The sequence below is a fragment of the Tympanuchus pallidicinctus genome, unplaced genomic scaffold, assembly GCF_026119805.1.
Source record: "Tympanuchus pallidicinctus isolate F22 unplaced genomic scaffold, pur_lepc_1.0 scaffold10, whole genome shotgun sequence".
NCBI lineage: Eukaryota > Metazoa > Chordata > Aves > Galliformes > Phasianidae > Tympanuchus > Tympanuchus pallidicinctus.
The window spans coordinates 2,306,073-2,450,251 of NW_026294619.1; the positions used below are offsets into that span (position 1 = coordinate 2,306,073).

Genomic DNA, 144,179 nt, shown 5'->3' on the forward strand with positions numbered 1-144,179 from the left:
TTGCCAACTCAGAATTTGTCAGAAATGAGGAAGAGCACATGATTACTTCTGATATTAGGACTTCTTAGATGGCAAGAGAAGAACATCTTGACTGCTGTTTTCTTTTTGACCATACTCTTCTGCCTGAGAACCCTAGTGTACTCAGAAATTACATTGCTGTGGACTAATTTACCCACCTGGCTGCTGTAGAAAGTATGCTGCCAGCTTTCTCCATAAGAAAAAATCTTAGGAGCAAACTCAGAAATACCAGATTTAAACAATCTATTCTTTATCTTTTTTTTTTTTTTTTTTTTTTTTTTTTTTTTTTAGGAAACTAAAGAGATTCTAGAATTCCCACTGAAATGGGAGTGCACAGCAGCAGTGGTATAGGCCCTTTTGTCTCTTGCATAGTGCACATGACTGTGCTGACATCGTAAACCACAGTAAAACAACCAACTCTGTTCTAATTGCTGCAACAGAAGGTCCTCTGTCTCCCAAACATCATTTGATCTAAGAGGGATTGAACTGACTTGAAAGCAGCTTTCATCTGTACCCTCTCTGTTCCAAGTGAGGAGCTTGCACCACTGGAATTGCCTATTCACAAAAAGTCATGGGAAGACAGCAAGCAGAATACAGCATCCGTATGGAGAGTATTTATTGGTTAAGAGGTGGCAACTCTGTGGAGAGGAGAAATACTGCTGAGACAGTTAATTTGCAGTGGGACTGTATCTGATATTTAGTGGATGCCAAAATGTTGCAGTTGAGCAACATCTCGTTTTGTGCATACAAATCAATGATACGATTGGTTGCCCATAGACAGATTTTTGTTTAGAATTGCTGAAGCCCTGTTGCCTGGATGACATGAGCCGGAGAAACTAAAGTCTCGCTGATTGTGATGTTACAAAGCAACCTGAGACTGCAAAACAGTAACCTACATATATGCTATCCCTGGCTGTATCTGCACACTCACTCCTGAGCTGCAGACCTCACCTTGGAATGCACTCTGTCCATCAAGAACAGCAAGCTCCTATAGAAAGAAGTTACCAAAGCATAATCTCTGTTTCTCTGGGAACATCGGCTAGGGATTTAAGAACAGTCCTTCCACTTCGTTTCACACCAGCAGAATGGATAAATGATCTGGAAAACAAGTCATGAGCTGGAATCTCTTCTGAATGATGTATTCACAAAATATTCAGTCCCAGAATGTTAGTGTGGGCTAAGTATATGCAAATACGGACTTCTCTTGCACCCACCTTGCTTGTCTTGTAAATGCCATCTCACTGTCTCGCTGTGATGTATTTCCTAGATCTTCCTTAGTTCTTTCCAGATGGTCTATCTCCAGTTTCACGTCTGCTGATGACCGTATTTTCTTCATGCAGCTGTTGAAAGCAACAACCACTGTGACTGATCCCAAATGTCTCCCCACGGACAGCTCCAGGGGGCCCCTGATGACAAACAGCTTTTTGGTGCTCATTCATGTTCTGCTGACGTTTAAACCCACCAAGAGTGACCAGAACAAATGGGAGACCTGACTGTCTTCATAAATTTCCTCGAGTGCCTTGTGGGAAGCAGAACATGTTCTTGCCAACGACCTCTGAGACTGCAGTATAAAAATAACCTAGCGCATTTAAAAAGCAACAAGAGGGGAAGGATGCATTTTATGTCAATTCAGTCAAAAAGTCCTCAGAATTAGTTGCCTGAAGTGTTTGGGAAAGCTGACAGAGTATAATAGCACAGAGACTATTTTCTTGCTTCTCAGCAAACACAGCATTAATCGTCTGGGCTTAATATAGCCTTCCACATGCCAAGTGGGTGCAAAATTATGGCTAGTATTAGAAAACCACTTACCATGTGGACAGGCTTAAAGCGCAATAAGCTGTGGGGTGTAGATGCAGATGGAGTGTGCCTAAGGATGTACTGTGACCTTGAGAATTGTACTCCGTGTCTTTGAAGATATAGTGCCTCTTTATTATGGACCCTGACAGAGATGGAGTCCTTCAGAAGTGGAGGTGCATGGAAAGACTTGGATTTGGAGTCAGACTTGAACTTTGGGATCTGAGCATATCTACAGATTTACTGGAATTTGTTTGATATACCGTCGTATCTGTGTGAGTATGTGTAAACCAATATACACCAGGATTGTTCCAAGGAAGGGAATCCACAGTTCTGGGCTTTTACAACAATATCACATATAGAAATAGCACAAATCTGTAAGCATCCTTTATGCTCTTCTGTACCCAGCCTGGTTCGGTTGATGTGCCTTCTGACAAACAGCTACGTTAATTTTGATAGAAGTGGAGCAGAAATATGGCTGAGTATCTCATCTGAGACTTTGCCTTAGCTTTTGAAGGATGCAGAGTATTAGAAATAAGGTCAAACCCTTTAACACCCTGTATTGTAACATCTGTACAACACAGCTTCGAGGCTTTTGTTCCAGTGTTACTACCTAGTAACGTAGGCTCAATCATTCATTGCTTATGGAACACTTTTTTTCCTGTACATAAATTGCATCTCAATCTTATTGTCTCTCCATAGATTTTTTTGAACGTTATTAATGAACAACTTTGTCTAATGAGTTACAGGTTTTGCAGTAACTTCCTTGTCATTCTTGCTGTAGTTGGTCTCCTTCATTATGCAGAGATCTCTCTCTGTGATCTTTGATGAGAGGATTCGTTTTAAGAGCACAGTGATAAATCCACTGTTGGTGAAGTCTTTTGGACAAATGTGAATCCTTGCTAAAATTAGAATACATGCAGCCTATCATTTTCATAGTTATCCAGATACTGACATACAATGACAAGCAGAAGACTGATTCACAAATCAGGATTTTCAATAATCACCCATCACTAGAATTTAGATAATTATGTCTGTACTGGATGTTATGACACGTCTATCCTTCCTACATATATTGTCAGTTACTGAGACAGCTCTTTTTTACTACTAAAATATACCTTTTCTGCCTTAAAACATTACAACAAGTGTGCAGATTTATGTGCAGATTTCTCTTATTACTGAGCCACGTGGTGCTTTGGTGAAAGTGGCAGGGCTCAACTTGTATGGATTAATGCTGAACCATAAGCACAGAAGATGCTGCCTGTGGTTCCTCGTCTGACTTCTGGAAGGATGAAAGGCTTTGCAGCAGGGCTGGAATTGAGAGAAGAAGTTAAAAGGAAGGGGAAGTGAGAACATCCCAGTCATTTCTAACTGTCGTCTTCTCTCAATACTGACCAAATTCTGGGAGGTCTCAAAATGCCCTTTCTCCTTCTTTGATCTGTGCTTCTGCAGATGTCACTGAGGCCTGCGAAGCTGAGGGGAATGATAAAAGTCTCAGTTCCCAGCTAGGAATTGGAACTGGACACATTTTCCTTGAGAATGGAGATGGTGCTTAGCAGGTCTTGGTGCTTGGTATCAGATTCAAGAGACAAAGCCTTGGTGGTGTTCCTCTGTACCCTACCAGCTAAAGGTTGCCCACTATGCTCCTTTCTCTGGAGGATGCCATTCCCACTGCTTTCACCTCTTTTCCTCCCCATGCCAGTTAAGCTTTTAGGTGAGGCTTTTAGGTGAGGGCGAATCACTGCAGATATATGTTCTCTTCTGAGACTCGCCCACTGTTTGGCTTAATTAATCCTGACATGTTGCTGTTGTTATTAAAGAAGAAATGTCAAGAGAAATTAGACCAGCTGGTAGCATGGGAATGGTGGAAGCCAAGAGTGCACAGCACCTCACTTTCCTGCAAAAATTTAGTTGCCCTTCCAGCAAAGGCAGCATGGGTCTGAAATGCTGTGACCTGTGTCGGCTGGTCTTGGCATAGTCCCCTTGCATAGAGACCCACTGAGTGGACAGTGAGGAGCCAAGCAGGGCTGGAAATATGGCCAGCAGCAATGGGCATGGCTGGGCTTTTGCAAGAGTAAGGACAGTCCTGGGTTACTGCATATCTTAGGGTCGCTGTGCTCTGAAATACGAGGCTGCAGGAAACTGTGACTTAGCTCAGCTCCTCAGGGAGGAGAGGAGCACTGCTGAGTAACTCCTTTATTTTCTCTTATTCTATCAGCACCTTCAGCTGCTGCTTCTCACTGTTTCCTTCACCTTCTATTGACTGGAATGATTTTATACACCAATCAATTTTGCTGGATTTATCAACAGCTTTCATGCTTTTTTTTTTTTTTTTTTTTTTTTTAAACAACCTTCATATTTTGATGTTCCATTAGACCATTGAATTTGAGCTCTTTCCTTTCTGCAGTGATCTGACTTTAAAAAATGAGAAGCTGGAGTAATAATACGCAGTGCAGCTGCACAATATGGATGCACTGTAAATACTTATTTCTCCCTATATGAACATCTCCCCCTCAGTGCTTTCCTGTAGGACTTGTAGCTTGTAAGTCTCCAGATGCCACAAGCCTGGAATAGAATTTCCTATATGGAGAACTGACTCTGACACTTAAACATTGCTCAGAGTTCAGCATTGTTTTTTCTGCAGTGTGTCTTGGGCATGCAAGCAAGTACAATTTTTCTTCTGCTTGATGCATTGGCAAAGAAGTCTCTTTGTTCTACCACAGACAGGCACTTACTTGCCAAAAGGATGTTACTCATGTTTCAATATTAGGAGCAAGACCTTCCCGTGGCATGGCATATCTGTCTTGCAAAGTTCAGAAATATTTGGCTTATAGTAAGTGAAAGGAATGTATTTCCTCTGTTTTGAACCCATGGACAGCACATCCAATTGCACATGTCTGAGATTTCTGTCCTGTTGTGTCTGTGCTGGGCTTTCTGCTGGAGTGCTTCTCTGAGGCTCCTTGAGGGAACTAGCCATGGGCTGCGTTGTGTCCAAGAAGCAGAGGAGAGACTAAGAAAGCCTAACACAAACAGTTAGTAATTTACTGAGGATCTGTATTGGCAAGGTGTCTTGACATCAAGTACAGTATCTCTGCACATGTGTAACCTCAAGGGGTGTCCCTATTCAAGAGGAGATCTTGTCATGTAGCCAGGTGCCATTTAGGAGAGCTGAAAGGGGGCTCTTGGGCTCCTCAGTGTTTATGGGCTCAGATGTTTGACTCATAGTTGCTTTTTTTTCTGCTCATATTCAATTGGCCTTTAGCTGTTGTTTTAGCCCTCAAATTTGAGGCAGATTTGTGATCATTAACATGTCTTAGCAAAAGTGTTGTCAGTGCTGTTGCTCGTTGTCCTCTCTGTAAGTCCTTGTCTGCAAAGGCAGGTGAAAGGAGGAAGTTGAGGGAAGGAAAGTGGTAAGGGGGAGCAGGGGGAGCTCGCAGTCACATCTTGCAGTCCAGTGGACTCATGAATCAGATATATTTCAATGACCCAAGCTGCCCATGACTTAGAAACAGGCTGTACTAGACTACAGCTGCTAGTTCAAGGCATTTCAATGCAAGCACACACAGGGCCCCGTGGTGCTTTTGAGCTAGACTTCATCTTGTATATCAGATTAGTTTCTACCTAAGCAAGTGAGATGCAGAAATCCTTGGAGCTCGGAAGCCCTTCTACATAGAGTGGAAGCCCTTATCCTTCCCTTCACTGCCATTGGGTTGGGCACAGCAGTCCGCTGCTGCAAGTGTGGAGTGTGCTGCATTGGCAATCAAACAGTTTTTGGTCTGGGGTTGATGCCAGTTGACTTCACCTCAAGCATCTACAGGTGAGCAGAGGTTGCTGTACTAATAGGAAAGACAGCTGCTCCAACATGCTGCCAGTTGTTGGGATTTACCAGCCCTGTCAATCTGCCAGAGAAGCTGTGAATGTTTTGTTCCTCAGCCTGAGCTGTATAAAATCATTCATGTCATCAACCAGTTGGTTGCCTTAAACTAATCTGTTTGGTTTTGTGCTGTTTTTTTTCCCCATTACTTGAGTCTGGGGAGCTCCTGTGAACTGCTCTCCTAGAAGTCCATTGGATCCCAGTGTTCTTGCAGGGATAGCAAGAGCAAGCTGACATACATCTGTGTTTCCACTGTCAGGGCTGTCTGAAAGAAGACACGTTTCCATTGCCTGAAACCAGTCTCACTCACAGCCCTGCCCTGGATTAGTGGAAATGAAGCAATCTCCTTCCACCTTGAGCACTGCCATGCCTGTTAAAAGTGGCTTAGATCTGCTTTTTAATATCTAATTTTCTTAGAAATTTAGCTTGGGTCACCACAAGCAATTTCCAGATCTTGAGTGATAGCAAAGGAGAGGAGCTTAATGTAACCCCAGGAAAGTTTTATGGTGGACAAGCTCCAAGCAAAATGATTGAAAACATGAATATTCATAGCCATTAAAGTCAAAATACAGTAGGGATGGCCTCATAGCTTAAAACAGTGAATGCAGTAGTAAGAAGTGCTGTAAATGAACATCCATGAGCAAAGAAAGACAAAGTTTATTTAAAAATGTACACTGACTCTAGATTATTCACTCAGATGCAGTTTCTCCTTAGGTCAACTGGGATAGCAGTGGCTGGAGTGGGAGAAGGCAAAGCAAAAGGTACGAGAGAAAAGCAATAGAAAACATTCTTTCATGTTTCACCACTTGTGCTAAACTATCAAACGCCTTCTTGGAGGGTAGGAAGATGTGATCCTTATAAGATGAAGCACCCTCTGGCAGTGACAGTGACAAGTAGAGTCGCCCCCGAGACTTTCCATGTTTGTTCTGAGGGGTGCCCTGAGGCTGGTTTCTCACTGTTGTATTGCAGGATCTCCTTGAAGGAACGAGGAGGACCCCACCATTCAATGAGAGACTTTAAGGCTGTAAGAGTGGGAGGACCTGGCTGGGTCAGGAGGAAAGACTGGCGGTTCTCCTGCCCTCATACCTGTGCATTAAAATAAACCTCTAGGAGTCAGCTATCATTAGTGTCTCAACAAATCACGCTAAGATTTGGGGACCAGTTCCTCTGGGCAGTTCAGTAAACTTGGACTTTATTAGACACCTTCCAGAAACTCCGCAGAGTCTTTGCACATTTACTTCAGTGTTATTAATTTACAAGTGTTGCCTTCAATTAGGAGAGTCTGTTAACTTGTAAAACTTTACTTATTTACACTGTTTCTTGGAGATGGACTTTCTCAAAGTGTGATGATGATGTGCTTAGGCATTGCAAATCCTCTTGCTGCTTTTGTCAACAGACAGGCTGAGTGCATTAATCAGAGACATGCACATTTCCTGACTTTGGGCTCTCACTGCAGGGCAGAGACCTGCAAGGCACCAGCTTTCCCTCAAGTCTGAAGGAACTGCATATGGACATCAGCCTTTCATGGGGCTTGGAAACCCCACTGGAAAGGCAGCAGCAAATCAGGGAGTTTCTCAGAAACTCTATATGTAAGGTGCAAGATTATGCTGTGTTAGCTTCAAAAGCAAAATGCTCTCCCTAAACCATTTGTTTCAGCTCAAGGCAATTTTCTTGCACCATACACATCTCTACCTCATGAAGCTTCAGCAGGGCAAGGAGCAGGTTTGGGACTCAGTGTTCTCCAAATCACTTTCCAGCTGAATGAAAAATTATAGTTCAGAAAGGAAACACAAAGTGAGGTGGACTCGGAGTTTTATGACCTCAGGGTTGACTGGATGATCTTGAGAAATGTCCAAAATACTCCTTGCTTGCCTAGGAACCTCCAACTGTTTTCAGCCTGAGCCAGTTATGCAACTCTGTGTTACGTGCATAGCAAATGTGGTAGGTAAATGCAGCTGATCTGGGAGGTGCTGGTATACCTCAGTGGTATGAGGAATTTGGCATGATTTCTGCCCTGCCCCAGCCAGATGTAGTATTCATCCATGTGTCTGCTGCAAGCGAGATTTAAGAAAGAGGAACTTCTCTTTTCCACAAGCTACAGAGACTTTGCTCTGGGCAATTGGTGAACCCTCATCTCCCAGACCAGCAGACACTTTATGATGTATAAAATGAGCGGCTTGAGTCCACCCAGCAGACTGGGAAATCCTGCTTTTGTGTTGGATTCAGTGAACCAATACTGGGCAAGGTGAACCCACGTGCTAGCTGGGCAAGAAAGCCACTGCCTCAGGTGGTGCGAAATGAGGATTACATCTGGCTGCCCAAGCAGACAGAGAGACACACAGGGTTTAGCAGTGGTTGCATAGGAATGATTTTTTACTCCTTTTGACCCCCTGTATAGTGTCTGACTGTCTGTCCACTCAGACTTCTTTATGTGTTATTCACAACATTATTTTGTGTATTGACAGCTACCTTCTTTGAAAGCTGCAGGGAAGGGATAACTCACTGCCTTCCTATGTGGCAAGTGCCAATAATGAAATCGGATTCAACAGGTTTCCCTTTCCTAAGAGCTCCATGGTTTCACAAATATATCACTAGCATGTTAGCTTTTGCCACTTTGAAGGGCTTTGCCCTTTGGTGTCAACATAAAAGCAAAGTTTTCCAGCCCTTCCCATAGATGATTGTTCTATAGATGTCTGTGCAAATTCCAATCCATGTGTTAATGTGCATGCAAGGATGTTGCTAGGGAACTTGTGAGGGCTAAATGAGGAAATGCTGTTAATAGAGGCAGGCACAGAGCCTTGAAAGTCTTCCTTTGCAACTTTGCTGCTGGTTGCTGTTATATAAACAAGGCTGATTGTGAAACTGGGTTGAGTCGTCTCTGGTGTCAATGGGCCTTCTTAAATAGAAGCCAAAAAAGCCTTAGTTTGGTTCCTGTGGTAAGGTCCTGCTGTAGCTCCAGCCCAGGCAAGCCACTGAGCATCATCTGCTTTGGGAAGAGAGTTTGGTAAATGCTTTGAGTGGGGACTCTGCTCTGCCTCTTTTCACTGTGCATATTTGGCACTCGCTGGTGGGCAATTGCGGACCTTTCTTGAGCCCCAGATTGGGGAAGCATTTTCCCATACTGAAAATACTGAGCAGTGTCTAGAGCAAAAAGTGGAGTGACTTTCTGCCAGCACTTTTGCACATCTTAGTGTTCAATTCAGCTCTAATGTAATCTTGAGTGAGAGGTTTTTCTCTTTTCTTCTGTACTGTAGGAGTTTTATAGACCCAAAAGATGCAAAGTTAGCAGGGAGTGCTTAAGTCATATATTTAGAAGAGGCCAAAAACTTTTGGCTCAGATTGCATATAGATACGTTTAATACATGATCTTCCCAAGTGAAGTCTTCTTCTTTTTCCTTCCTAAAGGCACGTGATTTCTGTAACAAGGGTTGATCATGTTGGGTTATGGAGTGCAGAGCTTGCCATCTTTCAGAGGAACATGAAACTGTGTGCACTAAGTATTTCCCAACCACTGTGAAAATTAGGGCTGACAATCCTGGAATCCTGACTTACTGCCAATTGAATTTGTGATATTCTCCTACTTTAGTTTCTCTTTCACCTTCCTAAATGCATACTATTTCTCCTCATGCCACCTCTTGTTGCATTTCTTTTATTAGAAACAAGAACAACAAAAACTCGACTGAACTCCAGCTGAAGACGTTTTCTTTGGGAAAAACCATTCATTCTCTCAGCCAAGAGCAACCTGCTGGTGCTTGGTTTTGGTTGAAGAAAGAAAGTGTTTTGTGTGTTGTGCTGTATGAATTAGAGCAAGCTGTGCACCAGATAAGCTTTTCTGGGAATGAGTACGAGTGGAGTTGTTCTCCATAAGTCCCCAAGTAAGCTCACCTATATGGCTCATCCTAAAGGAGCTTTGAGAACTCTGTAGCCCATCACATGCAAACTGCTGTTGCAAACAAGCAAACAAAAAACTGGAATATTTTAGTGAAGTTTAAATGTTTGCTGAAACAATTCTCCACTTCCCTGCTCCCTAGTGTTCAGCTCCAAAGATTTTGTTTTGAATCTTAACTAAGGCTTTGCGTGCCCAAACGATGCTCTGGTTTTTCCATTTCTTAGCTGATCTAATAAAAAATAATTCCTTCCCCTGTAAACTTTGCCTCATTTACAGCCTAAAGCCTTCACAACTGCAACAATAGAACCACTGTGAACACAGTTGCCTCCGTTTCAATGGATCCGACTGTGGAGAACTCAAAGGGAATTAGCTGTGCAACCATTTAAAAATGACTCAAATGCATTTCTATCACAAAAATGTCATAGCATTAAAATCATGAGTCTTTTCAGGGCATGTGTCCCTTTAATGCAGCTGGGAATTGCCCTTCTGTAATAGCATGAACCTCTCATTTCTAACCCTTCATGACCATCAGGCATTAAAGATGAGAGAGTTTTTGTTGTGCAGGGTTTTTGTGCCTAGAAAAGCACCACTTGCCCAAGGCTCAATCTGAATCTTGTCTGTCCTGAGAGGGGATGATTTTGGGGAGAAATGCTTTGAAACCAATGAGTTATTTGTAACATTAGAATACATCTCAGTGTGAAGAGGGATTAATGGAAAGACAGAGCTGAGCTGGTGAAATATACATGATTAATTCAGTTTTGGCAGGATTATATAATTTATAGCCTGGAAAACACCTCCAATTAGGCCTGTCACATTCTTTATTTGTGTGACTGTAAAATTGAGAAATACTACACCTGAATGTCAGCTCCAGCATGCTTGTTGCTGTACAGTCAGAAACAAAGATAGAGTGTGAGAGACAGGACCTGAACCATATTGAGACTGTTTTGGAAAGCAGTGCTGCTCAGTAGTGAAATATTGGACTTGTGAAACTTTTACACGTAATGAATTCCTGATCATTTCCCTAAATTCCCCAGTTTTTGTCTTCGTGGTTGTTCCCTCCCATCATGGAGGCCAGGCTTGGTCCCAGGAACAAGAAGAGGAAGGCTTTTTAGGAGGGCAGGTGAAGAAGTGTGAAGATGGATGTCTGGTGATGCTGTAGATGATGGGATTTTCAGATGCTGAGATCATCAGATGCTGAAGTTCTGCTTGTGAGGCCCATGTGTGTTCCTGCCTTCTGGTGGGCTGAAACTGCAACACAGGAGTGCAAGTCTGTCTGTAAAGTAAGCCACCTGTCTCAATCAGAAACAAGCTGCTGTGCCTCATTGCAGTCATAGCCAAGGGGATAAGGAAAACCAGCTGGCTGGAGCTCCTGGCTCCTGTGAGGGCATTAGCTACTCTTGTTGTGTGTCCATGTCTAGCGGCCCGGTGAAGGCACTGAGGAAAAGCAAGCCTAAGCTAAACTGCCCATTCACACTCAACAAAATTGTTAAATGGATTTCAGCCCAAACTCTTCATTGCTGTCACGGCACTGAAGACCTCGCTTGCTGTACTGGCAGGATATGCAAGGCTGCTGTGGGAGCTCCACTGTGCACCTCATGTCATGCCTGGGGGCTCCTGTTCACTGCACAGTTTGTACTCTCCATGTTAGTGATTTAGGAAGTGTCGCTGCATAAATCATCATGCAGGGAAATAACTTCGCATCTCTGCCAAGTGTCTGTTTTCCTGTAGTCTTCCCTGGTATTTCAGACTGGAATGGTAATGAGCAGAGAAGACTGCAGTGCTATATTTGTGTGGAAGTGAGAAGTGAGCCAGCTCCTTAAGGATTCATTTATTGGGCTGCAGGCCAAGGCATCTCCTGGCCCTTGGTTGCATGTTTCTTGCTGCATTTACTTAATCTATTGCCGAAGGTTTGAAATTTTGTCTCTAACATCATGAATGCATAATTGCATAGCTCTCTGGTTTTAGTAGCAATACATAACACGGGGTGGGGCAAACAACACTATCAAATAGTTGTTAGTATTATTTGTCTGGGGAGCGTGAAGGTCTGCCCTGGGCTCTGGAATCCTTCTGGTAGTGGTAAGATAAGGACTATGTACCTGTCTCATCGCAACATCAAAGTCAAATTTATGATGTACTTCTGAAAAATCTGGTTTGCATCTGCTTGCTTTTGCCTTCCTAGAGAAAGCCAGCTGCCTTGTTCTCTTTCAGGAGAAGGATTCATCCTTGGAGATGACACCGCCTTGAAACTTGTATAGAACATAGTATCCCTGGTAACTGGAGTCGATGAAGAAGAAATCTGTGGCATGTTAAACCAGGAGTTGAGGGAGTGGGGGTGGATACTTCAGAAAAAGCATATGCCACACTAAGAAAACTTTAGTTGGTTAGCAAGCCCTGTGCCATTATGAACTTGCTGTGATTCTCTATGCATTTGATCAGACTGAGATCAAGTACTATTGCAGTGCTGTGTGGGTTTTGATTCTCTACCACATGCAAACAAGGAGAAGAGAGGGGACTTGGGCTTCTTCAGCCTGAAGGAGACAAGGGTCAGGGGACCAAACAGCCATCTGCCCTTGCAAACGTGGAGGTCATCAAGAAGGCAGAGACAGGCTCTTTACTGAAGGTAATGAATGGCTGGAGCAGGTTGCCCAGAGAAGTTGTGAAGTCTCTGTCCTTGAGGTTTTGAAGAAAGGACTGGCCTAAGCCCTGAGCAGCCTAGTCTGAATTGAAGGTTGACCCTGCTGAGATTGTTAATTTGCCAATTATTCCTTTTCTTCCCCTCAACTTAGTTGCCTTATAGGCAACGCTCTTAGTTCAAAGCTTTAAGAAAAAAAAACTTTTAAATCCCTTCTCTATTGGAGAAGCACTAGGACTAGAATATCTCCACAAAAAGATGCAACACGAATAGAAACACTTTCTCTAAAAATTCAAGTTAAAAAACTTGAATCTGGTCTATGTAAAAGCTCAATTTTGAGATGTATTTGTACACAGTGAATGGTACTGGGAGCAGTAACTAGGACTTTTCAGAATTTTTTCATATTCATATTCCAATTGCACCCCAAGAGGCCACTGGTAATAAGGCCCCCCCCATAGATTGGTCCAGTGCATGCCTTTGAAGAGCATACAGATGAAGAAAAAAGTGAATTTATTATTAAGGACATAATTTAGCTAAATAGAGTTGAATGTGTGCTACCAATCCAAAAACTCCAATTGCTTTCCAGAAAGCCTGATCCTCTTTAGTTCTTCAGCTGTGTGTAAAGGATTTTGTGTTCCCCCAGAAGAACACACAGTCTCTAGCTGACCAGCGCCCACTTGCTTCTACCTCCTGTCTTTTGAGAGCTCCCGTTTTTCAAAAGGATAGCCTTGGTGGAAGTCACACATTCCCTGCTCCTGATGCAGCAGAGGGAAATGCAGGCATGGTGTGATAACTGAGGCCTTGAAAGAAGGGACAGAGGATGCGTTGCAGAGGAAAGCAGGAATGGTGTGATAAGATAGAGGGCGCAGGATAATTGCTTGCTAGAAATGAGATGAAGAAATGTGGGCCTCAGAGCTGGGCAAAAGCAGTCCTAGGGTTATCAAAAATAAAATAGAACAAATTCCAACATGTGTAAAACTCTCTCTAAGCAGTAAATTTGGATGCAGTGTGGACTTATAGACTGAGGAAGAAGGAGTAAAGTGTAAAACATTGCTAGAAAATGTATAAAAACATCTCCATATAGACCTTAGATGGAGGAGAAAGAACACATCAGCACCATCCTACTCCCTACAAAGAGAAAGAAAGGGTGTTTGACAGCAAAAGTGTAAAATAATTCCAGATGAATTAGCACTCACATTTTTTTTTATTTTTTTTTTAGGTAATAATATTCTTTCTTTTCTTTTTTCCTGCAATAATGAGATCTGGGCAAATAATAATTATTTTATTAGATTGTTAAGATTTCAATTATGCTGACAGCAAATTCTTACACATAAGGTCCATTTCCATATTGTCTGTAATGAGATTTTGAATGCAATGACAGCAGTCAAACAGCTGAAAGATAGCTATGAAAAAAGAAACAAAACACCAAAAACCAACCAAACAGAAAAGAAACGGTGACTGAAAGGGGTGATAACTTCCTTGGGCTCTGGTTGTGCCCTCCAGCATGAAACAGGTTCTCCTGTCCTCTGGAAATGCAGTATCCCACTAGGCCAAGCTCCTTCTGGGATGATGCTTTTTGGGTAAACCAGCAAGTGAGAGGAACCAGAGACAGCCACCAGCTGCAAGTCAGATGGCACTTAGGGAAGTATGGGAGATGCAGCTTTCCTCTGAAGATGGAGGCAAGCAAACATTTAAATTACTGATTCTGTTACTGAACTCAGGGCTCTGTGTGCTATGTTTGTCCTTTTCCATCTTTATTTCCTTCTTCCTAATGTGAGAGGGACCCAGTTAAGATCCCCAAGACCAGCCTGCTACGTTCTGTGCTCAGTCTATGGATACGCTCAATCTTCACTGTGTTGCAGCCACGGCCCCAAAACTGAGAAATTCTTTTGCCACTGTGATCCGTTCCGTCCCAGACCATTTTGCTGAGATAAGCAAACAGGCAAGCCGTGTGGTAGGTTTTGTACTGCTGAGCGAGGCACCTCGCTGAGACCACTGCTCTCATTTCTCATACTGTACCCGTATTGTTGTCGAAAGCATTCATTTCCATTCACCTTTAGGAGTTTCATTTGCATAATCATTTTTCTTGCAAGGCTTCAGAACTGGCTGATCTGGACTCTCCAAAATATCTTAACTGCGCTTTTCAATATTCACACAATGCGGTGAGATAGAACAAAACAATCTTGTTGTGTTACCATAGAGACATGCAGGGTCCAAGAAGGGTTCCTGCTCAAAATCGGACTGTTAAAGGGACAAGAGGCTGTTAAAATTTGATGGAGGGTTTAATCCTTGACCGGGCATTGGTATAAATCAGCTCAGTCTGGATGAAATGAACTGGCAGTCCCCGTGGCTTGCCTTACAGACAGCACTCCTCGGTCCAGCTGGCCCAATGGGGCTGTCGTCTCGGTAGTTTCAGCGAAAAAAGGAGACGGAGGGAGGGGGGAAAGGTCCAGGAAATTCACTTGAAAATGTTAAATCACTTTACGCTTTTCCTTCATTTCCCCCCTCCTTTTGATTTGAGTGCTAATTAAGAGATTTCCCTTTGCACTTAGCCAACCAAACTTTGCTTTTTAAGCATACATTTTTTAAGCACCGCTAAATGAGGTGCTGGGCTGACAGCTCCGCTCTGGAGACCCAAGTCCTGCTTTCCCAGTTGCAGGCGTAATAGTGGGACTATGGCTGCATTGCTGCACTGACCTGCAGAAACCCTGCTTCAGGCTGAGAGGACGCTGCAGTCTATGAGCCTGACAAGTTGCAGTGTTGGTGCTGTAGTTGCCAGCTATAAAGATGGTTCTGTGGCGTGGAGGGAGAAGAAAATGCCTCACTATGTACATAAAGGGGAGCAAAAATTGATTGAGAGTAGATTCAGCAAGAAAAACTTCTCGCAATTAACATTCTCTTTGCTTGGGACTCAATGTCTGGGCTCTCTATCTGAGCATGAGAAGGGTGCTCACAAGCCTTACTAACCAAGCCCTAGTACAACAGGGGAAAGCAGTGCTCTGTCCTATGGTTGGTTACTGTAATGGGCTCTGGAATCAAAGTCCCCGAACTGGCCTTTATTTCATAATTCACTTTCTGCCTTTGTGAGGCTGTGGTGGGAGATTGGGAAAGGCAGACCTGCTTCACGTTAGAACTAGAGCCAAAAGCTTTCCAAAAGCAGTTCAGGCTCTTTGGAGACTCTGGCTCCAGGGTTTGCCCCAAACTCTGGCATTAATGGAGCCACCTATGGCCTCGTTATGCTGTGAACATGATGAGGTCTCTAAGAGAGGATGATTCTGCTCTGCCTCTCTGAAACAAACCCTTTCTGATGTAGGCTAATGGGAATTATGCACACCCTGAACTGCGCGGGGAGCCATGGAACACTGTGCCAAAGCAGGATGCTGAGCAGAGCTAAATTTGCCCGCATCCAAGACTCTTTAACTCCTCTGGACAAATACCACACAGCCTGTGGTTACCGCTAAGCAACGGCAGGCGATGTTGTCAATAATAGCCTGGAAATTTGCATTCCTGTCAGCAGTGATTTACAGGGTGGTTCAGACTCCTTCCAGAACAGGTGAAAGGAAAGTCAGCTGGCATGGGCTCAGGACAGCTTCCTCCCACCACAGCAAATGCCACTGAGAGGAGAGGTTTCATGAATCCGAAGCTGAGCATGGGCAGCTAGAGGTGTTAACCGGCAACCGGTGTAGAAATGAAAGCTTATAGTTTCATCTCACTTTGCTTTATTTTTATGTTGCTTCTAAAAGAGAAGGTTTGGTTTGTTCCCACATTGTTCCCTGGATTTTGGAGGGGTTGCCCGTGGGATGTGATTGGCTCCCTTTGTTGGGGGATCAAGGCAGACCCATAAGATCTTTAGCATTTGTCACATGGAAGCAATAAGGTGCATTCTCCCCAGAATTAACTGATTTTGATATGACAGGGATAAGTGGCATCATATTTTGTATGTGGAAAACCCCTTCCACCAGGGGAACTCAGCCTAAATCAACCTTTCAACCAATAGTGCATAACCCCTCATTGCTGCACGGGCCACCTATTTACGTATGAATACATTGCACCGTGGATACTAAATGGCTGAGTTGTGTCATGCCTTGGTACAACAACAGCTATGCTGTAGCTCAGCTGCAGAGTGGTACAGACAAGATCATGCTCCGGAGCCAAGCAACCCTCCTGAACCAGGAGCAGCAGTGAGGATGCCACAGGGATACCTGCAGCACTCTGTGGGCTTGGCAGGCAGTGCTGTATGCCTTTGGGTTTTCCACATTTCCTCAGGTACATCTGGCTTCTCTAGATAACTTGTAAAAGTAATTTCTAATCCGGTATGTTACCGATAAAGCCACCATGAGCAAACCCAGGATGAAGAACAGCGGGCCGTAAATTCACTGGCACAGACAGTTCAGCCTCTTTTTTTTTCCCAGGGCGCTCTATTCATTTTTAGTCCCCATACAAGGAAAAGCAAGTAAGGGACTGAAAAGATGTTTTGTATAGCTACTATTTGCCAATGAACATCAAGCAGTTAAGAACTGTAGGAAGCCGCAGTATATTTTATTAGACCAGTGGATGCAATAAGGAAAAAAAAAAAAAGCACAGTAAAGATGAGTTTTCAAGCATAGAAGCCCTTCTTCAGGTCAGTGTGCCCAGAAGCATACTGCTGTTTTCCAGCTACATCAGCTCTTCTAGTAAAAGTTATTGCTTCTCTATAGAAGTTATTGAGCCTCACATATCTTCAGACCATCACAGCTGCGGCAACGCTGCTACTCAACAAGGCTCTCTGTCTTAGATCCACTTTGTATCACAACTGCAAGAATATGTCCACATGAGTCCTAAACTTCAATGTATTTCTTCTCAGTTTTGCCATCTATTTATTTTCTGTCACAGCTGTGTGTAATAAATTCTTTCAGCAGTTCTGGAAAAAAAAATGGAAGAGTGATTGATTTTCATTTTCTGAGCTTTATGGGGTATGCTGCTTAGAAGACTTGTCATTACCACCATTTGCTGGTGTTTAGTGGAAGATTTAATTCACCTACTGTAATGATTTGGGGAAGTCTGTCGATGTACAATTTAGAAAGTTATTATGTAAATGGCAGCATTATGAAATGCTTTTATGAGGATGCAGAATCCACCATTTGCCAACAGGGGTTGCAGCATGTCTGACAAGAGGCAATGGGCAGTCATTAACCACAGCAAGAGCTGCACGTCCAAGGAAAAGATCTAGCTGAAGTCTTGGGGAGAAATTTATTCCAAACACGTCTTTGTGGACTTGGTTTGAGGGAACGGGGCGAGAGGGAGATGAAGAACCTTAAAATGTTACGTTGAATGACATGCTTTGGTTCTGTAGACATACAGGGTCTCTGGGAGGGAAGCAAGAAGGGAGGAGAGCATGTTGTAGATTTTGTAGAGCTAAGTTTTTGTTTTAACTGCTTTCTGCTTTTTATTGAAAAAATAGGAAGGCGGTTAATTGGGTGTGTCTGTGAAGGTCTGTCATATTTCTTTTCAGGTAGGATTAAAACAGGTCAATCTGCAAACTCCATTTCCTCTGTCAAAAGCAGATAACCAATTCCACAGTCTCTGAAGTTATTAATGATCAACGGAGTAAATTTTATCCATCTCTTTATGTCTTGGAAGGACACTTCACTGAAGCTGATTTTGATCAATTTATAAGCAATGTCACCTTCAATAAATTCCTATCTGACAATAGATAATCCAATAACAAGCTGGGAGACAGCAAAAGTGATGTAAGAGTTGGCACCTAACAGTGCTCTTGAACCCAACTTCATCCCCATTGGATTCTTTTAGAGCCATGTTAGGAGGAAAAAAAAGATAAAATAGAAGGACCTTCTTGGAAAAAAGCCTTATTTTCAAATTTGTTTCAGAACGTTTTTCCCCAAGACATGAGAATTGCATTACTTATCATAATTCTTTCAAAAGAAAAGGAAGTGGTTTCATTTGTCTCTCCATGTCCTTGCCCAGCCTAGCATGTGAAGCCCTGGCAAGCATTTGGCCATCCACTGTAAGGATCCTATGGGCTTGGGAGTGATGCAGCACAGCTGAACCTTCCAGTGGTCACTGATCACAGAGTCACAGATTCACAGAATCACCAAGGTTGGAAAAGACCTTCAAGATCATCCGGTCCAGCATCTGGTGCTCAGGATATTGCAACCATACCTCTTCTATCCACCTCCTCTATTTCATCAGTGCCGAGGAGGAGGCCTACACTCACTGATGGGAAAACAGACCGATGGAACAGCAAAAACATCTGCTCATAGCTCTAGCATCCAACCAGCTGAGTATGCTGCACTAGCTAAATAAATGTTTGGCATAAGTCTAATACTTTAGAGAAGGCTCAAGGGCAGCTCAAGTAGAAATTCAGAGTTCCAGGAACAATTTTGCATCACCCATGTCCTTTCTGTACTATCTGCAAGCTATTTTTGGAAGTGGCTGCAAGGTGGAGAGGGGGCCAGGGTGAGAGGACTGGCTGGTGCATCTGAAGACTGCTATTCCCTGGGGCTGCTCCATCCTTCTGCAGCAGATTGTTCTTTCAGTTGCTGCAAGAAGCAGCTAAAGTCACTTGCTGTGTCACTGTGTTATGCAGGTATGACTTAGTATCTGTTGCGGTGACCAGATCCTGAAGGTGATTAAAATACTTCTTATTTCTACCACCTTCAGTCAGAAGGGAGTCATTTGGGTCCACTCTGGGTAGAAATGCTTTCTGTGACCACCAGGCTCTTAATTCACTGAGCTCTTTAGGAAGCACATTAATTCAGCCACTGTACAGTGTACAGGGCAAACTGCTCTTCACTGTTTACCTGCCAGCTGATGCACAGCGGGGTACAGGAACAGTCCAAGGCGAGCTGGGATGTCATTTGGCAAATGCTAAAAAAAACCTCTTATTTCCTTAGATCAAGAGAGCTCCCAAGTCTTGGCAGATCAGGAAAGCAGTGTGGCTCTGTGAGGGAGAATATGCTGCTTTTCTTCTTTTTGCTTGGTTCATCCTTGCATCGCTTCATTCCTTGATGTTATCTGATGGAGTAAGGAGAGTGGCTCAATGCACCGTGTGCACTTTTCTTGTGCACACAGTGCAGACTTTGGGGAAGGAGATTATGTTTGGACAAGAAACCTTCATAGAATCTCACTGTAGCTAAAAGTGCAGCCACGGCCGTGCTTTCCTACAGGCACTCCACGTGTCACCCACAAGGATAGGGGGTCTCCTGTTGCCAATAAGAACAATAAGAATGGCCAATAAGAACAGTGTATTCCTCTACTCTTTTTCTTTCTGCCTTAAAAATACAGAGGGCAATATGAAGGCAGAACTCAATCTATTCCAGTTAGATGGCAACTAGTTTCCCAATCCTTTCTTCTGCGACCGCCAACTTCTCTTTTCCCTGTTACTTGAAGTCATTTCTGATCTGCTGCTCCCAGGTGCTTTTGCTTGTCTTCTTCATTCCCATGTGTAGCTCCCCCCTTCTTGGTCTCAAAGTGGCCATATAAAAGGTCAGTGTGGCTTTTGGAGCAACTGGGAAGACAGAAACCTGAGTAGGAGGGTCAGCTAGTCACAAGGTTGTTGTCAGCAACTTTAGCTGGGAAGGAGATGTGGAGAAGTTGCAGGAGGAAACCTTGGGTAGTGGAACGAAGCAGTTGTGTCCTGTGCTGAATTGTTTGTGGGTTTTCTTGCTTTTTTTCTTGGCTTGAAATGAACCTGGTGAGACTTGGGCAGGGAGCTGGGCATGTGCAAGGCAAACTCTCTGCCTTCATCCTTTCCCCCAGATGGTGCCATGCATACCGGGTTTTGATAGTCTGGTTTTCCATGTGGCCTCAAAGACTGCAATTACTTAAGCTCATGACCATGCGTGACACAACTTCTTGGTGGCTCTTGTGTTGTGCAGTGTTACTGGGCCCCGACTACAACTGCCTCATTCCTTTTGGAAATACCATGGTTCATTTTTAGGGGTTTTTGAACGCTCGTGTCCTCTAGACTCTTGCAGGCTGGTGTCGAGGTGTCCCATACCTTTAAACAATAAACCAGCAGCACTTACACCGGCCGCCGCAGCAGCGCCCGGTCCCGCACAGCCCATCCCGAAGCGTTCGCGATGCTCTGCCTCTCCCCATCCCCGCAGCAGCTCCTGGAGAGAAGCCCCGCGCTGCATCGCTGACCCGGAGAAGCCTCCGGGCCGCCACCGAGCCCGGGCCAGATGGCCGCGGGGCCCCGCAGCAGCCTCCGGCCGGGCGGGGCAAGCCGGAGGCAGAGCCGGGGGGCGGCGGGATGCCTGACGGCGCGGCGCGGCTCGGCGCGGTGCGGGGGGTGAGAGCCGCAGCCCCGGCTGCGGGGGCGGCTCGGGGCCGCCAGGCTGCGCTCTCGGGCCGGCCGCGGCGCCTGGCGCTGTCCCCGGGCGGCCGGGGCTGGGGCACGGCGGAGCCCGGCCGCGAGCGGGCGGTCCCGGGACGGCGGCGGCGGCGGCTGCACCTGCGGCGGCGGGGGAAGGCAGGGCTCGACGCCCGCCGTGCCCGGAGGCGGGAGCCCGCGGCCCGCTGCTCCCCTCGGCCGGCCCGGCATGACGCTGCGGCGGCGCCCCGGAGGCGGCGGCGGGCGCTGGGTGCCGGCCGCCCTGGCCGCGCTCCTGGCCCTGCGAGGTGAGTGCGGGAGCTGCGGGGAGCCCGGCGGGGAGCGGCGGCAACTCGCGGGGAGCGCGGGGAAAACGGGGAAGGGAGCGTCGCCGCCCCCACCCGGGGACGCGGGGTCTCGGGGGCCGGTGGGGAAGTTTTGGTGGCGGTCCCGCCGGTGATGCTCGGGAATGCGGCGGCGGAGAGCGCTCTGCGGGCTGGCTGCTCTGCACCTCGCGCTGCCTCTCCCGCACCATCGCTTTTACTACCGTCCTTTAGTACTAGTGGATTTTTATTTTTTATTTATTTATTTTTTTTTTTACGGTTCTGTGAAACTTGCTGTAAACTGTCTGGGCTTCACAAGCTCTCGGCTGGCAGGGCCTAACCCGGTGGCAAGCTCACCTGGGTGCCAAACTCTGATCCATCCCTCAGGCCCCAAGGCAGCAGGGAACTTTGCGTGGAGATACCACCGAGCTGCCTGGCTAACTGAGTGCCCAGGGCTTGGTGCTTAACCGGCATCTGCTTCCTCAGCTTCGAGTGCCCAGCCGTAGGGATGTGGGAAGATCCAGCCCTCCCCATCTATCTCAGACCTTGCACAGTGAGATGTGTTCGGGTCCTGAGTGAGGAGAGGGGACAAATGGCGTGTGAGTGATGTCCGTCACATAGCTTGGTACATTGCTGAGAGCACCCAGAGGCACTGAGGTAAGGGCAACAGGAGAACCTGCGAAGTGTGAAGCCTTCAGGCTCATCTGTTGATGCCTTCTTTCAAGTAGTGCCAAACTTCAGAGCAGGCCTACACAGCTATGTCTTCTGGAGATCTACAAGTAGGTCTCATTTTCTTGGGTCTACTCAGATCCAATCAGTCACTTTGTGGAAGTCAGCTTGGCAGTGAGCAGAGCACAGCTTGGCCAGGCTGGCTGGGTGCCTCTGCAGCTGGAACAGCAGACAACCTGCTGCAAGGGGCCCCAAGAGAGCGAGAGGACAGGCAGGAACGATGGGCTCTCTTGCGAGAGCACTAGGGGCATCTCAGCAAAGGCTGGGCAAAACTTCTGGCAGCCTGCACTGAGATGGAGCTGCTTGCTAGGGCTGCTGTGTCTGGCCCTGACAGCCCTGCAGGGAGCATCGATCAGGCTGTGCTCCTCTGGCCAGGCACAGTGAGAAGCCAGCTTGGTGGTCAGCAAGGTGGGCTTCTCACAAGTGCCTCAGCCCTGAAAGCACGCTGAGTCCCACTCTCCGAAGCCAGTTAGAAGTTGCATGTGTTAACTGGAAACTTCACCTGCTGACTTCAAAGGGATGAATTATGAAGAAAAAAAGAGTTTATTAGCCTTTAATTAAACCAAACAATCACGTTTCTTTCAAACTTCATCTGCTTTCTTTCCTGTTCGGTACTTTTCTGGGTTGGAAAGCACATGTTCACTTGCGGATCCTCAATACTACATTTTAATTTTTTTTCCATCTGCAGATGTGGCAAAGATTGAACTAAAGAGTTACCATGCCTCTGCAATGGCAAGCATATAAGTGATAAAGTGTTGCTGTTGATGTTCTACCTCTGCAGGAGCATCCAGCAGTAGCCAGACCCAAGGTTGAAACTGCAGGGGTGTTTGATTATCTCTTCAGAAAAAAAAAGAAAGAAAAAAGAAAAAAGAAAAAAAGAGATTGACTAAATATTTAATTTTCTCTTTTTGGCAGGGGGCATGTGAGGACAATGACAGTAGAAACAACTAAGCACAGAAACATACCTTTCATAAAATAGTTATTTATGCCAACGTAATGCTTTTTCTTGCACTTACTTTTAAGACTTGAAAATGACTTGAGCGAACCACCTGTGTCTCAAGATTGTTTTTAATTTCTCTCTAAGGAAAAGTCTGCAGAAGATGGTGGTAGATGAAAATAACTGTGATACGCCGTCACTTCTGTGTTACACAACAGAAGCATGGTCGTATTTTTGGTCTTGGATTTGAAAATAAAATCCTGATAGGCATAAGCAGCAGACATAGACTGTGCGGGCTCGAATAAAATTGGCAGAGATTCTTCTGAATAACATTTGTAGGAGATGAGTGTGTATTTTTGCTCTGAGCTGCAGACTGGTTAGGGAGATCGATTTTCCTTTTTTGAGGCTCTGTGTTGGTTTCGAGGATAGAGGAAGAAGAATAGGATAGGATCCATGTGCAAAGGGCTACCCAAATTACAGGGGTAAAGCTTAGAAGTTAAAGTATCAGGAACTGTAAGAGTGTATCATCACAAGAAATACTTAACGCCAACAAGTGGAGAGTGGCTGTGAGAGAAGGTCCTCAGAGTTGGTTTTGTCGTTCTCACACAGTCAGACTTTGCAGTGAGATGTCAATCAAATGTTGTAGCCCCATGTGCTTACATTGTTTTGTGATTTGTAAAACAGCAATGATTCTTTTTAACTGGAGCAGATGACTGCTTTCATTTGGCTTATTATATTCATTTTAAGGCTCCTGGGGAGGGGGCAGCGTATTTGTTTTCACTCTAAAGCATTACAAACATAGTAACTTTTGTGAAAACAATACTTTTCAGGCTCCTCAGGGAAGTTTATGGAAAGATAGGAGGGAACTCTGGGGCTTTAAAACCAACCCTGCTACTGCACGTCAATCCTGCTTCATCACCAGAAATAGCCTACTGCACGTTTTCTGAAGTGTTAGAAGTCACACGTCGGGCACAGCTAAGATGCAGAAACAACTTTTTATTTATGTTGTGCATGGTGTTTGGGTCCTGTGACACAGTATTGCAGCAGACGGGATGTCAGCATGTTACGGCCTGTTGCAGCTGGATCTGGCAAGTATGGGGAGTGAGTGTGTGAGCTTGGTAACAACGCAGCAGTGCAACAGCTGCTCTGCAACTTCTCACACAGGCAGGTCTTTCTGGTCCCTATGTAAAGTCCCCTTCCTGCACACTGGGTTTATCCCAGCTGAAGCCGTGCATTGAAGTTCTGGCTTTGCAGCACCATTTTGTTAGCCCATATATTCTTCCCAGCCCTAAACCAGGTCCTCAGCCCCAGCAAGAGAGGACTGTGGCTGTGCCTTTCTTTTTCATGCTGATGCATTTTTGGAACAGATTGCCATTGGTGTCAAGCTGTGTGGTTTTGTGACATGTAGATAAATCATTTTGCTCACGACCTGACCTTGGTCCCCAGCGGCAGGCACAGATGCATTAACTACCTCTTGCATCTCTAATGCAGGCATCCTACCCTTATTTTGGAAACTATTAGGTGGTATTTTTTGTTGCTTGTAATGTTGTTTTTTTTTCAACCTCTCTTTCTTCAGTATTGCCTGAAGTCCAATTTTCTTCTGTAAGATTTAATCTCTGAGGGATCTTGAAGTGTCTCAAGAATAACTATATTTAGCTGCTCACTGGTAATATGGGATGGAAAGTATGGTATAAACAACTCATTAAGGAACTTAGAAATCTTCTTTCCTGCCTCTATGGGGCAGATGAATTTGTGTTACGCTACCAGCAGCGGAAAAGGACAAAGCAAGGCTCAGAGAGGCTTCATGACCCACTGAAGGTTAAAGGGATGCTGGTAGTCCTTAGTGCCTTGATCCAAACAGTAACCACAGGAGAATGCTTATATTCATGCAGCAGGATAAGCCATACTGTAATGGCACTCTTCGGGGATGCTCACTACTACACTGTGGTGAGTCACCTACATTTAGCAGGATGCTACTATCATTGTGCTTTTTAAGTAAAGTGCTTTTAACACAGTTTATTTCAAGGGGAAGTGCATGCTCTGAAAATCTGTTCTTTGTAGTTTTCTCCTTGTCGAGCATTAATGCTGCTTTCCCTTTGTGAATGTTCAGAGAGAAATTCAGCTCCTGGTTGTTTAACAGACAGTAGTGTAACAAAGACTGTTCCCTTGTTAATACTACCTTGTGTTTGCACAGTCATTTATAAGCATCAACTAATTGAGAGACTCTGAACATATTTTGTTAGTGCAGTCGGTTTGATTTATGGCTTGGAAAGGCTGAAATGTGCAGAGATGGAAGTTGTTTGCTTGCTGTCATGTAGGACATCTGCCCTGCTCTCCTTTAGAAGAGTCACAGTTACTGGGCTGCTGATCACATTCCACCCCACTTTTCTCTCACAAATGTTTCACATCTTAAGTATCAGAGGGAGAAAACGCTTTTATTAATTATGTACAGCAATCTATTTTTCCACATATTTGCTGTCATCTCTTTGCTTTTGGAGGTTACTTGTGTCCATTCCGGCTTCCACCTTCACTTTTTTGCTTCTGCTGCTTGAGCTGGGCTAAGGACAAATGATCTGCTTCATCAGGATTGAGGGGTTAGGCTTCATATTGGATAGAAATAGAAATTAAATGATTTGAAATTTCTGAAAGGAAATGTATGAGAGAAATCCCATTTTGGGTCAGCCAGCATTGTGCTTCTCTATGGAGTTGTATTGTGATAATACTAAAAACAACAACAACAAAACTGAAGATATTTTGATGTGAAAAGTCAAACTTTCTCATCCCAAAAAACCTTGAGGTGGATGCTTACATATTTCTGGCTATTCTTCCTAGTTCTTTTTTGAAACACAGTTTTGATTTTACAGAGCATTGTGAGTGCAGTAAGGTTTGGTTTAGTAGAAGTATCTGCAGTAAAAACTAAAGTTGTTCCTATTTTTTATTTCTTCAGCACATTTCTAAACTACAGTGCTTGCAGCTATTGGTGGTATCTGTGCACAGTCCCTGCCCATTGTTTTTTAACCTCTTTGGCACTCACATGCAAAAACCACCTGCAAGTACATGGCATTGCCTGTGTTCTTCCCTTATCCAGCACACTGCAGGACACTATTTGCACCAAAAAATCACAATGTGAGTATGAGATAATATTGTATTTAGGAAATGCAGCCCCCTTGCTGATCAGGGCCAGCAGATCACACTCAGCCTCCTATTGTGCATGCACAGAGCTCTCCTCCTGGCAGCACAGCAGCACTTGTGCCTCTGCATATCTGTGTGGAGTTACATGCAAGACAAATTTCTGCAATGGAAAGATCTAATGACTTGTTTAGGGATAAAATCTCATGCTTTTTTTTTCTTTTCTCGTATCCCCACAAGTCAGCCCGGCTACAGAAACGTGAACCAGATTACATTTCACAAGCATCAGCAGGAGAAAGCCGATGTATGAACTCCACTGGGTTTCATCCTGGCTTCAGTCTTCTTCAAAATGCTGAAGGCAGGAATGTAATTTCAGAGGGCGAACATTTCCAGTCTGTGTGCATTTCTGCAGGCAGCTCACAGCAGCTCTGGGTCAGGTCACACCACCGGTCTGCAGAGCCATGGCCAGCACTAGATGCTTCCAAGGGGATGCAGAACCCCTGCAGTGAGCAGCTGGTGCCAGATGGGAATAAAACACCCATCTCCATTCCTGTTCCCCCTCCGTGGGTCCCCAAACCTTCCTCCTTGCCTGGAGCTGGGATAACCCAGAGCTCAGCCCCCTGTCAGGCACAGGCTGTGGGTGGGCAATGGGGATCCAGCTCTTCCCCTGCCCAGCATCTACTGGCATCCTTTGCCAGCAGTAAGTGGGTTGGGATGCAGTCTCTGCATGCCCACTGGGGAGATTACTTCCTAATCCTTGTTAATTAGAAGTTGGCTAATGCCTGGGAGCTTGAGGGTGTAATGCTGTTGTGAGTTTTTCTTTTCTTTTCTTTTCCTTTTTTTCTTTTTTATTTTTCTTTTCCCTTTTTCATTCTACCTCACGTATCTGTGGCTACTCCCAGTTGCCTTATAAATGCTCAGGCCTCTGTGATTTTTGCTAAGCTATTAACTTTACTGATAACGTGTGCTAATCATTCCTGGTGGTTAACTGAGGGCTGTGCTTGGAATAAGTAGGGGAAATGAAAAAAAAAAAAAAAAAAGGAAAGGAAAATTTTATTTTTTTCCTCATACCTGGCCACACTCCCTGCTCTTCAGTTGTATTGAGCAACTTCTTGCTATTATGTATAAAAAACAAAGAAAAAACACAACAAAACAAGGATAGAAACGTGAGTTTCACCTCTGTTAAATTGCTTCGGTTTTAACTGTGTTTGATCAGTAGGTGTTATGTACTGGTGAATGAGGAAACCTTTCGATCTCCTCTGTGTTTCCAGGTGTGCCACCCACAGATAACAGCAGAGATCCCAGCATTTTAATGCTTCCGTCACACTTTTCTTCCCATCCCCTTTGACATCCTACAGCCAACTTGCTTTTTGACCACCGCTGTTTGCTGAACAGATGTTTTCACTGAGCTGTTCACAGTGATACCAAAGATATTCTGCTCAAGTGATTACAGTTGAATTAGAGCCCCTTGGAAGACGAGCAGTTCAGATTATTCTCCCAAGTTTGTATTACTGTCAGCTGGATAATGCTGAATTTCATCTCGCATCCTGCTGCCCACTTGCCTATCTTTGTCAGATCCCTTGGAAGTCTCTCCCAATCTTCTTTCATCTCAGCCAACTCGCCGTCTCTCTTCCAGATATTAAGGAATAGATTAAACCCATCCTGCAGCCCGGAGGAGACCTGGGGGTAATCCCTTGTAATCAGGGCCAGGGCAGGGACAGGGGGAGAGCCTGGCACCAGGCTGTGGGGCAGCAGCTTTGGATGGATGGAGAGTTAATCACTTAGTCCTCTCCTTTTCTTCTCACAATATCAGTGGTTTGAGGGGTGCAAGTTCCTGTGTGCAGAGTGTTTTTGTCTCCTGTTGTGTGCTTTTTAGGATCTTTAGCCTCTAAGTGTCCTGAGATTGGCAGTTCCTTATCCTAGCTATCTTCACAATCCTAGGATCATTAAGGTTGGAAAGGCTGCTAAGATCAGCATGTCCAACCATCAAACCATTTAAGAATTCCAACCATCTAAGATATTGCAAAACTGTAGCCTGCTGTAACATTTGGCTAATTCCTGCATGTGTTCTGATGTCGCATTTTTGGGGTGTTTTTCTTTGACTTTATTATTTCTTTGCATTCCCTCCACACTGTGCAGTAGATATCAGCTTCCTGATCAGTGAATTCAGATTGCTGTGGTGTGATTTGTTTGTTAAGTAACCCTTTTGCCTCTTCAGCTATGGCCATGCAGATGGATCTGTGCCCTACTCACCTTACAACTTGATGCCTCCATCCTTTTGCCCATGCTGGGTTTCCAAGCGGTGACATTACTTTGTGATGAATTCTGCAGACTGAGATGTGTTGAACTTTCTAACTATTGGTTAGTGTAGTTATTTTTGACATTTCCTGCCCTGTATTAAGTATTTGTTGAATTGTGTGGTAGGGAATCTAAAGTGCCCGCCTGCTTACATAGCTGAGTGTGTGCTTGAGCACTGTTATCTGATGGAGTTTGATGTCTGAATGCCTTCACTAGTTGTGTAGCTGCTGGGCTGTGTGCCTGCTTGGCTTTCTGGCCGTATGTTGAGAGCTGGGAGCCAAGAGAGTTTGGGAGGACCTTGGCTACTTGGCAGGGTGACAGCATAGCCCCAGTCTGCCTGCAAAACTGCTGTGTCCTTGCCTTGTCAAGGGCAGCCCTTCCTCCTGCCCCTTGGACAGCTGGTGTGCCCCAGGCCCTATCACAGGACTCATCAGCAGCATCCCTTCCCATGCAGTGCTCTGTGTGCTCTGTGTTAGCTTACTAACTTTTGCTACGCTTTCTTCATCCCTTTATTGACACAGTGGGTACAAATTGGTTGGTATTCTCCTTCCCATCCTGGTTCCCATCCCTCTAGCACCCCTTCCCCACGTCAGGGGCCTCCACAGGTAAGAAGGGTATGCTTTGGCATCCCATTGACTCTCCTGTTAGCCCTCTGGGCAACAGTCAGCAGTTTGTGGGACTAATTGCCAGGAGGTGCCAGTGAGGTGCTGAGTCAGAGCGAGGTGTGCTTGCCAAGTCACTGCAGCAGAAGGAGCCCGCTCGCCTGGCGTGGAGTAAAGCCAATGGACGGTGGGTTTCCTGGCTGCCTTTTGGGCCTCTTTCTCTCATTTCCTGAGGCTGTGATTCAGCAGCAGCGATGCTATGCAAGAGAGGGAGAACCTAAGCACTGGCGGAGGGGGAGCTCTTCTCTTTGCTTTTTTTTTTTCTCCTTTTTTCTTGGCTTGGCTGTGAGCACTGGGGACCAGAAGATGTGAGCTCAGTTCCTATCTGACACCAAGTTTCTGCTGCTGCTTCCACACCCTGTGCAGTGCTTTGTGTTAACGGAAAGACTAGTAAGCAAGTGTTGGTGTGCAGGGACAAGTGAACACGTGGCAACCTCAGATGTGCAAGGGGAAATTCTTTACAGAGAGAGTGGTGAGGTTCTGGAGCAGGCTGCCCAGAGAGATTGTGGATGCCCTGTCTCTGGAGGTGTTCAAGGCTACCAAATTGGATGGGGCCCCGGGCAGCCTGGTCTGGTATTAAATGTGGAGGTTGTTGTCCCTGCCTGTGGCAAGGGGGTTGGAGATTCATGATCCTGGAGGTCCCTTCCAACCCTGTGATTCTGTGATTCTGTAACAGTATGGGAGGCTGAAAGGGCTGCAAAATAAAATGAACGAGGGATGTTTTGTCTTGTCCTTCTTGTGCTGCAACCTGTTTGTTGTTTGGAATGTTAAAGGGAGATGTCAGACATGCAGGAAGATGAGAGCATGTCCTATACACATCTAGCACCTGATGGACGTGAGAGCTTTGCCCTTTATGCTTGGCCTACTTGGGCATTGCTAGCATTAGTGTTATAATACCAAGGCTGAATCTGTCCTCAAGGCTCCTGGCCTCTTCTTTGCTGTAGACTGACTTGGGATTTCGTCCATCTCCCCATCCACAGCCCGGGTACCGTTCTCCTGCCTCAGACAAAAGTCACTAATTGTTTGCACAATGGTCTAAATATATGCATGTCTGATGAATGCTGCCTTTGTAGGAACGGTATATTATTTTTGCTTTGAATAACTACTTTGTAGAAGGAGATGAAGAGCACAAAGAAGGAGGCCAGCATGTTTTTCCGAACCTTTCATGGCTGCATTGCTCTCCACCCACTCACATTTTTACTGCTCAGTTTTGCATGACCTTCCTCTTCACTGATTTAAGCAGCAGCCATGCTGTTTAGATCATCACATCCTCAATGGGATAACTGAGGCCCAGAGACAGAAAGCACCTCACCCACCATTGTGCAAGGCTGCTGTGGCCAGAACTGGTCTCCTGCCGTTTTGAAGGTAGTGCTCAAGGGAACCTTGGTCTCTATCTGGCCAATTCCAGCCCTTCCTTTGTATCCATTCTCTACTGTAATTTCACTATGGAAAAAAAAAAAAAAAAAAAGGCTTTGCCTGTTACAGCTGGGATTTTCTGAAATACCTGTGGGAATTAAGCACTCAGTTCCCTCAGGTTCCTTTTAGAAAGTGTAGCTGACGTGGATTTATGTTGAAAGTAAGCCAGGAAGGGAAGCGTCCCCATGATTTCTCATGTCAGCAGTGCCATAGGTATGCTGGTACTTGAGGTAGTGAATGCCATGGCAAAGCACATTTTGCTTTTAATATCTATGGATCAGGAGCTGCAGCTGGAGTCTTCAGTAGTGATCTGATGAAAGTGGAGGCCAGAGCCCTTTTGCTGAAGGTCACTTAAAATGAAAAATACCAGTGTGCTGTGTGGGGACTTGGTAAATGCCCTTGACATCCACTGGCCAGGGACTGAGCACTCTACAAATCAGTGCAGGATGATGAAGAAGATTTAGATCAGGTATTATGAAGAAATTCTTAACTCGGGGTGGTGAGGCACTGGCACAAGCTGCCTAGAGAAGCTGTGGATGCCCCATCTCTGGAGGTGTTCAAGGCTAGGATGGATGGGACCCTGGGCAGCCTGATCTAGTGTGTGGAAACCACGGCCGTAACAGGGGGCTGGACCTGGATGAGCTTTAAGGTCCTTTCCATCCCAAGCCATTCTATGACTGTGAAGTAATGCAAGACCAACCTTGCTGGCATTTTGAAGGAGTAAACATGAATGAACGACGCATGATGTTTAACTGCAGTGTGTTGCCAACAGCAGTGACAGCATTGGCTTTGGAGACAATCAGGAGGTTATTTTGACAACAGTAGGAGCCCTTTTTCACTCTCTCCCTCCACAGCCAAATAACCACAGTTTGCATCAGTTTTCTGCAAACACAGAAACTCAGTGACAATCATCACCATCTTAATTAAAAGTAAACAAATATGGTATTAAAGAAAAAATAAGACAACTGCTGAGAGACCGAACAAGTAGCAGAGTATGACTGTCACTTAGAACAAGTCGTGACAAAAACAAGATGAAAAAACTGTCTTTATCCTTGGTTGTAAGTGAGAAACCCTCCTGGGAGGGTTTCTTTTTATGGCTAAAAATAATTGCAGGCTGTATTTGATGCCTCTTTCTGGAAAGCCTTTTTCTGTCTTTCAGTGCATGCTATGATGCCTCATGGTTTGTGGCTCCCTCCTCCATGCCAAATGAAAGGGATCTCATCCCTCCTTTTGGCACATAGGGAAGCTGAGGCAGAACCTGTGAAGCCCCGTGATCTGTTCTCCTCTGTGAACTTATGTGAAATGGGCCCAAACTGTGGAAATCTCATAAATTTAGCCAACTGTACAAGTTTTCTATTAGTTTGGGTCTTGTTCTGAGGGTAGCTTGGATCTTTGTCTCATCTTTGGGAAATTATTCAGCCTTGGTCAAGATCAAACCGCAATCTAAAATCAGACCAGGTTTCCTTAGCCAGACTTTTAAAGCAAAAACGTATTACACTCAAACTCCATTACAGACAACAGGCTGTCTTAATGCAGTAATATAACTGGACAGTCAAAATGGAGCAGCGCTGGGAGATGCATAAGTTAATGATGCCTTGTTACGTATCCTGTATCTTTTATGTCATGAATTTTATAGTCTAAGTGGTAGTTAGATTAGAGAGAGGTGAATAATTTATAGCCAATAATTTATTTAATGAATTCCTCTTCCATTTCTGTTTGCATATTGTTTGTGAACATCCTGTGGTTTCTTCCTATTTTGCTTATTTGAAATTACTTACTGAATAGCTTCTGCAAGTGGTATTTGACACACCACATGCTTATGAGCAGGGTTTTTCCTCTTTTCATTTGGGGAACAGCAGTATTTCAGCTTCAGGTTTCCTTACTTGCACTGATCCACAGCAAAAGTTCATGAAGTAGTATTTCAACAACCTGACATCTTGAAAGTAACGGTTAGAATTAAGCTTTTTGTGAGAGGTATGAAGAATTAGTTATTACTTTTTAATGATTAGTCAGATTATCGGTGTGGATAATCAGGTTCAGACTTCACTTTTGCCAGCATTGTGCTAAAATTGCTTAAAATGTGTTACTTCCTTGTACATTCACGTCACCAGATTGGAATAGTTGCAGAAATGAACAGAAAGATATAGGGTCTGCAGTCAGCAGAGTGCTGTGCATATGCTTGACTTCAGGCATATTTTTGAGTAGATGCGTAAGTGGTAGAATGGTAAATGATGAACTTCAGCATATATTTAAGTGGCTCTCTGAATTAAGGTCCAAAAATATAGACCCAAGCAGATTTATCTTTCATGAAAGTGAGTGTTTGAGAGAATTTTTGTTTTGTTTTGTTTCTTCAGCTGCATTTATGGGGTAGTGCATTTTTGGATGGTGGGAGGAGGTGAGAATATAAATATTGCACAGACTTGCAGTATTCCTCAACTCATCAAATACAAGACAGCTCACCTGAAGTTTCCCTTATGTGCTATTCTGTACTTTCACTGTAAACATTGGGAGAATTAACGTGAAGGATTAAAAAAAACAGCTGTTAGTCTTACTTCCCTCTTTATCTCTCAAGATGTCTCATATTTTACAATCTTTTCCACGTGCCTTTATTCAGTTATTATCTCTCACAAAAAAAAAAAATTGACAAATGTTAAATAATGCCTAAGAAGTGACTCTCACAGAAAGGAGATCTTTCACCAGGTCTGCAAGGAATACCTGTGAGTTACATTAGCATTTTAAAAGGCTGTGGTAAGAATAGAAATCGGGAAGGCTTTGCATTTTTCTGTACATCTGTTGAAGGCTGCACGTGGTGGAAAAGCAGCTTCTGAAGATATGTGATGTACCCTTCAGCTCTGTAACGCAGGTGTTGTTTTGTGAAAGGTATGCTTAAATGATTCATTTTGTGGATTTGCAAATTGGTGAGACTTCATCTCTCTTGTCTGTGCTTTCAGGTGACCTGTGTGAGGTCTCTCATGTCTAACAGAGGGTCAAGCATGGCCCAGTCTTTCCCTCCTGGCAGCAAATATCTGACACTATGGAGAGGAAAGTGGCTCAGGTGGCTGTGCTCTGGGAAGCTGAGAAGAGAACAAGCCACCTCTGGGCAGTGTGTGGGAGGTGGCTGCACAGGTTGGCAGTGACTTTGGGGCAGGGAAGGGTGACTGTTCCTGCTGACTTGCAAGAGCTAAAACGAGCTCTTTGGAGCAGACTTCAAGGAGCATGATGCTGTTTCCTGTGCTTAGACAGTGAGCTTAATCAGAAATGCAACTAATCCATGCTTTGTACCAAACCCCAAACATTATATATCCCAAGGACAATCTTGCAAAAAGTGGTCATTAGTGTCCATCGACTCCTTGTGTGCAAGAGAATTGCAGGACATATAGAAAAGGATTCTCTCCAAAGGAAAGCTTTCAGACCTCTGGATGTACTTATTGCCCATTAGGTGATGACTTAAATCCTGCTCTTGCAAATATGGAGATCAACAGGACAGCTTCATCTTTTTGGGGCTGGGAAGGTAAGGGAGCATTTGCAGGGCAGAAAAGAGGAACACCAGCATTGAATGCTGCAGGGAGCACTAGGCAGCCTCTGGGCTGGCCTGTTTCCCCATCCACATTCCTACTTACTAATCTGTGCTTTTTGCTGCTTGTTGTTCTGTCGTGTGGCCTCAGCTCAAAATCTAGGGAAGGCACTGCAAGGAAAAGCTAGAGGTGCAATTCTGGGTTTTGTTCTGGCCTTCTTTTCTGATGCTCGTAGGGCTTTTAGCACATTCATTGCGTATGATTGCACTGTTGATAACCCCAGTGATGCATGTTATAAAATTAAAAAGCAATCACGTATACCAAATAAGATAAACAGTAAACGGTCCCAGCGGACTGCCACATGTCCTTAAACAGTATGTGGATGCTTTTAGAAGCCAAGTTATTGGCACTGCATTAGGTGTACAGAGGCAGAGACACTGTATCATTTAAAGGCAGTCATATCTATGACAGGAAAAGCATCAGGAGATCGATGGAAGCTGCTGGATACTTGTTCTTTGGGAACCAAGCTCTGGTCAACTGAGGAAGGTGTGAGATCAAAGGCCACTTCTGAATTTAGCTTGGGCCCACTTGTGGAGAATCTTGAAATAAGAATGGCAAAAGAAGCAGATTGGAAAGGAAATACGGCCGTTCATCCAGTGACCAGTGCTTTTGGCAGGGAGTTGGCATCTCACAGAAGTTTGGCTTCATGTGGGGAGATCTCCCAAAAGGAGGATGTGTAGAGGGGAGGCTGCCTTCTTAAAACTGACCTTAATGGAGGACTATGGCGTGTCTTACCTTGTCTCCTGCCTCTCTGTGTTGCTCTGTTATGAACATGGGTTAATAGTAACAGTAAAATAATAACAATAGTAATTATTGTTACTAACCGTTTTACACTTCCCTGAGAAGGATCCTGGTTGTGTGGACTCATTCCGCAGTGACTCCGTGAGGGTGAAGGTGCACAGTTTCAGACCAAACTGGCCATGGCCATGCATCGGGATCTTTGTGTGGCTGTCACAGTCAGCTAGGACAAGTCAAAACAGGCAAAAGGAAAGAAAATAGACAAATTTCCGCATCCACAGCAGCTGGAGTGAACGTCAAACAGATGGGCTCTTCCACCCCGATTATCCTAACCACCTAAATATAGAAATACGGGCTTTTTTTTTCCTTCTCTTCTTCTTCTCCTCTATTTTTTTTTTTTTTATAAATAATTTTAAATTACCCGAGGGGGTGGTGTTAGCACACGCTAGGGCAGTGCTAACGAGTGCAAATAGAAGTCATCTGCTGACAGAGTCAGATCACGGCTTCTGCTCATGATTCTCCCCCCGCCCTGCCTGCTTGTGCTTTTTCCAAAGGGAGCACATAGGCTGGCAGTGGCTGAAGCCGTCCCCTCTGTGGGTATGGGAGGCACTTCTCAATGGATGAGCAGACTCCTATTTCAAATGCAGACTGTGGCTATGCAAGCACACAGACTAAATAAGCACCATGAATAAGGGTAGAAAATGCATGCCCTCGTCTCCTCCTGTATGCAGCTTGGTAAGTAGATGGGGCAGAAATTCTGCAAGGAGGACTTCACAGCTGTTTTTCTGGAGGTCCCCAGTATAAGAGAGACATGGACACACTGGAAAAAATCAAAGGGAGTGCTATCAAGATGATGAAGGGATTGGAGCTCCTGTCCTGTGAGGACAGGCTGAGAGCTGGGAATGTTTAGCCTGGAGAAGAGGAGACTCAGGGAGAGTCCCATCATCACTGCAGAGAGATCGAAGGAATAACTGTTAGCAGCTGGCTGCGCCTGGGTGCTGTTGTCCTTTTTGTCCTGCAGTATTTGACACAGCTAAAGCAGCAGGAAGGCAGTGTGCTGTGTTATTTTTGGGTTTCTTTTGCTCTACTGAGAGCTTGAGTAGGGAAATATTACTAGGGGGATTTCAAGTAGGGGAATACAGTACCTCTACAATGCTGTTTTTTCCATTCATCTTCTAGTTATTCTGCTTTTTTTTGCCTTGGGACTGAATTTCATAACTGTTTCTAGGGTTTTATTCCTTGGCTGGCCATGTGAACAAGAGAAAAGGAAGAACAGCAGGAGGCACTGCCTACAGAACAAGCAGTGTGGAGTGAGCATCTCTGCCTTGGTTCCTGAGCATTGTTCTCCTCACCTCTAGGAAGGGAATAACGGGGGCTTGCTTCTAAGGATGCTGTCAGGGAAAAAAATTATGCTGATGCTATGTTATTACTGCCACAGCCGCGGCCCAAGATATACAACAAGAATAAAGGTTTGTAACAAAACTGCCATGACCCGGGGCCCAGCCAAGCAGAACTGTAATGTTTTTCCCTTGCCATTATGTAGAAGGATGTGTTGTACTCTGTGGATGTATCTACACCAGCATCAGTGCAGATATACAAAACAGTAGAACTTCAGAGACTCTGCAAAGGAATTCTTTATCTTATGGGCTGCTCTCCATGTGAGGATGGTGCATGGTTTCTCAAAGCTTCCAGAGCTTGTTATACTTGTGTGCTCATGCTCTCCCGCAGAAACCCAAACAGTTGTAACCTTAATTCCAGGTTGTGGTGCCATGTGTATCCTTAGCTCCCGCAGCATTTACATCTTCCTTGGAGGTCTCTCTTGTGAGGAAGGATTGGCAGGCGTTGTAGGAGGCTGTCTGGGGAAGGTGTGGGGTTTCCACTTTGGAAGCAGGCTTCTAAAGATGGGTTCAGCCAGCAGCTGGCAGGGTGGCAGGGCTGTAGGAAATCCTGCCTTGGGGCAGGAGGGTGGAGCTGATGAAATTCAGAAGGCTGCTGTGTGGAGAAGTACTACTTCTGGTGTTTCCAGGGTAAAATGCATTTTCTTATCACCTTGAGGTCATGTAGTGCAGTGTCGTCTAGTCCATGAAGCACCCAGAAGCTACAGATACTGGGCAGCACAGCAGAAGACCTCAGCTGCCTTCCATGTATTTGCTTCAGACTCAGGATAAGCTCTCCCAGATATGGCAAACGAGGGATGCCAGCGTAAATACACCTAATTAGCTTTGAAGGAGATGAGCTTTGGCAGGCTTTAGTCATTCTGATTCATGCTAGGATGTACGGCACCTGGCTGGCACGGCGTCGGGTCACTCAAGCATCCCTCTGCTACGCACTTGAGTGCTCCTGATGAGCAGCTGAAGGTGCGGGAGAACCAGGCTAGCTCTGCGTGCTGCTGCTTGGCAGAGCTGTCTTGCTTCGGCTTGCAGCCATGGTGCATCTGAGTGGTCTCTCATAGCTCCTTAGTTTCCTTTATGCTGCATGGAGCCAGATCTGCAATAATCCTGATGGAAATTGCCACATTTCTGCACCATGGTTAATCTGCAAGCAGAATAACAGCATTTTTTGATTTAAAAAGAATAATAATAATACAGTTAGGGAGGTGGGTTGTTCTGCTTGTCTTTAAGGATGCCTGGTATTTTCAGTTATCTTTTCCCCATCCCAGTTTAATTCTCAGCAAACAGGATAAACTACCTCCCTGACTACAATAGTAAGGGACACTGGGGCTCATTAGGGGGTGAGAGTAAAGTCTCATGAGAGTTATCATAGAACTGCAGGAGGAACACTGAGGTGGGCAGGGAATTCTGGAGATCAGAACAGGCTGCCCAGGACCTTGTGAGGTTTGGAGGAGAACGGTGAGTCTTGGACTGGGCAGGCAAGCAGACCAGTATCTCATCACAGAGGAGCAGGAAAACTAAGAGAATTTGTTTATGAAGGGTGTGGGATGCTACAATACTGAGCACCCTGCAAATGCCCAAAGGAACTCGGGAATTCTGTCTCCCGTACGAGACTTGAAAGTATGCCACTAAATCAAAGCTGCAGTCACCCGATAAGTATAAAGTCAGTAGAACAGTAGATTAAATATGTCCTCAGTGTCAGTCTGTCCTGGAGGTTGAAAGAAGCAGCAACAAACAAAAGTACGTGATTTTTGCTTTTATTTTTAGTACATGTTCAGCTCTATTTTAGCAGTGCCAGGGGATGTGGCATCTGGCACTGCTGCTTTTCTGGCAGCGTCTGGGCTGAATACCTGAGCTGTACTGATGGTTGGGTGATTCAACAGTTTGCCTTTAAATCTCTGCGGCAAAAGCTGGAAATCATAAGCAGGCATTAAAAAGGAGATAATAGTTAATACATTATTATTTTGTTAATTTATTGTTATATTAGTAACAACAAACAGCGATTTCTTTAAATCCTTAGGTTTTAAATCTCTGCGAAGTAGATTGTATCTTTCATCCATTTCCTGCAGACACATTATATTCCTGAAGTTTCTCCTGTCATTTCATTGCAGAGCACTCACTCTTCTGATGGTCATTCACTGCCCATTTGAAGCTTGCTGGTGCCCCTATTAACAAAGAGGAGTTTTGGTGCAGGGGCCATCTAGCAAAACATATTGTGGCACTTCTCTTGACTGCTACGGTACAAGCAGTTCATCATCATTGCTGGCAGCATGGTCAGAATCTGTTCTCTACTTCAGGATGAAAAATGGAAAGAAGAAGGGAGAGCACGCTAGTGTAAAGAAAATGGCTTCAACTGATTTTGGAAATATCAGATGATGTGTGGGTTCAAAAGGAATAAGCATTAAATTCCTCAGGAGCAACCTGTGATGGGCAGCACCTGTTTATTACCTAAGTGGAGGAAAGTCACCCAGTCTTCAGCAGCAAGACAGGCCAGATCCAGTGGGCAAGCTCATGCATGATGTGCTACTAGCACTTCTGATCTGTATCTGAGGAAAAGGAACCACGGAGTGAAGCAGGGAAGCTGCTTTCTTTAGCAGCGATCGACAGATTCTCTTTGGGCATGTCATGGAGTTAACTAGATCAATCTATGCCCGTGACAGGGGCTCCCCCCAGCCCCACAGAATGGGAAGGGAAAGGGAAAAGGGATAGGGAGATGGGAGCTGGTCTTAAAGAGGGAAAAAAAAGAACAAACAGCAGCAATGATCTATGGAGGAAAACTTATTTTACTAACTGTGATATCAGAATGCAAGATAACACAATATAATACAACCTAATTGAAATTGAGACTAATAAATCAAATACAATAGGTGAGAGAGTTCCCGAGACCGAGTCAAACCTGAAAAGCTTGGCACAGCTAGGAAAGCACTCTCCAGCACCCATTGCAAGGCAGTAAGAGAGTGCCACACCTGGAAAGGCCAGATCCCATGACTTCCATGATGTACAGGGATAGGTACCTGGAATTGGAGCATTAACACTTTAATTCCCAGTGCACTACATGATGTTATGATGTGGAATACTGAAAACAAAAAAACACAAAACCATGACAGGGCATAAGCAGTCTCCTTCCCTGCTTTTGTTTTTATTCAGATGAATGGAAACTAAGGACAAAATGGCTGGCTGTGGTCTGCATTCTGCAGAATTTCTCTAACCCAACCTTTTGCAAGGCCAGACAGTGAGACTCATGTCAGTTGAATTAAGCCCAATTCACCACACTTAGGTGCCTAATGCTGGATGCTCATGTTCATATGGAGGCATGTCAGGAAAGGTCCCCTCCTCTTTGAGGAGTTGAGTTGTTTTTTAGGATGCTTCCAGATGTGTTCCTGAAAAGGAAGAAGATGTTTGGTCCTACTTAGGAAGAGACCAGAAGACCCCGGGGGGACCAAGATACCTTTCCTTATGCCCTCAGACATGTGGAAACATTGGTGTGATTCACATGACTCTCACTTTCTGAATTTCAAGTCCCTGCCCTACAGTAATTTAACAGACTTTTGCATATAAGCTTTATTTGGGCTGTCCTTCCTTGCCTTGTTGCTCGTAACTCTTTTTAGAGACAGGATCAGTTGTGTAAGTGGGAAATGGCTGCTCACTGCATGGGCATTCCTGGGAGCAAGCAAGAAAAGCTTTTATTTAGTTTTCTCAGTCTGTTGCTCTTCAGTTACGTCGAGACCCAGCATCCTATGATCAAGGTTATGAGTCTCAGCCAAGTGCTGGTGCAAGCAATCTCTCTCAGAGGGAATTTTTTTTTTTTTCTTAAATCATTCACCAAGGGATTGTGACTCAAGAGTAAATCATTTTAAAATCAACTGTGAATGGAGAGTAAATCATTTTTTTAACCATTGTGAAGGAATCATAAACAGTAAAAAGACTAAAATGGGCACTAGGCATTGCTTGGAGAATAACTGAATCACTCTCTCATACAGAAATCAGTAGTAACAGGAGAGCATCTTACCCTCCCTGCCCTTCAGTCTCAGGTATTTTAGTTGTGTGGGGGTCACTGTTGAAAGTATGAAGGGAAGTGGGTGCCATGAGGAACCCCCAGACAGTGTCTCTTAATTCCTGGGTACAATACATATCTGGAGAAAGGCTTCATAGCTCTGCAGGGCACATTAATCTTTCCCTTCATTGAAGTATAGCTTTTTAATCAAAGCATACTCCACCCTTCAGTGAGCTCTGGGAAGACATTTCTGTTCTGTCTGTGGTACTTTTTGCAGTATCTTGTAGGCTAAAGAAAAGCCCTTCCTACCTACTGGGGGAGTTTGGAATCTGCCAGGTTTCTGGACAAATAAAGCTTTACCTGTGTTTCTGTATCTTTATTTCCAAATACATTTCCCATTGTCTATGAGGTTGTTAAGAAACAGAGGCAATGGGAAATGTTGAGAAAAATTACTTTCTAAAGCAAAGGGTGGGCAGCAGACACACGCATTCAGTGGTTTCATTTCTGCCTTTGATTCTTCCTTTCTACTTTCAAATTCCTTTCCTGCTGATGAGACGGGGAACTCCTGGCAAGCTGTTTAAGAGCAGAATGTAATGCAATGTAGCATTTCCTTTTTTCCTGTGGTCTGTGATTGTGTCCTGCAATAATTGAACTTTTGAGTAACTCCCTTGTGAATTACTCTGAAACTACCTCCATGTTATACCTTTACCAACACCGGAGGTGGATAAAAACTTTTTTTTTTTTTTTTGCTTCTGGCTGAGAAAGGAATGTGCAAACTAAAGGTCATTCTTAGACTCTGTGTCCTTTCCCAGATTCTTGCACAGAGAAAGTGGCATAGAAAGAGTATTTAGAGTAGGCTCTTTTAAGAGAAATTTGAGCTCTTGCTTGAACCTGTGGAAATGTGGAGTTGTGTTTTTCTTCTCTCATGTGTTCTTGACCCTGTTATACCCTCTGTGTGGTTTGATGGTCACCTCAAGAGATGGAGATGGGAGGGAAACTGTGTCTCCCCATCCAGCAGAGACTGCTCCTGGATAAAGACTAGGATGAGGAGAGATATCTGGACCTCAGTCACTGGGCTTCATGGGCAGTTGCTGTCTCCCAGGCTGTTGGGTGAATACCTAGAATTAATTTAGACTGATGGCACCACAGGATAGCAGAAGCACAGCTGTGAAATTAAAGCCACAGGTCGGCTTGTAGAATTTGCAGTGATTGAAGTCATATTGTCTTCTCTTAATTAATTTAATTCAGGTTTAATTTATTGACGGTTTGTCTTGATTTATTCCTTTGCTGTACTGCTTGCTCAGATGGCCTGTGTGAAAAGCCACTGTGCTTTCTCGCAGCCTGGAAAGGTGTGCTGTCATCAGTAACCCATGCTTAATCGTTACATGGGATTACTCCCATCTTCTCCCCACCTATAGAGGAAAAAAAACCAACACAAAAACAAGTGAGAAGGAAGTGACGGATTCACAGTTTCTGCTGTTTGAAGAAGAGAGAAAAGTTTCTTTGGACTTGAAAACACCATGTGTTGCATGGGGTTATTTGCATGGGCCTAACTTCTTGGGGTTGTTATTTCTCCATGTGCACTGTGCACTCAGCTTGGCCTTGTTTGTGTTTGTGATGTGCTTTTGTGATCTGCGATGAGATCCATGGGTGTATCGTGCATGTAGCATTACTGAATGCACTTCTTACAGGGCCGGGATGCCAGGCAAGGCCCTGTGTTACTGAATTTGTTTCTCGTAGGGCAGGGTGGCTAAGCAGTTACATGCAGTGCTTTACCTCATTAGGTTCCCTTTATCCCTCTACAAGGAGGTCTCTCACCTGCTGCATTCCAGGTTCAGGAGAAAGTGTCCACTCACGAAGTGCATGTGCTGAAGTGCGTCTCTTCCTTCTTGTCCTCTGCCCTCCTCTCCCCCATGCTTCCTCTTCTCTGAGGTGTCCTGCTGCCCTTGTTGTGTGGGAGAAGGCCACACCACTCCTCCTTGCTGGGTGCAAGGCCTACATTTCCATTTCAATAGCCTTCTGCAGAGTCTTCCCAATACCGAGCCAGCAAACAAGGCGCCCACTGTTCACAGATGGGATGTTCAGCCAGCCCTGACGGCCTCAATGCCGCTTTGTCAGTGCCTCCACTGAAAACCGGGGCACTGTGGACTCGCAGGGGGCTGGGGCTATGCTGCTGTCAGGCAGGCTCCAGGCCGTGGGCAACTTGCCACTCTTTTTAAGCAGCCCCAGCCTGTCTGTGCCTGGATCTTTGTGCTCCAGTCCAGGCTACTGTAGCTTGCATCTGGTTTTTGAGCTGCACGTCAGTGCCTTTCAGCATGCTCCGCTTGGCTGCTGCGTGGTTTTCAGGCCGCCAAGTGTGTGGGGATGCTGCCTTGAGTCTGAAGGAGAAGCTGCTCTTATTTTCCTCTCCCATTCATTATTTCCCAGGTTCCCTGGGGCAAGCATGCATTGTATCCAATGTTCTTGCCTCCCGAGTTCACACTGAAGCCCTGCGTTGGAGGCAGAACTGTTCCACATCCCTGGCACTCTGTTTTTAACTCTATGGGAAGAGTTAAGGGGCTCGGCGCTTGCTTTTATTTTCTCTCAAATAGCTTCACGCTAGTGGCATTTAAATACATTCTGCAGAGCAGGCGCAGAAGGGGCAGCAGCAGGGCTGGCTTCTCTGTGCTACTTCAGGAAGGGCCAGCTGGAGCACAGGGACGGTGATGAGGCCAGGTAGGCCTCTGCCAAGGCTGGCAGCTGCTGAAGCTGCTGGAACCAGTTACAATGTGTTAAATCCCCAGTTCGGGGGGGACAAAAATGAGAAGCCTTCCTTTTCTTTCACTGTGGGTCAACTGCTGATAAGGAAGGGTAATGCTTGCTTCTGGTCACTTCTTACAGTGTAATTTAACTGTGCTTCTATTCCTCTTTCATGGTTTTTCCACTCAGTGCTTCCCATTCGTCCTCCCGTGCTAAATTCCTGCAGCCGTGTTCTCCTTTAGCAGAGGGAGATGCTAATTCAGGTGAGCCGAATCCTTCCACAGCAGGCAAATGGTGAAGAATGCAGAGGGCCCTGCCTTGCCTTCACCTCTCCCTCCACCCTCCGCAACAGAGCAGGACTGGTGGTGAGAAGGTGGCCCTGGGGCCCTCAGATAGCATGGGACTTCTTCAGGTTGGTGAGTGAGGCCTGGAGCAGATTGATGACTGCTCCTCTGCTGATTACAGAAGCAGTGGATATCCAGTGTTTCCTCTTCTCCTGGCTCTGGGGATATTCCTGCCACCTGGACACAAATAGGTGGAGACGCTGAGCAAATTGGTTGCAGTAACTTGGAGAGGTACCAAGTCACCTTCCCAGCACCAGCTGGGCATAGATGTGTGATGGTCCCTCATCTGGCTGCCCCTATCAGAATTGGGAATCACATAGCTCCCAGATTTCATAAACTCATGTCTTACTGAAAGGTTTTCTTACGGGGATGGCATCTGCCAGTACATTCTTAGCCTAGAGGAGGAGATTTCCAGTTGTTCATTTGACGATGTTTCGTGTATACGTGGCTTTATGATGGAGCATTATCACTATGCTCTGAAAAAAGGAAAGATGCTGTGGAGTTATTTAGGATGGTGGCTTTATTATGATATTTTGGAAGGGCTTGTTTGCTACATGAGCGGGCCAACGTTAAAGTATGTGGGAAACTACACCCATACTTCCTTTATGAATAATTCTTTCTCTTTGCCATGAGGAAGAAAAATGGAGTTGAAAATAAGCTGAATAAAAAATGTTTGTGAATAAGTGTTTATAGCAGCATGGGTTGAGGAAGCTGTGCAGTCAGTGCTGTCTGAGGCTATAGGGGCTGGTGCACTATTATGCTCAGCCCTTCAGTGGGGTTATGACAGCTGTGGGCACATTCAGGGAGCTCTGTAGGTGCTCAGAGCCCTGCAGGATCTCCCTCTATATTACCTATATATGAATATTGTCATCTTATGAAGCACAAGAAGCCCAGAGGAAAGCAGCTGAATCCCACTGGAATTCCTAGGCTCGTTACACTTTTTGGTATGAAAATTTTGGGTAAGTTTTAACACAACCAACAGATTTTCTTTTGAAATGTTCATAACCTCTATGGAGTGCATAAACCGCAGGAGGGAACCTTCTTCCTATATAGTTGTGTTTAAACTCTACATTGCCCCTTACAGAGTCTATGCTGGTGAAACTGTTTCATGCTGGGCAGCTTCAGCTATACATAACTGGTAATACATGATTGAGTCAATCTTTTATCTTTTTTAATAACAGAGGTTGTGGGGAATCCAGGGAATGAAAAATACAGATGCTTCTGGTACCTGAACATTAATGTCTCAGATGAACAGGTTTCTAAATTGTGACATTTGGGAAATGTTATCTTGTCTTTATTGCATTTAGAGAAGATTGTATTTTTGGTATGGATATTTCTTTGTGTTTTTTTTTCAAGGCCATTTTGCTGGGTATTGGATATGCAAAATGCTGAGATAATGTTACTATGAGAACCTTCAGCGTTGCATTTCCAGATTAGGTGTGTTTGGCTGTGAGGCTGTGATGATAGTTCAGCTTGTCGCATTTCAGTTTTATTAACCAATCTGCACATGGTTATCACCTGGATGACTCATAATTAAGTAAAAGTAAATGCAGAAGTCATCCTAAAAAAACCAACAGGAGCTCTAAATACTGTATAAAAAAACCTCTTAATTCAGACATAGATATGGTTCTTGAAACATTTCAAAATTTTCTCCAACAGCTGCAATTTACATTCTTAGGACCCTGAATTTGCACTTTCCTGGGAAGGGAGCATTCCTACATTGGCATTTCCAATTAATTCAGCAAGACACATTCACTAAGAAAGGAAATGTTTCCCAAGGAGGACAGAGTCTTTAGCTGCATGGACAAATGAACTCAAGTTAGTTCTTTTTTTCCTCCTTATTTTAATTTTTGTCACATTTGCATCTAACTTATTTTTTCCCCCTTTTGCTAGCAGTCTTGTGGTTTCAGTGCCAGTGTGCCCCCCGTTTTAGATGCAGATACATTTATCTGAGCAGCCAGGGATGGAGGAGCAGGTTCCCACCAGCACAGCAGATGTATTTATATTTATGGCAGCATGTGCATGGGCTGGCTTCTGGCTCATGCTGCTTGCCTTGGGGAGGGGGATCTGCACCTCCAAGTGTTCATCAGCAGAGAACATTATTCCAGCAGAAGCCACATCCATCCCCACGGCACCATCCTGTCTCTTTTGCAGAGGATGCTGTGGCAGCAGCCACCACTGCAGCTTGGCAAGTCAAGGCTGCAGAGATAATTTGCAGCAAGCTGCAGGGAAAATGCTTTCTTTCTGCAGGGGGTTAATTAGGCTGTGAATCGCAGCAGTGGAGAGGGCATACTTACTGTGCCATGTGGTGCATGTCACTCAAGCTCAGTATGAACAGAAAGGCACTGCAGGATGTGGGGCAGGGACAGAGCTACTCCAGCTTTGCTATCCCAGACTTGCAAGGGCTTGGTAAATACACTGCTTATACTGGAGTGCTCTGCTTGAACTTGGTCACAGGATGCACTGTCAGAACACAACAAGACTTCTGGAGGCACAAGTACTCTGGCAGTTTGTCCTTTTCAGGGGGATGCCGTTTGGGCAACATGCATGTACCCAAGATCCTGTAAAGTGCATGTGTTGTGTGCATGCTGTCCTAGAGTCAGTTTGCACTTTAACAGTGCATAGGGGAAGGTGGTATTGGAAGGGTTGCTTTGATGCTGTAAGTGGGCATCACATTGCTTTCCAAGCCCATGTTGGACCACTGAAGATTTTTGTCATCTGTGTATTCTACTGGCTTGTGGATAGAGCAGCCGGGATGCTGCAGAGCAGGACATCAGGCTGAACTGAGTGTCAGGAAATATTTTCATGTTCTTTGCTTGGTTATCCTTCATGAGGACTTAGAATTGAGTAACGAAGTAGGTAGCAAGTCCCCAAACAAAATGCCACCCTCCAAAACAGAGGTGTTTGGATCGTGTGGAAAGTTGCAGCAAAGGGGCTGGGCTGGTTTTATGATGTGCCTGAAGCTTGAGCAAGCAGCTGATAAGTGAGATCTCATACACACATGCATATGTATGTGCACTCATACAGATGTAAAGCTCTGCATTTCTAGATAGTAGTGTAGTAGCATGGCCATTGTATGTGAAAGATCATGTCAATACTAACAGAGCATCACCCAGGAAGAGCTGTGCTTTCAGGGATTGCACAGGAGAAAATCACTGTTGTATATTCTTGGAAGACTAAAAAGGTTGCAGAAACAGAACTAACTGTGCCGTTTAGGCTGCTTCTTTGCATTTTTATTTATTAAAATGCTCTAGATGCAGAGGAGCTCTGCTTATTATTTATAAGTGTTGCTACCGCCTTGAAATGGAATCTGCAGGCACTTTGATAAATGTGATGAAAGCTTGTCTGGTGTCACTGCCACTTCTCTAAAGTGCCTCCTGCATCCTCTGCTGAACTGCTGTTTCATCAGTTTGGACAGCAGCGTTCCTCAGTGAATTGCAGCAAAAGTCTGGTTGCATCATCCCATGCTAATGGAAACAGAGCAGGAGGGAGCAAGCACCGAGTGTGTCCTTTGAGTGCTGGGCAGAGCAGTGGCAGAAGGGAGGAGGAAGCCCCACACATTGCTCCATCCTGGTTGGCAAAGCAAAAAGGGAGAAAGTTCAGTTTTAAAAAAAGAAATAGAAATCTGAAAATGGAAACAAAAATATCGTCTCCTCCTTTGGGCAGCAGAAGATGCTCGGAGCCGATCTTGCTAAGGACAAGGTGCACCTGTCCTGAACCAATTGCCCATTAGGGCAATGCAAAGCTTGTCCTGTGCCAGCAGGTTGGTGAACTTAGTTCATTTCACTTGAGTAAAAAGGTAGGGAAGTGTGAGAGTGCTCTGTGAATGTATCAGCAAGTGAGCAAGTGTGAGCACATATGAGCAAGGGTGATGGGGTGAGGGCTTTTTAATAATACTAAAGGAAGGCGATGGCGAAGAGACAGGCTCAATTGTAATAATCTAGTCTGGGAATTAAAGTGAAATTTCAAGCCATTAGGTCAAAGAAAGGGAATAGGCTTCCAAGCATAGTAACAGAAGCAAAACACCCATGCAGCCCTTAAGAGGAGTCTTGATCTGTCTGTGAAAGGGATTATATGAAGCGCCAGACTCTGTGTCCTAGTAGATTCTGTCCCATGCTGCCTTCTATGTCTCTTAATTCCACGTTAACTAAGCATGTTTTGTGCATTTGAGACGTAACTACGTCAAACATCACAGACAAAGCTTCTAAGTGCTTTGCAACTTTGAACTCATGTCTTGAGTTTCCTTTTTCTGGCTCCGTTCAAGGTGTCCCTTTCACCCAAATGCGCAGTAGCAGCATTTCACCCAGCGCACAGATTCCACCCCCATCTCACTTTTGTGCAAGCTGTTTCCACCAACAAATTGCACCTCAGCACTTTTGAGGACTGAAAGCTATTTACCAGCTAAGAGGGCAAGAGTACAACGCTATTTTCAGCACCTCAGCCAATCGGATTTTGCCTGGCAATCCTATTTGATGGGTGTGGGGTCGTGTCACCTGAAATAGTTTCTGCTCTTTGCCTTCATCTCTGGCTCTCGTGCCTGTGTTGCAGCCAAGTTATGGTGACTGGGCTCTGACAACTGTTTGTAATCAAAAGGGCTGTTTAGCAAAGCCATGTGTTTTTAGAAGGATTTTGGGCTCTCAGTTTCTTCTTGGTTCTGTCAGTAGAGCGTGCCCTTGCAGGATCCATCTTTAGCCCCTTTGTATTGAAGAGACATGGTCTGCTTCACCTTTGTAGCTTTGGAGCTCAATGACCCATTTTAGCCCTGTTTGAAAGGAGTTTCCAAAATACTGCATTTGCCAGGTTTCATCAAAACGTTCAACTTAAATGTTCAAACTCAAATAGTTTCAGTTCAATTATTAGGCGGAGGAAAGCCCAAGCAAGCAGGACATAATGTGCCAGGCTTCATTGCTACTTCCTGGGGATTCCTCAGTTATTTCAGGGGTGGGGTGAGAAGAGGTAGTGGAAAGTTTAAGATCTTTCTCTGAGTTTGTAAAAGACAACAAAGAAGAATGTCACTGTGTGTTGTAGTACCAGCTACAGGTCAGGTCACCGACTGCAGGCTAATCCCTGGGGCAGCCCGATGGCAATGAGAGATACTCTTTTCTTCTTTGGGGTGTAAGCTGAGATCCTGTCTCTGGCTCTGGTGTGGGTCCTCTGTGCAGGGGAAAAAAGGGCTTTTACTTCTATGCCGATATCCAACACAGCAAAATTAGGCTGGAATTTCTCTCTTCCTCCCAACCTCTGTGTTCTTATGGGAAGGTGAGAGCTCTCCCAGAGATACTCAGCAGTAGCACATGATTTATTGTGATTTCTTTTTCCTGTCTTCTCGCTAAGTAAAACCTTCCTCTTGTTTCAGTGTTGGCAACAGTAGGGGTATTGGATTTGGATCCAGCAAGAAGATGAGCAGCCAGTATAAATCCTGAGCAGGTTTTTGGAATAAGTAATACCCCTAATTCATCTCACTGTGTCATTTGCACTAGGTGTCTTGGAAACCAGAGATGCCGCTAAAGGAAAACTTCACCAACTAGAGATGAAAGGATTTCCCAGCCTGGGTGCTGGAATCCCAGCAGGGATTTCCTCCTGGCCTTTCTCAGTTCAGCTGGACACGATGCATAGCCTGACCCTTTCTTGCACGTGCTTTGATCTCACTTTTCAGGCTGCCTCTTGGTCAGCTGCAGGGTCAGGAAGGCAGACCCAGCTCTCCCACTTGAGTCTTTTTGTTCACCTCATTTAGTTCTCAATTGCAGCAGCCCGGGAATAAAAAATAAATAAATCTATCGGTAATCTGGGTTTAGAAACAAACCTCCAGGCTGTTTGATTAAGCCCAGTGTGATGGAGGTGGCAGGATCTGCACACAGCTCACAGCTCCCGGCTGGCACTGGTACAGTGCACGGGTGTTGCGGTCGCATGCCACCGCCTGTGTCACTCTGATGTGCGTGACACCCGCCTGAAAACAAGGGGGAAAAACTGGCTTTTTGTTTCCCAGCTGAAACAGCTCTGGCAAGGCGCAGGCACCACCTCTGTGAATGAAAGCCTTGTGCGTAGCCCTGTGATAACCGGTGCCATTGTGCTCATCTCAGTGCTGCCTGTGGCTCTTCTGATAACTTCCAAGCAGCAACAGATCACACAGGTTCTCACTGGCTTCAATTAGTGCTCCTGGCAATGATGACAAGCGGCCCATGGAAGTGTGAATCTAGTTTTTAGAGACTAAGAAGCCAAAACCAAATAACAACAAAAAAGCCTTCTAATCTGATCATTACACACAAGCCAAGGGATCAGCAAAATGATCAAGTGAGGAAGAGAAACAACTTCTGGCTACTACATTCTGTGTCTCTATCCAGGCCAAGTGCTGCACCACAGTGAACATCAATCTTATAACAAGCTTGGATAATACCCAGTGGTGAATTAACAGGGACCACTGATATCTAAGTGCTTTTCAGCTTCGTGTTGCCAGGAATAAGTCTCAGTTCTGGGGGGCCAGCGTCCTTCCTCAATCAGGGTTTAATTCCCTCCCATCTGCTGTCTGCACTGCCTGCCGATCCTCTCCCAAGTAGGGCACCATGTGGGTCTGGAGAGAAGCATGGATGTGCTCGGCTCTCTGTTGGCTGTGATATCCCTCAAGGGAGGAACCAGGGGATCCTACCTTCTACTAGACTCCTAGGAAGATGCTCACAGACAAGATGTGTGTAGTGGAGAGTGGGTGGGTCCAGCAGAAAGAGGTGACTTTGGAAGAACCTTCTGTGAGCTGGGATGCCTCTAATGGCTGCAAAAAGAAGTGCCTGACCACATCCCTTACCTTCACACAACTGTGTCAGGCTGAGGTGATGACTCCTTGCACTAAAGGGGCTTGTCCTCAGAAGGAGACATCCTGGAGGATGCAACCAGGCATCCACGTGCACAACCAGGCACTACCCCCATAGAAACATCCTGGAAGCCTCCACAGTATTTCTGCTGTGGGATAACACATACAGAGCTGGTGCCATCAAGGACAAAAGCAGCCTCTTTCCCAGCATTGCTGGGAATAATAGGAATAATTACCTCATTATTCCCACAGCCTCCACAGCTCCCAGAGAAAGAGTAACTGGTGTGCAACAATGCCTCTGTTGTACACAATGCCTGCAGCATGTTCCACTGAAGCAGAAGATGGAGATACAATTCACCACTGTGGGTTTGGACCAGTGAACTTTGGGTGTTTTTTTGGTTGGTTGCTGTGGCTTTTTGAAGGGGGGGTGGTGGTGCTGTGTGGGCTCTGGACAGTTTATTTGTTTACTAATTTATTTTCTTCATTTATTTATTTAAATCGAGGTCATGGATTCATGTTTAGTTTTCGAATGCTTGGAGTTGTGCAGAAAGCCTGTGCCATCCCAGAACTGAATGTGACCAACAGTGTCACAGGGCAGGCAAAAAGGGGAGCTCTGGTCATGCAACTGCAAAATGAGAAGGTGCCACTTGTTCTTCACTGCTCTGGACCTATCAAAGCGCATGCATCTATAGGTCTCAAATATGTCTCAGAAGGGGGACGTCCTTGTCTACCAGCAGGTGAGACTATGGGATAGAAAAAGGAAGGGCTTTGCCAAGATCTGCACTTGGAGGGAGCCAAGTGCTGTGACTCATGTTTGTTCAGTTTACTTTGTTTTAGAGGTGTCTCAGAAAAAGAAAAATGTGCTGCCGTTAGAAGCGGAGATGTTCCTTTTGTTACATTTCTGTGCTCTTCACAGATCCGTTGCTGGTTTGTGAAGCTTGCTGCAGTGCTACTGCTGATTGTGTTATTATCCAGGAACACTTGAAATCTTCTGGAGTAGGGTTTATCTTTGTAGCCTAGTTTTTTTTCTGCTTCTTCTTAACGTGAGAAATATCAGGAAGCTGTCTCTCAGGCTTTGCTTGAGGGCTTTTGGAAAGCTGTACCATGAAGTTTCCCCATCTTTATCTGAAAATTGCATTAGTTTTCTGAAAAAGCCTAACATTTGTCAGGGAAATGGTTTAAGTAATTGTTTATATAAACTAGAGAGTTGAATTTTCAGTGGTTCTTACAATGTTCTGGCTTAGCCCTCAGTTTTACTCCTTGTGACATCTCTGTTTCATTAACTCACGCACAATGTCCTTGACAAAAATTAGGAAGCTTAGACCTAATATTTCTAGCCTGTCTTAAAAATAATAATGATTTTTAAAAAAGCAGATAAAAAAACAAACAACAACCAAAAAACCACCACCAACACATACATGAATAAATTCTCACCCGAGCCCCAGACCACTGCAAACTCATAAAATTGAAAATCCCTCTCTTGCAAGAGCAAAGCCAGCCCTGGGTGACACGTAACCTCGGGAAGCACAGACCATAGCCAAGCAGTAAGACTTCTCTGCCTTTGCGTTGCCATCTGTCTCCTCTAATGTGCTGTAATCCCTCGGATGCTGGATTAGAAATTATCACTGGGCAGGGCTGGACTGAAGCCAAAGTGGGGCTCCTCCTTCAAGTTGCTGGGAAGGGGAAGGTTTTGCTGAAACCTGCTTTCTTCCTGCTCCTCTGCAAGATGCTGCAGCATCCCAGCATTGGGCATCCTGCTGTCGTGGAGCTGGATTTCTGCTTACGACTTGGCATCTTCCTCCCCTGTTTGGTGAGGTGTAGAGGGGAAAGAACCGAGTTGTCAGGACCAGTGAGCACAGCCACTTGTTTCTTCTCTGGCCTCTGCTCCCCCAAAAAGATGCTGGATGCTGATGTGCACATGGAAGAAGATCAGGGCCTACCATTGTTTGTTATCAGACTGACTCCCTGGAAGTAAAGGAAAAATTGATCTTTCTTACGCCTTTTTGCAAAACCAAATATTTTGAGGAAGGAGACAAATTGCTTCCTTCCCACATACCATCTGCTTCCAGCATCCATGTTGTCACTGCAGCATGCTTACTGTTAGAATTTTTCTCCTGTTCTAGCACTGATGGTAATGCCAGTTTTGACAGAGGGAATGCTGGTGTTTGACAGTGCCACCTTGAAGATAATTTAGGGATGTATAGGCATTATTTTAATAAGTGTTTCATTAATATTGAAATTTGAACCAGAGAATGAGGGGTCTTTGCCACTGTGCACTTGCTTCTTTTGGGAATTATCCCTCTCCATGCATCTGTGTGTTAGTGGCAATAGTTGTCATTCAGTGTCAGCCATTGCCACCTCCTGGAAGAACTTGCACTACAGAAAAGGAACAGAAAGGATAAAAGGAAAGAAGGAGGACATTTATGGCCTTGAAGGCAGGTGACGTGAGCTATGACTGCGTCATGTGCTGCAGGTAGAAGCAAGCTCCCTTGACCTTCCCTTTGAGCCAGTGGATACAAGCCAGCTGTGAGACTGCTTCAGTGCAGCACTTAGTGTGAGCTAGTGCATCATGCATCTCAGCACACTAACCACAGCTATGCAGCCTTATCAACTTCAAGCTTCCGGGCTTGCTTCTGCTTGCACTGCACTAGGTGAATGTATCCATGGATTTGACAATACCGTCTTATTCTAACCACTACTTTTCCCAGTGTGCCTCACCTACAGCGTGTTTAAGGGAAGGCTGCTCATCCTGTCCCTTAAATGGGTAAAATGGCTCTCAGGTGTAAGATCTGGTCCTGTCTCCTTCAGGTATCATTCTTGAATGTACAGTTGTAACGTACGTTAGTCTCAGCATAGAGACTCAATAGTTATGCTGTGGTTTGATGCTGTGATGGGTTCACAGTGAGATCTTGAATGTCACAAGGCAGCATTGCAACATGACCATTGATTTTGAAAGGTGCCCTTAAAAACAAGATTCAGTTTGATGCTCCTGATTCCTGCTTCCCTACAAGGCTGAATATTCTCTGTACGTATCTTTGGTGTACTAGCAGCTGGTGTGCCAAGTACCAGTGTTTGGGAAATCACTTGGTACAGATGGAGGATTAAGCCAAGATGGGGCAGCTTTGCCCTAAGAAGTGGTGCCTAAAATGGGTGGTTTGGAGAGTCCCTATCACTGTGTGACATAGCTGCATTCCGCAACTTCTTTAGGCAACCTACTCTAGTGAACTCACCACCCTCATAGTGAAGAATGTCTTCTTAACGTCCCATCTAAATCTGTTCTATTCAAATCTTTAAAAGTTTTCCATCTCTGGAGGTGCCAGGTTGGATGAAGATGTGAGCAGCCTGATCTAGTGGGTTGCAATCCTGCCCACAGCAAGGGGTTGGAACTAACTGGGCTTTAAGGTCTCTTTCAACCCAAGCCATTCTGTGATTCTGATATGGCATTGATGATTATTGTTTAACCAGCCCATTTTGGCCAGCCTGCAAGACCCGTTTTTAAGTGCCTCCCATTCCCTACCCCTCTCAGTTCTCAGTTGGCATCAGTGCACTGATTACTTGAATCAGAAAAGAACAAAAGCAGAGTCTGGTGGCTCCATGCTTACTTCTCTGGATTGCTTTGTCATCCATAGGTGCAAAGAAAAGCTGTTTGCAATGAAAGGAGCCGGTTGGGGATGCCCAGTGTTAGGGTCCTGCCTGATCCTCCACAGGGTGAATTGGAGCTGCTTCTCTGTCCCTCTCTTCCCTGCCACGAGCTGACCATCTGCTCACCTTAATGGGCTAGAGATTAGCCTGGGGGTTAAGTTATCAACATAATTAACCTAGATCTCTCTTCTGTGGCTGAGACAATTTTTCTTTAGCTACTGTTTAGGTGGTATGGTGGAATTCAGACTGCTCTCTAGGAACAGAAACCAAAACAAGTGGAGGGGAAGACTTTCAAAGTTCAAAATTAGCCTGAAGGCCCCAAGGCACAGAGATAAGAGACGATTAAACTTGCGCAGGTTCACATATGTTCTTAGCTATGAGAAAGGTATTGCAGAGAATTCAAATACATTATTAATACTGCCTGCTCCTTATGTAGAGGACTTTTCAGCTCTGTGTCTCAAACCAGGCAAAAATCGTTAGCTCCATTTTGTAGAAGCTTGTTCTTGGCAGCTAACGTACTGACAGTATATGATGTTCTTGCATGTTTGCCCAAGAAGACTGTGACAGGTGATATTTGCCTGCAAGACATTTCCCAGCCTGGGTTCTGGGCACAAGGCTTGGAGCTGCAGGAGCAGGTCTGACCCACAGAATGACAGAATCACAGAATGGCCAGGGTTGGAACTGACCTCAGAGATCATGAGTGTCCAACCTCCTGCCATAGGCAGGGCCACCAACCTCTCCATTTAATACTAGACCAGGCTGCCCAGGGCCCCATCCAACCTGGCCTTGAACACCTCCAGGGACCCAGCCCTATGGCACTTCCCATGCCAAAGGATGTGCCACATGGAGCTGAAGGATGTCTGGCATGCTCTCAGGCTTCAGAGCCGGCACTCAAACAATCGCTGTAATTACCGTCCCAAAAGCTTTTAATCCCCTGGTTAAATAAAACGAACAAATGATAGTAGGAGCAGGAATCTGCAGGCAGCTTGAGGACCGAGGTGTCACCAGCAGTGAGACATGCAGGCAGACAAACACATGAATGAACCAACATGCGTTTCCTGCCACAGACACCTAATCTTGCTAATGACAAAATTAGCCTGCAGCTTTGATCAGATCCCACCCAAACCCCCTGCTCAACTCCAGCCTCGCTGTCACAACGGCAGGCAAGTCAGAAGGACTTCAAAGAGTAACAGTGATGAGGATGCTGGAGGGGAGCTGAGGTACGAGGAAAGATTAAAGCAGCTAAGTGTGTTTATCATGGGTAATTGATGATTAAAAGGGGAAATCTATCTGTCTTGCTGTAATTTGAAGGGTGTGAACTTCAGGAAGAGCTGCTCAGAAGGGTAGCAGGAGGTGTGTAACTGTGAGTGATGTGATAAAGATAAGGGAGAAAAAGGTAGGTGGAATACCAATAAAAGCTTTTAAAAGATGCGATTTTTAGTCAGGCTTGCAAGTGATCACAGTAAGAATGTCATTGTTTGTGGTGCTTATATACAGGCAGGAAAATGTTGGAGGAGAGAGCCTCGCAGAAGCAAATCATAGAATCATAGAATACCCCGAGTTGGAAGGGACCCATAAGGACCACTGAGTCCAGCTTCTGGCTCCATGCACCACCAAAGACAATCCAAACGCAATCTCTCAGAGTGGTGTCCAAACACACCTTGAAGTCAGGCATCTTGGGGGTGCCCCTTGCCCTGGGCAGCCTGTTCTATTCCCATTGCCCTCTGATGAAGAATCTTTCCCTGTTACCCCATCTGAACATCCCCTGAAATTATTCTGCACAGTTACTAACTGCTAGAGGCCCCAATGCATCTTTTTATATAAAGAAACAAAGAGCACCTGCACTTTCTGTGGCGTTCAGTTGCAAATGCATTGCAAGGGTTGCACTTTCCAGTAACATTTTACCTGAAACTGTTAAAACTGCCTGCTCTCAAGCTCTGTGGGGGCATGGGGCTTCAGGTCCCTTTGGTAAGGTCTGGGAGGAACATTTGATACTGGGTAAAAATTTATCTTCCTACCCCTTAAGTCTGTCTGTCCCCAGCTGGGGCTGCTCCCTGTATACAGTCAATCCCCTCTATACACATACACCCCTATGATGCCTGCATATTTGCCAGGGGCCTTGCAAAGGTTTTTGTTTTGTTTCTGTTTTTTTTCCTGGCAGAAAACATTGCTTAGAATAGGTCCCTATTGCAAGAATCTCACCTCATTAATCTCTGAAACATAATGCATTTACCAAGTTCACAACCGCTTGTGTGAATCTATCTATAACACGCATAAATTCGTCACCTCATACCTCATCTTTTCTCCTGCTCCTTTCCCTCCCTGGCCCACATAACACCCCATGAACCTACTGCTGGTTTGTGCAGCGAGTGTCCTGAGGCCATGGACAAAGCAGCAGCGCGTTGAGCACTGTCCCTGCTCCTACCTGGGGCGGTTGCTCCCTCATCCCCATCATCCTAACACAGAGTGACTCCACTGCGGTGCCCCTGCAGTACCGGTCTGATGTAAATTGGAGACCTTTAGGGCTGCAGGTCTGCCTCCAGTGTTGGTTTTTAGCTTGCCCTGTTTAATTCTCTGCTGAGGGACTGTTTACAAACGTTGTTGCAGTTTTTATTTCTGAAGCAGACTGCGTTATAATTAAGAGGCCTCAAAATGAATTCAGCCTAGCACTAACAAGATATATAATAAAGTGAGCTTCTAACGGGGCTCACAGAAGAGCTGCACTGGTCTGGGATGCTTCAGCGTTGACACAGACATTATACCTGACAGAATAATAGCAAGTTTCTTTGAGCTGTTTCATTCTCCTTCTCTGCAAGGGGCTGACAGCTGCTGGCACCTCAGAAATTACCACTGAAGGGCTGTGTCGTGTCTTTCCAGGGAGGTAACAGCTCCAACAAAACCTTAGAAGCTTTTATCCTCAAAAATTTCTTGGCACTTCTGGGCTGAAAATCCAAGAACCAGTGACTACATAGAATAGTGCAATCTATTGTAGTATTGATCCTTCTTCCCACAGGCAGGGCACACTTGACTTACTGCAGCCAATTGCGGAAAGCAGAAAATCAGGGTCTGTACCAGAATGCTGACTCAGGCATCCAAACTTTGAGATCTGGTAGCCTGAGGAAACAAAAGGATCTTTCTCTCAAGTAGAGTTGCATGTGATTTTTGGTGATGTGCAGAAAGCATAAGGGGCTGAGGAGGCTCCCCATCTCAGCACAGAGAGCAGCTTCTGGTGCAATCTGGCTTTGGCTATCTTGAGGACATGCAATTGAGCTGCAAAACCTGGCTCCAGTAGCGCTCCGTGTAACTCAGTCAATGGGTCTGGATGAAGCTAAAGTGGGTCTCATTACCAGCTCTTGCCTCCCTTGTCTGGCAAGGTCTAGTGTAAAGCATCTTGCTCATCAGCCATGGTCACCACGTTTCTATGAGACAGCCAGATGGCTGTATAAAGAGCAAAGGATCCAAGCACCCCACAAAATTATATACTGCTTTTCCAGGGTGGAATGGATAGTCTTTAAGGTCCATTTCAATCTAAGACATTTCTGTGGTTATATGATGATAGAATGATCCCAGACCCACTAGACCTTATAGGACAGAGGCAAGAGCTGGTTTGTTGGCAGGCTGTGCTGGTGGGCAGGAGGGTTGTGTTGTGAGGTGGTTCTGTTGCATGAGAGTTGTGTCACGGTGTGATTGTGTGAGTGGCTGTCCATCTCTCAACACTTCAGATGGACTTGACAGCTGTGCAAACAGTACAGGTGGGCTTATCTGAGAGGAAGTGACAAGGAGGAAATGGAAATGTCTAGGAACATGCCATCAAGTGAAGCCTCATCATAATATGTCCCCAGGCCGGATCAGAATTACTTTAGTGCAATGATATATTGTTTTTTCCCCCTCTGTTTTGCTCTCAGGGGAGAGCTGCTGCAGGTCCTGATTGGTATGGCTGGATATGTAGACTGTCATGTGGCACGGTCAAAAGAGATGCTGGCCAAGGAAATATTAGCCTGCACAGAATAGCGAGCTTGACAAAGCTTTGGTGTTTTGTAGTAGGCATGCTTTAGAGTTCCATTCATTTTTCTAAAGCTCTTTTGTACTGGTCATCCACAAAGCTTGCTGTGGGAGAAGTATTCTTCCCTAGATTAGATGAGATGTTTTGGGGGTTCTTTTTGTAGGGTGTAGGGCTGACTTTGGTCTTGTGTACACTGGGGCTGTGACCACCACACTTGTTTCATTATTTTGTGTTTTTTTTTCCCTCTGTATTGTGATCATTGTAAATCTTGGAGATTGAAAGGTGGTTGTGATTGTTTATGTGTCATTTGATGAGCTTGGGATTTGTCTTTGGTATGTACCAACAGAGAAAACGTTGTCATCCAAACCCAGGCAGCCTTCAGCTGGAGTTAAATTACGGCACTGCTCAAGAGCGACAGATTTGGGAGAGAAAATAATAACAGGTGGGCAGATTATTAAAATACAATGCAGACAGTACCTGGAGGGTAAATATAATCAGCTTGAAGATAGCAATGAAATCTAGGGATTGTTCTGAAAGCGAAGAAGGCTGGTGTACATGTATTTTCACAGTGAGGACCCCTGGTTACACAGCTGGAGAGCCAATACCTTCATTTTAGTAACTTGTTTTCCACCAAGTGCAGGCAGGCATGTTTGTACCTGACAACTCATAGGCAGCTGTATGCATCTTATTTCTCAGTGCTTTGCAGCAGGCTTCCTACATCATTCCCAAAACCGGAAGCATCTAGCTGCAAATGGAACTGATTTGAGAGACATTGCAGAGAGCAGCTAAAAGCCAGTCACGGGTCAAGCAATGTCAATGATGCCCAGCCCTGACCTCAGAGGAACAGTCTCGTGGTTCTCCTTTGGGTACAGGTGACATTGTCATCCTTGTTCTGCTCACACATGCTTTCTTCTCCAGCTGGTGCACAGGCTCCATCTCCCTGTGCCAGCCTCCTGCCCCATGCATCATGCAAGCTTTCTGCTCTGTCTGTCCTGCATGCTTTTGGATTTGTTCAACCATATGTTTACTTCAGAGGTCTGTCTGGGGAAGACATATCCACACCAATAAAACTGATAAACAGCCAGAGAGCAAGATACAGTTTTAGTAACTGGCATAACAGTGTATTTGCTGACCTGGCACCGGCCGGGGAAAGGGAAAGGCCGATGAATTAATTACGGTGCTGGAGCAGTGTTGCAGTGAGCCTGGCTTACCTTGAAAGTGGTTCAGTTCCTTGGTTTGAGATAGATGTCCAACTGCTGTACACCTGAGGAGATAACAGATGCACGAAGCTGAGAATCAGGGCTGATTGAGGCACAGGGCTGTGGCTGATATAAGCTGGTGTGAGACCTCCTCACCAAAAGGAAGACATTAGAACAGAATTTGAATGCAAGTGTTCTGCTTAGGGACATGTTCTGCATCACATCTCATCTGTGATGTATGACTGATGACCTGGCTGCATATCGCACTAAATGGCAGAGGAATGTGAAAATAAAATACAATTATGACTATACAGCTTGAGGACAAAGCTATTATGATGATAGTGCAGAGCCATCAGTAACTGTAGGGTGAGAAAATGCAAAAATCTTTCTGTCATGTGGTAAAGTTCAATCCTTACATAGTACATAAGCACCTTATGTACAGTACGTATTGTTAGGCTGCGTTCTTAGCAATCTTTTAAAGTTTATACGAATATAATGTATAATCAGACATGAAGTCAAATGCACACAAGCCTCTGAATTCCTGACTTTTTAAGAAAGTATCCTGAATAGTAAACATTTCGAACAAGTTTTGGGTCTCGTCAAAGTCTCCTCCAAAAGGCTCCCCAAAGCCTGACTTGCTGATTTTGCTCCTTAGTAAAATGAATGCAAGACACTGAGCAAGTATTGGCTTGCTGCTACTCCACCCAGTCAGACCCGTGGAGGCTGGGGGATCAAGATAGGAAACATGTCATCGCCTGTGCTGGAATTCAGTCACAACATTGTGTTTATCTTAGGAAAAAGTGGCCACAGGTTCTCTAATGGCTAGCAATGGTCTTAGTCCTCAGCTTTGAAAGCCTGGGTCTCATGTGGAAGGGGCTGCAATCTCATCTTGGCTCAGTAGAGGTAACAACCTGATTTATTTTTTCCAATGAAGATCTTCTTGTTTTGTTGTAGGCTTTTACCTGCCCAAGTTCAGGCAGAGCAGAGCCACCAAAAAGTCTGGCCACATCAGAGCTGTTAGTGAAGGGTGGCTGCATGTTCCTTGTGTTTACAGAGATGATTGCTTCTGACATCTTTTTTGGTGTCTCTCTGTTTGGGGAGGGCTGAAGGGAGATACAGAGACAAAGAAAAGAACACCAAGAAGAGGTTAGAGTGAAGAAACTGCATAAGCTTGAAGGTGGGATTATTCTTGCAGTCATCATTTAAGAGCTTTGGGGCAAAAAGGAGAGGATTTCAGTCTCAGCATCTGGCTGTCTCCAGTGAGATGCCCCCTCAGGAACATGTAATTCCCTGGTATGGTCTGACCTCAAGCCTTCAGTCCATGGGGACCTGCTCTCTGCCTTAGTAAGTGCCCTGGACACAGAGCGGGTTGCAGCCTTCCACTGCTGTGCCAGCAGCGCACCATGGGCCCAGGATGAAGATGAGCTAACAGTTCTTGTTCATGTGGCTGTCTTACTTTACTACCTGTGTAAATTCATACGCAGGGTTGCCTGAGGAAAGATGAAAAATTAATGGGGACATTTTCACCCGACCTGGCTCACATGCCATTTTAATCCTGCTGCCAACATGATGAGTGTTTCTGCCTTAGAAGAAGTGCTGAGTGAAATCCAAATCGTTTGACAAGGAGCAAAAACCACCACTAATGGGGCCTGGGGCAAGAAATCAGTTTGTAAACACCACACTGTGAGGAAGGTCTGCACACAGATCTTGTTTCTAAGATGGGTCACACTGAGGTCTGAGCAGCTCTGAAGTGTGGGCTGCCTTCAGCAGGCAGCTGTCAGTGCTACACATGGGGGACAGTGGAGTGGTGGTGAGGAACGGGTATAATGTAGTTGGGAAATCTGTATTGCTCCAGGTGCTTAGCACTTGGTTATGCACAGAGCTGTACCTGAGTACTGGGAGGTGTTATTTGTGTGTAGATCTTCTGTTGGTCCCTTTGGTTGAAACTCACCTGAGTGTTTAAACAGCAGGTAGCACGCTGTTGTCAAGAGAGGTATAATGAAAGCGAGTGCTGCTGGGTTCTAAGACAGAAATGTGAACAACCCGATGAGCACTAAACCTGGGATGAAACACGTAATTATTTGCTTCTGGTGAGAAGCAGCAGGCTGCACAAGTGCAAGACAGCTAAAGGAAGAATTGGGAAATGAAACTGAAGGTTTGTTCAGGATGCGTGGTTCAAGTTATACCACCAGCTCTCACGGATCTCCAGCTAAAGCTGTGGGGTGAACAGGCAGGGAGGGGACCCCAAGGCAGGGGGACCCTGCATAACCCTCCAGCAGTCTCTTCTTCATCAAACTCGTTCTTTGTAAGCCGGGCGAAAGGACTCATCCTCTTTCCAGAGAGATCAAGCCTGAAATGTAAAAATAGTCCGATTTGAACCGGAGCTTAAACCTAAAGTGATTACATGACTTCTATTAAAGCAAAAAAAGCCACCAACCGAACAACAAACAAACCACCCAACCCTGTTTCCCTCCCGCTATTACATAACTCACAAATCAGATGAATGGGCAGCCCTCGCAACAATCACCAGAGCATGGCACCTGTGCAGCTTGCATCAAGCAGGATTTCACTGCAAAATTCCTTGTATAAATCAGGACCTGCCAAAGTCCTGCTGCAGAGGTTTGCCATAGGACAGAGAGTGAAGCTTACTCAACCCTAATGATGGTTTTCCCGAGTCAAAGCAGATGAGAGATGGCTGCATTGGGGGGGATCGTGCTCTGGGGGATTGTTCATGTGCCTTTGTCCTCATTGCAGGTCATCAGTCAGCATCTCAGCTGCAACTTGCTGCCGAGTCTTGTGCACATTTTGGGAGCCACTGAGAATGAGGAATGTGATCTTTCAGCTTTTTGATACATGGCTTCAGGGCTTTGAATTTTTCCTGGTCTGAAATCCTGCTGGAAAGCTGCTTTGCATGAGGCCATCATGCAGCGGCAAGTCAGAGTGCAAAGCTCCAAAATCAGCATCCTCCTGGCCATGGTCTGGGAACACAGTGGGTCCCTGGCCCTTGCACATTATGTGACAGCCTAAGAGAGGCAGCAACAAACTACTGAGGAGTTTCCTCTGCTCTGCACTTCCCCTCCTTATCTCCTTTCAGATCAACTATCTTCCCCTTCCTTCCTCTCCCGCTGAGCCATTACCTTGTCCAGCTCTCCTCTCTTGCAATACTGAGCCATCCTCATAGTCTTAGCTGCTGCCAAGCTCACTGAATTTCAGGAATATTAACTAATATCAGCTTCATTTCATTGTTTTCCTTTCAGGTGTACCTCAAAGCCTGCACCAGATGCTCAGGGAGACAGTGGGGGGATCCTGAGGAACACGCAGGCTTACTCATCCAGAGAGGGGTGGTCTAAACCCCGAAACATAACTGCTGCCAAAGTTAACTCTGTAATCAGTAGCAATAATATCCAGCAAACGTGTGAATACCCCAACACTTAATGTTTTGTGAACTGTAAAGAACGCTGTTGTCTCACACTCAGCTGCTACAGCCTCTGTTTCAGAGGCACTTTGTAAAGTCATTACATGGAGGGAGCTGAATTAAAAGTGGGTTCTATGTAAAAGCAGCTTATATAGATCCTGCAGCCCTGAGCATGTGACTTATGTTGCATTCAATTTGCTAAAATCTTGTATACAAGTGACAGGGCCACTGGCTCCATCAGCACATCAGCATGTGCATCCCACCGGTGTCTGGGTGGTACTTCTAAACCCTAAGACTCCAGACCCTGAGACTTGAAGCAGTCCCTAAGTCTCAAAGATTTAAGTTTCAAAGCAGGCTGGGGAGGGGGAGAGAAAGCTGCCTGGTGAAACAGAGACATAATCCTGCTTCCAGTGAAGCTGTCTATAGAAAGGGGAGTATTTGTCCAAATCAATGCAGTCCCAGCAAATCAAGGGATTCACTCTAGGCACTAAAATTTCTTGTTCTCAGAGTATTTAATGAATTCTGCATTATCGATCCTGATCTTTGTAGGTACTGGTTTCTCTAGACAGTTTGATTGCTCCAGCAACCTTGTATTGATTGCATTTATTGCCACATTAGCAAATATTTTCTTTTCTTGAACAGCCTTTCCCACAGATATACCTTATTTTACAAAATTATGTCTCAGAGATGCACTGCCCAGGCAGCACCTTGGTTATGCTGCTCCAGGTTTCAGCAGCCTTTTTTTCCTCACTATATTTGTGTGCTTCTCCCGTTACCCTGTGTTTCTTAATAACTCTATTACACATATGAAAGTGCTTTCTGTTATATTAGGTCTGCAATAGTCACTGAATAGTGGAGCAGCTCCAGTGCTCTCCTGAGTCTGGTACATTGAACATGTTATGGATGGAATTACCTCCTTATAACTTTACAGCTCTTTATTGCTTTTGTTGTTGGCTTGGTGTTTTCTTTATGTGCCTTGCATACTGTGCTACCATTCTGCCTGTGCTATGTGCCTTGCTGGCCACGGTGCTGCCCTGTATTGTGAGAAACATATGGAGCAGCCATGTATTTCTCTTTGTATGAAGGTCCGTGTATTTTTATCTCCCCTTGGCTGCCGAATTCCATGTCTTTATTTGGCTTGATGTCTTTGCCCCTGTGCAAGGGTCCTCTGCCTGTACCTGGCTATATCCAGTCCTTCAGCATGCATGCATGCCAAGATTCTTGTGAGGCTGGTGGCCACCCCCTCCTTTTCCACCTGTTATCAAGATTTGGGGACAGGGTGGGGAGGACTCTGGCAGCAGTTGTGCCTGCAGAGTTTATCCCTGCAGTCTTGAGTGTCTCCTGTGTTATTGACCCACAGCCCCTGCCCGGTTGGGTAGGGTTACTGAAGACGCATTGGGATGAGAACAGCAGGGGGAGAATATCTATTCTGAGGGACAGTGTTTGGTTTCTGCTCCAAGCCCACGGCATGCCAGAGACACTTGGATATCACTGTGGGGGCAGGAGCTGCAAGATGGGAGACCAAGGATTGCCAAGGGACCTGTGTTCAGCACACTTTATAAGCTTCTGATTAACTCAGTTTGGAAGTAGAGACAAGAACCTTTATGACCTCACGGACTCCTCTGATGGCGCCCAACTTTCTATGCTCCCCTCAGGCAGTACCACCCAGATCCTTCTTATGTCTCTTGTAACCTTTGGAAAAACCCTTGGTTTTCTCTTCAACATTTTTATCAACAATATGGACAGTAGGATTGAGTGTACTCTCAGCATGTTTGCTGATGACACCAAGCTGAGTGATACAGCTAGTACAACAGAAGGAAGGGATGCCATCCAGAGGGACCTGGACACACTTGAAAACTGGGGCCATGTGAATGTAATGAGATTCAACAAGGCCAAGTGCAAGGTGCTGCACTTGGATAGAGGCAATCCCAGATATGAGTATGGTCTGGGAGAAGAACTCATTGAGAGCAGCCTTGTAGGGGGTCCTGACATCAGCCAATAGTGCAGCCTTCTTGCAGCCCAGAAGGCCAATGGTGAGGGGTGACGAGCACGGCAAAGGATGTGATTTTCCCCCTCTGCTCTGCCCATATTAGGCCCCATCTGGAATACTGTCCTGGTGTCCCCAGCACAAGAAAGATATGGAGCTGCTGGAGCAGGACCAGAGGAGGGCCACGAGGATGATCAGAGGTCTGGAGCACCTCTCCTATGAAGAAAGGTTGAGGGAACTGGGCTTGCTTAGCTTGGAGGAGGCTGCAGGGAGATTTCATTTCTGCCTTCCAGTATTTGAAGAAAGCCTATAAACAGGAGGACCAACATTTACATGGTATGACAGTGATAGGACAGGGGGGAATGGTTTTGAACTAAAAGAGATAGATTTAGTTTAGATGTTAGGAAGAATTTTTTAACTCAGAGGGTGGTGAGGCCCTGAAATAGGCTGCCCAGAGAAGCTGTGGGTGCCTCATCTCTGGAGGCATTCAAGGCCAGGTTGGATGGGGCCCTGGGCAGCCTAGTTTGGTGGGTGGCAGTCCTGCCCATGGCAGTGAAGCTGGAACTAGATGAGCTTTAAGGTCCTTTCCAGCCTAAGCCTTCCTATGATAATGCAGTTCTTCTCCTCTGCTTTGCTTTGATCAGGTGAGAAGTTGCCTGGGAAGTATGTGGCTTTGGGATCTGTGTGTAGTGATGGACTGCCTGGAAGGAGAACCAGGCAGTTCTCTGGCGAGCAGCTTGTCACATCACTGATTTACTCATCTCTTCAATGTCACAAAGCTTACAGGAACCTAAATCCTGGAGGTGTCACTGTTAAATTTTCTGACCAGTACATTCAAAAGCTGTGTGGGTGACAAACTACTGATGTACACCCACATGAACTCACGATGTGCTCACAATAAATGACATAAGTGTTGTATACACAGACAGTAATCGTATCTTTTTGGCATAAAAGCAAGTCCACCTCTCTAATTTCATTACCAATCAAGTTTGGTCATTTTGCTTCTTTGGTCATTTTTGCCATCTGTGAAAAATCTCTTGATCTTTTCTGAGCTTCACTGTGGTGGATATTTACTGGGTAATTGTACTTGGAGTTCTGGGTCCAGGCAATGTAGTCCTCTGGAGAAGACCCTAGGCACCGTGTCTGTATGCATCATGACCTGATGGTCCAGCCAAAGCCTATTTCCCGGGCATGTACCCCATGTGTGGGCACTCTGAAGTCCATGGCACAATGTCTATGCCTGTTTGTCTTTGTTCCCCGCTTGGCTTGGCATGTGAAATTCCTGTTTGTGAGGGATGTAGGGGAAACAGGAAAAACATAGCACTATTTCATGAATAAAAGGGTATTTACAAAACAACAGCGTTTGTTACAGCTGCTTGCAGACTTCATACCAGACAGCGATGCCAGCATTCCTGAGAATCAGCAGGCAGAAAGAGTATTCACAGGCACAGCCAGCTAATGAATGTCTTCACTGATGGTAATTCTTATAGACAAGCATTCAGGTAAAATATTATTTAGGGTATGAAATCAGTGGTCCTTTGTAAGAATTCCAGAGTTACTAGGGAAGGGAAGTAAAGTAATTTCCTACCTTTCATTATGTGATGCTTAATAAAGCACAGAGGAATCATATTCTCTCAGTTAGATCATTTTTGCATATATTGCTGCAATAACCCAAACCAGTCTGCTGTCTTGCAGCTATTGCTGATTGTGCTGCTTCAGCTGATAGATTCTGCTTTTCTTGTAGTTTTCTCTGCAATATACCCAAGTTTCATATTATTTTCCTCCAATTTTCACCAATGACTCTATGCTTTTACCCTCACTAGAGCTCTTTGTCTTTAGGATATTCCTCTGGTGTCCCCCTGTTCCCTCAGACGTCCGTCCTTAGTTTTAAAACCTTCTTACTTCAGTCCTTCCTTCACACTTGTACTCTTATTTGCTTCACCCTGCCCCCCCCCATCACTGCACCCAAACATAATTTATCATAGCCTCAACCACCTGTTGGACCCTAGTCACCTCTCCTTACAGTTCCTTCCATTCATGGTGGGTTTTCTTTTCAGTTTTGATAGAGCTGCTTCCTTGCTTCTTTCTTTTTTTCTTCTTTTTTTCCTCGGCTCTGTGCTACAGCTTACACCAACTTGTTGTGCCCCATTTCAGATGGTTTAGGACCACACCATGGAACTATCTTTTACTCTTAACATTACCAAAGACAGTGGCTCCCTGGGGTTTCCAAGTAGTGCAAATACATATGTAAAATTCATCACCCAGCTAGGGCACATTCTTGATGTCCAATCCTAGCAATTTCCTTGCTCTTAGTGCACAGGTTTTTGAAATGATGTGTTCGAGAAAGATACTGTAGTCACATAGCAACCAGAACTGGCTTCTGAAAGGAAAAATCTTGGGTTTGTTTTGTAATTTTGCTTTCTAGAACCTTAAAATTAATATTTGTGTGCTCAGGATGTTGATGAAATGTTTATAGGGACAGAGAGCAAAGATGCTCTGTTGGCTGTTGTTCACTTACACACGTGCTCTCCCCAGCTACCGATGGGACAGTGTATTTTCTCATCCTCTTCTTTTGCACCTGATTTCCAGGTGAGCTGTTGAACTCCCCTTAAGGTCAGTGGGAACTTTGATGCTCAAAAACCTGAAAAATCTGTTTCTGTGCTCCGACACATCGCCAACTGCGAGAAGTTCCACTGCCCATTAGTCCCCAACCAGAGCTTCCAGCCTCATCCGTGGCAAATTCTGCAATGCAGCTCCGAGTGATCAATGCAAAACTCTTTGGCATGTGAAAACCAAAAGCGTGCGGCCAGCAGAAAATAAATTGAATTGCAAAAGAAAAGAGCACAGGCAATTCTCTTGATTGCATGATTCAGCTTCACATTTATTTAATTAAAATCCAGCATTTTCTAATTAAAACGCAGCCCCTGCAGAATTTTCTGCTGGGAAAGATCTGGGGGGCAATGAGCAGTGCTCTCTGCAGTGACCACAGCGGGGTCCCTGGGCCAGCGGGTGTCCCTTTGCCATCTGGAGGGGCCGTGCCCGAGGTCCCTCTGCCCGAGTTCCCAGCCCTGGGGGGGGCAAGGGCTGCTGGCGAGGCAGCGCACTGCCCTCTAATGCTGCTTTCTGGTAGTGGAGTGGCGGTGGTGCTGAGATTTTGCTTAGGCGAGAGGCAGTCACGCTGCCCTTTGCTAGCACTGGCTTTGGAGAGACACGTCTGAGCCACACGCTGCAGCTATGTTAGAGCTGCCCAGAATCCACATGCCAGTGGGGATCTCGAAGGGATCCTCTGCTCAAACCTGCATCTGAAGAGAAGAGTGTGGGTGGCTCATTCTGCATCCTGGAAATGAGGTGGATCAACCTCAGCCACGGTGCTGGTTGACAGCTATGGAATTAGGTGCATAGGGCAACCTCTCTGTGCCCCATTACAGAGGCTGGTGTGGGGTGGAAAGCTGCTGCCCGATAATGGAGTTCACTGTTTTCCTGACCCGAGGGCAGTTGAGTAGGAAGCTTGGCTGGGAATGGCTTATCATAAGACTGTCATCAGTTGGTTTAAGTCAATACCAATTACAAGGTTATTAATTAAAAAAAATGTGACTGGTGTGAATAATGATTGTAACCCTTTATGTTCCAGGCAGTTGCACTGCATTCAGCCAGCATGGGCTAGAGCTGCCTGCGTATATCGACGGCTAGAGGCTGTGCTCCCCTTCAAGTGCCTTTAAAGTGTCGTAACAACATCTTCTGAAGTGCTAGGGCTAATTTTTCTTCAGACTTGGCATTCTCCTGCCTCCAGGAATATTCTCTGACTTGAGATTCCCGATTCATTCATCTTCTGCTGTCTGAGAAAACATTAAAAGCCTCTTAAATGCAGCCCATCATGAAAGGGTGGGTGTTCAGTCAGGCATAGAAATCCGCTTGATGTCATCTCTCGTTCCCAAGAAAGTTTTCTGGTGCTCTGCTAAATATTCCCATGCTTTTATCTGTGGGAACGAGATACTGGAGTAGTCACCCTCCTTTGCTGGCACCAAGATAAGAGCTTTGGTGCTAATGTTAGCACATGATAGTTGTCTCTAGATTTAGTCCCCTGACTGGATGGCTGATGCGACCCTGAGGAAAGTGCTTAGGGCTGGCTGGACTGTAGGGTAGGAGCATTTAATTGGACAGTTCCTATGTTAGAGCCACACCACAGATGGGTAACTAAGGTGACCTGGTTGATCCATTTTCGTACCCTTTGAAGATACCCACAGAGAGGTGGAGGGAGGTCATGAAAAGATACGTGGACGCATCACTTTCATCTGGAGGTGCCTTATTCCTGTTCTGCACCCCACACACAGGAGCTCCCTGCCTGCAGGTTATGGTTCAGCAGCCAAACATCACCAGCCTGTGATGAGAGTACTCCAGCATCCAATTCTTCCCCAGCCCGTTTCCCTATACCTCTAAGATAAACTGGGCAATCCTAGTGTGCCATTTGGCGTGGGAAAAGCACAATTCCTACCTCACTGCTACACAACTTGCTGTGTTTGGGGGCATCAATCCTCCCTGGGGATGCACGTAAGCCCAGCTCCATCACCGCTGGGCAAGACAGATGTGGATCCACGTGCATCAGTGACGCAGGCAAACTGGATTTGGCCAGCTGCCGGGGCTTTGACTGCTCATTCTGGGGGAGGGAGGGAGGGCAAAAGATGGGAAAACCTGCCTTCTCCCTGCTGCTGGTGTGGAAGAGCTGGGACAGGGCTGCTGCTTTGCCAGGAGATCTATCTCTTGTTGGTGGCAGAGACATAAGAATGCAGGGCCAGTGCCTGGGAGCTCTCCTGGAGTTCTTTGTCCTTTTGCTGCATTTGTCAGATCTGTGCACACCATGTGTGGAAGCACGTGTGTATGTGTGTTGCTTTGTTTCTCCACCCTGTGTTTTTTAGTAATAATCCCCTCCAAGGTTACAGAGATATCATTTGTCAGGGAAGCTAACAGAGCTCTTCCTTACTATGGGATTACATAAGAGAACACAGGCTTTATTACCATTTTAGGACGTATTAGCATTGTGGATTATTTCCATAGAGACTGAGCACAGAGGCAGCCTTCAATTCAGGTTCCCTCATCCTTCCTCCCCCACACCTCTTACTGTTTAAAAATAATATTCATTAGCAAGCAAACAAGCAGGAAGCATCCTGTGAAGCCTGGCCCACAATCAATGGTGTATGTGGAGGGCTGGCACAAGAGCCAGGAGCACATCACAAGCCTACAGGTGTAAGGAGGGATTCCTAAAAGATGATGCAGAGTGGCAGAAAAGCAGATAAGCCTTCTATATTCCTGCCCATCATGTGCCATTCGTGAGAGCAGGCAGAGCCATTGCCTTGGCCATTCATTACCTGGGAGAGCCACCGTTGGCTGTTCACTGCTTGTAGGATCGCGTAACAAGCCAGACCAAGGCTCTGTCTCTCCATTTAACAGTCTATGGAAAGGGTGACTTGGTCGTACTGTGGTGTCTTGCTGGCTGGGGTGGCTCATGAGCGTGTAATTTACTCACAGCATGTTTCCTGTGATAAAGGACAACTCTGAAATGGCTTTCTTCTGCAGGCTGTGCATCTTGGTGCCAGTAGGGTAGGGAAGGATTGTGGAGCATCACTGTAAATAAGTAAAAGTGCACATTCCTCTCTTGGAAAAGGATCTTGTCGGACATATAAGTCCTGCATTTATGACATGGGCTGTAACTGGGTTGATGTGGAATATTTTCTGTGAATGGACTAGAAGGAAATATTTTAGGTTTTTGCCCTTTCCATCAAAGCTTGCAGAGAGCAGAGATGCTCTCATGGTATTTTCAGGGCATGGTATGGGAAATTTCTGAGGCTGATCCCCATTCTCCCATCAGGGTCTGGGCTCCAATCACTGCTGTCAGCTGGGAGGGAATTCTTTTGTTTCACCTTTTGCCCGGCTTTTCAGGACTCATAAGTCATCTAATTAGTGTTTCTTCTCCTGACGCAGCTCATATGTTACCTATAACATGCAAATTGTACTAGATCTGGAGCAACTCCCTGCTTAGGGAACACCTGCAATGTTTTTCTCTGCCATCATATGTCACAGCTATCCCTGAGGGCCAGCCTTACAAGAGAGCAATCAGACAGCTAACTGCATCCAAGAAAGAGCCTGCTGCTCTGCTCCTTGAGCGCTTCTGTTTGGGAGCAGGTGTACTCCAGGAGCAAAACCAGCCTCTGCAAAAGAGACGTTTCCTACAAGAAGAGCAAGAGCTGGCCAAAAAGTCACTGAAGATCAGTCATTCATGAGTAACTCGTTTCAGAGAGACAGAGCTCGTGGCAGCTGGATGTGTGATGGAAAGGGGTTATGCGGTTCTGTAATGGCTATGGGGCAGAATTATGCTGAGTACTTGTGCTCCTGGGAAGCCACAAAACAAGCAGCTCTAAGAAATCAAGTTTCAGGTAGTCTGTTGTTTAGGAAATGTTCTATTCCTCTTTGAAAGAATAAGTTTAGCCAGAACACTGAAGAAGTAGCAGTCCTGTTGTGGCCTTGACAATTACTTTACTTTTGTGATTTACCAGCACAGTACGTGATCACTGATAGCATATTTACCTGGGATGTTAAGCTGAAAGCCTTGGAGCTTTACCTGTAGGCTGGCTGCATCTCAGTTTTGGCTTCTTTGCTGCTGTTTGAAAAAATCAGATATATTCATTACCCATGAAGGAAACAGACTCTCTGCTGCTCTAGACAAGTAGATACAAGAGAGAAAAAAGAAAAACCACAACAAAACAGTGAACAGCTCTCATCTTTGTGACCTGCCAGGATTTATCATCTTTGTGTTTTTTCCCATGACATCCTCGCACTACCTCGTTCCCAAAAGCCTCCAAAGTCTTCAGAGCCCCTGAGAAATGCAAGCTGCTGGTTAACGTCTTGTGGCTATATAGGTAATGGAAGATTTACTTACATGTATGAATGTTTAGACCTGCTCCATAGGGCTTACAGTGCACGTTTCTTCCTGGTAACGGCACTAGCATCCCTCCTCTATAATGCCTTGGTCAGATGTGGGATAATTATGGGTGGACAGCAGTCCAATGGATGGCAGAAAATCTGCAGACCTGTGCAAACAGTGGGGCTGGCTGTATTTCTTGTATAAACACACACATTTGTTCTCCCAGGAGCCTCGGGGAAGGGCACGCATTGAACACTAGGCTGTCTGTGGCAATGGTTAATATCCGTTAATCAAAGCACCTGTGTGAGCAGGGTAGCAGAGCAATGCAATGGAGAAGGACCTTCATCTTGCCACATCAATTCCAGCAGTGTTCTCACCTCCAACCTGCTCACTCATATGGCACAAATCCATTTGTCTTGATACTTACCTTTTCTGCATATCGCATCCACAAAAATACAGGGAGATAATCAGGCACCATTTCACTTTCCTGTGGACCTCAACCCCCCATGTGCTGGTTTCTGACTGCAGACTTCAGAGCACCTGCAGCTACTGGCGATGCAGGAAGACATCCACCTCCAACCTTACTGCCTTGTGTCTGGCCTATAGCCCCTGTGAATTTCAGTACAGTGGGAACCCTGCGAAAATGATGTTCAGTGATGGAGGGTGACTACTTAAGGGAGCGCCATTTACTGCTGTTGGAGCCTACTTCATTCAGGAGCACTGTGCACACAAGCTGCTGCCTTTGGAGCCAAAGGTATAATTTAATCTTTGCTTCTCTGCTTCTCTACTTGAGAAATCTTTTGCCTAGGTGTGCATGAAGGCTTAGGATGCATCAGATCTGTTCCACAGTTATCTATTTCCCCAGCATAGTGCTGATGCATCCAAGCTACAAGCAGCTTTGTTCAGCACGGGGACAAAATTCTTTTTTTATGAGCTGCTACATAGGTTATGGTAATAGCCAATTTTCTCTTTTTCTGCACTCAGAGAACTTGCTGAGAGGCACCCAAAAACAGTCTTGCAGGTATTGTGTTGGTGTGATCCCTGTGTGGCTCATGAAATATCACAAACCTTGGGAGAAACCTTATTTAACACAGATTTCCTGATCTACTTTGACTGTGTGGTCCTACCTTCAGGAGACCTCCCAGGGACCCTTACAGCCAGATGTAGAGCAGTTTTGGACATCTGCTCTAAAGAACTGAGGTTGTGATACCAAACCCCTCATGTCTGAATTGTGCTGGGACCGTGTTGTTCATTAAAGAAATGTCTTTATTTGAATCTTGTCCTGTCTTAGTGTAGGATTTGAGCTGTATATTTATCATACCTCTAAGAGCTGCTTTAATTTCATAGATGATTGTGCTTCAGTCTGTAAAATGAAGATAATTATTCACCAGTGAGCAAATTATATGCTTTTTGGTGGCCTATGTTTTCCTCTGCATGGGCTTGCCTTATGTTGGGATCCTATGAACTGTATCTATGCTTGGTGCCCCGAGTAGGCAGTGTGACTGCTCTTCCAAGTGACTTCTGAGGTTACAAGTATTGGTTGGAGCTCAGAAAGGAGGATCCAGAGCCTTTCGGACTCAGAAAATCATCCTTGACAGAGAGCTTTCCTCTCTTGCCCGCCAAACTGACACCAACATGTCCACCCATGGAACCTAGTTCGTCTTGCAGCAAGAAAAATACCCTTTTACTTATAAATTGAGCACATTTAATGGGGAACAGTGCAGGAGGAGTCATTATTAATAATTATTTGCATAACAATAGTTCTTCTTCATCAGATCTCACAACGCTGGGCAAACATGAATTAATTCAACCTTAAACTACCCACTTGGGAGGACGCAAAGTATCATTATCCACATGAGCAGTTTCTCTGCATGATTTTACTAATTACAGTATAGCACTTAGATGTTGTTACATGTGCTGTATAAGGCGGTAAATAACATTTTACAGGAAGGAAAAAAGACTCTTTCTTATCCCATCAGACTCTCTCAGCACTTGCATTGTACTGACAGTGAGACTGGGGAGACCTCACTGCGACCTTCCAGTACTTGAAGGGACCTTACAAGCAGGAAGAGACTGTCTTTTTACAAAGTCTGATAGTGATAGGAGAAGGGGGAATGATTTTTCACTAAAAGAGGGTAGATTTAGGTCACATGTTAGGAAGAAATTTTTTACTCAGAGAGTGGTGAAGCACTGGCACAAACTGCCCAGAGAGGTTAGAATGCCTCTCTGGAGGCGTTCAAGGCCAGGTTGATTGACGCCCTGGGCAGCCTGATTTGGTAGCTGGCAACCTTGCCTATGGCAGGAGGGTTGAAACTAGATGATCTTTAGGGTCTCCTCCAACCTAAGTCATTCTATGATTCTATGACTTCAACAATGGAGAGCATTATTCCACAGGTGGAGGAAATGTATTATCAATAGGCAGCACAACCAGAGCTAACCATAAGGGAAATGCCTTGCCTCAATCCCCCCAAAAATGGCCTGCTGAACTGCATCTAGGTAAAAATTTAAGTTGTGCACCCTCCACTAGTTTATAGAACCATGGAATCATAGAAACATTAAGGTTGGAACATAGCTCTTGAGATCCTGAAGTCCAACTATCAACCCACCCCGTCATGCCCACTAGATCATGTCCCTCAGTGCCATTTACATGTTTCTTGAACACCTCCAGGAATCGTGGCTCCACCATTTCCCCAGGCAGCCCATGCCAGTGCCTTACCACTCTTGCTGAGAATTTTTTCCTAATATCCAACCTGAACCTCCCTGATACAAATTGAGTCCATTTCCCCTCATCCTGTTGCACTTACCTGCAAGAAGAGGCCAACCCCACCTGACTACAACCCTCCTGAGCCTCCTCTTCTCCAGACTAAACAATCCCAATTCCCTCAGCTGCCCTATCCAGAGCATTTTTCACCTTTCTCAGTTGCATACAGGAATCTCATTCTTGATTCTAGCACAGCAGCGTAACACAGCCTTCCCAAAAAAGCAGGATCTCAATTATAAGTCTGCTAAGAGAGACCTCAATTGCTTTGTCCTTAAGCTCTATTTAGGAGAGCTCATGCCTCAGGTCACCTCTGAGGACCCCACGTCCAGGCACCTCCAGCAAGGCCTTTGTAATCCTTTTCCCCTGCTAAACCCATGGAAACAAGCTGGCTCTAGGTCTTCCTGAGGACAGCCCAGCGACCAGGCAAGGCGGTGTCTGAAATAAATATAGTTTATTTATATAGAGGAGAGTTCATTTCCCCTGAATTAATGCAGCCTGACATGGAGTGCAAGAGCATGTGCCATCTGGTCGGATCTGCCTTGGTTTTGTGAACAAGGGGGAGGGTAACCGATACTTTCATGAACTGCGGTTGCTGTACAGGAGAAAACAGGAATCCCTTGGGTACCAGAAATGCGAGATGCTAATCTGAAATTAAAATGGGTAAATGCACACAGGCCCAGTAAGGTCAAGAAGGTCGAAACCTTATTCTCTAAGGAAATGAACCTTTCTGTCTTGAGAAGCCCTGGGCACAGCCATGCAGTCCATCAGTTTAATAGGAGGCAGTGGGGTAGCATGCTGCTCTTTTATTTCTGAGCCAAGCTTATTCTCTGTATGTGTAGAGTGTAATGTAATTTTCTCCTTTCATCCCATAACTTATTTGTGTCCTCTGCAGAGAGTTCACTCCTACATTACATTTCCATGCCCCCTGCCCCACCTTGGGTCATGTGGTGCCATTTCCTTCTGATATAAATGGGCCTGGAGGGTTTCCCTCTTCCTCTGCTAGTGAGCATGCAGTTATTTCCACTCTCTCATACAGTCCTGCCGAGCATGTAATGAAATGGCCAAATTCCGGCAGTTTTCTTTGGGAGGGAGCTGGAAGCCATTCAGTAGGATGTCACGATGTGAGCTGTAATAGTGGGGGACCTGGAGGAGATCCTCATCCATCTCCTTGTGCTTCCTGTGAGAGCAGAGTTTGGCCGTGGCTTTGGGACAGGACAGGTTCTGAATTTAGCAGATAATGTCTGAGTAACACAGAGGCATTTGCATGACAGAGAAAGAGTCTGCCGTGTCTTCCAGACAAAATTACTCCCTGGATGGTTGCCTTGTGGATTTTCAGCCATTGTCCAATCATACAAAATAGCAATGAGGGTTCTGAAACTGAGGGTTTGGTCAGCCGAGGCACATCCTGAACTTTGCTGCCATTACATCTTCCCTTGCCATTGTGGGATCATCCCCTCGATGGGCGGAGGTCACTCACACCACGCTGGCATGCATCACTGGGTGTAGGGGCGTGGGGTGATTCACAGGGGTATGAGGACTTCAGGAAGGTCTAAAACAGGGAGGCATACGTTCTGTGCAGTCATTTCAATATGCACCTTTTTTGGTCAAGGAGGCTATTCAGGAAGAGGATGTTTCCCTGTGGGTTCCTTTCTTTTTTCTTAATGCAAAGCAAGAGCAATTCCTTAATATGTTCCTCCTGTTCTTGGATTTAGTCAATCTTGCCCTGCTTTTTAGGGGAAGGCACATAATATTTAAGTGAAAGATGCTATGAGGAAGGAGGAAGATTTATCTGTGCTCCAAAACCCAGATAAAGGGTAAAGGTTTGGGTTTAATTCATGAGTTTAATTTATGGCAGGGAGATTTTGGCTCAGAAATTTCCATCATTTTTATGAGTACTGAGCTCTGATCATCTGTGCAAGGGGCACATTTCTGCAAAGATCCTGCACATACTCCCCTCTGCTTCCACCTCACAGCCTTTTCTTTGGGAAAGGAAATAATACACCTCAAATCAGGGAAGTTTAAATACCTCTTTTGCCTCGTTTTTCTTTTACATTTTCATCCCTGCACCAGCATGCCCAATAAAATCATGCAAAGGTCTTGTATTTATGTTTGGCTAAGAGCTGACCAGATGCCCCAGCCTGTGAAATAATCACCATCTGTTGATTGTAATTGCAAGGCAAAAGCCAAAAGCCTGGAAGGTTTTTTCAGTGTTGTATTCAAAGAACTGCAGCTTGACTTTTCTGAATAAAAACTGAAGCTCCTGCTTTTGGTCAGATTTTTTTTTTTTTTTAATTTTCTTCTTTTTTTAATACCTCCCCATGTACTGCATGCCTATGAATAGCTTTGCTACCCATTCCCTCCTTATCAGGAGCAATTTGGCTTGGCACTGCCTTGTCCTCTGTGGCTGTCAGAGAAGGTGGCCCTGAGGCTGAGCCGAGGCATGTTGCCTCCTGCCTTTGGAGCTCAGCACTTCGGTGGGGAACACGCTTGTCCGAGGTCCTGCAACACCATGAGTTTCTTCTCTCCCTCTTTTTCTCTCTGACATCTTATCATTCTCCTGTCAGTCAAAGATATCTCCAAGGGAGAAGGACAGTGGTGAATACTGCAGGTGCTGTGAGAATCAATAATTCATTTATTCATAAATTAATAAATGATGATACTGCTTGGGGAGAAGGGGAGGAAAAGAAAGAACGTTAATAAAGTGATTTTCAGATCAATTCCACAAGTCTGAGTGACTGAAGAAAGGCACCAAAGGGCCTGAACTTGATAATAGCCAAGGTCTGCAGGATTCCACCACTGCTGTACCTGACTCTTCTAATTCAGTGACCTGGCTATTATCTGCCCCATCTCCTGTGGTACCTGGAGGGCTGCAGAACCTCAGCGTTCACAGAGCTTTGAGCAAAATGCCTATGGGTGGGGCAAGTGAGCTGCAGAGGCATCTTTATTGCTAGATAGAAGCATTGCAGGGCTTGAAGTGCTTCTGTCAGCCTCTGAGAGGAAAGCAGGTCTTACTGACCTGTCGGCACAACAGCTGAGCTTGCTTCTCACGAGCTGCAGCTGAATATTGCAGCCATTGGGTGACCTGGGAATGCTGCTGCATCTGGCCCTGCCCAAAATGCATAGTGGGTAATGTACATGCATCCCATCTGCTGGAGACTGCGGCATATGAAGGCAGGGCAAGCCAGGATTTAGCCATCAGAAAATGAGGAATGAGTATCATAAGGATATTAAGTGTATTAACCTCCAGGAGACACCTCTCAGGCCAGCTATGCCTATTTATTTCCATAAGTGGACAAAGACACAGAATGCTCATAATGCAGCCATCCTTCCTCCGGACTAATGGATGGCCAAATTTGTCAAGTGAGTTGTCATCAAGCAGCAATACTTTCCGGTCCTTATCTCTCCAGTGTGCTCTGTCCTTCCCTGCACATATAGCAACCTTTTGCAGTACCTTAGATGAAGGGGGTTGGATTTGTTTCTGAAAATATGTAGGACACCAAGCATGTCTTTCCATGGATTGAATGCTCTGTGGGACTATCTGGAGTTCATTTTCCTCATTGTCTAGGAGATGAGGTCAGGTCTGTTTGTGCAGCATGGCACTTGGAAGAATTTGGAAGCTGTGCTCCTCTCACAGCTCTGCATAAAGTCGGCATCTGGAAGCATGACCTCCCTAGGGACATGAGGTCTTTATTATGGATTTGTATGTCACTGTATTAATAATGGTAATGAGTAGTGGTTTTAGAGCCTTAGTATCTCTTATGTAACCATATATGTTGCCAAGAGGCAGGAGGTGAGCCAGAGCTGCTGAACACCCAACAGGGCTCTTTGCATCAGCAGGGATTGAATTGTGCCAGCACCCACATAATGGGCAAAGCCTCTGCTTTTCCTAAAAGGAAAGGAAAAGTCCCTGCAACCAAGAACACTTCTGGGGCTCAGGAGATGGAGGACTGGGAGGGATGAAAAGGGTCTCCTAAGTGCTCTCTCTCGGTGGCCCTTCTTTCCTACCTTGAATTTGCAGTGATGTAAAAGCAGAACCGGGTCAACTTATTTCCTGATAGAAGGTCTATTCTTTTTCTTTTCATTTCCTGTTTAATGTCAGAACTTGCAGTTACTGCCTCCTCCCACTCTGCAGTATTCACATGCATCAAGTATATCATATAGTTTACTTCCTTGGGGTTGTTCTTTACTCAGCTATACACTTTTAACCCTTCTTGGCCTTCAGCATAAATTCCTCTGGGTCTGATTATCAGTCACTTCTGATTTCTTTTTTTCCTAGTTTGCTGCTCTTTTATTGCTGATGAGGAAATGGGATGAAGGACGGGATGAATAAAATTGAAACCTTGGGCAAGTTGCAACGAAATGGTGCTGAAACTCTTTCCTCCCTCCCTTTGCTATAATGGGATGCCCCTCTATTCACCACTGCAAACTGCAAAAGCCTGTTTTGCTAATACAGCACATCAAGATTTTTTATTTGCTATATTCTCTGTCCTCTAATCTCAGTACAAAATAGCTTCCATGCTTTCTCCCTCCTGCTGAGTATCCATCTTTTGGATCATTGCTCTCCAGAGACATTGCCTGCATTTTTCTGTTTCGTTTGTGTCTAGATTCAGTCAAGTCCAACTCATAATACTTTTCTGCTTTAAGTCTCAGACCATTGCCCACACATGCTTAATTTTAAGGAGCTCTGTGTTTGAGAGACTGTTTCTTCTGTTACATTTGCAGTTTCTCTGTAGGGCATCAACTGCCAATGTAATGGACAGTTAGTGTTGGCTCCCTGTTATCCTGGTTTAATAAGACCAACACGGATGCTGCCCCTTTGCCACATCATTTGTCACCACTTAGTCCAATGGAGCACATTTTGTTTTGCTACCTCTGGCCAGTGGGCTCTTGGATTTTGTCAAATGAATGCCGAGAGGTTTCCATGTATGTAATGTATGTGTTGTAATTCTTTAGATTCTTAAAGACTCTTCATATTTGATTCTTTATTTCACTAGGGATAGACATCAAATTGGAATTAAACATTGCCAGGCCTATTCTTTATTGAAAATCCTTGTTGTGCTTGCATTTTTGTTGGTTTTGTGGAATCACCCCAGCTCAATGGAAATTGTCAAATTTGTCACTAGGATAATATGTTTGTCAATGTCTTGCCATAACAAATTAGGCTCCTGATTCTGCACACATTCGTGCATGTCCTCACATCCATAGATTGCTTAACATTCAACCCTGTAATAGTTTTGTGGAAGTGAAAAGACTGTTCAAAAAAATCTGTACCTTTTCTGGATTAAGTTCTAGGATGTATATCGTTCTTCAGATTCTTATTGTTTCTTCTATTTGCTTTCCTCCCCCACCCTTTTCTAGTCACAGCTTCCCTTCTCGTTCTTCTGGCTAAGGATAGTTTTTGAAAGGCTGCTCAGCCATTTCTGAACCATTAATTTCATCCTCATCCTCATTTATTAATGAACCTACTTTCTTTCTGGTGCTTCTTTTCTCTGGATGAATTTGTAAATCCCTTCTTATTCCCTTCACTGCCTCAGGCAACGTAAATTCATTTGCTTTTTTCCCCTTGCCCTTATCTTTCCCTACTGCCTTAATTGACTCTGAATATTCTTGTTCAGTCACAATCTCCCCTTCCATTTGCAGCGTGGAACTTTTCTTATAATTTTCTTAATGAAGAGGCATCAGTAGGAAAGCACCGTGCTGTACAATGCTGTAAGGTCTGAAGTGTTTCATTTAAAAGTTGCATTAAATTATACTAGAAAGAATCTCTGTGTGGCAAAGCCAGCATTTTATTTCTAGCACGTCTCTGATTTCATTTTTAAAGCTCTCACTCTGACTTGAGCAGGACAAGATAGGCAGCTGTGCGAATGGTAAATCCTGTTCTTTCTGAGCTGTTTCATCCACTGTCCTGTGTTGGATGCCCATTAGTAGTGCCGCTCTCCTTCCCTCATAGGGAAGATTAAGAAAAAATTCTCATGTTGTGTGTAGTTCTTCTCAGCCAAAGAAGGTGCAGAGGTCTGTGAGTGCTGCAACCACTTGTTGCTCATATGAGGGCAGAGTGCCAGGAGGAAACCTGGACTAACTAAATGAGCAGTTGGAGTAGAAGCGAAGGGATTAGAGGGCTCTCTAGTCTCCTAGGCTCCCCTCTAAGATGTGTTGGCAATGCTGCTGTTCTTAAAGTGTCCCATGACCACTGTAGCTGATGCTAGCAGAGATGTCAAACCTGCTCATGAGAAGCAGGGCTGGAGAGTGGCCAGCAGAAGAGTTCTTTCACAGGGTCCAGAAGCATAAACTTGGAGGCTATATTTAGAGGCTCAATAGAGAAGATCTATTCAGCCACGGCTGATCTTGTGACCTTGAAAGATGCCTATATCTTGTGACCTACAAAGATGTGACCTAGAAAGTGGCTCTACCACTGATCTGTCCTGTGATCCCAAAGAATTCTCTTCTGTTCAGTTTCCACATCCATAAAATGGGGGCAGTGATAAAGGGTTGTGAGAATTTTCCAACTAGTGACTGCGAAAGGTTCTGCCAACTTGAATTGAAAAAGCAATGTTTCTGTCGTGTCAGGAGTCAGTGTGAAGGTGTTGGTGGAGCAGAGCAGAAGGCAGGCTATGTTCACTGGTTCACACAACCTCTTTTGGAGATGCTCTCACCTTTTCCCTCTCTTCTCCCCATATTGGTGCCATGGAAAGTAGCTACAGTTAAGAAAAGCATAATGAAATCACAAGTTTCCCCACACCTTTGGGACCAGAATATCTCCATACATCACCTCTTCATCATCCCATATCACCCACACCTGTCCACACTTCCTGAAGACGGTCAAGTCAGGAATTGTGCAAAGTCCTGAGGAGGTAGAAGAAAGCATGAACTGTGCTTAAAAATAAAGAGGTTACCATGGGTCTCAGAAGACACACACTTCCCCACTTTCTCCCCAGTGTGTTGCACTATATGCGGGCAGGGGGCCTGCTAGAGATGTAGTCAATATGCTGGATGTTTGCTCAGAGGAAATGCCTTTTTGTTTACACGGGAGAGAGAGAAGCTTAGAGAAGAAACCTGGCACAGAGCAGTTGGGATTCGGTTAATCTGCTTAGAAATACATTAATCGGAGGATCAGATGTTGTCAACAATACTCTTTCTCCCTCACTCTTCTCTCTTGCAGTGCCATGCTCATCACTGTTCCCATTGGGTCCTATTCCTCACCCTCCTCCACACATCCCTCTTCTCCCCTGCTGTGAAAGTCAGGGAGTAATGAAGCACAAGGAGATTACAGCAAAATTAACAAACGAAATATAAATCCTAGATCTAAATGAAAATTAAAAATGGATCTTCAGCTGTTTATTTGCATCCCTAAAAATAACCTTCTGCCTAAGCCAAGCTGGACATAGCCAGGATTTCCCTGGCAAAGTTGGAAAAATCCTAAAAGACGGGCAAGTAGTGGAAATAGTGGCGGCCTCCTTCCATCTGAGACTTCATCCATCTCCCCCAGATACCACAGGAGGCTGCAGGACAAGCTGTGGCCTCACCCTGAGTTGTGGCATTATTGTGGCATTATCAAAGTCACTGAGGAAAAGACCGCTCCAAGCCACCAGCCTTTATTGCCTTCAGCAGGTGCTGTGGTACTTGGCTTCTGGCCTAAGGTGAGCAACTGTAATTGTCAGCAGTCACAATTTTGTGAGTGCTCTGCTTAGAAATGGAGCCAGGTTCTGCTCCTCTTTTTAATGCAGTTTGGATAATAATACGCATAAAGACATTACCTGTATGGAGAGAGAGTTCTGAGAGGAGGGTTCTCTATTACTGGCATATTTGTCAACACCTTGCTACTTTCAGAGAAGCACAGAATCACAGAACTGCAGGGGTTGGAAGGGACCCTAAGAGATCACCGACTCCAACCCCCTTGCTAAAGCAGGTACCCTACATGCATAGGTAGGTGTCCAAACAGGTCTTGAATATCTCCATAGAAGGAGACTCCACAACCACTCTGGGCAGCCTGTTCCAGTGCTCCGTCACCCTTACCATAAAGAAGTTCTTCTGCATGTTTGCATGGAACTTCCTATGTCCAAATTTTAGGCCATTGCTCCTTGTGCTATCACTATGCACCACTGAGAAGAGCCTGGCCTCATCCATTTGCCTCCCACCTCCCTTCAGATACGTATAAATATTGATAAGATCCCTTCAGTCTTCCTTTCCCTGCACTGAACAGACCCAGGTTACTCAGCCTTTCCCCATACAGGAGATGCTCCAGGCCCTTCATCATCTTTGTGTCTCTTCTCCGGACTCCTTCTAGGAGATCGCTATGTTTTTGAACTGAGGAGCCCCAAGCTGGACACAGTATTCTAAATGTGGCCTCACCAGTGCAGAGTAGAGGAGAAAGATCACCTCCCTTGACCTGCTGACTCTTTTTAATGCACCCCATTAATTTTCCTGCCAGAGTTTTCCTGCCTGGCCCCTGGTGAGTTTAAAAGGAAACATGGGTGTCATCCTACATGGAGCTGAGGTTGAGGCCAGGTTTGCTGTTTTCTGAGCACCACTGTTGTATAATAACTGTTGTCACAGGAGTATTTGTTCTACATGTGCTGTCTTCTTCTAACATTTTTTTCTTAATTAATTTTTCAAGAAAAGCACAAGAACAAAAAGCATTGCAGTGTAGAGGATATCAGTACCAACTGGGGGATAAAGAAAGAGGTGGACAACTACTGCTTTGTAGTCATGTTTACTTTGCATATGTGCTGTTTGATATTCCTGGGCTTTGTCCTCAGATGTGCAGCATTCTCTTTCATTCTCATTACAAAGGTATAATCATAGGCAATGCAGGATGTGCAGTGTGGCTTACTTAATTTCAGACAAAAGATTTAACTTCAAGACATCCGACCTTTGAGCCATTGTTTTAACAGCATTACAGTTGCATTCATTTTGGAGATTTTGCAATCCCATATTAATCCAAATTCCATTGAAGTCAATACACAGACACCCATTGTCTTAAGCCGGGGTTGGTTCAGGTCATTACTCTTTAGCTGGGAAAAGGATAGCGATAAAGGAGAGGATGCAGCAGTGTACCAGAGCTCAGCTTCTTTTCAAGAGTGAAGTAAAGGCCAGCTAGGAGAGAAACTGGGATGGGCAGAAAGGCTTTTTGTTGTTGCTGCTGTTGTTGTTGTTGGGGAGCAGGCAGCACGAAGGAAATGCAATGCTGCTGCCTAGGGATGCAGCAGTAATTGCCTCAAACAGGAATTAAGGAACAATTTGGCCAGGGATTCCTCTGTACATCTTCTCTTCCACAGGAATATGTGCCCTTGTGCCTGTTCCCCTCCTTGTGACATTGACAGCCATGTAAGTCTCGATGCAGTAACTTCAGAAGACCTTGGCTTAGGCATTGCTCCCACAACCAACAAGTGGACATAAGATTTCCCAGAAGGTTCTGTCCATGCAATGCCAACAAGGAAAAATGCTGAGTTAGCAAGTTCACAAATACCTGCATCTTGGCTGTCTCCCAGCTAATGGGAGATAGCGAGCCAATAAACCTCACAGAGACAAGTGCCTTTGATGGCAGCTCTGTGTGTTAACTGCTCTATTGCTCCTGGACTGGAGCTAGGGTTCTGTTACCTGCTGGATAATCTCAAAGAATTGAATCTATTCATTGGGTTGTAAGGAGGTTTGGGGGAATTACAGGCCTGTCAGCTTGACCTTGGTGCCAGGTAAGGTTATGGAGCAGATCATCTTGAGGGAGATCACACGGCATGTGCGGGACAACTGGAACCCAGCCAGCATGGGTTCATGAAAGGCAGGTCCTGCTTGACCAAGTTCATCTCCTTTTATGACTGAGCGACCCGCCTGGTGAATGAGGGAAAGGCTGTTAATGTAGTCTATCTAAGCTTCAGCAAAGCTTTCAACACTGTTTCCCACAGCATTCTTCTGGAGAAGCTGGCAGCCTGCGATTTGAACAAATAAACTCTTTGCTGGATAAGCAACTGGCTGGATGGCCAGGTCCAGAGAGTGATGGTGGAGTTCAATCCAGCTGGCAACTGGTCATGATGTTCTCCATCACTCAGTACTGGGGCTTGTCCTGTTCAATATCTTTACTGGTGACTTGGATGAGGGCATTGAATGCACACTCAATAAGTTTGCAGATGACAACAAGCTGGGAGAAAATGTTGATCTGCCTGAGGGTAGGAAGACCCTACGGAGGGATCTGGACTGGCTGTATAACTGGGCTGAGGCCATAGGATCTAGTGCACTTTGTCCACAACAACTCCAGGAAACGCTACAGGCTTGGGACAGAGTGGCTGGACAACTGTGTAGAGGAAATGGATCTGGGGGTATTGGTCAACACTTGACTGAACATGACCAGCAGTGTGGCCAGGTGGCCAGGAAGGCCAATGGCATCCTCCCTGGTATCAGAAATAGTGTTGCTAGCAGGAGCGAGGAAGTGATCTTCCCTCTGTACTCAGCCCTGGTGAGGCTGCACTTCGAGCACCCTGCTGTTTTTATGCTAGCTAGATTAAACCTGTGTATAGACTTGGGGCTGGCCTTTATCTCCAGTATGTCACGTAGATCCAGTCTGAGTTTTTCTTTCAGCTGTATGTGTTGATGAAAAATTGCTTTTCTTAATCAGACTTTTTTTCACAGAAGTGTCCCTTGAATTCTTTTCTTCATTTCCTTCTTCCTGTAGAAAGCGGTGAGGGTAGAAGAAATAAGTGGGAAATAAAGTTTTTAATTTCTTCTGACACTGGTTTTGATTTTGCCATAAGAAAAAGAGTAGAGAACAAATTGAGAGAAGACAAGGAAGGAAATGAAAGGAAACTCTTTTGGTTGCTTTTTTAAGTTAAGTGCTAGAAAACTCTTAACTGCTTTTCTGCTTTTTTTCCTTTTCATCTCTGTTTCTTGTATTCTCATACTTTACTTCTTCCAAGGCCACTGCTTTTCCAAGAACAGAAAAAGCCAGAAGTGCTGATATTTGCATGGGAGGTAGGAAAGGAGCCTTGCAGGGAGAGGCAGTGCCTCAGGTGGAAGCACTCCCTTGAGCAGTATTTTTCAGAACTTTGCTGCTGTTACAGCTAGTAAGTCAGTCTTAGATCCAGCAGTGAGTTTTATTGCTAATAATTACGATCGGTGGGGTAAAGAGAAATATTTTTCTCATACAATTTAAAGCATACTGTAGTTATCATTTAACATTTTACTATTCTTTTGCTTCTTTTCCTTGGATACGTCTGTTTTGTTCTGTACCTTCCTTCCTCCATGATGAGCTTTCTTTTTCCACAAGAGAGTGTGTTTGATAGGTTCTCACTTAATCATGCCTGATCCAATATGTTATTGGGGTCCTTCTCTTTTGGTACCTTTTTGTCTGATATAGAAATAGGCAGGCAGATCCCTGTAGAGGAGGCTGTGCTTTTTGGAAGCATCTAGCAAGCCAGACATTACCTCTGTCCTCGTCTCCCTTCCTCTTAATCCAAACAGTTCTTGCTTAGTTGCTAGTGGTTTTTTTTCTTCTGGCATGATGATACCTGAAACTTTTAGTAATTAATTAAGGCTCCTGGATGCATTCCCTGCTGACCCCTCTGTGTGCATACACAGAGCCAGCCTGCAGAGGGGCTCACCTGGTGTTGGTGCATACGCTGTGCATCCTGTTGGTGTCTGCCTTTAACACTTGGCCTCAAAGCCTCACCCTCCCTGCAAAAGCGAAGGGGGCCTGGGATGCCTTGGAGGGGCAAAGAGACACAATCGGGTTTGACAGGATTTGCACCGCAAATTAAGTGCTGAGCGCTAACATTTGACACTCTACCTTCATGGAGCTTTGGGGTAGCTGCTCCCAGAGAAACCTGTCAGCAACCCAAGCATCCAGAAGAAGGGGGGAAAGCCACCCTGCCACCTCTTGTTTTTCGCTTCTCAAAGGATGCAGAACACCGAATGGGTGCTCTGTGGCCTTGTCAGCTCTAGCAAGTACCCCTACTCCATTGCCTAGAGGAGGAAGGAGCTCTCATGGCAGAGAGCTTCCATGCTTCCACTCCCTCCCCACTGCCCTCATTTGCTGTCCAAAGCTGGAGGTATGTCCTGCTATGCACGTTCCCATGAATGGAGATGCATACAATGCCCCTGAAGCTGGGGATGTGATTTTTCACCCTCACAGGGTCTTTTCACAGCCATAGCCAGCCAGCAGTGGGCAGAACCACTCCCCTTCAGACCACCTCTTCTTGTATCTTTCTGGCAAAATCAGCACTGGAGAGGAAATTTGTGTGTGTCACTAAGGAGGGCTGCAGGAAAGAGGGTAAGAGAGAATGCACAAGAATCTTCTCTCACCACTGGGCACCCACCCTCTTGATCAAAAAGCATGTACTAAACCCATTTAATTACTTTCAGCCAGGGATGTTCATGCTAAAAGACTAATGGAAGCTTGTTTTCATTTGTTAGACTTCTACTACCTGAAAGGGGCTTTATTTTCTTCATCTGTCCTCTGTGCTTATGCATTATTGCTGCATGTGCTGTCTGAAATGATGTTGTCTTCCAGCTTAGCAGAACTGCCTCTTTCACTGCTGCATCTTTTGCTTCCTAGAGTTTGGAAAAGATTTTAATATGTTGTGACACAAGTGCAGAAATACATATTAGTAGATCCTACAATAATGAGAGCTGGATAAGAAATTGGAAAAAACTTTGCTAAATGTGATCTCCAGCTTGGCACTACCCTGTGCCAGCCTCCACAGAGCACAGCCTCTCACAACACTACCTTGTCTGTAGAGCTGAATTCTTTAGCTATGGTCTGTGTTTACAGTGAACATAAATAACATCCCTGAGGCAGCATCAAAATACAATGCCTTCTGAGCTTCTGTGGTTTTAGGATTTATCCTTCATAATGCTAATCTTTCACAAACTCTTGGTTCCTCATGCTTGGAGATCACTCCTTGCTTGCTAGATTTTTGCTTTCGCCATTCCACACTCTCCTTAGAAAGAGACAAAACACCTGTGCAGGTTCTGGGCTCTTGCACCCTTGTTGCAGAACAGTGGGCATCCCTTCCACCCATTTCTGTGGGTCAGCAGTCAGGCCATCCTGATTCAACTCCACAAGTCTCCCTCTGGTCAGGATGGGGGTTAGGGAAAGGTTCTTCACCAGAGGGCAGTGGGGTCCCAAGGGAACCTTCTCCTCCTTCCACTGATACAATCTCCTATGTGCGTGTTGCAGCAGTCCCTCACGCGGTCATGTCTTCAATCAGGGGAGAGCTGGTGTGAGCGCTCACAGAAGGCAAGGAAAGCAGGTCGGGCAAACACTGTCAAAGCAAATTCAGGCTTATTATTCAAACAGATGTTCATGAATATATTTTGCCATATTTGCAGAGTCTTAATTGTAATCTGACTTGATGGGCACATGAGTTTAAAAGTAGAAGACTGAATTTATAGAGGGAGAAATGAGCTGGGAGGTGACTTACTGAGCTGGGTTCTGGAGAGTGAGAGTTCACCACTAATTCTGCACAAGTTGCCTCGGGTGAGTCCTTGTTACCTAACAAGTCACTTGGGTTATTGCTCCTTCCCTTCCCTGAGGCGAGGAGACCCTGCTGGAAAAAGACATCTATGCCCTGAGCAGGACTGTTGGATTACATATTCATTCGTAACTGTTGCTTTCTTTACTTTCCAGTCTTGGCAAACATAGCAGAGATTTGCTGCTTCTTTTCCCCCTCTCTTCTGTTTTCAACCCTGCATCTTCCTGTAAGAATCTGTGAAAACTTTTCCTGGCAGGACCCCTCTTGAAGTTATTATAATTGCCATTAGCAAATATAACTTAGGAAAAGTTATGATAAACAAGGGGGAGATAAAGGTGATTTGTACATGTTTAATTGCTTCTGCGTGTTTTTTTTTCCTTTCTCTCTCTGGCAAGCAAAAAAACTGGGTAAAATGATAGTATCATTTTTGCCCAGAGTCTGGTGCCATTAGAGCTTTCCAGTGCGTGGCATGACACAGCACATCCAGACCCATAGAGTATAACATCTCAAAAACATTTCTTAAGAAGATAAGTTTATCCTTGCAGACTCTAGCGATGTTTCTAGCATCTGAGCAACCTGACCTAGCTGTAGATGTCCCTGTTCATTGCAGGGGAGTTGGACTAGATGACCTTTAAGGGTCCGATCCAACTCACACGATTCCATGATTCTTTGATTCTTCGCAGCAAGATGGCACATCACAGTTTGAGAATGATTCTTCTTTCCATTATGCAAACTAGTGTGATAAATCCATTGGAAAAGATGGAGAAACACCACTGAGTTGTGGCAGCCTGGGCTGTGTCTTGCATAGATGCTTCTTTCTTTGAGATGATACTGGCTATGCACTCCACATCACTTGGCTAAAATTGGGGGTGTTTGCAAGCACCAGCAAACTGAGCACCACTGTATGGTGAAATAGGGGAGTATTGCTTTAAAGAGGTCCACTTGCTCCCATCAGGATGGAATTTGCTTCTCGGTACTGCAGGGTGAGTGACAGCAACTTGAAATGGGACACTAAGGCCACCAGCATGAGCTTTTTTGAGATCTCTGGAATCCCAACAAGGCTTCTCTGGGCTGAAAGGATAAACGAGGAAAGCAGTGTACCTGCTCTGGCTTACAGAGGAGGGAAAGAATTTGGAGAGACTTTGTTATGTGGAGTACCACTGATCTGAGCTTTTAATAATGCAATGGACTTGTAAGTGTTCCAAATGATGAGATTTATGAATGAATTTTTAATCCGGGGTTTAACATTAAAGATTAAAGTGTGTGTTTTGAATTTCAAAAAAAGAATTTACCCCCAAAAGGCTAAGACTTGCTTCAGTGGCTTCTTATGGTTTTGTTTTATTTTATTTCATTTTTTCTTCTCTTGGGTATGCATGAAAGCAAAAAGAAACAAAGAAAAGGGAAAACACAGCATCCGGACTGAGCCTGGGGAATCTTCAACTCATTGTTAAGCCTGTGTCCAATTGGGCTCTTTCATATTAATGTTTCTTTGTGTGCTCTTAGACTTGGCAGGAGTGACAACATCTGTGTGAAAAACTGAGCCAGCTGTGCAGAAAAAAATCTTCCTTAGTTCAGAGCAGTTGTGTGCTTTGCTGCTTGGGCATAAGCAGCTTCTTGCATCTGTTACGGAGGGAAAATGTGCAAAGTGTTTTCCTGAGACTCTAACTCTAGAAGACAAGAGAAGCCCGTAGCTGCTATTGTAAAATAGAGTTTAGGACATCAGGGAAGGGAGGAAGAGAGGGCAGGCATTAAATCAGACAGCAGCACTGTGGGGTTTGGTCACCCAGAGTTACTCTGAGGACCTGGCATCAGAAAAGAAGGTGGTAAGGAGAGAGGCACATTGTCTTGTATGGTAACAGCATCGGCTGTGTTCACTGAAACCCTTTTCTCTTCAAGCATGTTAGACCATGGTTTGTGTCTTTTGAAAACCTCCATAAGAATTTGGGGAATATTTGGGCACCTCTCCTGGAGTACTGTGCGGCAGAGCCCCTTGCAGAAAGCATTTACCCTTACCATCAGGTGGGTCTCCAGCAGAGCTGCACACAGTGAACCTCCCTGGCTGTTTTTTCCCTCTCTGATAAGAAATGTGTGTGTTAATTTGAAATCAATACTAATACTTGGCACAGTGGCAGAGAGTGTGATTAATAGGCAGAGCAAGGCCCATGAATCAGGTGACAAAGCTCTGTTCGTGTCTCACCACTGACCTGAAGCACGGTGCTGAGGTGAGTTATAGCCTCTCTCCACCTCAGTTCTCCTCACTGCAAGATGGAGGCTCTCTGCATTGCCCCATTGCCTTCCCTGACAGTGTATGTTAGAACAACCAGTGACATTTTCTATAGTAGTAAGCAGACGGACAGATTTTCTTTAATATCTCTGCACGTTTTTATGTATTGGTCCTGTTTCCCCTGTACAATGTGGGAGGGGGTTGCCCAAACAACTGGGAAGGGGGGAGTTCATTTAGAGAGCCAGAAATGTGTGCAATGAAACTTTGGGTTTTGGGGCAAAACCTGGCATGTGAGCAACTTCAGCGCCAGACTTCACAAGGAAACATCTACAGTTCCTGGTGTTCCCATGTGAAGATTGGGTTGGAGGTGTATATAGCTAAAATTGGTCATCTGCTGTAGGGAAAACCCAATGCATCCTCACCGTTTCATCTCATAGCGTAGTGAGAGCACAGACATTTGAGTGGATGGAACAAAAACCAAAAATTTCCATTGTTAAAAGACTGTTCTCATGGAAGGGCATGGTGTATTGAATATGTGTTCACAGTACTGTAGCACTACTGAATAAAATAATACAAAGTCGGAATTTATATAATATCTAAATACGTGGCAAAAGTTTAAATGGATTGAAATAAAGTGTTTTCACCTTATTGAATTGAAGTGTGCCAATATTGCCATAATTAAATGAGAAAGTTGAAGCAATTCATTTTGTCTTCACTCTCTGAAAATGTCATCAAAGTTGATATTCTTACATCCTATTTTGATTTTAATGAAAACTCTTTTCCCGGTGGAAAATTGTCCTTTTACAACCTCTTTCAGACAGCTCAACTCATAATCTGATGCATTCAATTACTGACCTGGCATTTGCCAGATCAGAAGACTTTTTTTTTTTTTCTTTTCTCTTCATTTAAATGAAAAAGACTTTGCTTTTAATTTTTTTTCCTGTTTGTTTTTAATAATTTTATATCCAAAGTAATTTGGGATTAATGAAGTTTAAAATATGGAAGTCTAATATTGCTGAACATCCTCGAGGATACTAGGTTCAGTCTGACTGCTTTTGGAAACTGAAAATTATGCTTTCCTGCCTTCATGAGGCTTGTTTTTAGCATCAGGTCTGAGGCAGAGCAGTTGCACCGTGGCATGCTCTCACTTTAAAGGCTCTCCTCTCTCTCCTACCAGCCGGCCACAGGAGTTGTGTTATCAAAATGGATGCAAATGCGATTAGACCCTTAAGCCCTGATTTGGCAAGATACTTAAACATGTGCTTGGTTTTTAAACATTAAGTTTATTTCCAGTGAGTTAACTGCCTTTAGAGGAATGGCTAGGATGGATCAAACCAGCCCAGGCAGAGCTGCCCCAGCCACATGGAGGCAGCAAGACAGGTGAACAAGAATTCATAGCTGGGTCATGGGGCAGGAATATTTTTAGGGGGGGTCAAAGGCACAGCAAAAACAAAAACATATCTGCCATACTCTTCTCACTTGGAAATCTTGTGTGCTCATGATGGGGGGCCTGGAGCGTCTTGTGTGTGAGGAAAGGCTGAGAGACGTGAGACGGTTCAGACTGGAGAAGAGAAGGCTGAGAGGGGATCTTATCAGTGTTTATAAATACCAAAAGGGCCAGTTGTGCCTAGTGACAGGGCAAGGGGCAACAGGCACCAAGTGGGATGCAGGAAGTTCCATCTGAACATGAGAAAAAACTACTGTGAGGGTGACAGCACACTGGCATGGGCTGCCTAGAGGCAGCTGTGGGCATGGGCTGCCAGAGGCAGCTGTGGAGACTCCTTCTGTGGAGATATTAAAGACCTCCTGCCTGGACCCTTTCCTGTGTGACCTGCTATAGGCAACCTGCTTTAGCAGGGGATTGGACTATATGAACCCCAGTGGTCCCTTCCAACCCCTACAATTCTGTGATTCTGTGATTTCATGCATTAGACACAAAACTGACAGAAAACAGATAGCCAGCTTCTTGGGCTTGCTTTTTTTTTTTTTGAGTGAGGATGCACACAGCTCCTGGTGCTTTGGGTAAAAGCAGTCGAACCATAGGTCACAAGAATCTGCACTGAAGTTTGATCTAGTGGTGGTTGTTTCAGGATAGGTAGAAAAGCCTCATGGGAGTTTGCAGTCCATGTTTCAGTGGCATTTCTCCTGTTATAGGGCAGGAGATGAGGAGAGAAATAAAACCTTCAATGCATTCTGTGATATATTTAGGAGCAGCATTAAAAGTCACCTATGAACCGGTTCTGTGTCCCACTTCCCCTCCTGTTTTCCTATGCAGCCGCGCTCTGCCCTGCTGCTGTTCCCTACCTCACAAAGTCCCATTATACAGCCTGCCCACCCGTCTGTCCTTCCCCTGTGCCACCTCCCTGTGCTGGACTTTAGTCTTATTCATTATGGGCTGTATTGTTCCTACTCAATATGCTATTTATACGTATTTAAACCTTAAGTTGATTTCCCTTATTAAGCAGTTCATCACTACGTTGTGCCTTTTTTTTCTTTTTTTTTTTTCTGGACTTTTTTTTTTTAACCACGAGAGGAAGAAGAAATTTATTCTTTTGACCATAAATCATTTACAAAGCTGCTGGGCCGTTAATGTATTTTTTATGGCTCGGCAAACAGAAAATAGGAGCGAGTGTTTTAGTAGTGCTTTTCTGACCTGTTTTAATTTCGGCTTCCTAGCCCTGACTCTGTTCCCCTGTCTCGGGAGCAGATACATTTCCCTTGCAGAGGCACTGGTGGATACCTTCTCCCAAAGGAGGCCACTTTGCTGTGTCAGCAATGTCACGTGCTGTTGCCAGCACTTGGCACCAATCCGCAGCGCGTCACATCTCTGCTGACTGGGCTGCGCTGGGAGAATATTAGCAAGGAAAAGGGATGGGTTGGAGGGGACTCAAGGCTATTTTTGCTTTTAGATCCAGGGGAGAGCTCTAATTAGACTCTCGCTCAGGGATAAACAAGTTATGTACGTCTCTCATCTCATCCCATGCAGCCTCACCCTGCACTTCACATGCTGTGGGCTTTGCTGGCCTCAGGTGTGGAGTAGATAACCATGGGGATGCTTTGGAAGGTCGTTCAGCACAGAGACTGGCTGTGGCAGCTTCCCAAATGCTAAAGACAGGTTCCTATTAGGTTTTGCAACCTGCTTTAGGAAAATGAAGCCAATTTATGCCTTAGCTGCTCTCAGTCACCTCTGTGCCTTCTCTCCGTTTTAGGAAACATAGGTACAAGTCTTTGCTGTAAAAGGTCCATTTTTCTTTCTGATGTGCTGTGGCAAGCAGCAAGATGATTAAGACAAGGGATGTGGAAAGTTTATGTTGGCATCTGAGCTAGGTGAATGTATATGCAGCTCAGAGCCCTTGTTGCTGGCTCTCTGCAAATTCAAGCAGAGCCTCCCACCTTAGATGTGTTCAAATGGACTTTTGACAAGTTTTTGTTCCCAAGTCTCTTTGGCTAAAGACTGTAGGCAGACAGTCCATTGAGTAACTGGCCATGGTCACTTAAATTGCTCCCATCCCTTAGACATCCGTTACCATTGAATAATGCCTCCACTGTAGCAGTCAGCAGAACAGGACAGTGCATCTGCAACACAGCTTTTCCCTTTCACAGCAAAGCAAGCTGTCCTGCCCTTCCACCTTCCTCAGCAGATTATGCTAATTAATGCCTGGCTGTGAGATGGAAGCACAGCTTCCTTTCTGCTTTCTCTGCTTTTTAGACAATAACCTTGTTCTGAGGGGCAAGGCAAACAGCAGAGGATGATAATGTTCTAAGTTAATGCAACAGGATTCGCCATCAGAGGACTAGGGGTGAAGAGAGAGGGAGCGTGTTTGTTAGCCCCAGCTTTGTAGAAGACCAGGAATAGTGAGGCACCTTTCTGTGCCCAGCTGGAATTTCACTTTCCTCCCTGCCTGTTCCTGCGATTTGGAAAATGGTTCTCCAGGCATCTCTGGATGACTTCAGGAGGGAAAGAAATGCCTAGCTCCCTGTCGCAAGGATACAGTAACCATGTTCTTACCTCTGCTGTGCTGCTTATCTGTGGCTTTCAGCCATCTGTAAGCAGATTGCAGGAGCCTGGTTTGCCCACCTGAGTCCTGTGGGGGTGAGTGGATGAGTCATAGATGCCTCCAGTGCTGGGCATAGCCAGCAGTGGGCTAATCTGGCACCAAACAGTCCCGCAGAGCAGGCTGAATTAGACTTTCCACACACCCCTCCCCTCTCTCAAGTCAAGGGAGCAATGATTGAGCACTTGAGTGAGTTCCTGATCCCTTCTGGGTCCCCTCTGGTCTTTCTCATCTGCTAAGGCAAAAAATTCCCCAAACTCAGTGGTGCAGCTGCTCCTTGAGTCCTGTGCAAATGCTGTGGATTCAAGAACTGCCAGCTCAGATCACAGCAGTGTCTGTTTCCAGCCAATGCTGCATGCATTGGAAGGAAGTGTTAAACCTTCCGTAATGTACCTAATTGTGCAACACTATACCATGGAGAGGGGATTAACATATGCCCCAAAGCACAGCGATTGATTAGTTTTATCCTAGCTAATGTCATTGTAGATGCTATTTTTGTTCCTATCAATGTCCCTTCCTATTTTTATAATCTTCCAATAATATGGTGCTGGAGTTTTTTGCTGTTGTTTTTTATTTATGGCTAACTTGCATGCATCTGCATCCTTGTCAGCAGAGATGGAGGGCAGCCATCCCAGTTAGCAGGAGCAGCAGAAGCGGCTCTCCCAGCAGCTCCAGGTGGGCTGGATGGAGGCACAGAATTGAAGGCAGTATTGGAAGCACAGCAGGAGCCCAGAACTAGAATGGATCATTTGGGTCATTGGGCTCCTGACCCTGCTATCACCAGGGTATGTGTAAACCAAAGCTGGGTTCTTGTTCCCACTTTATCCCTGTTAGCTGCTCTAGCGCAATGTTCTTCTCACAGTTCAAAAACCTCTGTCAGATTTCAGGTTCTAGGATCTGCTGGCAGAGCACCGTTCAGTTACACAGAGAGCTGAGTGTAATGCAATCCCTGTGACATGGAGAGCGCAGACACTTTTGATTTCCCTGGTAGGTTTGAATGCTCAGCAGTTCAGCACATCCATCCCTGATGGTCTAAACCTGGGCAAACAAGGATCTCACACTAAGCTGTCCTCTGAATACACCTGGAGCTGAGCGACAGGGATTCTGTGGCAGAAGTGAGGAAGGAATCAAATTCCTCAGTGATTTTCATCTGCATGATGAGCGCCTCTTTTTTTCCCCATTAAAGCTTGCCCAGCTCCTCTGACAAAGACATGGGAGCAAAATGACACTGTTCTTTAAGTATGCATTGCTGAAAGCTTTCCTGCCCTTTATCATTTTGTCTAACTTTCATCTTCACTTTATGGCTGCAGGTTGGGGAAGTCAGGGGCAGGGAGATGTGCTCCATGTTATATCAATCAGACAGCTGTTCGAAATCCTCCTTCCAGCTGGCCTGCAGAGAAAGACTTATATCTAAAAGGGAGATGGCAGGGGTGGTAGTAATTGCTGTTTGCAAGGCTAACAGCTGAGACCAGAGCAGGGTGGGTCAGCAGCATGCCTCATTGTCATCTTTTAGTCTGGTATAGATGAGATTATAAATGGTAAGGGAGAGGGGTCAGTGTGATCAGCACAGATTTACAGGTAGTCACTGTCCCTGATCAGCTGGTGGAGTGCTCAGTGAGAAACACTACAGGGCTCAAGTTCAAGACCTTGACTGTGATTTCTCCTTGGATTAGTACCTGCTTGCCTGCATATTCTGCTAGCTGAGTAGCAATCTTAAGATTCCTCATTCTGGAGTAAATTGGATCTGTTTACCTGGGAAGCTCTGTGTCAGAGAGATGGTGAGATAACTCCAGTTGTGTCTGATGGTTTTTCTAGCAATAAAGGAGCTTAGAGGTTTACTTGGTTTTTGAGTTGCATTTAACACAATATAGACCTAAGAGGAAATGTTGTTCCCTGTGTAGATTTAACACGTGTAACAGGGCTTTTGCTCTAAAACCATGCTAGATGTAATAGTTTTCCTGCTGTTTCTTCCAGGCTGTCCTGCAGATCCAGCAAAGATAAGGAGGGAAAGAGATGGAAATTATTTTGCACCGTGCACTGTTGGTTTGCTATCAACTGTGAGCCAGAAAGAACCAGTAGGAGCCTTGGTTTGGGATATTCCCCGTCTGCGTAAAAGGAATGAGTTTACTCTCAGTAGATTCTTAGTCTGGTGACTGAAATAATCAAACTCTGCTGTTGGGAGTGGTTTAGTCAGTGTTGGTTGTTTCTTGAGGAGGAGCTGTATCAGGAAGTCTCAGTCCTTTTAATAGAAGAATCGTATTTCCTGAGTGTTCTCGGTATCTCTAGGCAGGCTCCTCATAACATCTGTATAACATGTGCCCATGAACTTCCCAGAAAAGTTTGTGTTAGAGCACATTAGCATGGTGGTACAATCTACTGTGAAGGTGTGCATCTGTCCCAGCCACCTGTCCTGCTCAGTGACATTGAATGCTGGAAGTTTCTGAAGTGGAGTTTCCCTAGTGAGCTGGAAATAACTCAGGATAGCTGGGCGTTAACTCAGGTCTGTGCTCCTTTGGAGTGGCTGATGGTGCTGGTTCCACAAGCAAGCAGACCACAGTTTAGTCCAGTGAGAATGGGCACAATCAGTATTCAGACAGCTTGTTGTGCAGCTTGTTTGGATGCTGTGAAGACTCTGGACTCATCATAAGCACCCGCCTTTTTTTGTTTGTATGATCTATGAGGTTCCACGCTAGTACTGGGGTGCCCTTTTCCAGCCCTGGGAAGTCCTGTGGAGCTGAAACAACATTTCCACCATTTCCTTTCCAGAGATCTCTTCTGGGAAATGTAATTGCTGCCTCACAAGATAGAAGAGATTCTCGGAAGGCAAAATGTCTCTTTTGTTTCTTTGCTGTCCTACAATATTATCAGTGCTTGCAAAGTTGGGTTGAATGGTTGCTGCACAAGAAGGTCTTATGACAGAAGTGCTCCCTGCAGCACTGTTACGGTCCCTCCAGCAGCGAGTCACACCTTCCTGGGCTGGGGCTTTTGCTGCTGCTCAGCATGTTGAGTCAGCAGTGTTCCTTGAGGTGGGAGACATTCCTTTAGCACAGCAGGAAGCTTTGGTCCCAGACTCAGAGATGTGAGGTAGGCCAAAGGCACAGTGACTTGTGTTTTCTTTTCATCTCAGGAAAAAGTGTGCTCTGCAGTTTCTCCTTTTGTTGCCTGCAGTTGCCAGATTGAACGTTGTGTTCCTACCCTGCTCTTGAAACTTTTGAGTGACCTCATCTTTTTCCTCTCTAACGAGAGACCCAAATGTCATACTGCCATAGGCATCTTTCCCAGCACAGGACTGCTAATTGCACGGGGATAGGGAGAGCCATTCCTGGCTCTTGCTTGCGAGCTGATAGCTTGCAGTTTTGCTCTCATTCTCCCCCCCAGCCACATGCATTTCAGCACATCTTCCCTGGAGGTTTGGAGATGTTGAATGCATGAAGGTGAGACATTTTTTCATCTCTTTCACACCTCTTTTCCCTTCTGGACATTTGCTTCCCTGGCTTGCCAGCACTGCAGAGTGAACCTGTCCTCTGTGTTTGCAGAGTCATCCCAGCCCAGCCTCCCACATCTCTGGGTTTCATGAGGTTGCTGCTAGCAGGTTCCAAATGCTGCCGACTTGCCAGCGGTTCTTGAGGGTAGGTACAAAGCAGACAGAGTTCTCTAGCTGGCAGGGCAGCATCTTGACTTTCATTGTATGAATGACCTTCCAAAGAAACCACCATTTTTCTGTGGTCTTAAAATAAGTAAAGCAGGGAAAGGCCCTCTCTCTGCACCGTACTCCAAGCCATCCAGAGGTACCCAGTTATCATGCTGAGCATGGTTGCCTCTGATAGTGCAGTAAAGGGGGAGATGCCCTTAGCACAGCTTGAACAGCATAACCACAGTGCTTCTTCAGGGAACAGCCTCTCGGGTCCCTGTGGTCTGTGACCATCTGACATCACTGTGATGTCAACCAGTAATGGTGCATCAGCTACTCGTATCATCGACTGTGCTATTGATGTGATGTTGGTGGAAGACCTCGTTTCACTCACTGAGATGTCAGCTGAGTTGACTTTCTCAGGGAAGGAAATGCCGGTTGTGTCTGGGCCCTGCACACTTGTGTCCTGTTGTACGAGCTGCCCAAATGAACTCCTTCATGGATACTGGGGAGGTGCGCTACTTGGGAAAGCAACATCAAAAATGAAATCAGAGTTGCCCGTTGCCAGAATAATTACTTGATCTAGGAAAATTGAAGAAGCGCTAAGAGCCTCTGCAGCCAAAACTTCCTTCTTCTGTCTGGTTCCCTGATAGAAGGGGGACACAAAAATGGAGCTTCTGTTCTAATTAATGACGGAAGCTCAGAGCGTTGGGATCAAAGGAGAAAGCTGTGTGCAGAATCAAGCTCAGATCAAAGTGTTCTAAGAAGAGGAAAAGGCCAACTCCTCCTTCAGCTGATGGCGGTGTACCCTGCTCTGCCTCCAGGCGTGCTGCTTGCAGAGATGCTAAGTAATGAAGCTGCACGTACAGGAGATGGTGTAATGGCCATCATAATCCAGCACTAGAAGAAAGACGTGGTGGTGACTGGTTCTTGTTGCCTCACAAATCATTAAATTTCTCTGAATGCTTAGATCAAGATAATATACCTTGGCAAAAGGGGATCTTTTACAACATCCTTTGCTTGTTTGGTTTTTTTTCTCACCTCTTATGCGTAATTTGACTTACTAGACTGGGCTGTATATATGTGCTTATGTCTATATTTACATTTATACCTACCCAGGGGAATTTAAGCTTTCATTCCTTAGGCTACACTGAAGAACCTTTACTCCAATACATATGCTAAATTTGAAATCTCTTCCTCCCTCTCTCCCTTGCCTATTTCCTTTTACATTAATGCAAAAGCACATTTTTGCAACTCTTAATTTTGAAATGTTTAAATATGTAATGTTTGGTTCAGTTGTCCTCCTAGGTGTCTTCCTGGGCATAGCAGTTGATGTGTATGTGCCTTTGTGTGCAGCCACCTGTGTTTTGGGCCACGAGTATTGGTGTGGAAGGATGCTGTCACACAGATCCCTGCATAGATGGACAAGTGCATGTGTAACCACATTACATTTTCTAATAGTCTGAGCTGTAAAGAAAGATGCTGTAGCCCCTGAAGAGGATTTGATCTTTGCTCTTTTAGCTGTCTTCCTGGGAGAGGAGCTGTGCTGTAGTAATGCCCCTCCGGTGCTGTGTTAACGCACCAGCCTACCTCCCTGTTTATGCTGGTGGAAGAGAAAGTTGCCTGCATTTGGTCTCCTGCTTCCCCTGTCGTCTTGGTTAAGCGTACTTGTCAGAAGCGGTTGTGTATGTTTTCCCCAGCTGTAGCCCTGCAGGTGCCACTTAGCTTAACAAAATGAGTCCTTGTCTGTAAGTGCTGCCTGCCTTGTGTGCATCTTGGGCCAAAGAGCAGCTGACAGGCAAAGGCAAGTCTACTGAGCTGGCTTGCCCAATGCTTTAATAAGGCAGAGACAGGAGAGCATGATGGATTGCAAGAGCGCGCATCTTGCGTGCCCAGCCTCAAAGCCATTCCTCGGAAGGAGAAATGGACAGAAACCTCAGCTGTTCCTTACTGCCCTTTCACTCCATGGCATTCAGATTGAAAGGGTTGCTGTAGTGCTTTGGAAGAGTGGGAAAATTGTGGTGACTGAAGGCGAGAATAGAGCCCTGCAAAAGAAAAGGGCTCATAAGCAGATCTGGATATTCTCAAATGAATTGGCAGTGAATAAATTATGCATGATCTATTTTAGTATTTTTATTATTCTGTTTGCAATCAACTAATCACAAATATTTGGAACACTGAAAGAGGGGTTAAATATGAAAATCACATCGTCTTGGTGATTGCGTGATTGACGAAACTAAGCCTGCAGTATAAATTGGAAAATCAAACTTTTCCAGAATATTTGCCTTTAGTGAATACTCACACTGAAGTATTACTCTTCCTGATTTACAAGAATTTGAATATATGAGTATTTCTTGGAGGAGAATAAGGTATGGGGCTGAAGAACGTGTTTTGCTGTTACAAATCAGATGAGAAGTTGAGGGCAGATCATAGGAAACATTTCATAAAATCTACAGTGAAGGTGGCAGAAGAGCTTTCTGCTCCACATTAGAGAGTTTATCCAGTTAAATGTCCAGTGTTTAACACATGCATGGTGGCAGGAATGGATGTGTAGTCATGCCAATATAACCTTCCATGTCAGGCTTGAAGATAAGAAGATCTCTTGTCCAACTAATATTCATTAAGAGATATCTCACTTCTGGTCTGTGGGCCACTGCAACTGCCTGGCCAGCCATAGTAAGGAACTCAAGAGCCCAAAACTACTCCCAGTCTATTGGCCACAGAAGCAACTGGAAGGCAGATGCCTTGTAATAAAGGTCATGTTTATTACTGGCCCTTCAAATTGTTTACTTCCGCTTGCAGCTGACAGCCCTTTATAGGAGATTGATGGATTAAACTTTCACCAGCTGTTCTGTGTCCAGGCACATCATTCTGACAGATTTTTAGGACCCAAGCTAAACTGTTTTGCTAAGATTTTCCAAAGTGCTGCGTATTTTTAAACATGTTCCAAGCTTGTGAGAAAAATCAGTTTTTATTTTTTCTTGCCACGTAAGGAACTAATGAATCAATTTGAAGTGCTGTTTTGTTTGGCTCTGTTTTAAAGCATTTCTGAGCCTCCCAGAACTACCTGGCACCTTTGGAGGTAGGAGTCAGGGAAGAAGGAACATGTGTAGGAATTGGAAAGTGTGGAGGAGGTTATGGATGGTAGGGAAGATCCTTGTGTATTGCAGCTCCAGAGCAGTCAGTCCAAATCGAGGAACTCATCATAGGCTGCTCAAGTGCCAATACCTTTGAACTACACCCAGGTGTTAGCAATATTCTGCTATTATCATAGAATGGCCTGGGTTGAAAAGGACCACAATGCTCATCGAGTTTCAACTCCCTGCTATGTGCACAGTCGCCAACCAGCAGACCAGGCTGCCCAGAGCCACATCCAGCCTGGCCTTGAATGCCTCCAGGGACGGGGCATCCACAGCCTCCTTGGGCAACCTGTTCCAGTGTGACACCACCCTGTGTGAAAAACTTCCTCCTAATATCTAACCTAATCCTCCTCTGTCTCATATTGCCTTGGAGCTTGAAAGCTCCTTACCATCTCCAGCAGTCTTCCACATGCACTGGAGACAGCAAGCTAGCAAACTATGAAAAAAAAAAATTTAAAAAGAAGAGAGATGCCATCTGAAGTCATTTTCATATTGTGAAAAAAGTGCTTTAAAGAATTTTAGTGCTACTCAAAACACTGCAGCCTTGAGCTTCTGTACTGGAAAGTTGGGGCTTGTCAGGCTTTGTGTTCCGTCCACCCTGTGTGGAATGCAAAGAAGTGAATGGAGAAAATGCTGGAATACGAAGGAGAATGGATCAGATCCTCTATAATCAGTAGTCATTTTTCACTAGCTAGGAATAAATACATGGTCTGGAAAGATTTAGATTTTTAATCTTTTAAATTAAAAAATAACAATGAAGTGTTTCTGTCCATGTTGGACTTCATAAGGAAGAGAAGCTGTGGGCGAGAGCTGTGTTTTTTCTTTAAATCATATGCATTCTCTCTTCTTACCCCTTGATGAAGCCTTTCAGAGTGCACTTTCCTTTTCTGTTTCAGTGATGTTAAATATCATTAAGATTGATGAGTTTGAAAACATATTTCATTATCTCCTAAATACAGCTTGGCTGCTCTTACAGCTCTTTCCCTGTCTCCAAAACAAAGTCTGATGTTCTCTGAGGCTCTGAAATGAGAATGCTCTTACTTAAAAGGAACGCCTAGCTGCATCTGCCTCTGGAAGATGTCTGCATGAGAGCAGCCTGATCTGTTGGGGGAGGAATATAACTCTCTAGCTTGCAGTAATTGGTAAGGAACAGCTATGTAACAACAGAATGCTGCTGTCGTAACCTGGATGTACATAGGGCCAACTGAAATGTTTGAATTGAGATTCCTTCTCCTGAAATGCTTGAACTGGGTCATCTTCTCTTTCCAGGCATGGTGTGTCCTCTGGAGGTGTCAGTCAGTTCAGGGAGTATTCAAGTTGCCCGAGGCCAGACAGCAGTATTGCCCTGCACCTTCACCACTAATGCTGCTCTCACTAACCTTAATGTCATATGGATGGTCACTCCTCTTTCTAACGCCAACCAGCCTGAACAGGTAGGTCTCTTCTCACTGGAGTATGCATTTTCTTGGGGCTTTCCTTTTCTTCACCCTTTCAACACTGATCTACATGTAGTCTGCCTCTTACTTTTGCAAGGCCACTCTTACGAACGTTAGCAAATGAGAGCCAACCATGGTGGCACTAGAATTGTAACCTGAGAGCTGTTGGGCTGAATTCTATCCACGTATATAGAAGCCAGAAGAAATCCATTGCTCTGAAGTGGGTCTTTCTTGGGTCACACCGCCTCCATAACATTTGTTGTTCAGCTGTGTGATTCAGTATCCTGCACTGAAGAGAACTTTCTCCTCAGGGACCTGGTCTGAGTACAGACTGCTATCTAAACTGCTAGGTTGACAGAAGGTGTACAGACTCAAGGGTTGTATCGCCCATATTCAGTTCACTTCAGATCATCAGTGAGCAGTGTCACATAATGGCAGGACATTACTTGCTGACACACAAAATGATTCTGTCCACCACCAGGTGGATGATTTTGTGAAGTATTTACTGGCCTGCAGAGAGTCTACCTCTCTACATTGGGTGTCCAGATGGGTAATGATTGTTATACGAAATAAGCTGCTATTACAAATCTAGTTATGCCAGAAGACTTGGGTATTTGGTCTGTTCCCTTCATGAACATTTTTACCGGCATAATCTCCTCTATAGAAAACACTTCTCATAGGATCAGTTTTTCTGGGTCGACTGTTGTATATTGATGTTTGGTTATTCAGAAAGCTTTTAAGAAATAATCCTTTTAGCTTTGGAAGCCCATATTTGCTTGTCTTTCTCCCTCCTTGCTCAGTCTGTTCGGAGTATCGTTTGAACTTTCCTTTCTTTTCCAGGTTATTCTCTACCAAGGAGGTCAGATCTTTGGTGGTGCACCCCAATTCTATGGGCGAGTGGGGTTTGCTGTGACAATGCCAACCACCAGTGCCTCCATCTTCATCAACAACACCCAGCTATCAGACACTGGCACATACCAGTGTTTGGTCAACAATCTTCCTGATAGAGGCAGCAGGAATATTGGAGTCATCGGACTCACTGTCTTGGGTGTGTTTATTGGGATTGTGGGGAAGGGGGGGGGACTGGGGTATGGGAATCCTCTGTATGATAGCACTCATAGCAGAAAAATATGGTGTTGTGTACATTGGATCCCGTGAACATACTGTGATGAGGGACAGGGTTGGTTGTGAGTACTGTGGGAGTATATAGGCACACACTCCTCATATGCAGATGTTGTATTAGAGAGTTTTAAAATATGGTGGAGAGAAAGACTTGAGGCAAGTTTGTGATGTGGAGTTGCAAAGAAGCATGAAAAAAGGGTGGGTGCATTTATGAGATCTAAGGGGTTATAACAGGCTTGTGCATAGCAACAGGAGAAAAGAATGGACTTTAGAGATTTACTTCCTTCTCATAAAAGTAATATTGGATGTTATAGCGCAGAGTGTGTGCCATTATAAGGCAGTGAAAACAAAACCAAACCACAGGAAATTCATTTTGCAGCCCTCTTAGTTGTTGCCACTCTTGCTGTCCCAAGAGTTGAAGTCTTCACCCTTTTTTCTCTAGGGATTTGTTTAAGACAAGTTGGTCCTGGGAAAGCAGTTGTCCATTACCTTGATGAGCTTTTCAGTCAGGAATCTTTGTCTATTGTCATCCCTCAAATCTCAATGGGTTCTTGTCTGCTACCTCCTTTCTGGGCTTTGCTTCTCGTTCCCTGTCAGCTCATGCCAGGCTCCTTGATTTCCCCTGCAGTGTGTCCAGAAAGAGCCTGTACTCTACTGCTCGATTATTTTTCCTGATCTGCTGTCACTTTCCCCTCTTCTCTTGTAGTTCCTCCTTCCGCCCCACTTTGCAGAATCCAAGGGTCCTTGGAAGTGGGCAGCGATATCACACTGACCTGCAGCTCGGAAGAAGGCATCCCCCGGCCAACATACCTCTGGGAGAAACTGGACAATGTTCCCAAGTTGCCCCCAACTGCCACACAAGGTGCTTGTTCTATTGATTACCCTCTTACTTCCCAGGTGGCAGCCTGGTCTTTCCTTTGTCTGAGCTGCCAGAGATGACATTGTTCTCTCAGTGTCTGCCATCACTTGCATGATCACTTGTTTGGAACGAAGATTCCTGGAGAGCTTGGAGGCTGTGTTGGACTAGGTACTCACCAGCAACCATTTAAAGCTTCATCTTACTTTGGTATGGAACAAATGTTCCCAGTTGAGGAACAAGGATCTTTTTAAATGGAAGCAAGAGAATATGGTTGCTAGATGATTGCACGCCTGGAGATTTCAACTGCAACCTCATCTGCACAAGGCTCATAGATTGGAAAATAGAAAGGAGGCAGAATCATTCCATGAAAATCCTGCCAGCTTTTCACACTGAGTGTGTTGTGACTGGAGCTATCTTTCAGATGCATGTAAAAGCAAGGCTCTGATCAGATTAAATATTGCCCAGACACTAAGTCTTACCCATGAGGTTTCTTAGCCTACATGTGCTGACCAAATGGAGACAATAGCACTTTTGTCCTTTGTCTTGCTATATTTTAAAAATACACAAGTATTTTAGTTTTAGGTAATTCAGGAATGAGGAAAATTGGAAGAGCATGGAGCAGGGAACTCAGGGATAGGTAGGAAAGCAGGATGCTGGAAGGCAGAGCTCAATATAGCAGGAAGATCTGGGTATTGCACGTCTCTTCTTTCCTCCTTTCTCTCACGTAGTAATATGAGCCCCAAGCTTTCATTTGCAGAAATTCATCTGTAGGAAGAAAAAGAAACATCTAGTGTAAGCTCCTTAAGACCTAATCTTGTGTGTGTGCACAATGCTTCCATCTCAGGGTTACTTCCTAATTTATTTATCTCTTAAGAGTCTCACACATCAATTCTCTATTTGCTGGATTTGCCTTTTCATGGTTTTCCTCAAGCCCGGGGGAGGGATTTAAATCCTTCTTTTCTCTCTAACTAGACCAAGTCCAGGGCACTGTCACTCTCCGAAATATCAGCACTGTGTCCTCAGGTCTTTACCAATGTGTGGCTTCAAATGCCATTGGAACCAGCACTTGCCTTCTGGACCTGCAAGTCGTTGCACGTAAGTATTTTGCCAAGGGAGACTTGGTCAACTGCTTCTGTCTTGTGACAGTAACACATGTAACCATGTTTGCTGTGTTCCAACTTGTGCCTCTCTATCAGAAGATCGTTGTACCCTGGAATGGGGATACCGCCTTTCCCTGCTTCTAAGCTTCAAATGCTCACAGGTGGCCACAGCCCAGCCCTGATTTCTTCTTCATTCTCTGTTCACTCCTCCCCACAGCCCACCCCTGGAGCATCAGCCTCGTTGCTGGAGCAGTGGCCACAGGTGCTGTTGTGCTTATTGTCTGCATTGTGTTGGTGGCCATAGCACTGTTCTACTGGAAAAATAAACACAAAGAAGAAGAAGAAGAGGAGATTCCCAATGAGATAAGGTAGGAGCCAGGGATCTGGTGCCTGGAAACCCCTGATCAGCCAGCAAAAGCAGCAGCTAGCAGGAAGGCAAGCAGAATCCCTACTTTTCATAATCCTTAGGTGTGTTCCCTGGGGTAAGGTAAGGCGTCCATATTTGTCCAAAAAATAGCAGAAGCAAATGAAGGATGGCAACTACAGATTTTTCTTTCTGAGTTGCCTTTATGGGGAGCTTCAGCTTGGCACTATTAACTCTGAAGGAGAGTGACTATACATGTGATGGGGATCTGGACCAACAGCATCAGATAGTAATAACTAAAAAGCTCTATAGGTACAGCTGTGATGTTCTCTGGTGTTACAAACACCATGTTTCCCTCTGATGGCTTCCTGAAGCTTCCCTAAGGATCAATTCATTGGCTGTACAAGTATAGCTGTACTGACTGGCTGTGACAGCCACTGAGTATGCTTTGCTTCCCTCAGTGGTACGCACACGAAGCAATTAATGTGTACAGAAGTAGGTCCTGTAAAAAGGGATGAGTGAACAGGCCAAGGAGTGAAGCCAATTCACGTTGGTGCTGTCCTTGACGTTATATTGATGGTATTGCCTCCAATGGGGTGTAGTGGTGAGGACCTGCCAAAGCAAAGCAGAATCCTTCCTGTGCCTTCACGCTCTCTCTTTCCCAGGGAGGATGACCTGCCACCCAAATGCTCCTCCACCACCAAGACATTCCACGCTGATGCGTCCTCATCGGAGAACGACACCCTCACGTCCTCCAACACCTACAACAGTCGCTATTGGAATGATCCCAAGGCCAATCACGCCACAGACTCCTTCACCCGCTTCAGCAACAGTAATGATGCCCGCCAGCCACCCTTCTCCCGCTCGGGGAGCACAAGCGCTCGGCCTGTCTATGCCAATGGTGGCCACCCCTCCCCAGCTGCCCCTAAGACGCTGGTGGTGACAGCCAGCACAGCACCATCCCCACAGGAGGTGGCCCGGAGCAACGGCTCAGTCAGCAGGAAGCCTCGGCTTCCGCACACCCGCTCCTATGCTGTCAGCCAGGCCACACTGGAGCGGATTGGGGCTGTTCCTGTCATGGTGCCCGCCCAGAGCCGGGCTGGCTCACTTGTGTAGGGGCACGCTGGTAGCTGAGAGCTGAGCAAGGGCCTTGCGTTCTAGGGGAGCGAAGACATGGCTGAGAGACCCTACTCCTTCCTGAAAGGCAGTGAGGCGAAGGTGGGCCTCTCAAGGCCACTGCCAGCCACTGGGGCAGCTCCGGCCATGCTGCAATGCCCCCCAGCTGTCGGGGCTCCACCATGGACGCCACAGATGTGCCAAGGCCACAGGGCATTGGGGGCCCTCCCTGGCTGCTGGGCCCTGGCTGGGACCCCCTCCCAGCCTAGCCTCAGGGCTTTCGCTTTTGTTTCCAGTTTGTTTTGTTGGGGGTCATTTCTGTTCACTTGGGTCCTTCAGGGAGGATTGGGAAGATATATATATATATTTTTCTGTTGTTATTGCTGTTTTATTTCTTAGATGACAACGACCAGTGTGGGGCAGGGAAGGACAAGAGGGGAGGTGTGCCAGGTGAGGCACACCTTGTCATGGAGGCTGTGACACCCTCTCTGCCTCCTCAGCCCTACTGCTAGATGAAGAAGATTGTTGGGATGGGGACAGCCATGAAGGAGGCACTGACCAAACTGGTGGTGCAAGTTGGCAGCACAGCTACCAGCCAAACCGAGGGGAAGGCTGGGCAAGGATGTGGGCCAGGGAGTGTTTCTCTTTATTTATTTTTTTGCTGTTCTTCCCCTCAGCTCTGACACACACACACACTCATGCACACGCAAATACTCCTCAGGCTGGGTGTTTTTCAGCTGCTGCCAGAGCCCTGTTTGTGGCTGTGGAGTGTGCTGCTGTCTGGGCCTGTGTCCATGAGAAGCAAAGCAAGGGCACGTTGCTGCTACAGGCCCCATGGCTTTTATTTGGCGTTGCTGAGTTTTTGTGGAGGCGGAGTCCTGAGCAGAACCTGCTACACCTAGGCTGTTCTTATGTGAAGTGAGGGCCTTCAGACCTCACAGCTCTGGTGTTTGCATGGTGGGTTTTCCGTGCTGGGCTGCCTAGAGGGCTTCCCTGCACAGCAGGGCACATGTTTGCTTGGGGCCCTCACACAGAGGCACCATAGTTTTTGTTTCCTCTCTCCCACACATGCAAACTTCCCAGATGCTGAGTTTGGCAGGGTTTATTTCCAAATCCTTTTCCTTAAAAAGAATGAAAGCAGAGACTCGGTGGAGGATGTAATTCTGTGGAAGCCCATGTGCTGTTGCTCTGCCTCTCCTACTCCCGCACTGGTACTTATGGCACCTGCTGATGCTCTGCCATCCCTTTACAGCCAGGGGTGACTGTGGCTGGCACCTGTCCTTTTACTTCTTCTATTGCAACTAAATAGCCTTAATCAAAGCCAACAGTTTAAACTGCTCAAGGAACCTGATGCCATTGGAGGGATGGACTAAGGGCTTGGACTTTTCCTTCTGAGAGAGCCCTGGCTCAGCAGAGCCATGCCTAGGTGGGTATCCCCAACCTCCTGTGTAACACCAAGCCTTGCACATATAAAGGCAGTGGTGACCTCCAGAAGTACCAGAGACCTCCCAGATCACATCTGCTCTTGGAAAAAGCAATGTGAGTGCTCGCAGGTAAATTTCTGTATCTCTCATTGAAAAAAGGATCTCGTTAAGCCAAGAGACTTGTCATCCCTTTTTCCTTGTCCCAGCACAGCTTTACTTTCCTTAGCAGTGCACAAACCTTCTGCAGGGCCTTCTGCCTGAGCTGTACCTTTCAAATGCAAGCACATGCTCTGAGAAGGAGGAAGAGAGTTGAAAGTTGGGTTCTTACATTGAATACTTGCTTTTGGGGAGGTTGTGAGCACCTGGGCAGCAGTAGGCTTGAAACTTGGCTGAGATTTTGTGCCTTCTTTGCTTAAAATAAAGAAAAAAAAAAAGAGAAAAAGAAAAAAAAAAAAAAAGGAAAAAAAAAATCCAGCCTCCCTTCCTTCCCTGTCCTACACAACTCCATCCAAGAATGAGTGCAGACCACAGTGGTGGCACAGACAGGGAGTTGCTGTGTATACACACGTTTCAGAGGAGCAGTCCTCTTCCCTACCTCTCTTTGCTGCTGCGTAGTAGGTCTGACTGGGGGAAGAAGGGTTGCTTTTGAAACCCTGATGTGGGAAGGGAAGAAAAAGCATTCAAAGGAAAGCGCATACACATTCTCTCTGCTTTGGAAACAATCCCTGTGTGATATTTACAGGAACACTGCCCTCAGCAGGCCCTCTCCTCTAGTGGGAAAGCTCTTCTTGTCCCTACCTTCCATAAGACTGTTCACTCCTCTTTCTTTGTTCTTTCTAATTGTATAAAATTCAATAAAACTTTATTCATATAAAAAAAGGAGTTTACACTGCTTGCTGGCTGCTTCCCCCTTTCCCCTAATTCTGTAGCTACAGTGAATTTGGCTGTTGGTATTCAGTGACCATGCAACCACGACTTGACCCTTCTTAGGACAGCCAGTTGGATAGTGCACCCTGCTGTTATAGCCTTGTTTTGCTCATTCATAATATTGATACCTTGCCCTTGAAGGTACCATTTCCCAGGCTGGCAAGATCTGTGCTTCCCTAGACAAAGGTGAGTTCTATTTTTTGTCATTCAGGAGATGGGGATCCTTTGTACTGCTTTGGGTGATATGGGAAAATGTAAAAATTTGCCTACCTTTTGTTACATTAGTTTTCTAGTCTGAGACATGGCATGTTCAACTCTGATGCAAAGTCTAAGGCAGTCATCAGGAAGACCTTCTCTGACTTTCGTGGGCTTCTGAATGTATTTGATGGGGGAAACTATCAGGAAGTTAACTAATGTTCTGAGTGCCATGGGTAGAGCATTCACACTTCCAGGGAGTAAGGGGACTGGGAGTCACATACCTCTTGGTATCAACAGCTGCTAGCAGAAGGTTGTCACTAGGCCAGTCTGATGTTTTGCCATTTTTTTCATCTATGCATTTTTTTCTCCATGTTTCATTTTCCTTTCTTCTTCTCTAAACTCCTCCAGATACTCTGAGAATGATTATTAAAACCAGAAAACTACAGGTCCAACAGCAGTGTTAATTCAGCCCTGATGCACACATATCTTGTTCTCATTCCAAGGTATTTTTCAACACCTAATTTAAAATATTCCTTTGATTGTATTTTCAGCTGTTGGTTTTACAGTAGCTGAGATGACTGCATTGCCATTTTGGGAAAGTTGCTGGAGGAATCTTAATGTTTGCATTTTTCATCTTTTGATTGTGCAACCTTGATGTGACATTAATAGTGTCTTTGCATTTTATTCCCATGATAGTCCTGTCAGTATTCTGCTCTCCTATCCATTCCTTGCCACTGGCTTGCCCTTCACATCATTTTTCTGCGCATCTCCGCCTATTGATCTATAGCAGAATTTCCCAAGATACAGGACAGTTTACTATGTTTGTGCAGCACCTACTGTGCTGGTGCTTTAGCTGTAAGTTGTACCAAATGAGGCATTGCTGTAATACAAATTTCTAGCTAAAAATAATACCTGTTAGAGGTCTTGATATTGAGCGGCAGCATTAAAAAGCAAGCAAAGGCTCAAGCTATTAACAGTTGTAAGTGAAAGTCCCTACTGAAACGCTTGAGTTTTCCAGCAGCCTTCAACCACAGTTGTGTGGTGGGGATTGCCCCCCACTGTGAGTGCCACAGATGTTACTTTATGATGTTAACCATCAGTCAGATTACCTCCCCTCAAAGACTGTTAGAAGGAAATGTGTTCTAACACAAGGAGTAACGGTACTTTTAAGTGTTGAGAAAGAGAAACAGAGCCACAAGAGGAAGTCTTGCACTTCAGCAGCGGACATTTTTCTAGAGGTTGGTGGAGATGTGAGCTCTATTTCAAAAGTCTAGGAAACCTGGTCTGAAGACAGCCAGGATTTTTTTCAACTCGTGCAGCTTTTAGATTTGGATCTGCTGATTCATCTGAACTAAAAAAAGTCTTGCCCAGATGCATGCACTTCAGCAAACTCTTGCCAGAATGCAGACAAGTTTCCAGTAGGAGACAGTCTGCCAGATGGTGTCCTGAAGGCTGAGTGGCTACCTGTGAGGACCTGGGATGCTCAGAAGATCGAGCTTCCTTATGTCATGATTTAGGTCTTGGTGAAAAGCACCTCAAGCCAGGGTAGCCTCAGATGACACAAAGACTGATATGACTACGTGATCCATTTGGTGCTGGGCAGGAGAATTCAAATTGAAATGTTTTGATCCTTCTCTACCCCCTCAAAGCAAAATAGTGGGGGAATTTTTATGATAAATTTCTGTTTTCATCCAACACAGTGATAAGCTTTTGGTAATGAGTGGATTTCTCTTGGAAGCAACATTTTGCATCTCAGCTTCCTCTTGTTCAGGTACATGAGTACCTTTGTGTGTCTGTACTCTAACAGGAATTGAAGTGTGCATATGTGTGCCATAAACTGAATGCACACAAAATGGTTCAGCAGATTCACTTAAAATAGTCTTGAGCACTTCTAAGATATAGAGTAGGGAAAACAGATAACTTGCACCCGTTAACATCAGAACAAACCCAAGAGAAAGATAATACATGGCAAGAACTTTGGGCCTGGAGTGGGGAATACTGTTATTTGGGCAGCAGAAACTGGGTAGCCTTTTTTTTCCCCAAATCCAGGACTCTGGCATGTTTTCTTTGATACATTTCTCTGACAGCAACTACTAATAAAGCACTTCTCATTTCTCTATGGTAGAGGCTCCATGGCTTTAGACAGCGCTGCCTGTATGTAGAAATGGGACCATACTCCTACTAAGCCTCCTAATGCCTTTTCTGCTAGATCTTTTTTCCTGTTTTTTTTTTTTTTTTTTCTCCTTCTTCCTGCTTCCTCTGTAGCATGTTTGAATGAGAAATGGGGTTGGCAGGAAGTTTAATCTATCTATGTTAAAAACACACACACAACTCCCCCCCCCACCAAAATCCCAAAACACATAGCAGCAAAGAGAGGAGATTAAGATGCAGCTTGTATGGATGGCTGGGAAGCAATTGTTCAGCAGTGGATGTGGCCTGGATCAGCTCCTGGATTTGGACTTACTAAAATATGTTTGTAAAGGGGATGATGACTTGCCTCCTGTTGATATACTTACAGGGGAAAACTGGTGTAGTGCACAGAAAGAAACATCTGCTGAAGGGCTTGATACAACAAAAACCAGAGGCTCTGCTCTTTGGTATTGAAACCCACTGACTGGTAGAGGAACTAAGCTACACAGCCTGGCTGCCACCTTCCTATATATTATCAATAACTGCAGAAATTGTCTCACTGCAGTTTTTCTCTTAGGGTCTCAAAGCCCTTTGACAAGCCAAGTGTAGCAATCAGCAGGTCATATGGACACGCGAGACGTGGGAATGGGTGCATGATAGGGTTGCAGCAGCAGAACTTTAAGCTGTGGCAGTTTTTAAGATTGCTCAGGAGTCTAGAGGCTTTTTTTTTCTAGTGCACTGCAGCACTGGCACAGCACTTTCACTCCTCCACTCCTGAGGATCCTCTCCTGTCATTTAGACTGAGGCTTGAGGGGAAGGCTTGCACGTCCCCTTGCCCCACATGAAAGACCACCAAAGGCTAGGATTAGCTCAGTAGAGAAGCCAGTGTAGCATTAGTCTCTCAAAGATAAGATGCATGTTTCGGGATATAAAATATTACAGAATGTGCATTGAACATCATTAGCACTTCTTCCTTTGGCTGTGATTTGCTGCTGAAACAAATATGCCCCAAACCAAACAGTGCCTTTTGTGTTACAAAGTACAGAAATAGGTGAACGGGGTGAACACACAGACCTCCACCCGGGAGAGACCTGGGGGTCCCCCTTGGCTGTGCTTTCCCAGTGGTGGCAGAACACAGCCTGCTGTCTCTGAACACAGTCTCTGTCTTCATGATTTTCTTTCCTTGTCTTTGTTGTTTGTGGATGAATCCTCCACACACTCATCCATGCTCAGGGACACCAAATGAAGATGAAAGCAGGCATGACCTTAAAGCATGTGAACACCTCATACCTGAGCTCAGCCTTGTTCATCTAGAGCACATGTCCCATTTGTGCCCCAGGCTAACCTGTTGCACATCTCTCAAATAACGACGGATTTTGCTGCCCCTCTGGCCCTCCACAAGGTGCTGTCTGGTTTAGGGAAAGCTGGTTCCTTCTGGGAAAGTAAACAGGGAGGTCTGGGATTATTGCCCGAAGAGCCTTGTCCGAACACGAGGCATTTACTCACGCTCTCCAGATGCGGGTCACAAAGCTCGCCTTTTTTCGGTGGCTCTGCGATGACATCCTCTGGAGGGATGAAGAACTACATCTGCTCCTGTTGCCCACTTGTTACACCTTGGTTGCACCAGAGTCGACCTCCTTACTAGCTTGTAGGTAGGCTTCTCTTTTTTGTGGTCCTGCAAAAAACAGTGCCTGAAGCATGAGTGCCTTTTCTCTTTTTTCTTTTTCTTTTTCTTTTTTTTTTTTTCCTCCCACCAACGAGTGTTATTTAGCATCTGCTCACTGTACTGTGCTGTCTGTTATGCAGTGGTTTGAGCACTTTGCCTGCATCTCAGGAGCAACTAGTTTACCCACAGCCACATCTCTAGCATCTCAGTTCTTCTTCTTGCTATAATGCTCTATGACTCAAAGGCACAGGGAATGGGCTGGAACATGTGTGAGGATGGGGAACAGATGGGTCACAAACAGTGTAGGAACTCCTGTGCCTTTATGACATTCCTTGTGGACTCACAGTTGACTTCAGTATGTCCTTCTGCACTGCTGTTGAGGTTGAGAGCGGCTGCCTCGCTGATATTTTTCTAGCTTCTCCCCACTAGAGCAATGCTTCAGAGCCTGAGACAGCATGCAAAGGAAAAGCAATTGCAAACTAAGTCTTATTTGACTGCCATCTACCCCTGGGGATCCTGAGTGACCTTGTGAAACCAGCTCTCATGTCTGTGCTCAGCAGTGTGCCCAGATTAGTTCCAACATCAATAGCTTAGGTTTGGATCTGATAGTATGTGCTAGAAAAGCCTGGTGAGGTTTTTCTTCAGAAGACAAGATGGTTATATGCTGACCTCAAAAGTTTGATTTTCTTTTCAGCACTGTGTAGATTGAAAATAGACAATAAAACTCCAACAGACTTTGGATATGGCCGTTTCCAAAACATTTCATATTACACAGGGCCATCTCCAGACCATGGTGATGGACTTCTGGAATCAGAAATCACATTCCGCATCAGCTAGTTCATGAAATGAAAACCTGTCACAGCTCTAAGAGCAGCTACTCAACAAATGGCGTTTGTCTGTGAGATGCAGTTTAGAATCAGGATTTTTGTGTCATGCTCTCCTTTCTGTTCTTGTTGGTCAAGTCAAGAGGCTCTTCTGGTATGTTTTCAACTGGACTTTACCATAAACGTTGTTCTCCCATCTGTTCCCAGCACACACCAGATACACAGTAGGTCTAACCTTTCTTTCAGCTGATGTGAAGCTCCTTAGCCACTGGCTCTGGTAATTTTAAATTATTTTTGCTGGCCCCAAAGGGTTCTTGGGCTGTAGATTTTTGTTTTGGTTTATATTGTTTTATATTTGTTTTATATTACAAAGGTTTCGGGAAGTTTATCAGTGACTGTCTTTTAGATGTAATGGCCGTGCACCTTTGCATCATATTTTAGCTATCATAAATTTCTGTCTTGGCATTAGATTTGTATCACTCTGAGCTGTTGCAAAGCACAGAGAGAACAGCTCTTATACAAATACAACTATTAAACAAGTTACTAGTTAGAGAACATGGGTACTAGGTGCTAGGCTGTTTAGTAAATGATCACGACGATTGTTCCTAACATATTAATGTCTTTCAGCATCTTTTTGTTGTTCATTCAAATCTTCTGGTGGCGTTTCTGCTTCTAAGTTAAACTTATTAAGCAGAAATAGTATCCCTTTTCTTAATAACAGATTACCTATAACACTTGTACCTGTCCAAGTCTATTGAAGTCACTGGGACAGCTTCTGTCCTGCACATCTCCTTGTCTTCAGCAGCAGTAGGATCAGGGACAAGATTAAACCATGATGTGGCTTAGAGAACTAATGAGAAACTTCTGTTTCTTTGTGTCCATCTGAGAGAGGAAAATTGATTCAGTTAACTTGGGGCAAAACTTAATGTGTGCATTTGGGATTTAGAAGAGTGTGGCTCAATTCAGCTGAAAACACAGAATCACAGAATGTCCAGGGTTGGAAGGGACCTCAAGGATCATGAATCTGCGACCCCTCTGCCACAGGCAGGGCCACCAACCTCCCCATTTAATACTAGACCAGGCTGCCCAGAGCCCCATCCAACCTGGCCTTGAACACCTCCAGGGACGGGGCATCCACAACCTCTCTGGGCAGCCTGTTCCAGCACCTCACCACTCTCTCTGTAAAGAATTTCCCCCTGACATCCAACCTAAATCTCCCCTCCCTCAACTGAAAACCATTTCCCCTTGTCCTGCTGTTATCTACCCTTTCAAAAAGTTGATTCCCCTCCTGTTTGTTGGCTCCCTTTAGGTAATGAAAGGCTGCAGTGAGGTCACTCTGCCTGTCCTCCTAGGGGAGATGCTCCAGCCCCCTGGTCATCTTTGTGGCTCTCCTCTGGACCTTCTCCAACAGCTCCCTGTCTTTCTTGTACTGGAGGCTCCACACCTGAACACAGTACTCCAGATGGGGCCTCACAAGAGCAGAGTAGAGGGGGACAATCACCTCCCTGTGCCTGTTGGCCACCCCTCTTTTGATGGAGCCCAGAAAATGGATGAAGGGAGTGTTCAGTTAACATGCAGCAAGGGTATTAACTCACAGTAGCACCCAGTGTACTGAACACTGGTTTGTAGGCCAGCTGGTGTTAAAACCATTAAGCATCTTCATCGGTGAAGTTATATTCACCATCCAGTCACATCTTAGCCACTAGAGAGTTAACTTCAAATTCCTTTTTGAGCTTAAATGCAAATGTTCTTTAAATGATTCTTTACTTTGTAGGTATGTGATTTATATCTGTTAAGGGGAGAAAATTGCCCAAGACGATAGAAAAAAAGCACACTAAATGAAGATAAATACACTGGGTGCTTATGATCCAGCGAATGTGCTGCAGAGGTACAAGTCAGGGCTGGGCTTCACTCTCAGATTGCCACTGACCTGCTGCATGACATGAGGTGAGTCAGGAATACAGACAAACATTGGGATCCACAGCTGGGTGCTTGTAGTGCATGTCAAGAATAGACCTGTTGGTAAACATAGGAGTCTGAGAATGAAAACATTATCTTGGTCTCTGAAACTCCTGTTCCCCACATGGAAAATTGGTATGATCATAAAGAATAGGCTTGAGATGGACTTCAAAACATGGCTGACTAGGCATGGAGATAGAAAGGAATGCTTCCAATACTGTTTCTGACTGAGTAACTTGTGAGAGTTTTGCTTCTGAAGGATTATCTACATCACTCTTAGTATGTACCTTGTCAGGCTTGGATGTTAACTTTGCTATATGCTGCAGAGAATATACAGATCTCTATCCCTCACATTTAGTAATTTATAACCAGAGACAGGATTTTCTCCATTGGAGTTGCAGCAATTTGAAGCAAGTGATCAGCCACTAGCCAACTAGCTCCTCCTGGTTGCTCCTCCTGGTTTCCAGGAAGGAAAGCCATCAAGGGTTGATTTTATTCAGCATCAAGCAAACTTAGGCCCTGGGGCTGATTTCTAAGTAAAGGAGAAATGTGTATTACTCTCATGGGCAGAATCATGATTGGTGTACATGTGACTAGGAGTCTTCTCACTCCCAGCTATGGCTGAGGACTCCCAGTTAACCCCAGTGCTATCCTCAGGCCTGGGTGAAAAGACAAACCTTTTTACTAATTGGAAAAAAGAAAGAAGTAGGGGGTTTCATGCTTTTGGTACTCATGGTAAGAAATAGAGAACCTTGGTTGCCATGTCCCTGGGTCAGGGCAGATCTTTTCTATATGTAAGTCCAGACTTTGCAGGCAGATATGCCATATATCTGCATGCAGGTTGAACATTCAAGACAGTGCCTGAAGCCTTCCAAGCCAAGACTCAGGCACTTGGGCTGAAGCAGACCTCTCAGACTCCTGTTCCTGTTTTCTGTTTCCTCACAGATCAGGAAAACTCCCCCATGGCCTACCTATGTGGCCTTGAAATGTGAACAACCATTGGGTTTTTGGAGCAGTAGGTGGGATTTTAACATTTGCCCTACTGACTGAAGGAGCACTGCTGCTCTGTGGACTGGCACGAAAGCCACTCTTCCGTGGTGTCAGGCCTTGTCCACGCTGTGCTTTGGTACAGCTTTCTTTGCGGACAAAAGGTAGAAGCAGCAGATCTGTCACATAGGCCACTCCTGACACAGCTCACAGTCAGCATCTTCCTCCGGTTGTCCCTCCTCATAGGCCTCATCCCCAAGGAGGCTGTCCTTTCAAGACAAGTCCCAAAGGCACAGAGTCCTTCTCCCTCAGCCTCCTTCTCTCAGGCCTGGGCTCCTTTCTTTTCCTCATGCCCCAGCCTCTTAGGTCCTTCATTCCCCCAGCACACCCCACCAGTTCTTTATATACAGTTATCTAGCCTCACTCTCCGGCTTTCTCCTCTACAGTTTCTTCTTGTCCTCTCTGTGGGCTTTCACTCATCCTTTCTCCCTTTTCTGCCCCATCCCAGTTACCTCTGGCACCTTCCGTTTTCCCAGCCTTGTGGTGAGGCCCTGGTGTGAGGCCCTTAGGGCATCCAGTTTTGTTGGCAGGTTGTGAAAGTGGAAGATCCAGTGGTTTCACCTGCACCTATGGACCCAATTCTGCCATCTCTTAAGAGAACAACTGTGTGTAGTGTTTTGCTTCATATATCGATGGTTCTGGCCTCATGTAATCGGTGGCTGTTTGTCTCTATGCGTTTGCCCTGCCTGTAAGGTGCAGAGCTTCTGTGTGAATGCTGAGAACAGCTCCTGATATCTCAAATTATGAGAGAATATACATCCACCTTTACTCAGCCCTCCCCTACAGAGATGTAAATGAAGATATAAGCAGTCCTGAAGGGGAGTAAGCAAAGGAGTAATGAAAATAGCCAGCCCTCTATAGCCAAGCAAGCCTAGCAGGGAGGTCAAACAGGCCGTTGAGATGTTTTCTCTCTGCAAAAGGGTTTGCTCCTAGATCCAGAGTGAGGTGTACTGGCAGGAGCCAGCGTCGGAGAGAAGCTGGCTGTGGTGCTATGCCACTATGTCTCTGGTTCTGCAAATGCAGCAGCTTCAGTGATCAGCACATCCCCATATTGCAGGGCATCGAAACAAGAGCTTGACGTTCAGCTGCCAGGTGGAGCCAGCAGTGGCTGTAGTTTGGAAAACCACAAAAAACTTATTTGGACAGAAAATAAATCTCAGTGACAGGGAATAAATAGAAAGCACGGAGTCGTCATTTTTAATAGACTGTTTTTTCTTCAGACCGTGACTGCACGTAAAGCAGTCAGGGCCGGCGGGGGGCAGCAGCAGCAAGCGCTTGGGAAGCTGCACTCCCAGAAACCTTCCAGCATCCTCCTCCTGACTGACAGAGTGCTGCACCTCATCTTCAGGACCCGGCATCTTTCCAAATCCCAGTCGCAGCGGGCTGCGTGGCACTGACACTTCAACATGCAGCATATGCATCTGATTTCCCTATTCACTGGGCTATTTGTAAACCTAATTTAAGCTAAATCTCTCCCTACTCTTACCGTTTTACATATCTGTGAAGGAGAGTGTGGGAGGGGAAAATAAAATGAGGAGTTGCCAGCAAGGCACCTCCTTTTCTCTTCCTCCTATTCTAATGGTGTAGCTTGGTAATCAGTTCTCTGCAGCATAGGAAGGGCCTGGCACCCTTTATTCATACAACCACGTATGCAACCTTCATGTCTTCTGGGGCCAGTATTCAGAAAGAAAAACTCCTCTGGGTTCTCTGGGAATGGAGGGAGGAGGATGAGTGGCAAATGTTGTTTTGGCTGGAATCCAGTACCCTTCTACTCCCTCATGAAGAAAAGACTGTCTGCTTGCATGTTGTTTTGTTTTGTTTTTGCTTAAAAGTGGAAGCGATGGTCCACACCCCTCCCAAGGTGTCCCAACAACTTTAAAAAAAAACAACAACCACCCTGAAATTCAATTAAATTCTACAGATAGAAAAGCAAATTACTTTACCTCCATAAATTCCTACTGAAGTAGTTTTAAGCAGCTACAGGATTTTCCCTCTCATTCCTCCCTGCTGTGATGCAGCTCTGCTGTTCCCCATTGAACAGCTGCTGTTGCAAACCAAAGGAGGGTTTCATCTCTGTCCTGTGCGAAGCACTGCTTTGTTTTTCTCTTCTCTGCTTTTTTTGTTTGCTTCTTATCCTGATAAAATGGGAGGAACTTTTAAAGATAGAAAAAGGCTACAGTGGCCATTCCAAGGAGTTTAGAGCCTGCTCTCCCAAAGAAGACTGACAGACGAATGAGCAGACACATCACATGTTCCTTTGTAGCTTTCTATTTGGTAGAGCAAGTACATTTGGAGGAGCAGAGGAACACTTAGAGACTTCTGAGATAAAACTTTGGAGAGCTGGTTCCTGCGAAGGGAGAGCTCTAGTGAACAGAAAGAATCACAGATGCAACTTTAGCTGCAGGACCCATTGGAGGTTAAAGAGTTAGAGACTCAGGAGTCTTCAGCAAAGGTGCCGTGTGAAGGGCTCAGGGAAGACACAGCTGCAAAGAAGTTGGTGAAAGATAAGCTGTTTGGGTAAGGATGAAATGCTTTAAAGGCTCCAGAGGGGGAGAGATCTGGGGAAGAAAGGGTTTGGAGATTTTTTGAGCTGTGTTGAAGAGGGGGCAGTGTTTTGAGTAGAGTGAAGCTCAACAGATTTCAGTCAGAGCTCAAGGTAATGTAGGTCCAAAGAAGGATCTGTTCTCATGTATACGTTCTGGGGGCTCTATGACTGTGATTTTCTCATAAAAGGGCTACAGATGCCTTTCAAATGGTGCTCTGGAGGTACATATATAACTATTACTCACCTTGTAGTATACCTCTGTCAAAATTGTCAAAAAAATAAAGTTGGTATAAAGTTCATATGAAATTTCTGTGAAATATTTTCACAGCCGATGTGTGCTCTTTTTAGGAATGAGTAGAAATATTTCTCATCACAAAATGAAAATCTTTCAGGTTTGGCAATTGTTTACTGGCTCTGGGTAGTTGTTTTTACTTTCTCCTCCTTCTCCCCACCATTTTGTTTAGTTTCTTCTGGCTTTAAATTTCTCAAAATGAAGTCAATGTTTTCTTCGACTGGGGAAATTTACCATTCTCTCCCAATGGTTCGATCTGAAATCTCAACTGGGAAAGCGATTATATTTACTTCTGTGTCATGAAGTGGCTACATGGAGCAATTACAACCTCAGAAATAAGAAAATAAGCCCTTGTGATGTTACACAAGCCAGTGACATCTCATCCTAAGGGCACACCAATAGTGCTGAAAGCCACACATAGCCCCTGTTGTTGCTTGCTTAAGATTTCCTGGATGTCTCTGACCCTGCTTTCTGCTGATGGGGAAGCTCGGATGGGCAAGGATCAGCAGGCACAGCTCAATGGCTTTTCAGAGCCTCTGTGTGAGTAGCAGCTGGATTTGGCAGTGCTGGCAGCAGCAGGGACTGCAACATAGCGATCTGATGTGAGGAACATCTGCTGGAGACAGATAACAGGACGAGAGAAGCCTGCAGGCTTGTTCAACGGTAACTCAAACTTCAAACTAGTGTTTACAATGCATTATGTTCTACATTATCTACTTTCTTCCCTAGAGAGGGGAGGGATGCTTACAAACACCCTGGAAGCATCCTGATGGGTGAACCCTCGGGGAAACAGGTTAACAAGAGGGAATCAGGTCTGAGTATGCCTCAGAACTCACCCACACTGCTTATTGTTGAGAATGGTGAGTGAGGAAGCATCCATCTTTCTTCAGTGTAGCAGAACAGATATCCTTGTGTTACACCAAGAGAGGTTGCACCGCAGATGTGCCCATCTTCTCATTTATTCAGTGGTCACGCATTAGTGAGGGCATTGACTAGGACTATTTCTATCCAACCTTAATACAGAATAATTCATACAGTGGGCTGCTTTCTCCCCTTTCTGGCTGATTGTGCTGATGTGGACAGCTAACCTTCTCAGTTGGACTGGATAGGCTGATATCTATCAGGAAGGAGAAAACAGAGGGAGAATTTCACTGTGAATGTCAGTCCATATTTGAAAGTGAATTTTCATTTAGAATAGAGACACGTCCACATGAGTGCTGCAGCTAAACCAACCAAGCATTGAATTGAGGCTATTCATAACAAACTGCCCACGAATGGCCTGCAGGGTGAAAACTCTCTGCAGAAGAAATTCGTGGGCAATTTTGACTAATGAATGAATTTGGGAATTCGGCTTTCATTTTGCAGACAGTTCAGAAATAGAAGAGAAAAAAAAAATCATAAGAAATTTATTGAATAAATGATTTATAGTGAAATATTTGTTCAGCTCTAATCTCTGTAACATATACAGTTTATGGTTTTAGAAAGCACTTTAGGATTAGCTGTGGGAGCTATATGTCAACAAATAGCCTGTGGAAAAAACATTCCTTTGTAACAGCTACATGGAGAAGTGTTAATGTCGCCTGTCGCACAGGGAGCCTAGCAAAGGGCTTGTGCCTGGGAAAGGACTGTCGGATTCCAGCTGTGCTCTTGGGCTCTCCAGAGCACAAGTGAAATCTTGAAACTTTTGTTGGATAACCCCTCCTTGCTGACTGCAGGAACTGAGGACAGAGAGGCTGAACAGTGAGGCTTATGCATGGGAAGGTTTGGCAGCTGTTTGAGAGAGTCATTTCACCTCCGCAATGATATTTGCGAAGAGACTGAGCTGTGATCGATTTTTACCAAGGCTGTAAAAAAACATAACTCAAACCTTGTTATATAACAAGGGTATTTATATATTCGAGGCGTTAAATGTTCATCTGCCTGGAAGTGCCTTGCAGCTAGGCACAGCATGCCTTTATGAAGAATTCTGTAGCTTTTTACATCGTGCTAATACTAACAAGTCCTCCTGGGAAGGCCTAACTACACCTTGAGTGAATACACTTTCAAGTTGAGGTGGAGGTGTTTTTAATCATCCCCTTTTTGACAGTCATCTAGATGCTGTCCCACACTGCATGGTCCCATACTATCGGCTTGTCCCTTCTATGGGTGCCCTCTGCTAAAGAATCGTAGAATTATTTAGACTGGAAAGGGCCTAAAAAGCAACTCAGTATCCTTCTGAGGATGCACTCAATCCCTTCCCTCGTCAAGATCATTGATAAAAATATTAAACAGAACTCAACCCAACACTAAGCCCTGGGGAACAGCACTTGTGATTGGCCACCAACCAGATTTAGCTCCATTCACAACAATCCCTTGGGCCTTGCCATCCAGACAGTTTTTGCCCAGTGAATAGTATCATTCGCAGCCAATTTCTCCAGGATATATATACTCATCCACCCAAATGCTTATGAGCAGCCTTACATGCCTGTTTTCCTTGGGAGGAAGTGTAGAGCAGGCCCAGCTTAATGCTTCTACCCTAACATAGGCAACAGAATGTTCTTAATACCACTCCATTGCAGCAGCAGAAACTGGCTTAGCTTTGTCATAACTGGAAGTGGATTTGCCTTCTGGAACTTGGTCATCATCCAACCTAAGGAAAGGAGATTGAAAAATGATGACCGGTTCTGTGTTGGAAACACTGGATCACATTTCTGTAATAAGCACTACCCTCAGTGCTTTTCTGCAAAGCCCATCTTTGTTTTGCCTTTTTATTCCCCTTAAACGTGCTGAAAGCTTCTAACCTGAGTCCAGTTGTGAGGAGATGTGTGTTGTGTACAGCCATTGTGATGCTATGGGAAGGAAAGTTATAGGAGCAGGTTGTCTGTGGATGTAACAGAGTTTAATAACAAATGTGACATGGCATTTTGTTGTGTCTACCTGTAGTAAACTGTATGCTGTATGGACTCTGTTGGGTTTTTGTTTGTTTGTTTTTTGTTTTTATTTTTTTGCTGCTCCTCTGTTTCCCATGGTATTATCAAAGAGAGGATACCACCTTCCTTCCCTTACAGTCACTGGCTGTGGCTGTCTCCATCTCCCAGTTCTGTTACTGTTCTCTGCATGTTCTTCCACCCCTTCATCAACACACCATGGCTCGTTTGCCATATCTCCTCCCTGGCCTAATCCAAATGTCAGCCTCATGGAGAGTTAACCAGTGCTGCATGGCAGATTTGCTTCTAGTAGGAGCACATACAGAAACAGAGACAGCAAGAACAAAGCTTCGTTATCTCATACTCTTGTTTCTCTTTGCTTTTAGTAGTGTTGATATTTCAGAAAATGAATGGTCCAGGTTGGGCTACAAATATATTTCCAAATGCACAGAGATTTTAAAGCATTACAAGGCAGAGCAAAGCAACTTTTCCAGAACTAACCTTCTTGCAAATGTTGCTCTTCCAATTCTGACTCATGAAGAGAGACAGGGACTGGAGAAAACTATGCTGCCACCGCCATGGTGAATTACTATGTTCAGTATGATCTTAATAACATTGTTCTATCTTTTTATGACTTGCTTTCATTATTGCAAATCTGTTTGTTTAAGCAAACATATTCTTTTATCCTTAAATCTTGCCTGGTGATGAAAAGAATTCAGAGTAATAAGACACATTCAGACAATGCAATCATTCTTGCACACCTTCTGCAACATCTACTATCCAGTGTGCAGCACTGCAAAGTCATGGGGAAGTGTAGGTGCAAGGAACAAGGCCTAGGCAGGCAGCACAGACTACTGCCCTGAGTCACCATCCCTTGATGTATTTAAAAACCATTTGGATGTGGTGCTCAGGGACACAATTTAGCAAAGGGTTGTTAGAGTTAGGGTAGTGTGGTTACGTTGAGGTTGAACGTGATGATCTTTAAGGTCTTTTCCAACCTGAGCAATTCTATGATTCTATGATTACTATGAATGTCTTTGGGAAGCAACCAAACAGTAATAGAAATGAAACTTAAATAATCCCATGAAAACATGTTGGAGACTTACAATCAGTACAAATGCAATGAACTCAAAAACCCATTTTAGGTAATATGTAGGCATGTCCTTTTTTCTGTCTTTCTTTCTTATTTACTCATATTTTCTTCCTCCCTTCCCTTCCTTTCTCCCTTTCTCCCTTTCCTTTTCCATAGCTCAATGCTTAAAGGAAGCAGGAGCCGGAAGAGAGAGCCCAGACAACAGTAATGAGAGTAATCAGCATTCTGGCAAATATAACCTATGAAAAAAGATTGAATTAATTGGGGTTAATTAGCCTACAGAAAATAAGGCTGAAGGGGGAAGGTGTGAACAGTCTTCCAGTATATAAAAGACTGCTGCAAGGAAAAAGACTATAAACTTTTCTCCTCACCCATTGTGGATAGGACAGGAAATAATGGACTTAAATTACAGCAAGATTTGAGTTAGAAATAAAAAGGCCATGGTAGTGAAGAATCACAGTGGATTGCCTGGGGAGAGAGAGTATGGAGACTCCATCATTGGAAAGCGTTTTAAGAACAGATTAGCTTGCCTTTTCCAGGCATGGTTTAGTTCTAGTTCATCTTATCTCAAAGCAAGGGATGAGCTAAGTGATTTCCTGAGGTTTCTCCATATCTTGTTTCTTTGTGGTACCAGGTGTGCCTGAGATTCAATAAACTTTGCACATAGGTTGGAGCACTGGAGTCTTGGGCAAGAAGAATGATCTAATCATACCAAGTGTGATGTGAGAGTTAGTTCAGTACTCTCTAGAGCTGTGCTGAATAATACTCTCAAATACCTGTTGGACACACACTCAACTCTCCCACTCCTGGTGGGAATTACAGAATTACATATTAGGGGGAGAGCTGGCAGCAAAGAGGGTTGAAACAAGAAAAAAGAGGGTCTCTGCAGCAAGAGATTTCATGTCATGGGATTTTTTTTTGTTTTTGTTTTTTCCCTTAAATGGTTCAAGATAGTTTGGATGAACTACAAAGTTTGTTAAAATGTTAAACCAGTATTCAAACTGATTTTCAGAGTTGTTCTCAAAACCATCTTGTATTGATCCTTATTACTGCTGTAGCCACTCCTGGAAGTCCTTTTCCTTGTTCTGGTTTCTGCTGTTCTTGATCCTTCTCTTTTTAACCCCAGAAAAATTAACCAACCAGTCCATCTGAAAGGCACACATTTCCTTCTTCTCTTTCACCCTCCCTCTGTCCTTTCAGCCTGGTAAAGACCATGCAATTCTTATGCTGTCAAAACCTGATAAGACCAAGCAGAAAAAAATACTCTTTGCAGTGCATTCCTGCATCACCAGTTGCCTTTCTCTCAAAGGAGGTGAACTGGGCATTTCTGACTGCTTCTTTGACCATATGGTGACACCATCTCTGTCTTTGTCATTTCATAACATTCAGAAATGTTCACTCCCAGCCCCCAAGGTCTCTCCTGTGCTATCCCAGATGTTATGCAAAATACAGCAGGCATTTATCACCCCAGGCATATTTAGATGATTTATAAGGCAGTACCACCTGCCCTTCAGTCTCCCAGAAACATGTGCTGCTGACATTCGACAAGGTAACGCTTGTTTCTCCAGCTTAAAGACCTGGTGACAGGCTTTGCAAGCCAGGTGGGCTGGCTTTCCTGCACTCAGTGAAAAAATAGTAAAGAAGGGAAGAAAGGAAGCAAGTAGTTTGCCAAAGGCAGTTACATCAGACCAGCCCCTGTTCCTAATGTTCCTGAAAGTATGGGTCATGTTATCCTGATGCTGTCACATGGAGGTGCAGATCACACACTCTTTCCTAGCTGGGCTGTGTCAGATGAAGGGTGTACTGACTCCAACTTTTGGCACAGGGTCTTTGCCTGTGGCAAGATGCTTTCTATACCTTCCTCCTGAGAGTTTTTTTCTCGGCATTCTCTTTTAGCTATCTGAACAGGGTTAGCAATGACCTGTTATTAAAGCTGAGCTTGAAATGAGGAAGGGGGTGTTCACAAGAGCATCTCGGCCGATCTAACCAAGCAATAATGTCTTCTTGGCTGCTGCTGGAAGACAATGTGACACTACTCCTTGATATCTGTGATTATGGATATGCCATTGAACCCACACAAAGAGAGCCACAAAACCTCATATTATTACACAGAAATAAGGTTTTTGCCTGATATATGATGGACAGGAGATAAAGACAAGGAGACATTAGGCTGCTTCTACGTAATATGGGAACATCTTTTGTGCAAAGCTATCTGCAGGCTCTTTGTACGGTCAGCTTCAATGGCAGCTCTGAAGGGAAATTTTCACTGGTCTCCTGAATAGACTGGCTTGGTCATCTCTACCTTGTACAGCTGTCTTAGCCCCATAGTAGCAATTATTTCAGGTCACAGGCAGTGTTCTCCCAAGAAAAGCTGATCTCAGTAAGTGTCTAGAAGAAGTTGCTTATAAGTACTGCTCTTCATTCCCACTGCCGAATTAAATCCTAAACTGGAATCTTTCCCCTTCTTAGTTTCTAATACCTGTGTGCATTCACAGTCATACTTTGCCTCTCCTGATCACAGCACCTGTTCTCAAGCCTCGAATGTCTTGTGTAATCTGACATTGGTCTCACTGTGTGTTAAAACAAAGAGGGCAGAGCAGACCGAAGCAGAATCATGCACCATTCAGTTAAAATGCCTGAAGGCTAACAGGGGTTAGCATGAAGCTCCCAGCACACAGAACAGCCAGCCTCACCAACTAGTGTGTGTGCACTTCAGAGCAGACCAGAGGTTGTAGTTACAACCCTTGTAGTAGGTGCAGAAAGTACTTTGGGTTTGGAAACATGGCCAAAGAGACTGACCCCATCCTGCAGATGGAAAGCATGAGATACTCTGAGCACTGGAGATGCATGAGGACAGCCCTGCACTAAACTTCAGCAGTGCTTTTGATCTCTGTTCTCTACCTCCTCCATATCGATACTTGATTCCAGAGTTTAGACAAGCACGCTTCGTCCGACAGTCTGCATTCTTACTGAGCAAATTGATGAGTGCTCAAAAAACACACTTTCTTCCACTGCCTGAGGCAGGTGAGAGTAGTGCACCTCATTCCTGTGAGCACAAAGCCCAGACCATTTGTTTTTGATGCATTCAGCAGCAGAAGGTGACTTGCAAAGTACTGGAGCAAGTTAAGCTTGTGCTCGCTGAGCCTGTTTTGTACACTAACAGGCCAACATGCCCTCTTCTCACAACAGTTGTATTTTTCCCTGCTTACACATAGCATCACCCTGAGCCCTGTGGTCAGGACATTTTTACAACATCTGCAATATTTCCTTACTGATAAGAAATGCTAGATTTTGGTTATGCAGCTTTCTGACGAAAGGAACAATGGCTCTTCCTCTAGAGCAAAGGGCTGGAGGCATTGAGTATTATCACAGTGGCTTTGTGTTTCTGGAGGCAGATGTTCGGTTAGATACAGATTTGCCAGGTATCCCTTAGCTGTCACCAAAATTTATAAAACAAAAACCCAGCTGACCCCTAGCGACAAGATATGGAGACAGGTAAACCTCTGTTAGACTAAAGAAACCAAGTAAATAGGGCCAGAAAAACCTCCAGAGTCCACTACAGTACTGGAGAATGATTGTCTCCCAGACAGCTCTGCATGAGTGAAGAAACAGGCTTTCCACTGGGAGACAGGTCAGCGTCTCCATTATCGAGTGTGCCCATCAGAGGCTGCATCTCCACCCTTTTAATTTCACCCTATTCTTCATAGTTGTAAGACCTCTATGCCTCTCAGGACAATTATTCTTCCATCCAATACTTGTAGCGGGTTAAATATGCTCCTCTGGGCATAGCTAGGCAGCTATACATATTTAGCTCACTCTTCCTCCCCGGGAATAAATTTCCCCAGCCCTTTAATCATGTTTACCGCTCTTCTCTGAATCTCTACAGTGCTGGTGCTTTGCACTGAGCCTCATTCATATCTGGGCTTTTTTGATGAGCTGTGAGACCTCATATTTGCCTTTATTTTTTTTTCCAAAAGAAAGGCAATCCAGCAGAGTAGCTAGCACTCTGCGTTAGTGGCCTCCCATGACTATGGCTTTTTTCCTCCAAACCACTGGGTGATCTTGGTGGTCAGTTGCTGTTGCTGAACATGCTGCACTCATTGTAGAACTTAAAGTCACCATAAACTGAGACAACAATGGTTTCATATCCTATGAAGTGCTTGGAGATCTGCATGTATGTGCAAACATAACAGAGTCACTCAGCACTACTGCCATTGCTGCTGCCTGGAGAAGGGTCTGGCACTGAGATGGAAGCCAGCTCCTCAGGGGCCCAGCCTCCTCACACATATCAGGGCACAGCTGCCTCTGTGTTTGCTGACTTAAACTTCTGCTGCACAGCCTTCATCCGTGAGCTGGGGAGGAGTCTCAGAGGAAAAGAGGACAGTTGGATCTTGAACCGACAGGCAATTACATTGCTGAATAAGTTCACCTCTTTCTGATTCTTCATCATCAACAAGGAACCAGGATATTAACTCTCAATAAATGAAGCTATCTGTATGAGAATTACTAAGTCATGGCCTGAACCAATGATTGACCACCTGGTGAAGGGATACAGCCAGCCCTAGGAGCACAGGTGAGAGCAATTCACCAGAAGGGGTGGAACCTGGTTCTACCCTTCCCTAACAGAGGTAAGGAATAGAAAAGTTAATGGGGAGAAATTCAGCCATGGCACTCACCATTAACATTTATGGACTGCAACAGCTTTCATCCATGCAGATAGAGGAAAAATAAAAAGGCAAGGAGAGACCTGGTCTCAGCCCCAGCTATTCTCCCACTGGCTAGGTCATATCTTCAGGTAGCTTTTGGATGAAGTTGTAGTTAAGGAGCATAGCAAAGTGGATCACTTCTGCCTAGACATGAATGAAAGAGAAGGGTGCAAGGAGAAGGAACCAGTAGAAGATGAGGAAGAAAAGGTGAGACATTCAGAATGAGTAGTGGAGAGACTCTGTTACTTCAGTCATGTTTCCCATGTTTCTACTGCTGTGAGGAAGTAGACACCACTGAGAAAGTTATGCAGTGTATTCAGTGCATTACTGTGAACTTCTTGTGAAGGGAGCTGTGCTTTCCCTCAGTACCTCTCACTTGAAATGGATCCAGAATTACTGACTTAGGTTATGAGGTCATAATATGTTCATAGGTAGAGTCCAGGCACAAGGGATGGGCAAGGAGCACAGCATGTTAGCAGGGATAGCAGCCCAAATGTGCCAGTCACACAAGCTATCTGATCTCATCTGAAAGAAGGGAGACAGATGTCTGACAACAGGTTTTATCTGAAGAGGTGAGGAAATGCTTACAGAGGGGTACTTTTGAGAAAATACATTCCAAATATTTCCTTCTATTTAGCACAGGCTGTGTCTCTTTGCCAGCAAGTGAAGAAGCTGCTTAGCTGGAGATATGAACGACTTCAGGAAAAATCATCATTTGTTTTCCTGTTTAAGCAAAGATGCTTTCTCTTAATGATAACCAAAGCAGGAAGCAGCATCTCTTGGCAAACAAAGTGACATTAAAAGCATTTGCTGGAAATGCTTTCCACTTTGTTCCTGAAAAATGTTCAGGGCATATTGATAAAATAGCAGAGGGTAAAGTTGCGCAGCAGAGGCTCAGCTATGGTAATTTGAAGTTTGGGAAGGGAAGGAACAGAGGGATAGTGAAGACCCTCTTGTGAGATCTAGGAGTTTCATCCTCTGGGAAGCTTCTTATATTAAACCTACTAATCATTTGATGCCATCTGGCATCATCCAAAGGCAGAAACTATGCTCTTCCAAATCATGTTTAGAAGATACTTGGATACCTCATTTCTAGCAGGGAAATGATTCACTAGCACTGGATAAAAAAAAAACACTGGGGAAATCATCCCTAGCATACAGATGATTCTAGGAGTAGAGACTGGCAATGTGCCTTTGAACACATCACTTCCCTGCACTCATGGGATAAATGCAGCAGAAAGGGCTGCATCCACAGGCTGTTCCCATTCCTCGCTGGAAGAGAGCCATGCAGAGAGGCACAAAGCTTTGCACCCTGCATGCCTTTTGTGAACAGGGCTCCTTTACAGTTGTGGGACTGTTTTGGGGGCTGTGCCTAGCAGTAAGGTATTATGCTGGGTATATGCAGATTCATGTGGGCCCACATAGGTTGGGAAGCATGCTTCCACCGTGCCTGGGGTTAGACTTGCAGTGTGGATGCTAGGCAAGGCTCATCTCACGGCTGGTCTCTAAGACACCCGTAGCTGAGGGTGCAGACAAAGCCAGGGTACACTTTACAAGGCAGCAGAGACTCAATAGGAGCAAGTCTGAGATGAACTGAAGCTCCTATAGGAGCTAAGATCTGTCTGTCATGCCACTCACCCCTCCTCAAAGTATGGTAGACCTTAAGATATAAGCCCCAAACCCTGCTGAAACAAAAAGTGTGTATGATTTCATCCACGGCAAATGGAGAATAGACCGAAAATATAAACCAAATAAAAATAAAGTGAATCCTGGTGTTTCACACGCTCCTTGAAAAACTCTTAGCTACAACGGTACACAGGGATTTTAGAGAACTGGAGTAAGGTAGTAATGGCAACTAATCTTCTCTAATGACTAACAGTTACCCTTACTTGCTTCAATCCATTAAGTTTTACAGGAATTCATAACATCAGACCAACTTGCTTGGCCTACTGATATCTTACAGTGCTCAGCACCACAAGGCTTGCCGTCTGCTCCTGAGGTTTACACACAGGTGGAGCTCCATGCTCATTGCAGAGTCAAGTCACCTGTGTGGCTTAATTAACTCAATCAGCCTCAGGTGGACACTCACCCTCTGCCATTGGTCCAGGAGCTGCTTTTAGTCTTCAGTGCAGATCTTTAGTATTGTTTTGAGTTGGCAGCTCCATCTTGGTGAGTGGTCTTCTTGCAGGAGCTTTGGACCTGCTTCAATTCACTGGGCTGTGAACAGAGTCTGTTTTTGCTTCAAACCTTGCTTTATAGAGCTGTGCTATGACCACAGAGGATGGTGTGTGTGCTTCAGAACCCTAACTCAACTTCTCTTGTGGAGTACCTGTGCTTTTGCTTTGGCTGCTGCAGGTGAGTGAACTTATCTTGATGGGATAATAACAAAAAGAGCAGTGTTTTTTGGCTTTTTCAGCTGCTGACCTAAAAAAGCTATCTGTGCAACTTGATTTCAGTTATGGAAATCAAGGAATTTGGAGTAAGTGATTGTTAACAGGAAATGGCAGAAAAAAAAACCTCTTTTTGCGTGTAGAGAGGAAACCTGGGCTGCCTATTTTACTTGCTTGTTTTTGTTGTTTTTGATACCGCTGTTTTAAAATCTACCTTAAAAATGAGCATCTAGATCACGTCCTCTTAGGAAAAAAGCTGAAGGAAATCATATGGCTGAGAATCTAAGTGTGTGGAGTAATTTGTATTAAAGGTGAAAAATGGTGACGTTAGAGATGGAATGTGTGTAGGAAGGGGGAAGGGTACATCTTACTGAGGTGCCAACCTGTGGTACTCACTGCTGTCTGATAATCTCGGGTCAGGAGCTCAGCAGAACTCAGAAGTGGGGGGATATAGGAACAGGCAGTGAGAATGTTCACAATTACATTAAGCGATCTAAAACTGCATAAGGGATACAAACCATCGTGCCTGAAAGTATCATCCAATTAATGACTGATGATATTCAGGAGGGAACTTCCTCCATCCGCAGGTTGTTAATTGCATAATGGCATGCTCTCCTCTGCAGCTTCTTATGCTGCTCACAGCTGGAGTTGGGACCCTGCACTGCATGGCTTGCAGACATGATCTGGTCTAGCAGTTGTTCTGCTTGTTCCTTCATTTTGTGAGGCACCCAGAAGCTACCAGCGTGGGATGCATTCACAATATGGGAAGTGAGGTGGCAGCCACTTAGTGGCAGGTGAAATTGTTTGCATACTGATGCGTTGACAGATGCTTGAATTGTACACAAACACATTATATGAAGCTGTGCACCGAAGGAGTGGCAAACATTTCTAAATAGAGTCTGTCTTGCTGAGGAATTCTCTTACTCCTGCTGCTTGTTCTCCCACCTCTAGTCTTAATGAAATCCAATGGAGTGCTGTAAAATCAGCTTCTCATTTAAGCTGCATACTTGCTTTTCTTCTAGGTGTCTGTGGCTACTGTAGGTGCAAGGTGATGCTATAGGAGATGGGATTGGGGTTGAGGCAGTGAAAGTAAGTAGTGCTCAGGGCTGTGTGAGGCTGTACAAGACACATGGTGGTTAACAGAAGCAAGAACTCAAGGAGCAGCTGTGTCAGAGCCAAGGCAAGAAAATTTCATTACGCTGTGAGACTTTCGAGGCCTTTATTAAAGACCAAGGGAAATGTAAATGAAAAGAGAAAAAGGAATTCCCTATGCAGAGATGAAGGAACAAGCTTCATTGCATTTTTCTAGGTTAGGAAGGATGTTAGAAGAATTCACTTAGAAGCTTTCTAGAATCTTCCTTGAGACAGAAGTTTGTCCTAAAATGAGTATTACTGTAAATTTTTGTTATTTTCTGATGCACCAACAGGTGGTCTGTGTAATGCTCCATCTTGTCTCTGTTTGCATTGTAGTCATATTTCCCAGCCATGTCTCAAATAGGTTACGAAGAAGGAAAGAAGAACTTACCCTGAAAGTGTCACCCCTAATTAATATCCTCCAAGGCAGCTCCCTAATTAGTATGCAGATCTGGTTTCAGTGCAGCTTGTTAATGGGCTCGCTCCTCTGAGAATGGTAATTAGGTATGACACTGATGTACTACAGTGTTACAGGAAGCTGCCACGAGACTAGGTCCTCTGGACAGGTAAGAGGCAGAAGCAGCAGTTGCTCTAACAGGAGAGTAGGCCATGCTTGGGGAAATCGGTCTGAGAGAGGAGTGAAACAAGGGCGAGATCTGACTTGATTCACCTAAGAAGCATGATGTGATCGGAGATCTGGGTGGCAAATGAAGTGAGCAAAACTCATTACTAGGTTGTCCTAGATTCTCCATGCCTGCATCTACTCATGCTTCTAATCCCTGTGCTGCATCACCTCTTCCTTATTCTGATGTTCTACCTAGCTCTGAGAAATCCTATCAGTTTTGTCCTTAGTACTTCCATAGACATCTGTAGCTTCTTGTTTCTGCTCTTTTCATGACCAAAAAGGTGTTTGATTATTTGGTAGTCCTGCGACAGTGATAGGAAGGGACAGAATCATTCTGTAGTAATTGTATGGGAGCTGCTGAGTCACGGCCCGAACCTCTGATTGATCACCTGAGGCGAGCCGTGAGGCAGCCAGAGGAGCACAGGTGAAGGCAATTCTCCTGTGCTGCAGGAAGGGGTGGAGCCTGGCTTCACCCCTCCTAGACCTATTTAAGAGCTGGCTACCAGTGGGGAAGGATCTCTTCTGGAGATCACCTCTCTTGGTGCTTTGTGGTGAGCTCAGCCAAAGGATAAGCTCTTCCACCTATTCTCTTTTTGTGATCGTTGTCTACTTTGTCTAACTCTCTTGATTGTATTGTGATTATAACATCTTGATATCTATTGATTATACAGTAATAAAATATGGTTTCTAAGGAAATGTTCCTTACCAAGCTACCAGAGTCTGCCATCTTTCATCTTTTACTGGTCTTACATGAACTGAAGGTGTCTGTTTTCTCCTGCCACTAGTCAAATATCTCTAAGCAACAAATAAGAGAAGCCTCTGGAATGGGGAAGTCTTCTAGGTGGAAATAATTCATTGTTATGAGCCTAAGGCTTACTTTGTTTAGCAGATCTTTAGAAAGTAGTCAATAAAAGGTCTGAGCCCAGGAAAGTCAGGAAGTTCAAAGAAGCTGCATAAGGAACTGAGCTTAACAAAGCTGGTATTCCCTCTAAAGTGCTGGTTAAGGCATGACTAAGCAAAATGGAGGTAAGTAGGTGAATTTCCTCTACCCCTGTTGTTATTTAGAATCTCTTACCAATGGAAGTCATTTCTTTTAAGGGTGCCTGTGGTAGAGGTTTGGCTGCTTTTAGGTGAATCCTCTCTGCTTCCTGAGTGATACATATTGAAACAGTTTTTCTGCTCTTCCAATAACAAATAAAATAAAAAATAAGCCTGGACTATTGAGGCAGTGCTTTCCTAGTTCTGTGGAAGGATGATGTGCCGTTTGACTAATTAGTAAGTCTCTTTCCATACAGAAGTACTACCAAAGGTTTCCTACCCACCTTCCTAAACAAGGCACCAGAGTAAGGTTTCCAAAATGCTGGGGTGTTCAATTCTGAATGCTATGTCCTACTAGATAAACTCATGTTCAGATTCTAAACAACTGGCTTAATTTGAACATCCCGAGCTGTGCTTAGTGAGATGTCAAGCACGGTCAAAGCAGTAGCTCTATCATCTGCATAAGCTCTTGTCGATAAGCCTTGGAGCAAAAGAGTGCAGAGCAGTCAGGGCTCCAATCCCTCACTGGCACCTCTGAAACAAATAATGTTAAGATAAATGCCTGGTCTAAATGCATAGCATTTGCTTTTCTTTGAAATGGGGTAGCTGTCACAGAACTTTTCAAGCTCAGAGCTGGGTAGTCATGAAGACTTCTAATTTCACTCATGTATGATCCCCTCCAGACCAAACTCTGTTCCTTTGTGTGCCCTATGTCCTTGAACCCCACGCCAATCCTAAAGGCTTTTCCCAACCTTCTTGTATGGATCACTAGAGGAACTTGAAATGCTTTTTTTCTTTCTTTTTTTTTTTTTTTAAAAGGGACTTTTTATCCCCTTAAAGCATTGTCCCAAGAGAATTGGGTGGCAGAGACATTTCAGTTGCCCTCAGATATTTCGTAACTTTAAATATTTTATAGCAAATTAAATGTTAATTGTGTGCTGTCCATGGGAGAAAATCATTGTAATATTCAATTAACATTTAATATATTAGCCATCAAATATTTAAATTGCTCCTACCCAATAGATGTATTTCCTTGGCATTTTCCAAAAGGATCTGACTTCTTTCCACAGAACTATAGAGAGTAACTTGAAAATGGAGGTGGGAATGAGTGGGAGGGAAGATCATGTTTCTGCCTATGTTTTCTTGCTTTTTGAAGCTTTCCAGCACAATATAAAAGCTCTGGACACTAGCATAGGGAAAAGCAACAAGCTGATAGTCCCTGCAGTATGGCTTTGCTGTTCTGTTATCTCACCTTGACTACCAGTCATGACGTATTTCAGAATGTGTTTGAGAATCTCTTAATCATACAGTTACCTCCTTAAGTCACTTCAGTGCCTCTTTGTTGTGCTGTGCATTAAAATTGGCCTCTATTCTTACGGCCCTACACCTCATGGCCCCCACTTATATTTTCCAGTTTAGCTTATTTTTACAGCTTCTCCCCTTGATCCATCCCTGGAGGTCACTTCTTTGAGCTGCTTTGAGCTGCTTCTTTCACTAAAATGTGTTTTTCTTCCTGTTACTCTCATGTGCTCTTAATACTTTTCTATCCTGTCTGTTCATCACGTTGCTCTTTTATGCCAAAACTAGCAGACCTTTTCCTGATTCCCTACGAAAAAATGGAAAAATTCCTTGGTTACAGCAACAAAAAAGATGTCTGTGGGAAAGAGATAATAAATGTCAGTTCTTCCGAAGTTCATATATAATACAGGTGGCATGTCAACTAACAGCAGGATTAGGCTAATTCCATGGAACAATGTGTATGCATTAGTAAACAAGATGTATATTAACCTTGAGGAAGTGGGTATCCTGAAATAAAAACTGTGGGAACTGTGCATTGAGTTGGAGATCTGACTTGTGCTGGGCTGATTATGGAAATGATTACGGTGCCCTGCTATTAATGAGCTGAACAGTGTGCTTGGAATGCTGTCAGGGATGTCAGTGTGGGAGGCAAGTGGAAGATCTGTCCTATCTATGATTGTTTCATCTCAGTGGACAAACACATTCATAAATTTTGACCTTAAGCCTCTGGCAGCACAATGGCCTTCTTGAGAGATGTTGAGTGGTGTTAGTGGTTGAGGGAAGGGAGAATTGGGTTGGCGACCCTGAACAGAGCAGGGTCAAATGCCTGACCCTGTCTGGTTCTGCAAGCCAGCTTTGGGTTTCTCAACAAGATTCCAGTTATGGGTATTTTCCACATTCTTTGGAAAAATCTTTCCTATCAGTTCACATTTCTTGCCCTGCTACAAAATGATGCTTTCATATGGTTCCTTGGTGGTTTAGCAGAGCCGAAATGGGTATGCTGCTCCTTGCTGCACTAACCTCAGTAAGTCAAATTAAGTGAATGTAGTCCAGGGTTCTCGTTTCAGGTCTTGTTTCATTCTTGGGGTCCGTGCCAAAAGCTGAAAATGGCAGAGTGTATGGTTGAGAGATGTGAGGATGGAATGCTTCTCTTCTGAAGAGAAGACAATGATGCTTCTTGTTAGCTTATCAAAGTAAAAAGATCTTGATTGTAAAATAAAGCCAGTGGGGAAGAATTTATCGTATTTAGGACAGCTCTTTAATCTAGCAGTCACAGGTGTAAAGAGCTGTGAGGAGTGGAAGCTAGGCAAGCTTGGAGTTAGAAGTAAGGCACAGTAGGGGAATTAGTTGTTGGAAGAGTTCAGCTGAAATGTCAGGGAGTTCACCAGTGCTTCAGCCTAGTATTGGCAGCCTTCAATGTGAACTGCATGGTGTGAAACAGATGTTGTTAACCATGGCTCCTCAGCTGTTGGCTGAGGGTCTGTACTGAGTTCTGTGGAAGGTCAGAACTACCCTGATTGCTCTTAAGGTCTTCATCTGAGTAATGTGGGATAAAGTCATGGTTTTGCAGCATGCGTCTTCGGCTTCTGCCATGGTATGTTCTACCATGCTATGCATGCTGTACTTTAGTGCGCTGAGGGATCTGAGACTGCAGAACTTGGCACTTATCTGATGTAATCCGCTCTTGTTCATACTTGCCAGCTTTCTCACTGTGGTCCTGTATGCCAGGTTATTGTAGCCAGATGGTGCCTAATATAGGCTACATTCACATGGCTGTAGCTTCAGGCTGTTCTTGAATTCTTGATGTCCAGCACAAGAAACCCGTGCCCATGGCAGCGTTCCTACTATGGGACAGAGAATCCTCTCTGCATACCTTGATCCTGTCACAACTGTGAATCTGGCTCTCCTGCCTCACTGCTATGCCTGCCTTTTCTTCCAGGTGAAAATGAGGTGCTGGGGAGGCAGAGGAGAACAGTGCAGCCTCTGGTCTCATTCCAAGACCTGGGATTGCAAAATGCTGTAGTTGTAAACATGGCTAAGCTGAGGTTAACTCCTATGGTCTCTCCTGCTGTTACCTCCACAATAAATTGCCCACATATCTTTCTGATGGCCTTTTTAAAGTAGAACAGATCAATTATTTAGAAATATAGCTATACAGTATTCTGAAATAACAAGCCCTTAGAAACAGCACATTGAGTCTGCAATGATGTTTGCAGAGCACAGATCTAATTGGTGTGAAACTGTTATTTACAAACAGTTTATCTCCTTGCTTGTAGGTTTCTGGGAGGGAAAGAATAATGAAGGTTGAGGGGATGCTCTTAGCAAAGTGCTGGTTCTCTGAGAAATGAAATGGCAGTGGCATCTTCTCTGGCTTCTGCAGTTGGAGATGCTTCTGCTGCGAATTTAACTCTCTTCTATGTCTGTGCAGTACTATGTATTCTATTTCCTTGAGGGCCAGTGCTTTTGTACACAATGTGTGAAGAGGCATTAAGGTAGCTTTTAGGGGCTCAAGAGCTTCTTAAAGACTTGGATGCGTACAACCTTACTGTTCCATGTCTAACTCCCTTCTCTGGTGAGACCTGCTTGAGATTCTCTTTCCCCCTTCCAGTGTGAGAAGGAGAAAAAGAAGAATGAAAAGCATGGTATACAGTGCTCTCTTCTCTCCTGTTAGGTAGTGGGAAGGAAGATCTGGGATTTAACTGGTGATCACAGAACTGAGGAGCCTGAACCACCACTTGGAAGTTACCTTATTAGGATAAGGTGCATACATGGAGGACATACTTGTTAGAAGCATTGGCTGTCAGCTTTCTGTATTTCCTAACCAATGCTGGAGAGAAAGAGTTGTTGTTATGAGGTAGGGGCTCAGGGAACAGAAAGAGCCTAGCTATGAAACAGGTGTGAGGATTGTTAAGAATAGCAGTGTGCACATACAACTTCTGTATCTGTGCGCTGAAAGCAGTGCAAACTACTTCCTGGTAAATGCGCAGATCTCTGGTACTTCTAGGAGCCATTGCCAGAATTTGGCTTCATTTAGCCAATGGCATTTGGTTGTGGTTTTCTACTCAACCATTCTTTCAGACTGCAGAAAGCACATTTGGACAGTACTTAGTCTGATCTTTTGGGGAAGCTTCTAGTTCCCTTGAGTGTTCCTTGCCTTGAGAATAAGGAGCAAAGAAATACCTAACCAGAACATGCAGTTAAAAATATGATGGCTTATGTAACAAGGAGAAAAAGACTTTTCTTGCTCTCCAGGGGCCCATTTGTAGCAAGAAAGAGGTGTGGGTCTGGGGCCCCTCGCTCAAGAAAGATGTGGAGTTTTTGGAACAGGTCCAGAGCAGGACCATATGCTCTGAAGCTGCAAGGACATTGCCCCATCTTTGCTTTCTATTTTAGACCATTTCCTCCACAGGAGAAGAATTGTGCCTTTTTGTTCCTGTGCAGCATCTGGCAAACCAAAGGCACCTGGCGTACTGTCAGTACTTAACAAATTAAATAGTAATAATACAAAGATACCTAGAGAGATTAGAGACTTGGGACAAAAACAAATGAAGATTCAGCTTGGTGGAAATGAAAGCTAATGTGTCTGGCAGCAATGGAAGCGTGGAGAAACACAGCCCTCTATGAATATTTGAAGTGTGTAAACACCAAGTGAAGAAGGAATTAGTTAATGTGTTTTAGGCAGAGCTGGCAGTGATAGAAAGAAATCGGAATGAGAAAACCCTTGCGGTGAAGTTCATTGAGCTATTAGGTAGTTTCCAAAAGGAAAGGCTAGAAATTACTTTGCCTGGGATGCAGTAAAAATACTTGAACACAGACTGAAATTCTGGGACCATTCAACTTGGTGAGGAAATTTCCTCTGACACCACCAAAGCCAAGATTCCCTCCCCGGATAAACATAAATGTGAATTGGCAGAAAAATTGACCTGTGATTGAGTGTTTGCTGTCTTCAAAGCTGTTTTGATAGTTTCCTACCAGTGCAATATATTAAGGTGGTTCAGGAGAAAATATGGATATAAAATTCCAACTATGGTATTGTATATAAACGAGATCAGTGTTTTACAGATTCAAGGCAGTGTGTGATTGTACATAATCACTGCAAGTGAACATCTGCAGAGTATGCAAATAATATATGGAGGCATTTAATACCAGCACCATATAGATTCTTTGGGAATTGACAGAACAGTTTTTTTTTTTTCTTTCTTTTCCATCTTTTTTTAGCTTGCAGATCCCTATAAAATTTCTTGTGGCTGAGAACCCCTTTATGGTGAATTAAATGTATGAGGTTTTTCTCTTAGTTGATTTTTTTTTTTTTAAAGGGAATTGTGAATGTACTTCATAGAATCATAGAATGGCTTGGATTGAAAAGGACCACAATGCTCATCTAGTTTCAACCCCCTGCTATATGCAGGGTTGCAAACCACCAGACCAGGCTGCCCATGCCTCCAGGGATGGGGCATCCACAGCCTCCTTGGGCAACCTGTTCCAGTGCGTCACCACCCTCTGTGTATTTAATGGGTTTCCCAGAGAGTAGAATCAGTAAGGAAGACTTTTTTCTGGGTTATATTCAGACACGATCATCTTACAAACATGCATCATGGAGGCATGCACTAGATGTATTTTGATGTGGTTCTTTGTGGGTTTTGAATGTGACTTTTTGTTGTCAGAAAGCCTTGGCTTGTATAAAGAGCTCAATATGTACTGACTGCAGACTTATGTACTTGCATTTCTTTACTTACTCTGGCTCCAAGCCTCAGTGTAGCATTTACCTGCAGCTGAAGATTTTAATCAAAACAGCAGTTAATCTTGGCTGAAGTTTAGTGATCTCAGCTGCTCATCACCAGAAGTTACCACCTTCTGTTGGCATAGCTATGTGTGTAATTATTTCTTGATAAAATTGATAGATGAACTGAGTAGTCAGAGTGATAATGCTTCTGTTTGTCAGGAGATTGGAGGTGACAAACTATGGCAGTGGATGGGTTTGGAAGAAGTTACTCCCCATATGCGCTCCTACATCCTATGTAGGCTTCAAGTTGGAGAATGTTTCTCTGTCTTCTGGAAAACATTTTTTTTTTATTTATTCATTTTTGGACACGTTGCCATCTTCAATGAATTTCTTTTCAAGTAAATGAGAGTAATAGGTAACAGATAGGAAGCTGTAATCAAAAGCTCCTGACTTGGAGAGATCAGAGCAGTATGATCTGCACCTACTGAGAGGCATCGTGACAGCTGGCAACAGAAATAGAAATTCTGTCCTGGAGGCATTTCTGACATCTTAAAATTTTTGTCACCACCTGGGATGAAAAAACCATGGTTTGTTTACCTAATTTATGAAATTAGATATTTTTTGGTTTAATCACAACATCAATGCTTTAAAAAGTATCTGAAATATTTTCTGAAATATATATTTACATTTGGAGGGTTTTTTGCTAATGTTGAGCGAGTCTCTTTATGCAGTTGATATGTTCATGCAGATGCAGTGAAGCTCAGTTCTGTCAGAAAATGGTGATCTGACAATGAGACTCAACTGGTTTGAAAGATTTTATTGAAGGGATATAAAGCTCCTTGCCTGAGACAAGGGACACCAAGCATGGTTACAAAATGACATGCAATTGCCACACTAGACAGCTCAAAATCAGTATATTTTGATTTCCCTTTAATGTTGCATCTATTGTTTTTTTCATGTTGTTCTACTGTCTTGGGAATGGTATGAGAACATTCACGGGGGAAAAAGTCCTACGAAAATACAAGCTGAATAATCAAGTTCTTAAGCAATTTTTTAAGAAGTAGGAGACAACTTTTTATAATGGCAATGTGTGCAATGTGAGATTACTGAGGAGAGTGTTAAGTTTGCCTGGAGTCTCTGAGCTTGGGTATGAGTAAATCCTAGATGATTAGGACACTAGTTATTGGATTTGATGGTGTTTGCTTGCACATGGGGGTTGTGTAAGGTTATTTTATTGTGGATATTTCTGTCTGAAATCTGAGTGTTTGTAAGGTAGGAAGACCATGTTAATGTAGTGACCCAATCTGATGATGATAGCAGAGCACTGATAAGCAGGATGTGAGTTGCAAATTGCTCTAATGTGCCCCAATGGAGACATGGAATGGAGGTGAGGTTACCAGGAGAGGTATCAATGAGTCTTTTGATGTGAAGTTGAAATTTTAAGGTTGAAGTTCTCTGAAAATACAAAACAAGGCAGTGGTGGCCAGGGAAGAAAGGGAAAGAAGGTTTCTAGTCCACGTGCCTAGGTTGCTTTGTAGCTGGAATACCAGCATGGAGGAATTTCTTGCAGTGAGTATGGTGGCAACTCGGCTATTAGAACTGTTGGGTTTCTTAATCATTACAGCTCAAGATCATAGAATTCCTCGAGTCTTGTATTAATGCTGGCCAGCAACACATTCTCCCCTTTCCAGAGAAAGGTCAGATAGCTTCTTGGCCTTCTCTCCTAGAAATGACCTTCAAACTAAAGCTCTTAAAGCCTTCTGCTGTTATCTTACCAATAATTCAAAATTACGTTACTCTCACAAATTAACTGAATCTCTGCCCCTGTCCTTGCCCTCGGCTCCTGATGGATTTTATCATTTAATGAAGTTTGATTCATTTTTCGCCAAGTTTTATCATTTATTATTAATTTTAAACTTTTTTTTGGGCTCAGAGATTGTGAGGTTGCCCAGTAAGGCTGTGCTGTACTTATAAATGTGCAAAAAAATTTACAAACAAGAGAATGTGCACAACCCTGTGACACTGAGTCGTTGCATCTAAGGAATCGGGAGACGCAAATGGCACTGCTAAATCATGGCACTGTGGATTATGAAGACTGAGTATTAACTCTTAGTTGGGAATGGAATGTGTTTTCCTTTGAACTAATAATTACTGCTGTTTTGGGTTTAACTACAATGCAAACATGAACTGGACTCAGAATTCCATTAAGCGAAGCATTGTGCAAACCCCACAAAGGGAGAAGGAGAAGACTGCTGATGTGTTTTACTCTCAGGAAGTGCTGATGAATTGCAATCATAGAGACTAATTAAAGCATCTGGATGGATAGATAAAATGGACATAAAACAGATTTAATTGACGGAGAGCAGGGGAAGGTTTGACAGTTAATTAATGTTTTTAATCAGCTGTGGATTTACAGGAGGAAAGGGGAAGGAGGAAGCTGATGGGGACTCAGCCCTTGTTTGGAGCAACAACTTAGGTATGGGAGTGCCTGGGGGACATGTGTAGCTGGAGTGTTCAGATAGGTACCTATCCTCTCCTTTTCAGCCTCATTGTGGATACTTTTGGCCTCAAAAAGTGTTGTTTTATATACAGATTTTTGTCTACTTTTCATTTGCTGAGCCTTGATACTTCTGTAAGGGATGTACAGATACCTCTAGAGAACTCCCTTGTGAAGATCTTTACAGTGTGCATCAGACAAATAGATCAAGGCCCTAGAGATTTGCAGACCACAGGTTGAAAACCTGTAATCTTGTATGTGACTGGAAGTTCTAAAGATGAGTCCCTTGACTGAGATGTGTTAAGGTGAAAAATACAGTGAATAAAAGCATGTGTGGCCTCTAGATTTACAAGGAAGTTATTAATACTTGGTACCACTGTCAATGAGGAGCTCTGTCTCTTCAATGATCTTATCACACACGGCAGTCTTTCCAGTGTCTGATATGAGCAAAGGGGAAACCATTACAGCCAGCATTAATACAAGAGCATGTAATTTTATTCTAGAACTCAAACAGGTCTTACCTTATACTAACAAACATGTATGTGAAACAAACACTTGAGAATATTTCCCATTGCTCATATTCAGAAAAATAATTTTCAGTGGAAAAAAAGTCAGTAATTATGAAGAATAAACATATCAAGTAGGAACTGATAGGGCAGTTATGCACGACTTCAAGTTCCAGTCCTGTACTGGCCCTAATTTGCTTTCTTTAATGAGATTCTACATTAACTTTGTGTTAGGGGTATAGAGGTGGAAAGATGAGAATGGAAAACAACTTTCCCAAAGCCACACTTAAATGCAGGCTGAGAGACGATGAGATCCCAACAATGGCAAAAAGAACGTACCATGTTTTAGCAAATTATTTCTATACCAACCTACTGTAACCTGCTCCTTCAGGGATCCTCTGTATTTTGTAGATAGTAGAAATGCTTGAGCTGATACTAGTCAAATTTTTCTCTGGACTGGAAAAGAATGTATCTTTGTGACGTAAGTTCTACAGTTTTGGGGGTCTGTTGTAACAATTGGACAACAGTGCTATACTGTGCAAAGATGGTGCATCAGATCAATTGGAAGTCACTAGGGTAAGTGTAAGTATTTTGTACAGATGGTAAGGGTAAACAGTGCCTTAGCTGCTTACAGTCTTTCCCACAACTATCTTCTTAAGGAAGAGCTGTATGTAAGTGGCATTTAAAAAAAAAAAAAAAAAACAAACCACCAAACATCTACACCAATAACCCCATCAGTTGTGCTGCAGATTTCTGCATCTTTATATAGGCTTAATGTTGTGCCTACTTTTACTGAGGCTTCTTTGCATGTTTGGGATTGAACCAGTGATTCCAGTGCCTTGCCTTGTGTTATTGGGCACTGCTCAAAGGTGATATAAAAGATCCTGTATGTTCCCTGGCAGCAACTTAGTGTAACGTACAAGACTGTACAGTCAGGAAATAAATGATGCAGGAGCAAAGGCAGCTCAGTGAAAAGTGCAAGACAAAATGAGAGTGGGAGGTTTTTTATCTTAATTCTGCTTGGTAGTTGGTTTTCTATCTACTCAGTTCTATTGGTCTGTAAATTACAACTACTTTTCAACCAGAGGTAAAATGCAATATCATTTCAGTCACTTTGAGTTTGACCCAAAGTGTTTATATCATGGGGGAAAAAAAAAATGAATGATTGCCATTTATTTATTTATTTTTACAGAAATGATAGGCCATTGTGCAAGAGAAATAAGCCTCAGCTGACATTCACAGCTGTTCTTTTATGTGGGAGGCAAGTGAAGTGAAAGCAGAATGGCATGCATGTTGCTGCTGGACACTATTTTGGAATCTACAGTTAATCTGCTCAAGGGGGAAAAACACAGGGAGAATGCACTGCTTAGCAATAAAATACATCAATACACCCAACATCACCACATCAATGAACAGTGATTAAATTTATAGCTCTGGCTTCACACTTTCCCTGCTTGCAAGCCCCTGGGGTAGCCTCGGTCTCCTCTGCTTCCAGTCCAAACTGGTACAGCCTTGGTGCTTCTGTCATCCAAAAAGTAAAATATTGCTTTGTCACAGCAGTGCTCTTGCATGTCTAAATGAAATATAGGAACATCCCTAATCTTCTTAGGGAAGGCTCAGTTGGGAAGAGTCTCCAATCACTGTGATAATCTAATTACACCTAATAAAAGGATGAAATTGGTTACAATGAATAGATTCTATAATCAGTGAAGTCGTTGTAGTCTCCAGTATGTAGCTGGGTACTCAAAATCAGGTTACTTAAGGAGGGAAAAATTAGTCTAACCTGAGATTTCTCAGGGAGATGCATGTCTGAACACTGCTGTTAAAAACCATTTGGACTCCAACAGAATTTGCAAGAAAAATGAAGGAGATCAGGATGAATTACCCATAGACTGGAAATGGGATGAGAAATCTGCTCTAAGAAGGGAGAGCTCTAGGACTCCCAGTGTAAGAAACCAAGCAGAGGAGGTAAGAAACCAGCTTGGCTGAGCAAGGGCCTGCTGGTTGGGCTGAGGGGAAAGGAGAAAGTGTGCAGGCAGTAGAAGCATATCTATAACCTGGGAAGAATACAGATATGCTAGCTGGATGTGCAGGGATGGGATCAGGAAAGCCAATGTACAGAACTTGAGGGATGTGGAAAGACGAGAATGGATTCTACAGGTATATTGATCAGAATAGATTTTCCAAGGAGAATGTAAACCCTCTGATGAATGAGAAGAACT

The 144,179-nt window shown here is 44.7% G+C and overlaps 1 protein-coding gene across 2 annotated transcripts; it reads left to right on the forward strand.

The window, feature by feature from the left end:
- Positions 1–20,749: 20,749 nt before the first annotated feature.
- On the forward strand, positions 20,750–108,331 carry IGSF11 (immunoglobulin superfamily member 11). Of its 2 annotated transcripts, none has more exons than XM_052704864.1 (7): positions 20,750–20,829; positions 101,301–101,464; positions 102,308–102,515; positions 103,296–103,451; positions 104,421–104,543; positions 104,766–104,916; positions 105,578–108,331. In XM_052704864.1, exons 1-7 carry the CDS (start codon positions 20,751–20,753, stop codon positions 106,026–106,028), a joined length of 1,332 nt encoding a protein of 443 aa, XP_052560824.1. In that variant the 5' UTR covers position 20,750; the 3' UTR covers positions 106,029–108,331. The 2 variants fall into 2 exon arrangements, with proteins under 2 accessions (XP_052560824.1, XP_052560825.1); XM_052704865.1 differs by lacking the exon at positions 20,750–20,829 and adding an exon at positions 101,051–101,173.
- The last annotated feature ends 35,848 nt before the right edge of the window (positions 108,332–144,179 follow it).

What these genes read in the sequence shown, in the direction of transcription:
- IGSF11 (XM_052704864.1), top strand. Translation starts at nt 20,751, where the DNA reads ATGACGCTGCGGCGGCGCCCCGGAGGCGGCGGCGGGCGCTGGGTGCCG. An exon ending in CGCGCTCCTGGCCCTGCGAG is followed by an intron (nt 20,830 to 101,300) that starts GTGAGTGCGGGA and finishes TTCTCTTTCCAG; the next exon opens with GCATGGTGTGTCCTCTGGAG. An exon ending in GAGATTCCCAATGAGATAAG is followed by an intron (nt 104,917 to 105,577) that starts GTAGGAGCCAGG and finishes TCTCTTTCCCAG; the next exon opens with GGAGGATGACCTGCCACCCA.